The sequence below is a fragment of the Rhinoderma darwinii genome, chromosome 1, assembly GCF_050947455.1.
Source record: "Rhinoderma darwinii isolate aRhiDar2 chromosome 1, aRhiDar2.hap1, whole genome shotgun sequence".
Taxonomy (NCBI): domain Eukaryota; kingdom Metazoa; phylum Chordata; class Amphibia; order Anura; family Rhinodermatidae; genus Rhinoderma; species Rhinoderma darwinii.
This window is the reverse complement of record NC_134687.1, coordinates 187,819,498-187,963,676: the sequence shown is the minus strand read 5'-3', so window position 1 is coordinate 187,963,676 and position 144,179 is coordinate 187,819,498. Positions and strand designations below refer to the sequence as shown.

The following is a 144,179-nucleotide window of genomic DNA, read 5'->3' as shown; positions in this document are numbered from 1 at the left end:
GTGTGTGAATACGCTTTTAGAAGGGGCTCATCCCCATTGCATCCAACTTGCAATACAGGCAGCCTTTGTAGTAGTGGTAGTAGTAGTACTACAAGGCCCAGCATTCCCTGAGTGCACTGCAGCGAGGCTGATTGAAATTCTCATTCATTGCCATTTGCCAAGCCAGTGTCCGTGTGTGAATACGCTTTTAGAAGGGGCTCATCCCCATTGCATCCAACTTGCAATACAGGCAGCCTTTGTAGTAGTGGTAGTAGTAGTACTACAAGGCCCAGCATTCCCTGAGTGCACTGCAGCGAGGCTGATTGAAATTCTCATTCATTGCCATTTGCCAAGCCAGTGTCCGTGTGTGAATACGCTTTTAAAAGGGGCTCATCCCTGGCCGTTATTAACAGGATAACAATCCAACTTGCCATACAGGCAGCCTAGAAGTACTACAACGCCCAGCATTCCCTGAGTGCACTGCAGCGAGGCTGATTGAAATTCTCATTCATTGCCATTTGCCAAGCCAGTGTCCGTGTGTGAATACGCTTTTAAAAGGGGCTCATCCCTGGAATAACAATCCAACTTGCCATACAGGCAGCCTAGTAGTACTACAAGGCCCAGCATTCCCTGAGTGCACTGCAGCGAGGCTGATTGAAATTCTCATTCATTGCCATTTGCCAAGCCAGTGTCCGTGTGTGAATACGCTTTTAAAAGGGGCTCATCCCTGGAATAACAATCCAACTTGCCATACAGGCAGCCTAGTAGTACTACAAGGCCCAGCATTCCCTGAGTGCACTGCAGCGAGGCTGATTGAAATTCTCATTCATTGCCATTTGCCAAGCCAGTGTCCGTGTGTGAATACGCTTTTAGAAGGGGCTCATCCCCATTGCATCCAACTTGCAATACAGGCAGCCTTTGTAGTAGTGGTAGTAGTAGTACTACAAGGCCCAGCATTCCCTGAGTGCACTGCAGCGAGGCTGATTGAAATTCTCATTCATTGCCATTTGCCAAGCCAGTGTCCGTGTGTGAATACGCTTTTAGAAGGGGCTCATCCCCATTGCATCCAACTTGCAATACAGGCAGCCTTTGTAGTAGTGGTAGTAGTAGTACTACAAGGCCCAGCATTCCCTGAGTGCACTGCAGCGAGGCTGATTGAAATTCTCATTCATTGCCATTTGCCAAGCCAGTGTCCGTGTGTGAATACGCTTTTAGAAGGGGCTCATCCCCATTGCATCCAACTTGCAATACAGGCAGCCTTTGTAGTAGTGGTAGTAGTAGTACTACAAGGCCCAGCATTCCCTGAGTGCACTGCAGCGAGGCTGATTGAAATTCTCATTCATTGCCATTTGCCAAGCCAGTGTCCGTGTGTGAATACGCTTTTAAAAGGGGCTCATCCCTGGCCGTTATTAACAGGATAACAATCCAACTTGCCATACAGGCAGCCTAGAAGTACTACAACGCCCAGCATTCCCTGAGTGCACTGCAGCGAGGCTGATTGAAATTCTCATTCATTGCCATTTGCCAAGCCAGTGTCCGTGTGTGAATACGCTTTTAAAAGGGGCTCATCCCTGGAATAACAATCCAACTTGCCATACAGGCAGCCTAGTAGTACTACAAGGCCCAGCATTCCCTGAGTGCACTGCAGCGAGGCTGATTGAAATTCTCATTCATTGCCATTTGCCAAGCCAGTGTCCGTGTGTGAATACGCTTTTAAAAGGGGCTCTGAAATGTCTGGGAAAAAAAAGGTTGTGAAAGGACGGGGTAGAGGAAGAAACACCCATGCCGTCTCCTCTTCCAGTCCAAATGTTGGATCTGTTGGTGCCAGACCCAGTAGCAGCATTTGTGGCACAAGACATGTGCCCAGTTCCACTAGTAGCAGCTGCCATGTGCCTGCTAGTAGTAGTATCAGCAAGCCAGACTTGTCCATCTCCTCCGGTGGGCGGGTTACTTTAGACAATACGGCCATTGTGGACTGGTTGGCTGGCTCGCGGTCATCTCAGCAGGAAGACTCTGACGATCTGGCTTCAAGCCAGGTTTCGTTGGATTCCAGATCCTCTACAGTTCCTTGGCACGGTGACAGTAGTAATATAGGTATTTCTAGCGTTTCCATTCCATCATCTATGTCTTCGCTCCCCCTTCCTAGCGGGAAGCCATCTTTCCTGAGAGTCCTAAGAGACATCTCCTCGGGTGCGAAGGAAGATACTGAACAACATAGTGATGATGATGATTTGTTTTCCGCGAGTCAGCCAACGGAGTGTGTTGCGGCGGTGGTGGAGGTGGAAGCGGTGACCGAGACGCATAGCTGCGGTAGTGGGGGTGTTGGTGGTGGTAGCCGTGGTGGCAGACGCAGTAATGAGGGGGGGCATGGAGCCCGCCATGATGTCACATCACATTCACAACACAGTGACAGAAGTGGCGGGGATGATGAGGAAGGCTATGATGATGATGTTGTTTTAGACAGGACGTGGGAACCAGGTGACGAGGTGATGACGGCGTCAGAGGAGGAGGGTAGTAGTGGCGGCACTGGATGTGATAAACAGCCAAGCCGAGGTAGGGGCAGAAGTCAATCTGCAAAACGTTGCAGCGGTAGGGTCAGCTCAGGAGCCGGTGACGGCGACACAGATGCTGGTGTAGGTTCCCGAAAAAAGCCTGCCAGACAAGGGGCAAGCTCGGGTGGTTGTGGTGGTGGTGGTGGTGGTGGACGTGGTACTACCTCTTTACGGTACTCTGCCGTGTGGCAATTTTTCTGTACCTTCCCAGAGGAGGAAAACATGGCACAGTGCCGTATCTGCAAGCAGAAAGTAAGGCGTGGGCAGGGCAGCAATGTAGGAACTACTGCTCTACGTAAACACATGGAACGGCATCACAAGGCCATGTGGGACAATCAACATGCCCCACCATCATGTACATCTAATGAAGACCCCTCTTCCGCTGCTGCTGCTGCTCCGAGTCCCTGTCATCTAAGTAGTAGCCAGGCCTTATCCACCATGTCGTTGTCATCATCATCATCACTGTCATCTAGTGCTCCTCCTATGTCCCGTCAGTTATCCATTACGGAATCGTTGTCCAATAAGCAACAATATATACCCAGTCATCCACTTGTCGTGCGGCTTAATTCACACCTGGCAAAGTTGTTGGTGGTGCAGTCGCTGCCATACCACCTGGTCGACTCCGCCGGCTTCAAGCAATTGATGGCGTGCGCTCAGCCTAGGTGGCGAATACCTAGCCGACATTACTTCTCCAAAACAGCTGTCCCTGCCTTGCACAAGCATGTGGAGGAAAAGGTGTCCAAGTCCTTGCAATTATCCGTGTGCAGCAGGGTACATGCCACCGTCGACACGTGGAGCAGCAACTATGGGCAGGGACAGTACATGTCTTTCACGGCCCACTGGGTCAATATTTTGCAGTCCGATGCACCACCGCAGCAATGCCAGGCATTACCACCTCCACGCTTGTATGTTTCTAGTTCAACTCCGGACACCAGGCGCCTACCATCCTTCTCCTCCTACTCCTCCTCCTCCTCCTTGCCTTCCTCCTTGGAGGTCTTCCCGTCCCCGACAGGACACAGCGTATCTTCCACTCCTCCTCCCTCCTCTTTTCATAGGTGCAAGGTGAAGCGCCACAACGCTGTCTTACACCTGCTGAGCCTGGGCGAGAAAAGCCACACAGGGCAGGAGCTGCTGCTGTGCATCAAGGAGGAAATCGCACGCTGGCTGTCTCCTCTGAAACTCACACTGGGCAATGTTGTCTCTGATAACGGCAAGAACGTTGTGGCTGCACTGCGTCTAGGTCACCTGACACACGCTCCTTGCATGGCACATGTGATCAATCTGGTCATAACACGCTTCTTAAAGTCATATGTTGGTTTGAAGGGTGTGCTGGCCATGTCCAGGAGGGTTTGCGTTCGCTTTAGACGTTCGTATGCATTTAAGCACGCCCTCCTGGACTTGCAGCGTCAAAACAATCTCCCAGAACACAGCCTGATTTGCGACGTTCCAACACGATGGAATTCCACCCTGCACATGTTGGACCGTCTGTACGAACAGCGGAAAGCCGTGAATGATTTCCTGATGCAGCAGACGGGCAGCGTTTGGAGCCAGTGTAATTTCGAGCTCAGGCACTGGCAGCTGGTTAGAGACGCATGTCGCGTTTTGAGGCCCTTTGAAGAGGCCACACGATTTGTGAGCCGTGACGCTAGCGGAATGAACGATGTTATGCCGCTGATATTCATTATGGAGCAAACGCTCACAGCGATGATTCAGCAAAGGATGGAGGAAGGATCACATCTGGCTATGGATGTTGAGGAGGAGGAGGAGGATGAGGAAACAGGACCTGAAGAGGAGCTGGATTTGGAGATGGAATCACAGGAAGGGATAGGGGACGAGGCAGCCGCACAACATGACAGTGATGGTGGTGATGACGAGTCTGACGACGACCTTGATGATGGACAACCATGGCAGTATGGGGCGGAGATGGAACCAACCGGGCCCTCTGAAACGCTGGCCAGGATGGCGAGCTGTATGCTTCGTTACTTGCGCGCTGACTGTCGTATTGTTAGCATGAAGCAAAGAGATGACTACTGGATAGCCACACTTTTAGACCCTCGGTATAAAGCCAGAATGGGGGAGTTTTTTGCGCCTTCCGAGAGGGAGGCAAAATTGGCTTATTATAGAGAGAAGCTATGCAGCCAGCTTGTCATGGCTTTCAAACGGCAGACACCCGCTGCAAGCATGTCTGACCGGGGGGCCACTCTCCGCTCCCCACTGTCTCATCGTTCCACCGCCTCTGGCAGAGCTACCTCTGCAATAGGCGGCAGCCGTGGCAGCAGCGGCAGCAGCAGCAGCAGCAGCAGCCAATTCAGTTTGGAAAATATGATGACAACATTTTTACATCCAATACCCCGACCTGACACACATCGTAGCACTAGTCACCAAAGGGATGTTCACCATCTCCAGGTGCAGCACCTAAACAACCAGGTTCACTCGTACTTGGACTGTGCCCTTTCTCCGTCAGAAATGCTGATCCCAGACCCCATGGACTTCTGGGTCAGCAGATTGGATCATTGGCAAGAACTGGCCCAGTTTGCCATGGGTGTACTGTCTTGTCCACCCTCCAGTGTAGCGTCAGAGAGGGTATTCAGCGCAGCAGGGGGCTTCGTCACCCCTAAGCGAACAAGATTGTCCGCCAACAGCTTGGAAAATCTCACGTTTCTGAAAATGAATCAAGCGTGGATCGGTGAGGATTTTAAAACCCCTGTGCCTGATGCCACTGATTAGATCTTACATTGCTGCTGCTGCTGCCGCCTGCTACTGCCGCCTGCTACTATGGGATTCTGTCCTGTCCACTCTTTTTTTAATGTGCCGCTGTTGGTGCTGCAGCTGCTACTACTTCTACCACCAATCCACCCCAGTGCCGTCTGCTACAAGCAGGCCTGCCCCACCAGAGGGCTTTGTCCTGTGACTCTCCAGTCTCTTTTTTTAATGTGCTGCTACTACTGCTACTACTGCTTGCACCCTTGCTGTCTGTGTTGGCTAGTACCTCTACTACCACCAATACACCTACACTGCCATCTGCTACAAGCAGGCCTGAGGCCTGCCCCACTACAGGGCTTTGTCCTCCTGTGACTGTCCAGTCTCTTTTTTTAATGTGCTGCTACTACTGCTACTACTGCTTGCACCCTTGCTGTCTGTGTTGGCTACCTCGACTACTACCACCAATACACCTCCACTGCCGCCCGTCTGCTACAAGCAGGCCTGAGGCCTGCCCCACCACAGGGCTTTGTCCTCCTGTGACTGTCCAGTCTCTCTTTTTTTTAATGTGCTGCTACTACTGCTACTACTGCTTGCACCCTTGCTGTCTGTGTTGGCTACCTCTAATACCACCAATACACCTACACTGCCGCCCGTCTGCTACAAGCAGGCCTACCCCACCACAGGGCTATGTCCTGTGACTGTCGTCCAGTCTCTTTTTTTAATGTGCTGCTGCTACTACCAGTCCTACCACCCTTGCTGTCTGTGTTGGCTAGTCTACCTCTACTACCACCAATACACCTCCACTGCCGTCTGCTACAAGCAGGCCTGAGGCCTGCCCCACCACAGGGCTTTGCCCTCCTCTGACTGTCCAGTCTCTTTTTTTAATGTGCTGCTACTACTGCTACTACTGCTTGCACCCTTGCTGTCTGTGTTGGCTACCTCGACTACTACCACCAATAAACCTCCACTGCCGCCCGTCTGCTACAAGCAGGCCTGCCCCACCACAGGGCTTTGTCCTGTGACTGTCGTCCAGTGTCTTTTAATGTGCTGCTACTACTCACCCTTGCCAATAAAAAGGGTCAATTTTTGGAGGGCTTGTGAAAAGCCATTGCTTGTTGCTTTTACATCCATGTATGGAAGAACCCCGGCAGGCATCTGCCAATAAAAAGGGTCAATTTTTGGAGGGCTTGTGAAAAGCCATTGCTTGTTGCTTTAATGCTTTTACATCCATGTATGGAAGAACCCCGGCAGGCATCTGCCAATAAAAAGGGTCAATTTTTGGAGGGCTTGTGAAAAGCCATTGCTTGTTGCTTTAATGCTTTTACATCAATGTATGGAAGAACCCCGGCAGGCATCTGCCAATAAAAAGGGTCAATTTTTGGAGGGCTTGTGAAAAGCCATTGCTTGTTGCTTTAATGCTTTTACATCCATGTATGGAAGAACCCCGGCAGGCATCTGCCAATAAAAAGGGTCAATTTTTGGAGGGCTTGTGAAAAGCCATTGCTTGTTGCTTTAATGCTTTTACATCCATGTATGGAAGAACCCCGGCAGGCATCTGCCAATAAAAAGGGTCAATTTTTGGAGGGCTTGTGAAAAGCCATTGCTTGTTGCTTTAATGCTATTACATCCATGTATGGAAGAACCCCGGCAGGCATCTGCCAATAAAAAGGGTCAATTTTTGGAGGGCTTGTGAAAAGCCATTGCTTGTTGCTTTAATGCTTTTACATCCATGTATGGAAGAACCCCGGCAGGCATCTGCCAATAAAAAGGGTCAATTTTTGGAGGGCTTGTGAAAAGCCATTGCTTGTTGCTTTAATGCTATTACATCCATGTATGGAAGAACCCCGGCAGGCATCTGCCAATAAAAAGGGTCAATTTTTGGAGGGCTTGTGAAAAGCCATTGCTTGTTGCTTTAATGCTTTTACATCCATGTATGGAAGAACCCCGGCAGGCATCTGCCAATAAAAAGGGTCAATTTTTGGAGGGCTTGTCAAAAGCCATTGCTTGTTGCTTTTACATCAATGTATGGAAGAACCCCGGCAGGCATCTGCCAATAAAAAGGGTCAATTTTTGGAGGGCTTGTGAAAAGCCATTGCTTGTTGCTTTTACATCCATGTATGGAAGAACCTCGGCAGGCATCTGCCAATAAAAAGGGTCAATTTTTGGAGGGCTTGTGAAAAGCCATTGCTTGTTGCTTTTACATCCATGTATGGATGAACCCCGGCAGGCATCTGCCAATAAAAAGGGTCAATTTTTGGAGGGCTTGTCAAAAGCCATTGCTTCTTCTTTTACCACCTTATATGTATGAACCCTGGCAGGCATCAGCCGCCTAAAATGGTAAATTTTTGTACCTTTTTTAACAATGCATTAAGCATACAACATGCACAAGTGCAGTGGTTTCTGTTAGTTATCTCCGTGTCCCATCCGTTTTCCTAGAGCCATACATGTTGGCGTAACTTTGACACCAACTTTGCATTAAAGACAGCTCAAAAGTACTTGGATACACTCATGGGTGACCTAAGAGTGTTATACAGGGCTTCTAGGGCTTTAAAACAGTGTTATACACGATTTTTAGGGGCTTTCTTGTATTACAGGTTCGGTCAGAACTAGTTCGGTCCGAATCGAACTTTTGCACGAAATTCGGCGAACTTGCCGAACCGAACTTTTCATAAGTTCGCTCATCTCTACCCCTGGGCATTTATTTTCCGAATTAATTTGATATCTCAATAATACCACCCCCCCCCCCCCCCCAATACAAATTCCCATTATACCTCTAGATTAATACTGTGCTTTGAAGGGTGCAATTTTATTAAATGAGGCATTTCTTGAACTTACTTTATGTTCTGGAGCCTCTGCAAACATAAGGTGTTGCTTAAAAATCATCCACGTAAAAAGTAGGCCCTAGAAACCTCCTGGAAATGTGTAAAAATCATATATGGAGTATTATTCTCCACAAGATCCAAACTTTTTTTTATTTTTTTTATTACCCTTGTATAAAAGAAAAATATGAGGCTAAAGCAACGCTTTATTGGAGAAAATTTAATTCTGCATTTTCACGGCCCACTGTTTATAACTTCTAAGAAGCACCTTTCGACTGAAAATGCTCATTACACCCCTAAATAAATTCCTTAAGGAGTGTAGTTTACAAAATGGGGTCACTTCCTGGGGGTTTCCACTGTACTTGTACCTCAGTAGCTCTGCAAATGCGACATGGCACCCGAAAACCATTCCAGACAAATCTGAGCTCCAAATAGCGCTACTTCTCTTCTGAACCCTGTCGTGGGTCCAAACTGTAATTTAATACCACGTATGGGGTATTGCTGTAATCGGGAGAAATTGCTTTACAAATGTTGGGGTGCTTTTTCTCCTTTAGTTTTTGTAAAAATTAAAAATGTCTATGTTTTTTTCAGAAAAAAAGTTGATTTTCATCTTCACAGACTAACTCCAACAAATTCTGCAAAAAACCTGTGGGGTCAAAATGCTAACTATACCCCTAGGAAAATTCCTTGAGGGGTGTCTTTTCCAAAATGGGGTCACTTTTGGGGGGTTTCCACTGTTTTGGTCCCAAAACCAATCCAGCAAAATTTGGACTCCAAAATCCAAATGGCGCTGTTTCCCTTCTGAGCCCTGCCGTGGGTCCAAACAGCAGTTTATTACCACATATGAGGTATTCCTGTAATCGGGAGAAGTTGCTTTAACAATTTTGGGGTTCTTTTTCTCCTTTATTCCTAGTAAAAATGAAAAATGTCTACGTTTTTCCAGAAAAAAAGTAGATTTTCATATTCACGGCCGAATTCCACTAAATTCTGCAAAAAACCTGTGGGGTCAAAATGCTAACTATACCACTTGATAAATTCCCTGGGGGGGGGTGTATTTTCCAAAATGGGGTCACTTTTGTGTGCTCTCCACTGTTTTGGCACCACAAGACCTCTTCAAACCTGACATGGTGCCTAAAATATATTTAAAAAAAAAGAGGCCCCAAAATCCTCTAGGTGCTCCTTTGCTTCTGAGTTCCGTGTTTCAGTCCAAGAGGACACTAGGGCCACATGTTAGATATTTCTAAAAACTGTAGAATCAGGGTAATAAATATTGAGTTGCAATTCTTGGCTAAAACCTTCTGTGGTACAATTTTTTTTTATTACAAATGAATTTTGGCAAAAAAAAATGAAATTAGTACATTTCACATCTATTTTGCTTTAATTCCTGTGAAACGCCTAAAGGGATAAGAAACTTTTTGAATGCTGTTTTGAATACTTTGAGGGGTGCATTTTTTAAAATGGGGTTATTTATGGGGGGTTTCTAAATTATAAGGCCTTCAAAGCCACTTCAGAACTGAACTGGTCCCTGTAAAAATAGCCTTTTGAAATTTTCTTGAAAATGTGAGAAATTGCTGCTAAAGTTCTAAGCCTTGTAACGTCCTAGAAAAATAAAAGGACGTTCAAAAAACTATGCAAACATAAAGTAGACATATGGGGGATGTTAACTAGTAACTATTTTGTGCGGTATTAGGGTATGTTCACACGGCCTATTTTCGGCCGAAAAACGGCCGAAAAATCGGAAGCAGAAGGCCTCCAAACATCTTCCTATTGATTTCAATGGGAAAAAAGGCGTTCTGTTCTGACGGGCCATTTTTTGCCGCGCCCGTTTTAAAAAATGGGCGCGTAAAAAAAACGGCCGCGAAAAAAAAGTGCATGTCACTTCTTGGGACGTTTTTGGAACTGTTTTTCATCAACTCTATAGAAAACGGCCGTAAAAAAGCCACGAAAATCGCGAGTGGCTCAAAAAACGTCTGAAAATCAGGAGCTGTTTTCCCTTGAAAACAGCTCTGTATTTTCAGACATTTTTTAGTAAGCATGTGAACATACCCTTACTATCTGTCTTACAAGCAGATACATTTAAATTTAGAAAAATGCTAATTTTCACAAATTTTCTCTAAATTTTGGCATTTTTTCACTAACATAAAGTACAATATGTAACGAGAAAACAATCTCAGAATCGCTTGGCTAGGTGAAAGCATTCCTTGGGGCGTGGCCTAATGCCGAGGAGAGCGGTCGCATAATCCCGAGCTCCGCTCCTAGCCTTAGCTAAAGCAGCTCACACAGAGCCTCATCTGTTGAAATTCAGCACACACTTACCTGGAATCCACATCCGAGGTAATAGAGCAGTACCAATGGGTAAGGGAGGACCCAAAGCGGCCAGACCGGTCAAACTTACCTCATACTACCCTCCGGCGGGAAGTTCACAAAATGGCGGCGGCCATCCTCAGCAGGCAGAGACAACGGAGCAGGCGGCTCCTAATCTTCCCCCTTCATCCCATCGCTCGGCTGGTGGTTCTGACTCAGACGGCTCCTCAGGCACCCCTGATATGCTGTGTGCAATGGAATACAGGTCAATCTCGTCTCCACCCACACTGTCTAAGATGGGAGGCTCCAGGGAGTGCAGCTCTCTAGATGGGTCAGCCATTACTATGTCTAACATGAGGAGCTTGTTGTCTGAATTAAGATCCTCTATGCAACAGGATTTTTAAATAGCTTTTACCTCCTTGTCTAAGGACATTAAAGATATTGGTGAGCGTACGGCGCATCTTGAGGCTAAAATGGATGAGTTTACCTCTGCTTTCAACACTCTAGTGGATGCACAAAATGAAACAGATGAAGATATGGTGGCGGTAAAATTAAAGCTGGCTTATTTGGAAGATCGCTCCCGCAGGAACTATATACGTTTTCGTGGCATTCCTGAATCCATCTTGCCTGCTCAACTCAGAGACTTCCTGATTGATTATTTTTCTGTACTGCTTCCAGACGCAGATCAAAGAGATTTGATTATTGATAGGGTGCATAGACTGCCTAAACCCAAGCACACCGAGAGATGTGCTGGCAAGAATTCACTTTTACCAAACAAAGGAGGCCATCTTAAGATCAGTGACCAAATCTATTGGTATTCCTGAGCGGTTCGCAGGTATCTCATTGTATACTGATTTATCGTCAACTACTCTCAACCGCAGAAGAGAATTTGCGCCTTTTACAAAGAAACTTCGTGACCAAGAAATACCCTATAAATGGGGTTATCCAGTCAAGCTTATATTTTCAAGGAATGGCACTACTCATATTCTGATGTTGTCAGAGTTCTCCAAAGTCTCCAGGTCATTTATGCATGGTGTTGTGGGGAGGGGGACTGCTTTGGTCATCCTAAAGACTTCCACTATAAAACCCTGTTTGTTGCTTTCTCATGGTCTTTAAAATCTCATCCTTGAATGTAAAGGGCCTCAACAGCCCTTTTAAACGTTCTCTTATGTGGAAAGAATGTAAAATGCTTAAATGTGATATTTTATGTGCACAGGAGACACACCTTTTGGAAAAAGGCACCCACAGGCTTAAAAATTCACAATTTCCACATATTTTCTGCACTCCAAACACACATAAAAAGAAAGGTACATTAATCGCTATCAAACGACCTCTGGCCTTCCAACTTATTTAAGTTACTTATGATAAATGGAATAGATTTATAATTTTCCAATGCATTATTTTTTTTAAACTCAGTTTATTGTAAATAAAATATTACACACATGATAGTTATAACAGTCTTGGTGTCATACAAAAAAAAAACATTTTTTTTTTTTTTTTTACAAGTTACATAAACAAAAGAACAACATTGATCTCTTTGCACATATGATTAAAGGATATGCAACATAGATACATGTGTTATCCGCATTTAGTATATCAACAACGAATAGGAGGAATGGGAAAAAGCATGTAACTATAATATAAGGTCTATTAAGGCACAATACATTTCAGGCCTGATCTTCTTTTACCATCAACCATCAGACATCCCATGCGAAAGTAAGGAATCCCTAAGGTCACCCACCTCAAAAGATGTAAGCAGTGATAGGCACCACCTACCCCAAACGCTCATAAACTTATGTGGGCACCCTCGATGTTTGTACACCAAATTAACATATGACAATACAGAGTTAACCAGCTTCTTCCATTTCGTGCACGTAGGGGTAAGATCCCCCATCCAACGAATGGCAATAGCTTTCCTGGCGATGAACAGGGCCTCACGCAGGAATATACCCTCGTAATGGGAACAAGAGTCCAATGTAAGCAGACCCAATAAGCATAACCCAAGCTCACAAGGAACTCGTTTATCCAATATTGAAGAGAGGAGATCTGTAACCTCTCCCCAAAACCCAGCAATTACTGGGCAGAGCCAAATCATATGATCGAAGTCAGCTCGGTTATGTTGGCATCTGTGACAAGACGCCAAAGAAACCCTGCCCATATGCAATAATCTAGTAGGAGTGATGTAGCATCTATGTGTGATATACAATTGAGTCATTCTATTATTCGCTGCCGGCGATACCAAAAGGTGCGATGACATTGCATCTAGCCAATCCCCTTCAGACATATCGGGAATCAGCTCTTTCCATCTGAGCTTTACCGTGCATTCAGCGTGGGCTAACCTCTGGGACATAAGGAATTTATACACAACAGATATCAGCCCCCGTGGGCCTTGTGTTCGGAGAATTCCTATAAGTGGAAAGGAGGATATGGGGACCCCAGAGTGCCTAAATTGAGACAGCAATACATAGCGCAGTTGTACACATCGGAAAGTATCTCTTTCATGTACCTGAAATGTGTCCTGTAACTCCCTGGCTGACAAAGTACGGCCTTCCCCATCAATCAAATGTTGCAAGTGCGTGACTCCCAAAACCTCCCAGAAGGCATGATAATGGAATCCCAGGAAATGAGACAACCCCTGGTTAGACCAGACAGGCATTTCTGCCACAGTATCAGAGTATTCCAACAGTTTCTTTGCATGAGACCACACCTGTTGTGCCAATTTAATTAGTGGAAGAGATTGTCTAGGACTAAAATCATGAGGTTCTAAAATGGGCCACAGGTTAGGGATTCGGAGAAGAGCTAGATGATGTTCACCGTTAGAGAAGGACTCCTCTAATAACCATAGCCGGATATATCGTAACTGACCTGCCAAATAGTATAAAAACACATCAGGAAGGGCAGGTCCCGCTAACTGTTTAGGTCTCTGCAGAGTGTTTAGCTGGAGTTTATGCCTACCCTGTCCCCAAATAAAGGGGGAAAATAAAGAGTTGACTAAATTAAAGAATCGTTTAGGGACCAGTGTGTCAGCATGTTCCAAGATATATAACATTTTAGGTAGCACAATCATTTTAAGGAGGTTGATTCTGCCTGCTACCGAGAGTAGAAGTGTTTCCCAAATGGCAAATTTATCCTTTAAATAGGAGAGTAAGGGATATACATTAGCATTATATGAATGTGAACTATCGCGAGAAATCCATATACCCAAATACTTAAACCTATGCACCACCTGCAACCCCTGAAAATGCGAATCCCATCCACAATTATTGGAATGAAGGGGCATGAGATAAGACTTACTCCAATTAATATGTAGGCCAGAGAACCTACCAAACACCTCCATTAACCCCACAGCCCTAGGTAGTGAGGCATTCGGGTTGGCCAAAAATAGTAACATATTGTCGGCATACAAGCCTATGCGGTCTTCTCGTGGCCCAATCCGAATACCCTGGAAAGTCGCGTCACAGCGGATGCGGATAGTCAAGGGCTCTATGGCCAGTGCAAATAGCCAAGGCGACAATGGACACCCCTGCCTCGTGCCTCTATGGAAGCAGAAGGAAGGAGACAAGATCCCATTGACCACCACAGAAGCTCTGGGATCTTTGTAAATTACCTTGATCCATCTAATGAAGTTGGCACCAAATCCGAAACTCCTAAGAATCGCACCCAGATAGTTCCACTCAACGGAATCAAACGCCTTGGCCGCATCTAAGGAGGCCAGCGCCCAATCCTGCTGCTCCCACCACCCTATCTGTGCGACCACCTGAGCTCTGCGTATGCTATCAGATGTAGATTTGCCAGGTATTAATCCAGATTGGTCCGGATGTATAACTTCTTTGATGACACATGCCAATCTATTAGCCAGAAGCTTAGTGAGAATCTTATAGTCCACATTAAGCAGAGCTATAGTCCGATAAGATCCACACTCCTCCGGATTCTTTCCCGGCTTTAGAATAACCACAATAGTAGCATCCTTCATGGAGTCCGGCAGGTCCCCCACCCTAAAGCTAGCCTCGAACAAGGAGAGGAGCTGGTTTGACAATATATCTGAGTATTGTATATATGCTTCTAACGGAAGCCCATCAGGACTCGAAGCTTTACCTTTAGTCATGTCCAAAATACAGTCAGAGATCTCCACTGTGAAGGGAGCATCAAGCAGTGCACTACCCTCAGAGGATAACTGCGTAAACTGAAGTCCATCTAAATAACTCTCTAAGTCTGACAAAGAGTATCTAGCCCCTGAAGCATACAGGTCTCTATAAAAATCTGCAAATTGGTCTAGGATGTCTTGAGAGGAATTAACAAGATCATTTTGGACATTCCGAATATGCATAACTGGTGGAGACAGCTAATAATTTGCTGGATTGGTTCCCCAATTCAAAGAAAGATTGGTTAGTAAAGAAAATCCTCCAATCTGCTTTCTCCCGCAGGAGAAGCAGATATTCCCTCCCTACCGAAAGCCAAGCTTCTCTATTTTGACAAGAAGGATCACCTACAAACGCTGATTCTAACTCCCTACACCATCCGGCTAGTTCCGTTTCCCGCTGAGCTGAGGAACGCTTCACATAAGATATCGATGATTTCAGACAGCCCCTCAAATACGCCTTTAAAGTATCCCGCAATAGCAGACCATTCTGCTCTTGTCTATGTGCTTCTAGAAATACATCCAGTTGATCTGGAATCCTATCATTAACTTTAACTAGATGAAGCCAAAACGGATGTATCTTAAGTGTTCCCCTCAGCCCTACGACAGGTTGCGTTAATTGAAGAACTATCGGGCTATGATCAGATATACCCCTCGGGAGATGTTCAATACTTAACATAGAGTTGAATACAGAGGGTGTGCCTAAAATATAGTCTATACAGACAGTGCATTAAACTGTGGTGTGTGTGGCATGTGAATTCTCATATTCCCGGATGACTAACTCTCCTTAAATCTATCCACCCTACCTCTTCCATGAGAGAGGCCAGTGGAGAGGAACCCGACATCGCTTCAGCCTCACCCCGTAGCATGAACCTATCCATATGCGGATCCACTGTAAGGTTGAGATCTCCCATAAGGATCACCCTAGCCTGTTGGTAGGCAGAGATAAAAGACACTGCTTCTCTAAGAATTGCCAGAGAGCCATGCGGTGGGTTATATACACCTAGTACAACATAAGGGATAGAGTTGATATTGGCGTGAACAAAAACGTATCTCCCTTCTTCGTCAATCTTAGTATGCAACATTTCCCACCTGTGAGTTCTATGTACCAGCAAGGATACCCCTCTTGAGGCGGAAGATCTAGTAGAATGTCTACCCCACTGGATCCAAGGTTTACGTACAAGGCTAACTGTGTCAGCCGTCAAATGAGTCTCTTGAAGGCATATTATATGGGAATTCAATTTCTTAAGAACAGAAAAAATCAGGTTGCGCTTCCTAGGCATCCCCATGCCCCTCACATTCCAGGACAAAAACTTAAGTGATGCCATTTTAACTGACCCCTTTAGTATATTTCAGTGCTAGCCCGTCCCACCCAGCCCAGTACCTCACCCTACTCGTGGCATGCAACACATATCCAAGCCTCAATCTGGATCGCTTCTTGCGTCTGACAAGGGCTAGTGCAGAGATCAATAGCTTTAAACAGAAATAAACACAGGAAGTCAGCAGGAGCTCAACAGGAGCTTGTGACTTATATACCATGGAAAGGGGGTTGTTTCCACTGTTAAGGAGTGTACACAGTGGAATCACAATATCAGCTTACGCGCCCCAGTAGTTCTCCCCTATAAATAAACGTCCCCTCAGCCAGGATCACCTACATAAATCAAGATAAACATATACCTGCACATGAATGCCCTTAATCTTACAGGACCTATATCTAAAAGTGTTACCACCAAAATGTTACATGACTACCCAACAAGCATAAGCATGAGGTATACAGTAGTAAAATGAAGCAGTATGCATTAAACGGGAGGTCATGCGCTCCCCATGTGAGGAGGTTACAAGAAAATATCAGCAAATGTCTGTTCAGGAGCCGTAGTCACCAGTTCTTTGCGTAAGTCCCCAAAGCTCAGCGTCTAGACGACCTCCGATTTCTCACCAGCCACTCATCCACCTCTTCAGGATTGGTGAAGAAAACCGCTCGATCCCCATCCACAACCCTCAGGCGAACCGGATATGCCATTGAATAAGGAATCTGTCTGTCTCTCAATCTCCTTTTAAACAGCGCAAAGGAGGCTCGTTGGCGCTGTAACCCTGGGGAGAAATCAGGAAAAATAGACACCGTGGTGTTATCCACTTTAATCGCTCCCTTGCGTCTGGCAGCTTGCAGGACCAAATCCCGATCTTTACAATTCAATAATCGTGCCAGAAATGGTCTCGGGTTCGCGCCTGGAGGTGGTGGTTTAGCAGGAACTCTGTGCGCCCTTTCCACCGCGAAAGAGTGCGAGAACGTTGTGTCTGGAAACAATTCTTTCAGCCATCTTTCCACAAATTCATCTGGGCGGAGGCCCTCTGCCCTTTCAGGGAGGCCTATGATCCGCAAGTTATTTCTTCTAGATCATCAGCTTTTTGGCGCCATGACTCCACATTACCAGAAAGGTCACGGAGTGTATGTGGTATAGTTTCAGTATGATCCTCCAGATCAGATATCCTGGTTTCAGCATGGGAGACCCGGTCCCTTAAATTATGCAGGTCCAGTCTCAAGAGCCCAACATCCACCTTTAACTCCTCAACTTTAGTTGTTACTGAGGTCTTGGTCTCAAGAATCGCAACCAGCAGCTTCTCAGAGACTTGCTGCAGAGTCGGTTCAGGTTGGGCTGCCCCCTCAGCAGGAGAAAGTGTAACAGGCTGCACGGCTGCACGCCATGCGGTCTCGCTGCCTCCTCTATCCCAGACTGTGAAGGTGCGCCGCGGGTGCCATCTTGGGACGAGTCCTGGGCGAATTATTTCAGCTTTTCAGGTGCCCCAGCCGCCTTAGATGGTCCCATTCTGTGCCTCGAGGGTCCCTTGCCCTTTCTCCTCAGCAGGTAGGGAATTTTGGCCACAATAAGTCCTCTGCAGGATTATAGAAGGGGATCGCCACTCAGAGCCAAAGTGCCATGCGACCGCTCACATCAGTGCCAGGCCACTCCCCCTTTACAATGCATTATTAATAATGAAAAATACACCCTGGTCTCATTGTATGCCCCAAATAAACATCAGGGAAGGTTTCTCAAATGCTTACTTAAACGAATTGAGTACAACAAGTTTGGCTCTCTTGTTCTCTGTGGAGATTTCAATAAAGTATTGAATCCTCAGCTGGATAAGAGTCACTTCAAAAAGAATGAAAAGAACACGGATATTTATAATATTATGCATCGATTTTATTATTGTTGACCAATGGTTGCTTCAACGTGCCATTAACCCTTCCATTGGGAACATAACCTGGTCGGATCACGCCCCGTTTTCGGTGTCTATCAATGAGCAATTCAATATTGTTCCTACTTCTCCCTGGTGGATAAACAATTCGTTATTGAACAATGAGGAATATAATGTCCAGATAAGCAAGGCATTGACCGATTTTTTTTATATCAGCATTCCTGAAGATACTTCAATTTTTAATAACTGGTGTGCTCACAAAGCTGTTATTAGAGGTCACCTTCTTAAAAGTTCGGCAACAGCAAAGAAATTGAGATTAGCCCAAACACAAGACTTGTCAAAAATTAAGAAACTAGAGGACCTTAATAAGGCCAAAATATCCAGAGGCCTAATACTAGAATTGAAAACGCTGAGAACTCAGCTTCGTCAATTGTTATATCATAAATGTGAATATGCATTGAGGAGAAACAAAATGCGTTACTACTGGCAAGGTAACAAAGCTGGGAAAATGCTGGCTAACAAATGTAAAAACAAAACCCTCAAAGCTAAAATCCCCTATATTATTAATTCTTCTGGAGCTAACTCCTTTGCTGACTATTATGGCAAGCTGTATAACCTAAATAATATCGGTGTTTAACCAAGCAGCTGCAACTGGCTGCTTTCCCAAAGAAATGTTAAAGGCATTAAAAATAACTCTCCTGAAACCTGTGAAATTCCCAGATAGGCACGAAAACTTTAACCCAATCTCATTGTTGAACAGTGATTTCAAAATTTACGCTAAAGTCTTAGCCAATAGGCTTGTTGATATTCTACCTTCTTTGATTAAAAATTACCAAGTTGGTTTTATTAAAAATAGGCAAACCTTTGATGGTACTAAGAGACTAATCAATCTTCTCCACTTTGCTGAAGCACATAACATTCCTTCTCTGCTCTTATCACTTGATGCGGAGAAGGCCTTCGATAGGATCCACTGGGGTTATCTAAAATAGGTTTTGCATAAGATAGGTATGGTGGGCCCAATTGGTAGAGCTATCTTAGCTCTCTATTCTAGTCCCTCTGCCTCAGTGTACACAGCAGGCTTCTTATCTTCACGCTTTGACATCACAAATGGCACCAGGCAAGGATGCCACCTTTCCCCTTTAATTTTCGCCCTTCTAATGGAACCCTTAGCTGAGAAAATTAGAACTTCTCGCTTGATTTCTGGTATTACCGTAGGGAACTATCAACACCGTATAGGTCTATTTGCAGACAATGTAATAAGAATTTTCTCTTCCACGTTAATATCTCTGCCTGAAATAAAAACAAAATTAATACTACAAAATCGCAAATTCTCAATATGGGCCTTCCACTGAAGACTATCCAATGTCTTAAAGCGAGGTTCCCGTTCAAATGGGTGAAGGTTGCCCTTCCATACCTAGGTATTAATCTATCGTTCCCAGTATCAAATTTGTATGCCCAAAACTATCTACCTTTATATAAAAGAACATGGTGTTTCATGGATGGGCAGAATTGCAGCAATTAAAATGTTAACCCTCCCCAAAATACTCTACATTTTTAGGAATGTTCCTATATTTGTACCCAATGCATTTATTATAAAACTACAAAATCTATGGTGATGAAATTCATATGGGAGAAAACCAAACCAAGAGTCAAAGCAGACATTCTTTATAGGCTAAATATTGGGAGTAATCCTCCAGCTCACTATTAGCAGGTTTCAACCACGGGCTGCGCCAGGATCACCGCGATGGCACACGGCAATGAAGCAGGAAAGAAGAAAAAACAGTGATCCAGCGTGGTGAAGTTAAAATGAAAACTCGGTTTCAATTTTTTTCCGAAATCTTTAAAAAATATGGACAGATTCCAGTGGGCGATCGAAAGAGATTTACAGCTTCTGGCCAACACTTCTGGATCTCCAAGAAGTGAACACAATTTGTCCATACAATTCAAGACTGCCATAAAGTCCTTAAAAATTACAAGGACATTATCATAAAAATGTCAGATAAAGGGGGTAGTATCACTGTTATGAACAAAGCGGTTTATAGAACACAAATCTTAAATCTATTGGCAGACACATACAAACGTCTAGAACGAAATCCAGAATTTTTTTCCCAAAAAAATCTAAAAAAACTCATAGATGATGGCATAATGGAAGGGTTACTAACTAAAAAACAATCAGATTACATCCTTGTCGAATTTCCCATCACACCAATAATGCATGCTCTACCCAAAACCCACAAAGGAATTAATCCCCCACCCATGAGACCCATAGTGTCAGGAATGGGATCCCTCACAGAGAGGTTATCAGAATGGTTGGACTCCCTCCTACAGCCTCTTATATTAAGAACTCTCAGCTATTTGAGCGATACCAGAGATGTTTTACGCTCCTTTCATGACAAAATATGGCATACGGGCAAATATTCTTGGTTAAGTTGTGATGTCATTTCTCTTTACACAAGTATCCCCCACGATGTAGCATTTCAAGCTTTACGTTACCATCTAATGACATATAGTACATATTGTCAAGAACTGCAATCACATATATTAGAAGTCCTAACATTCCTCATGTCCCATAATTACTTCCAATTTGATGGCCAAATCTATTTGCAAGTCAAGGGTATTTCAATGGGAGCTACATTTTCACCCTCATTAGCCAACTTATTAATGTCATGGTGGGAAGAATTTACCATCTTTTCTATGAATAACATGTTTGGAACTTCCATCAAGTGGTATGGTAGATACATCGACGATCTCCTATTCATTTGGGAGGGTGATGTGTCTGCCATTTCACAGTTTATTAAGTAAGTCAATGACAATACATTGAATCTCAGATTTACTCATTCTCATGATAAAGACACCATTCGGTTCCTGGATCTGGAACTTACGGGTACAGAGGGCATACCAATTTGCTCCAAAACGTACCGTAAACCTATTTCAGGTAATACTATTTTACACGCTACAAGTAGCCATTCCAGACAAACAATCTCATCTATCCCAGTCGGGGAAATGCACAGGGCCAAAAGAAATTGTAGAACTGATAATAGTTACGGAGCAGAACAAAAGCTTATCTGTAACAGACTTCGCAAATGGGGATATCCCGATTGGTCCCTAAAAAGAGCGACTTCAATAGTCTCAAATAAAGCCTGTGATCTTCTCCTTTTTAAAACCAAACCTCCAATTAGTCAAGATCAACAGAAACCAACTTTGACCTTACAATATAGTAATCAGTTTTACGAGATCAAGAAGATCATCTTGAAATATTTACCTATTCTAATGGAGGATGATTTACTGGAAACCATTCTTAGGAATGGCTGTCTTATAGTACCACACAAAGCATCATCATTGGGTGATTCATTGTCCCCTTCTTTGTTTTCTTCTAATGTAACCAAACTAACATGGCTCCATCACAAGGGCTTTTACAGATGTGGTTCCAACCCATGCAAGATTTGCCTGTATGCCAAACCCACTAAAGTTTTTCGAGACTCAGATGAAATGAAAACATTTTCAATACAAACATATATCAACTGTAATAGTGTGGCAGTGATTTATATAATCGAATGCACTATGTGCAATCTACTTTATGTAGGATGCAGCAGCAGGAAATTCAAAACGAGAATTTTAGAACACCTTGGTTACATTAGAAATCAGCATCTCACAAATATCTCTAATGCGGCCAAACACTTCATAATACAACACAACAGATCAGTCTCTACATTCAAATGTTATGCGATAGAGGGAGTCACCACTCCAATGCGGGGAGGTGACATTAAACATAAAATCCTAGCAAGAGAATCATACTGGATCTTTACACTAAAAAACAGATTCCCCAGGGGCCTTAATATTAGAAAGGAACTTATGTTCCATTATTAACCATAGGATCAAAGTCATTTAGACCATAAGAAATTATTCATGAGAATATTTAATCAATTAACGTCTTATACTTGTTTATATATTACATGAAACCAAACCAACCATTGAATAAAAGTTAGGGTCTTTCAAGGTCAAACGAAAAAGGCGACCATCATCCTTTCATTATTTTTTCAGTTTCACTATTCCTGATAACAATGTTCACTTATACATTATGTCTATGCATACATCTACTCTGTACCCCTGTCTTGCCATCACTATTCCAAAACGTATTAATGCGGGCATTGCAGGCATATCACTACTTTCTCAATTTATAAGTCCAGCCATTGAATTGTTTTTAAATTTTAAATTTCACGTCTTGTTGTAATTTACAGAAGTTACAGTGCACAGCTTCATGTTTGTTTATATTACTAACATATCAGTATGTATCCACTACAAGATTTGTATCCAATCATCCAGTAATAATAAATTTTTAAACTTATTTCATCGCTATCGCAGCTAGCATAGTTCATCAGCTATCATGCTTCAATGATAATGAAATTTACTTACTTTGTAAGTTTTACAGTACTTATCTTCACAGTTCTGGTGAAGGCCTGTCATTCATTGTATTCATTTTCTGCGTTCCGGCAGGATCCTGCTGGACCTCAATCCACCTCACCTGTGATCACCGGATATAAGCCTCTAGGTAACACTATTCCTCTACTAACAAGCCATGACGAAGGATGTGGTACACGTCTGAAACGCGTAGGCAACAGTCAGAGTTTACATCCTTGTATCTGGAAGCTACATAAATTTATTTCCTGATTCTTTATAGGCCCCTGTAAGAGGGTGGTTTGGGATGCCCCTCACTCCTACAATACTATTGAGCATCCATCCTGGACCAACTTAAATCTTTATGGTCACTTGATGACTCTAAATTATGGGTATCTATTGAATCTTACTTTTTGGGAAAGACATCACTATTGATCTCTCTTACTGCTTCCTCTTTGTTTGGTAGTCCTGTGAGGTCCACTCATCCCCCCATACGAGTGGTCATGGACTTATGGCACAATTTAGTCTCTAAGAATAGTTTATTTTCTACCGACTATAGAAAATCCAGTATTGCATTATTTATGGCTCTCATTCCGGACCTTGATATTTCCTCCTGGATTTCCAATGGTCTCCATACTGTGTCTAATTTATGGAATGACGAATTGCTTTTATCTTTTGAAAAGTTAGCTGAATTGTACACATTACACAAGCATGACTTTTTACAAATACTTGCAAATTCGGCACGCAATTTCATCCTTATCCCTACCCCTTTCCTCCTCAGAATCACTCCCTAGTAAGGCTATGTTCACACGGAGGTTTTTGACGAGTTATTTGACGCGGTTTCCGCGGCAAAAAACTCGTCAAAAACGGCCCTAAACCGACTCCCATTGATTTCAATGGGATGTGGAGGCGTTCTTTCCCCGCTGGCGTTAAAAACGCCTTGAGGAAAAAAAAAAGCGACATGACCTATCTTCAGGCGTTTTCCGCCTCCAAAACCCTATTGGGATCAATGGGAGGCTGAAAAACAGCGTCTCAAGTTTTTCGAGGCTTGTTTTGACACTGTATTTCACAAAAAACGCTTGTGTGTAAAACACAATCCCAGCCCAAAAAGGGGCTGGCATAAACGGGAGGCAGCCATTTCCTGGAAATCCACATCGTGGAAGAACTCCCCTGAGGACAGCAGCATCATCCACTTGAAAAGCACCATCCGAGTGAAAAAGTAAGTGCAATTACTGGTTCCTGTTCACATCTGACATACATGCCATACATGTGTGCAGATGTGTTTTTATTTTTATTTTTTTTAATTTTTAAAAACATTTTTTTGTAATTTTATTTATTTATTTATTTTTTTTTAATATTTAATGAGCTTCATTTTACTAAATATTGTTTTTTACATTTCAGGTACCAAAATGTCTCAAGTGGCGTACCATCGTATGGACATGAACGTCGGGAAACTGATACATGAAGTGAGTATTCAATGTTTTTTCATGTGTGCCTGTGCACATTAGCGCTGTGTTTCACATCAGCGTTGGCTTTCCGTTCAGGGGTCCCATCTGTCGGAGGTTTCCGTTGTGGAACCCCGCAACAGAAAGTCAAACAGAAAGCACAGATTCGCTTTGCATCACCATTGATTTCAATGATGATGCATGTGCGCTAATGTTTTTACTTTGCCTCAGTTGTGCAAGTGTTGCGCTGTTTCACATCAGCGTTGGCTTTCCGTTCAGGGGTTCCATCCGTCGGAGGTTTCCGTTGTGGAACCCCGCAACGGAAAGTCAAACAGAAAGCACAGATTCCCTTTGCATCACCATTGATTTCAATGATGATGCATGTGCGCTAATGTTTTTACTTTGCCTCAGTTGTGCAAGTGTTGCGCTGTTTCACATCAGCGTTGGCTTTCCGTTCAGGGGTCCCATCCGTCGGAGGTTTCCGTTGTGGAACCCCGCAACGGAAAGTCAAACAGAAAGCACAGATTCCCTTTGCATCACCATTGATTTCAATGATGATGCATGTGCGCTAATGTTTTTACTTTGTGTTTGCATGTAGTAAATAAACTGACGTTTCAATTACCGTATATATCGGCGTACAAGACGACTTTCTACACCCTTAAAAAAATGTCAAAAGTGTGGGGTCGTCTTATATGCCGGATATTGTCTACATTAGGGATGCACGTTGCAGCCGCACAGCTCAGTATAGTACACATGACTATGAGAGCGGGGCTGCGGCTGTGTAATTCAGCCACAGCCCCGCTCCTGAGTCCTGACATATGCGCGCGGGGTCAGCATCATGTGATGCGGCCGGCGCTGCACTAATGATCTGCGGCACTGAAGACAGAACATGGCGGGCGCGCTACAAAGCACCCCCATGTTGTCTTCAGTGCCTGAACTGCCGCTCATTAGTGCAGCGCCGGCAGCATCTCCTCATGCTGACCGCGCGCGCACTTCCTGTCAGGAGCGGGGCAATGGCTGTATTACACAGCCGCAGCCCCGCTCTATAACGCCGGAGATCAGAGAACCTCTCATCTCCGCCGCTATTCCCGTGAATGCTGCGATCACAGCTGACTGCAGCATTCAGGGGAAAGTGAGAAGGGGGGATGCCCCTGGATCGCGTCACAGGGAATTCCTGTGACGCGATCGAGGGCCATACCATATATGGGCAGACAGCCCAGGGTCTATTGACGGACCCCAGGGCTGTCTGACCATATCTCTTGTTGTTAGGATATACCCAAGTATGTCCTAACAACTGCCTGTGTGCTATCTGTCCACAGGCTAATGTACTGGCACATATCTGATATATGTCAGTACATTAAAGTTTAAAAATAAAGTAAAAACAAAGTATGGTTACATTTTAAAAAAAATACACCTTCACCTTTTTTACAATAAACATTAAAATAAGTCTCAATACATAAAATACACACATTCAGTAATGGCGCGGACAACAATGTTTTTGCATCATTTATGATGTGTACGCTGTAAAAAAATGAAATAAACACGCCTTTCATTCACTTATTAATGTGAGGCGCGAGGTGCGATGAATTTACCCTCCATGTTCCTCACATTAATAGTAATTAACCCCATCATGTACCTCGCCTATCTGCGCATGCGCGAGTTCAAAGAGACAGAGTCCTGGGTCCTGCCGCCGATGGCCATAGTGAAGCGCTCCTGCACGAAATGGTGAGTATATCTTAAATTCTATATTTTAAGGGTAAAAGTTGGGGGTCGTCTTATACGCCCAGTCGTCTTATACGCCGACATATACGGTATATGTTATTACAGGTCCAGTCACATCCCTGCCTATGGGACAAGGGCGCCGACGGGTATAGTGACCGTAATGTCCGTGAGGATGCATGGACAGCAATCTGCAAGGCACTGTACCCGGACTGGAGCAGTCTTTCACCTGCCCAAAAAGTTCGTAACGGTGAGTTTTTGTTTTTTTTTTGGAACTGCATTTTTTTTCCCACATGCTATGTGTTTTTGACAACTATTTTGAAATGTTTTTTTGTCGTTGCAGAGGACGATGTAAAGAAACGATGGAAGAGTGTGCGGGAACGCTTTATGAAGGAGGTGCGGAAGACAGAGAGGAGTGGGACCTCTCCATTGAAAAAACCTAAGGTCCCTCATTACGAAGAGCTGCTGTTCATCTTGCCTAGCAGGGGACAACGGCCGTAAGTATTAATGTCTATGTTTTAATTTCCCAAACCAATTCTCCTAGGTACTTAATGTTTTTTTTTTTCAACAGAACTGCTGGCAATTTTCACGAGCCAGAGGCCCCTGCCACCCAAGATGAGCAGCAGCAGATAGAGAGGGAACCCACTCCTTCAACATCGACCCAGCATGAAGCGGAGGGGGAAGATCATCTTGCGGGATACTTGGTGGCCACAGACATGCCGCTGGGGGATGAGACACCTATCTCCTCACCCTTGACAGTGTCTCAGCGTGAGGCCCCCCCTGTGGCCACCCAGGTCAGTGATCCCGCCCCCCCTACCAGCACCTCTTCCACGCGGGTGCGCAGAAGGACCCCCCGGGTAAGGGACAGGCAATTGGATGTGGAGTCCGAGGTCATCTCCCTTATCCAGAGGGTGGACGGCGATGACAAATTTGATTTTTTTGGGTACGCGTTGGCATCTTCCTGCCGCAAGATGCCAACAGATAGGCAAGATCATTTTATTGCCTTTTGTCACGCCGTGGTGGCAGACTTCTGTAACGCCCCCTCCCTGCCGGAACTCTGTGTTTTTCTTAGCCATTTCCGGCAGGACATACAGCTCCATATGACTCAACTTTCGGGCGCGCCCACCACCGCCACCCACAGCCAACCCCAGTATACCACTTACCCCGCTCCTCCCCAGCCCAATGCTGACCGACAATGTTACCAAACATTTGACTCTTACCACCCTCGCAGCACTGGACAACATCCTTCGTGCTCAAACCCCACCACACCACCCCGGTATTACAATTTGTAGTTCACCTCTGGGTGACGTTGCCTATGTTTTGTTTTTGTTGCCAAGTTTAAAATTGCGGTAAATTATGGTAAGGGATCCGTTGCTTTTTGATATTACTTGTTTTGCAATAAAGTTTTATTTAATTATTTGCTTTTTGATATTACTTGTTTTGTAATAAAGTTTTATTTAATTATTTCGTTACATTGTGTGTGTGTCTATTTATTTTAACGTTAAATTGTGTTTTTAATGTTTTCACACGAGACACATTTACGATACATCTACGGAATATGTCATAAATGTAAGGTGTGCGTACAAGACCTGGAAACGGCATCTGTCTTGACATTAATGACATATCTAGCGGATAGCTCATAAATGTCCCTCATGTGAAAACATGACATTATGCTTAATCCACTCTATTTAGGTTTTCTTCCTTCAGATCTGTATTGGGGTACCGTTCTTAATTTCCATGGTAGTTTTCCCTCTGAACGGGACTATAAATAGATACAAAGTGACACCGTCATAAAACAGAGGTTTCCGTCTGCATCAACTTTGATTGATATGGTGACGGAGCCGGTGCCTGTGGTTTACATTTAGCTCTTTTGTGCATTGAATGACTGATGTTGTGCACAAATGAGCCAAACGTAAACCACATGCATCGGCTCCGTCACCTTTTCAATTAATAGTGATGGAGATGGAAACCTCTGTTTTCACTTTGTGTCTGCTCAGATGTGAACGAAGCATAAGGTACATTTCAGCAACAACACAACTGTACAGTGTCCTGGTCACACAGAAAAGACTTTGTCCACACGTATCCGAATTGCTGCGTATTTGCCACACAGAAATGTGGATGGGAAATACGCATCTGAATACAGTAGCAGCAAAGTGTATGAGATTGAACAAATCGCATACACACACTGCCCAAAAAATGAAAGCCGAACTTGACGTGCATGATCTATTTTTTTGGCCACGGCATGGCAATTTCTAATGTGGTAAGTCCACAGAATTTCTGCAGCGGAAAGTCTGCTGCTATTGCTGAACAAATTTTGTTACGTGTGGACAAGGCCTTCATAGAAACGTAGCAGAAAAAAAAAACACAACACATGTATTACAAACAAAAATTAACTTTTAATAAAGTATACAAGGCCTTCACATCAAAGTCTAAGTAATCGACAGGACACAAAGCCGGAAGAAGAAACTTGATAGCAGGCTGGATGCTGAGAGATTGGATGGGACCCACGAGGAGAAACATCAATCCTGGACAGGCTGCTCTTCGCTGAGACATGCAAATTGCCAGGGCACGGCACCTTCCGGACTCATAAAGTAGTCCGCAAAGCCATCTCTCACCTGTACAGCACGGTTGGATGAACGGCCAAAAAAACAATTGCCAGGTATGTCACGAAAAGCTGCCTGTTGCTCCTCGCCAATGTCCAAACTGTCATAGTCCCGAGCATAGTTGTGGAGCACACAGGCAGCTTTAATAACCATGTCAACTGTTCCGGGATCCAACTGCATTGCACAGGTGAAGACCCTCCACTTACTACTCATGATCCCGAAGGTACACTCCACGAAGCGTCGTGCCCGGCTCAGCCTCATGTTGAAGACTCTCTTCCGGGCATCCAGTCCCCTTCGTGGGTATGGGCGCAGCAGGTTGGTCATCAGCGGAAAAGCCTCATCCCCTACCATGACGAAAGGGAATGGATGCGTGGTACCCGGAAGAGGTCTTGGAGGGGGCAGAGTCACCTGATCTACCAGCACTCGCTGGCCGAATGTCGATGTCAGTAGCGCCCGGGAGTCCCCAGTACTGCCATAGGCGCCGACTTCAATAGCAACAAACTTATACGAGGAGTCAGCCACCGCCATCAGGACCACAGAAAAGTACTTCTTGTAATTGAAGTAATGTGATCCTGAGTGCGGTGGCTGCTTCACACGTATGTGCTTACCGTCGACGGCGCCTATGCAGTTTGGGAAATTGGCCACAGACTGAAAGCCTGCTGCTGCCCGCAACCAAGTCTCCTGGGTCGGACTGGGCATCGAAATCGGCTGTAAGTGCTGCCAGATCACGTGGCATGTACTACTCACAATTCCGCAGATGGTAGATTTACCAACCCGGAATTGCAGGTGCAGAGATGCGTAACTCTCCCCAGTTGCCAAAAATCTGAAAAAGAGAGAGAGAAAGAATAAAATTAGACCAAGGATCAATCGCGTATATACAAGCCTATCTTGACCATACCCAGTAATATACACATTGAATCGATGGTCAAGAAGGCAAAACACACAAGTTTTTTTTGTTTTCTTTTGAAACTCACCGCAATGTGATTAGCAGCCTATGAGTAGGAGAGATGGCCTTCCTCATGGTGGTGTCCTGGCGCATCAAATGGCACTGCAGGATTTCATCCAGTCGATCGAATGCAGTTATTGTCAATCTGATGAAATCAAAAAACTTCTCAGGATAGCTGTAAATAAAATAAAAAAAGTATGGATTAAGCATTTGTAAGTTATATTTAATGTAGTTTTCACATTCAGCCCTGCCAAACATAAATAACAGCCCCCCCTGGAGTAGACAGTGTCACAACCCACTTGTGGATAGCAACACGCAACTACCCCTTGTAGATAGTGCCATACAGATACCATTGTAGATAGCGACATACAGCCACGCCACCCAAAAAAAACTAAAAATATTTAATACTCATCTAGGCAATCAACTAAGCTGATCCACAACATCAAGACCAACGGGATCCTTGCATAGACCAGCGTGATGCAGTGATGGCATCACACCGCTAAAATGCTGGGATCCATTCTCTGCACATGATAAAGATGCAGTACAAAGATGTCCTCCCTGCTATACCATACTGTTCAATAGTATATGCGTCCAAGGAAGCACATACTATTCAATGTAGTGTGGCCATATCAGATGCTAGCGGCATCTACGGGCATGGGGGGGCCGGTGTTGGAGGACGGCACGGGCACCCTCATGCAGTGTACCCCATGGTAGTTACAACACCGCTAATGGCCTGGATGCCGTGGAATCACATCATCTATTACTACAATGGACATGATCATAATTCGCTCTTCACATATTTTTAGAATTGCAACTGCAAAATCAAACAAATCTCACCATCGCAGTTCTGCGTAGAGATGTCCAATATGTCCCCTCTGTGGCCGAAGTTCATTTATGGGGTGTACCCAGTACCGGCGGTGCCGTTCTCTGCGTCGCTCTTCCTCCTGAAAAAAATGAAGCGTTGAACAGAAATGAATGCTTTGTCTAACATTTGATAATGCAGCGTAGAAAAAGTGTTTGTAAAAACTTACCTGACGCAAGCGACGTCGACGCATGACGTTGATCAACACCTTCATGAGGAGGCACATCTCACGCCTCCTCACCTTTACTCGTGGCTGTGGTAATGCCACACTGCTGTGCTGCTCTTCATTTTGGTCCATAGCTGTTCTGTTTCTCCAACAACACTGTGTGTAATGGCGATTGTGAAGACTGGGAGGAGTTTTTTCCCTCTTGGGAAGTACAGCCTTTTCCTGTGGGATGTCTTTAAAAAACCGCTTAAAAAACCGTGTCAAAAACCGCGTCAAAAACAGCGTCCACTTGTAAAAAACCGCTCAGGTAAAACCTGAACTGATTTTGCTGGAGGAAATTCCTCCTGCAAAATACTCCGTGTGAACATAGCCTTAGTCTACTTCCCCGTCCAAAGGCAATATATCCTATTGCTATAGGCTAATATTAGACTCTTATCCAAACGACCTGAATATCTATAAGCAGAAATTGGAGCGAGACCTTGCTATCACCTTTTCCGATAATTAATGGAATTCGGCTTTTTTAGCTATTTCCTCAATTTCTAGATGCACTAACCATATTGAAACCGCCAGAAAAACTTTTATACAGATGGTACATTACACCTTCCAAACTTTATAGGTATTACCAAGCTTCTAGGAAATGTTGGAGATGTAACGACACGGGATCTATGATACACATTTGGTGGGAATGCCCTTCCATTCTGGCGTTGTGGAGGAAAGTTGGCAGATTTTTGGCCTCTATATGCGGTTATCAGATGATATTAAATGCCCCATTGAGTCCATTAGCTATTGATTACACGCTATTATAGTAGCTATATCTAAAATTGTGAAATATTGAAAATCTGATAAACTCCCTTCCCTATCAGAAATTATACAAGGAATGAATAATAACTGTTGCTTTGAGTCCATGATCGCTTCTTCTTTGAATAAGAAAAGAGTGTTCGATAATGCATGAGATGTGTGGACTTTGAGTCAACACTGTACTGCAATTCATTGAGACATCTTTCCATAACCTATACCCTGTTCCAAATGGTAGAATGTGAACTACCAAGTCTTGCGCTTTGGTTCCTTCCTCTTTTACAACATCTTACTTTGTAATACCTATGATAACTCTGAACTGCGTATACTTAGTTTTGTTATATACGTAAGCTTTGTTTCATGCTTACATGTTTGTATTACTTGAAAAATTTAATAAAAAAGAATGTGACAAAAAAAAAAAGGAAAGCATTCCCAAGTTATTACCACATACAGTAACACATGTCAGACTTGAAAAAAATCGGCTGTGTCCTGAAGGCCAAAACAGGCTGTGTCCTTAAGGGGTTAAAGGAGAAGACCCCCAACATTCGGAAAGCAACTTCTCAAGTACAAAATTCCCCAAATGTGGTCATAAACTGCTGTCTGGGCATGTGGCAGGGCTCAGAAGAGAAGAAGCGCCATTTTGCTTTTGGAGCGCAGGTTTTGCTGGATTGGTTCCTCGGCACTATGTCACTTTTGCAAAGCCCCTAGGGTACCAGCACAGTGGAAACTTCCCAAAAGTGACTCTATTTGGGAAACTACACCCCTTGAGGAGTTAATCTAGGGGTGTAGTGAGCATTTTGACCCAACAGGTGTTTCATTGATTTTTTTAGAATTGGGCAGTGAAAATAAAAATTCTATATATATATATTTTTTTCAATAAGACGTAGCTTTAGCTAAAATGTTAATTTTCTCAACAAATAAAAGGAGAAAAAGAACCCCAACATTTGTACAGCAATACCCCCATATGTGTGTCAAACTTCTGTTTGGGCACACAGCAGGGCTCAGAAGGGAAGGAGCGCCATTTGGTTTTTGGAATGCAGATTTTTTCTGTATTGGTTTCTGGGTGCCATGTCGCATTTGAAAAGCCCCTGTCAGACCAAAACAGTGGAAACCCCCTAGAAGTGACCTTATTTTGGAAACTAAAAAACTAGGGATGACCCTAGCTGGTGGGCAACAAACATCCAATGAAGAAAACGAATGTGCCTGAACGCACACAATACCCAGCTATCACAGCGTATAGGTAAATAATTAATAATTAACTTTTATTAGGTATAACTAAAAAGGTAGCAAAGTGGGACATACAACATATAAATTAAAAATAGCCAAAGTTGACCAGCAAGTAGGTATATAAAGAAGCGTGATCGTATTTGAGTAAGTGGAGTGCACCTAAGCACAAGTGTAGCGGACCAGCGGCAGTCGTATGTTATGCCACTGACTCTAACAATAGCATTGCTGGCCTCAGGAGTATAATGGGGCTAATTATGGCGTGCACGAGATTTCCTTCTCTTTAAACCCTCGGAGATTATGTAAGTGAGGGTGTGGTGGGGCCCAGACCAATGGAAATGCCTAGAAAGCGTTGCACCTTCAACCTCTGTGATGGACGTAAATGCCGTCCAACCCGAGGACGGGACTCGCGGCCAATCACAATAGCCGAATGGCACAACACAAAAAGCGGCTGTCAGAAAGAATAAGTATCGGAGTGTCTGCGCATGAAACTATACTTAGGAAATAAACAGCAGAGGAGAATGAATAGACTACCAATAATGGTAAATATACTGCTCATCAAAATAGCTGTCTAGATGTCAAAAGGTGTCAACAGCGCATCCCTGATTGTGATGAGACACTCTCATACGATAGAACTATAAGGACAATCAAATTAGTGATAACAATATTGTTTCACTTTAATAGTAGTCCCAGATATAGTGCTGATTGTAGTTCACTAGAGACTATATGGTGGAATTAAAAGGAATTGCTGATTGTATATCTGAAATGGTAGGGCCAATAGTGTAACTATTACCAGATCTTAATTAAAGAGGTAATAGGAAGGAAAAAAATTATGTATATCCCAAAATAGGATTCCTCCTAATAATGCACATAATAAATAAACCATTGAATCTCTTAGATTAGAAAATTATATATAGGTGTGAATAAATGAGACCATAATAATAGAGGGTATGAGGTATGGCTATTTCTGGAATGTATATTAATGCCAGATATTGCTGATGAATAGAGGCAAAAGAATAGAATAAAATAAAATAACCAAGAGGACCTAAAACAGAAAGGGTTAGGAAGATATAGTATAGTCCATTTAGAGGGAAGCAACGAAGGTAAAGCCCTCGTTAAGTCCTGTAGGAGTCAAAGATTTTAATCTGTGTATCCATCTTGCTTCTTCCTGTTGAAGTTTTTTGTCCAAATTGCCAGTTCTAGGGCCTAATTTAAGTGGAGTAATGCCCCAAAACTGTAAGGAAGTGGTAATACCATTGTGGAAGGATCGAATGTGCTTAGAGGGAGGGGTATCCTCTTTTGTATTGATGGTACTTATATGTTTCGAAATTCTTCTTCTTAATTGTTGGACAGTTTTCCCAACATATAGTTTAGGGCATGGAAATTTGGCAGCATATATTACCACTGCTCTGGCAATTGATAAACTCTTTTATCTGAAAGTATTTGCCATTAAGCGGATTGCAGAAACTCTTCATGGTAGACATGTAGGGACAGAAGGAGCATCTCCCACACCGGTGAGAACCTATAACCGGGGAAGAGAGCTAGGTCTTTCGTGAGATGGAAGGTGTAGAATAATGGCTGTGAACCAAAAATTCTCGGAGGTTCTTACCTCTACGATATGTTATACTAGAAGAAATAGAGATGGCCTCTCTAAGATCTGAATCAGCTTGTAGAATGGGCCAATGTTTGCGCAAAATACTGTGGATTTGAGAGGAACAAACATCAAAATTACCAACACATCTAACAATAGGCGAAGATGTAATTGATTTCCTGCTGGCACCATACAGAAGATCTTCTCTCATAGTGGCCTTAGCTCTTGCATATGCCCTGTGTAGAACCTTTTTAGGGTACCCTCTTGCTAGGAACTTAAGATACAAAGTATCGCATTCCCGTTGAAAGGTATTCTCGTCTGAGCAGTTCCTTCTCGCCCTCAGGTATTGACCATTCGGAATACCCTTTTTGAGAGCAGGTGGATGGAAGCTCTCCCAGTGTAGAAAACTGTTAGTAGCAGTAGATTTCCGAAATATATTTGTATGTACACTGCCACCAGGATCCAGGGAGATTGTGAGGTCAAGGAAATGTATTTCCTTTTCCTTTTATATTGCTTATTTATGTTTTACAACTTTTTGCACAAATTACTTTTGTACAAAATGTATATTTTCCGTCGCCTTGTTCTGAGAACCATAACTTTTTAATTTTTTTTTTGTCTACAGCTGTATGAGGGCTTGTTTTTTGCAAGACTAGCTATAGTTTTTATTGGTACCATTGTTGGATATAGGCAACTTTGTGATCACTTTTTATAAAAATTTTTGGAAGGCAAGGTGTCCAAAAAACAGCAGTTTTGACATAATTTTTTTTAGGTTTTCTGTTGTTTTTTTTCTTACGTCATTTACCGCACGGGATAATTACATAATAATTGTATACTTCCGGACGTGGTGATACCAATTATGTATTGTTCATTTCTTTCAATAATAAAGGACTTCATATAGGAAAAAGGCATTTTGTTTTTATTTATTTTTGCACTTTTTTTTTTTAGTCCCTCTAGGGGACTTGAAGGTCTAACTGTCTGATTGCTGTTCTAATACATTGCACTACCTATGTAGTACAATGCATTATAACGGTCAGTCGTTCACTGAAAGCAATCTGATTAGGCTCTATCTCCGGGCAGTACCTAATCTGCTTCCGTAATTAGCAGATCAGGAGGCCATTGTTAGGCCTCCTGTTGCCATAGCACTCCTGAGATTGCACAGCGGGGGTGCCGATTGGCTACAAACCACTTAGATGCAGCGATTGCCTTTGATCGCTGCATCTAAGGGGTTAATAGCAGGAAGCGGAGCGATCTCCACTCCTTGCATTTACAGCAGGATATTGGCTGTAACATATAGCTGACACCTGCCGCTGATAAGCTTCTGAGCCCGCGCCATCTTCTTGTGGCCACAGGAAGCCTTTTAGGCCCCGCTTCTGGGTGGGCCCTAGGAGGCTTCCGTGCTCGGCAGAGGGTGAGGCCAGTGTTAGGCCTGCGGTTGCCATTGCAGCCATCAGCACCCCTGCGACCGCGTTGTGGTGGTACCAATTGGCTTAAAAAAAACAAAAAAATGTATGCAGCATTTAAGGGGTTAACGGCAGGGATTGGAGCTAATTTCGGTCCCTGCTGTCATTACAGCAGAGTGTCAGCTGTTTCATACAGCTGACACCTGCAGCTGATGGCATGGGCCCAGCCTCTGAGCCTGTGCCATCCATTTGATGTAAGTGTAAGACAAATTGCGGTAAGCACTAGCTTTCCCTTATATATACTTATGACAAATGTCAGGAAGGGGTTACTAGTAAAACGAAACATAGTATAGGGACTATGAAACACTAGCAGTTATTTAAGTTGGAGTGAGGGTGGACGCCCAGTATGTCCCGAAAAAACGAAGCTGTCTGGCGAGATTACTTGGCGTGCCGCATGTTCATGTTTTTAATGTTTGATATGCTTTTACTTCTTTTATGCCTTAGGAGTATGGAATAAAATTTTGTGTGGTGAAGCCTATCTTGCGGTACTGCACTATTCTTCATCTATTTTTAAGGTAATTTCCGAAGAACAGTGCACTGTGGAACTTCGAGGCCCAGGAAAATTAAGTGTGACACTGGAATTAATTGTCTATCGCCTATGTGCTGGGAGAAGTGATCCGCTGAAGAGCTTAGGGCTATGGCAAAGTACTGTTTGAGCGGTGATATTTCTTTTTTTTTGTATTGGGTGCTGTGGATCTCTCCCTGTCACCTGCTCCAGTCTTGAGAAGTGTGTAGTGTGTAAAGGTTAAGACATATAGTTGTGCAAGATCCAAAACGGGCTGGTCACTAAAGGTTTAAAATCTGTGGATGAATTTAAAAAAGACAATTCCTAAAGACAATTAGTAATTATTAACAGGGTTTTAAAATTGCCCATGCTATTTTTGAAAAAAATAAATAAATATATCCCCACAATATTTCTACTCATCCACGGCCTGCTATTTATGCCTGTCAACCATCATTCATTATATGTCTATTAGCAATATAATGGTGCACCAACTCTCAGAAGCAATTATTCTTAAGGTATACAGTCCACATTTTCTAAGGTACTTAGGACTAAAACACTTTATTTTTTTTCTTTAGTGCTGCAACCCTGTGAAAGTGATTAGAATATGTTTAAAAGATAACATTTTGCATGGACTCCATCTTGTATGGTAGGCGTCAATTTTGGATCGTTGGAATCCATCTTTTGGTCTGAAGGAGCCATCTTGAGATTAATAAGTAAAAAGTAATATGTCAGCAGATGTCCTGAAGCAATTCTATGTTATGTGTTCTTGAATTGAATGTTTTATTACTCTTGTGAGGAGCAGATCAAATAGCCTTGGCCGAATGAACAATGGCATTGTTTACCATGAGGGAAGGGGATTCAGCCCTCTGTTTAAATGATTTAATCTTATCTGCAGTCTCCATTCTCTAGTGAGATAAGAAGTAGACAAATTAACTTGTGTCTCTGAAATGTGTGTCCTTCCCATGGGACAAGGTTCAGGCAACCTGGGGCTTGGAGGGTGAAGAATTATTATAATGCATTGAAATATTCTCATTGGCTGAATCAGAGTCATTATCATATTGTAGATGATTGGCTGAAACCAAAGCCTACACCTTTCCTGTCATTATACTTATATACTTGTTTGGATCAATAAATCGCAGAGAAGGATTTTGAGCATACAAGCATGGTCTCTTGTGTCATCTTTTCTCTCAGATATATATATCTATTACCTATGATTTGGAAACTGGATAAATCACTGGAGGGCGGGTATCGGTTGACATACCCATTACAAATTTCAGTCTAATATATTTTGGCCCATGATTGCGTTAACAAACCCATACTATAAAATGACGCTGCCAGACAAAGGTCTACTTGCCTATTAATAATGAAAAGGCTCTAATCTCATAGACTTTATTTAGCAGTATCCTGTCACATTTTACTTGCAGGTCCTAGTACAGAAATGTCATATACTTTAGGTAAAATATTTGCAACATGAAGAGCATCTACTTAAAACTAAAGGGATAACGTGTGACCTTTATTAACACCAGCATAATCTTAATTGATTTCACTGAATGTAATGCTGCATTAATATGGTGTCTGGGGTCTTCTCTTTATCCATGCTGCAATCTTTGGTAGCTCCTTCACCCTTTTCTTGAGAGAGAGAAGCTTTGGGTAATCTTTGGCAAAGCCAGGTTGGTAATGTTCTAAACTTTCACTGCAGGTGTCCCAATAGAGATCAGCCCAGGTTACCTGTTGAGAGATTCATTCTGAGAATTAACATTATACAATTTATAAAAATGACTCCGACTCGTTAAACAGCCATCTAAAATGGGTCAGCTATTATTGTGCAATAACAAATACATATATGCTATTTGGAAACATCTGATTTATGTTTACTTTTTTTTATATATCACAGTTGGAAGTTATTTTTCCACAGATACTGCAATACTAAGTTAGGCAATGTTCCCACATCCTGTATTTGTTGCAGAATTTTGATTGTTGCAGAACATCGGTGCAGATTCCACCAAGTACAGTACAAGGTATGTGAATGGGGTTTTCATAAACTCCATTCACTTACAGCGTAAAATATCTGTAGTGAGTACTAGACATGCTGTGGATTTTCTTTTAAACTTGCAGTTTTATTTCACTTTCTTTTTTTACAGTGAAAATAGGAGTACATCAGAAAATAGGTATATTGTAAATAAGTGCAAGAAGGCCAAAACATGGGCCTAAAAATTGTAAACATGTGAACCGTAGAAACAGTGCAAAAAGGTGGCTTGGAGAGCAACAAAGTAGGATCCTAAGCATTTTACTAGTGTAGGTGGGTAAGCCAGGGCAGTATAGCACAAAGATCACTCAACTAAAAGGAAGGGGAGGGTGGAGAAAAGTGGGCGTTGTTGAGTTTGCTCACAGGAACATGGTACAACTCCGTGTAAGGCCTTATTCAAACGATTGTATTTCACGTCCGTGTTAGGCGCGTTAAAACAACGGACGTCACACGGACCTATGCAATTCAATGGGGCCATTCAGACATTGCTTTTCACGCTACGTGTGTCCGCTGTGTGAAACTCACTGCATGTCCTATACTTGTGCGTTTTTTGTGCATCACGCACCCATTGAAGTCAATGGGTGTGTGAAAATCACAGAGAGCACACGGACGCACATCCATGTGCTGTCTGTGATTCACGCAACAGTTGCTAAAGAAATGATGAGAAAAAGCAAAAACACCCCATTCATTTGTTTTGCTGACGTAAAAATTAATTACATATGCGTGTAAAAAACGCGGATGTGTGCCGTACACGGATGTCACGGAACTGCAACGCCGGAAAACGCTGCGTTCTTTACGCGCGCAAAACTGACACGTTCGTGTGAATAAGGCCTAAAGTTGGCAATTGGGTGGTTTTTTAAGGAAAACTGCCCAATTACATACCAGCTGCTATTTAAGAGACCATTTAAGGTAGTGGTTAAGTACACAGGAATAGGTGAAAAGAGAGAGGAAAGAAAAGGATTGTTTCCGTTTTCATGGGGGGGGGGGGGGGAGACCGGGAGGCCGCCAGCACAGAACCTGTTCCAGTGACCAGACAGGGAAACAACTCCGCTCCGGAGGCAAAATGGGTATTCCGGACATAGTCAGTCTAGTGGCACCATATTAACTGAAACTTATTCACTCTCTGAAAAGTCAAGAGACAGCTTTTTTTTTACTGATACTGCAATTGTTTGTTTCACAGCTAGAAAGATGAAAGAAACTAAAGCATGGGACTAATGGGGGCATGTTGGGAATTTTGTTATTGAGAAGGGTCTTTCAGGTTTTGTTTTTTTTCTTTTTAAGTAAGTAGTGATTGGTTAGTATTAGAAAATACGCATGCACCCAAAACCTCTGTGCTCTAGAGCAATGCCTCCATATATCAAGCATGTTCTCCTTTACCTGGCATCCTCGAAAGCAGTGTGGAGAATGCCCCGGGACCAACTAAGCTATATGGGCAGGGGTCAAGTGCCACCTCGTAAGATCATTGATGCTTGAAACCTATATCAAAGTATTCAATAGCACTCTAGTACTGGAAGACCAAATTTGTGACCATTCTGCTTGAGGCAACTCCTTGCCCACGTGCAAACCTGCAGCAAGAGTGGGCTTGGGATAGACATGAGTATACAAATGAGATGGTGCCAGGGCTATGAAAGCTCTGACGACAATGCTGTTCAAATTGCATTAGTGCAAATAGTAGGACCCTCTGAGCAGAGAGGAGAGAAAATGTTCCCTGCTGGGCAAGGAGAACTTATTCTGCAGACCAGGGAAGGGTTTAATTCCAGATACATTTAGGCAATGGTTTACTTTCGTGAGTCACCCTACCAGGCCTGAGGTTGACCCAAAGCTGGAAAAGGTTCATAAGAGGCTGGGTTGAGTGATGAGCAGAGATTTAATAGCTAGCAAAATATCATCGGCAAACACACAAATTGTGGGGTAACCAAAGCTATCTCTATTTCTTGAATATTAGGGTCTTGGCGAAGATTAATCACCCGTGACTCGAGGTATAAAATAATGAGGGGGGAGAATTTTAGCTAGTAACTAAGAATCTATGTTTATTAAGGATATTAGACGGTAGTTGGACCAACTCAAGTGATCGGAATTAGGTTTTGGGATCATAGAGATAGACACACTTAATGTTGTGGTGTTGGGGACATCCCTGTGCCTAGGAGAATTTAAAAATTTAGAAAGGGGTATGGAAAAAACAGAGGCATATTTTTCATAATACAGGGTGGTGAAGCTGTCCGAACCTAACCTTTTATTGAGTTATAACATTTTAATGGCAGTCTCTACCTCTTCATGTGAAATATCTTGCCCTAAAAGATTAGTCGACCCGGAAGGCAGGGGTGGTAATGGGGTGGCAGAAAGAACATATTCATTTGCAGAGAGGTCGGGGGTAGCCTGCTAAATGCAAAGTGGAGACAGGGGACGTTGAAATTCGTGCACTATTGACTGTAGGTTGGAGGTTGTGTTTCCTGCCTGTGTGCGTAGTTTAATGGGGGGGAGATCGTCAATAGTGGACACCTGAGTCGGTGAGCCAAGCGAGAATTATTAAGAGTATAATAACGCTGTTGAGAATAGCGGATAATCCACTTGGCTTTCTCAGTTAGGCAGAGGTCTATTTCAAGCCAGGCCCGTGCCAACTCTTGCAACATGATGTGGATTTTCAAATCGGCATGTCCTATCTGTCGCAGAAATGCTGTGATTTTCAATGCGGTTTTCATTTATTGCTAAGCAAATCGTGAAATCTGCCGCTATATGTGCAACAAAATCTGCAGAAAACATTTAACTCTTTCTCGCCCCATGAAACTACGTCATGGAGCGGGGGTTTGAAGTTTGGAGTGGGTTTTGTTGCACATATAGCTCCATACGCTGTAGGTTTCAACTGTGCATCACAGCTGACACGTTGCTCTAACGGCCAGGAACAGAGATCGTTCTGTTCCTAGCCGTTTAACTAGTTAAATGCCGCGGTCAATAGCGACTGCGGCATTTAAACCGTTAGAAGCCCATCGGCCGCGATGCGATCGCGGGGCACTGATGGCTGTCATGGCAGTCCGGGGGCCTAATGAAGACCCCAGGACTGCCTTCTGTCTGCCTCTGCTAAGCCGTGCCTCCAACAGGGCTTAGCAGAAGCCCGTAAAAATGACAATATACTGCAATACATTAGTATTGCAGTGTATTGTACCAGCGATCTAACGATCGCTGGTTCAAGTCCTCTAGGGGAGCTATCAAAAATTTTAAAAAAAAAAAGTTAAATACATTTTTCATGAGTGTAAAAAATATATAAAAGAATATAAGTTCAAAAAAACCATTTTCCCACAATGTAAAAAATTAACTAAATTGGTATCGCCGCGTCCGTAAAAGTCCGAACTATTACAATATACCATTATTTAACTCGCACGGTGTACCCCGTAATTTATTTTTTTTAAAACACCAGTGATCAAAAAATTGTATGTATCGAAAAATGGTACAAATAAAAACGACAGCTCGTTTAAAAAATAAGCCCTCATACTGCTCAATCGACGAAAAAATAATAAAAAGTTACGCCTTTTTTCTAACAAATAGTTTTCCGTAATATTTTTAAAAAAACGTTATAAATGTGGTATCCCCGTAATCGTATTGAGCTGCAGAATAAAGTTGTCGTTTTTACCGCACGAGGAAAGCCATAAAAACAAAATTCAAAAAACAATGGAGGAATTGCAGTTTTTTTCCAATTCCATCCCACAAAAAAAAAAAAAACAGTTTCCCAGTACATCATGTGGTACTTTAAATGGTGCCAATAGAAACGACCAACTACCACCCCCCCCCCCAAAAAAATAAGGCTTCACCCCACTCTATTGACGTATAAAATAGTTATGGCTCTTGGAAGGCATGGAATAAAAAACGGAAATGTCTGGGTCTTTAAAGGGTTAATTGCGGAGAGGTCGGAGGTAACCTCACATTCCTAGGGTCATAACTTGTTTATGTCGAATTAGCAGTACGAGGACTAGTTTTTTGTGGGACAAATTTTTCTTTTCAATGGCACCATTTTGGGGTACATATTGAATTATCTTTCATACATTTTTTTGGAAAGGAATGGCAGAAAAAACAGCAATTCTGCCATTGTTTTTTGAAGGTTTTTTACGCCGTTTACTGTGCGGTAAAAATAACATGTTAGCTTTATTCTACAGGTTGGTACGAATGCGGCGATACATATAGTTTTTTTTTTTTTACCTTTTAGCACTTTTGCACAACAAAACATGTTTTATGGAACAAAAGTAATTTTTATGTCGCAACATTACGATCCATACATTTTTTATTTTTACATAGCTGTAAGTGTATGAGGACTTGTTTTTTGAGGGATACGTTTTTAAGTAGTTTTTATTGGTACCATTTTTGGGTGCATATAATTTATTGATTAGCTTTTATAATGTTTTTTTTTAAGGGGGGTAAAAAATAGTGTAGTACTGTGTAAGACTGCGTCCACATCTGCGTCAGGGCTCTGTTCCGACGTTCCGTCGTAGCTTTCCGTCGGAACGGAGCCCTGACAGACACAAACGGAAACCACAGGTTTCCGTGTCCATCACCATTGCTTTCAATGGTGACGGATCTGGTGCAAATAGTTTCCGTTTGTCTCCGTTGTGCAGGGGTTCCGTCGTTTTGACGGAATGAATACATTAGTCTACTACGCTATTGATTCCGTCAAAACAACGGAACCCTTACACAACTGAGACAAAAACGGAAACGGTTTGCACCGGATCCATCACCATTGAAATCAAACCTATGGCTTCCGTTTGTGTCTGTCAGGGCTCCGTTCCGACGGAAAGCTACATCTGAACGGAGCCCTGACGCAGATGTGAACGCAGCCTTAGCCAGTAACAATATGCAATGTTAAATACTTTTGTGTCAAAAAAAGTCTAAAGTATTGTAGGTATTATTGCCCCGGCTTATCTTAATGAGGTATCACCTCATGCACTAATTTTCTTTGTGTTACATCTTAAATGTTGTGCTTTTTTCTAAATCATTCATTTGTAAACTAGCCTGAAGAAGGAGCCTGTGTGCTCTGAAAGCTTGCATTTATAATTGTTATGGTTAGCCAATAAAGGTATCATACCTACTATACTTTTGTCTTTTTTGACACAAAAGTATTTAACATTGCATATTTTTAAGGGGGGGGGGACGACATAAAAAAAACAATAATTCCGCCATTGTTTTTTTTTTGTACGTTTTTCTTACACGATCAGTGTGGATAAACTTTACATTCATTAATTCAACATTAAAATTCCATGGCAGTAAATCATGACAGGTCAGGAGATTAGTTTACGCGTTTCAGACTTGCGTCCTTAAAGGGGTTTTCCAGCCGCTAAAAATTGATGGACTATCCTCATGATAGGCCATCAATAGCTGATGGGTCAGGGTCCGACTCCCAGGACCCCCGCCGATCAGCTGTTTTGAAGGGGCCACAGCTCTTGTACAAGCGCTGCTTCCCCTTCATTTTTTCTTGCTCACTGCAAGTGAATGTTCGACACATTTAGTGGTGATTCACAGGTATTGCAGCCTTTTCTCGCATTGAAGTGAATGGGAGAACATTCACAGTGAGCAAGTAGAAATGAAGGGGAAGCAGTGCTCTTAAGAGCGCTGCGGCCCCTTTAAAAACAGCTGATCGGCGGGGTCCCGGGAATTGGGCCCCGACCCAACAGCTATTGATGGCCTATCTTAAGGAAAACCTTAAAAATCCTAGTTCAAGAGTCTTGTGGCTAAAATGTCATGTGATGTGACCAGCTGATCCACTGTCATGTGATGTGATCAGCTGAACAGCTGTCAATAATTAGCTTACATTTGTTTCACATATATGTTGTAAGACGTACACTTGTTTATCTTGCAATACATGTAAAGGAACAAAGAATTAGACCTCTATGAGACCTCTATGACTATCTGCGGTAAAAAAAACATGTCGGGGGAGCATTGCATGCTTTTTAATGATTGCCAACTAGCTCTTTCCATTTTCCATAGGATTCGATCTGCGGACGCATCCAAGAATAAATACATATCACATGACAGGCAATAGACACACTGTGTTTTTCCTACTGCCTTGTACAAGGATCGATTGAGCTATTACAGAGCTATTGGCAACTCATACGTGTTTGTGTTTAAATATAAACAATAAAAGTCATGTTTTATAAATAGGATACAAATAATTACTTTAAGTACAGTAGGAAAATAGTATTTTGTTGCCATTCTGAAATCTGTTAGTACTGTTGAAGATTGACATCTATCCCCTAGCCACAGAATAGGTGATAAATGTTTCATCAATGGGAAACCCAATGCTGGGACCCCCACGATCACTTGAAGGGGGTGCCCAGTTGCCTGTACCTCATCACTGCACGCCCCGTGCGGAGGAGCTCAAATGGAGGGTAGTCGAGCATGCGCTCGCTGTTCCATTCAATGTTTATGGGACTGAAGCAAATGTCTGAACATTGCAGTCGACTCTCTCTGTCAGTCCTATAGACTTATAATGGAGCCGCAGCGCACATGCCCATCCGCCACTTTATTTAAAGTTCTCCTCATTGCGGTCAGGCAGTACAGAGGAATGAAGGGCTCATGGCACCTTGTTCTAGTGATCTGTGCTGGTTCCAGTTGTGGGGCCTCCAGCAATAAGACATGTATCACCTGTCCTGTGGATAGGTTATAAATGTCATTCTTAGTATAACCCAAGTCTGGTCTGAGGTCTGATTTAGTACAAGGGCTCTAGTCTAGGGTCTGAATTGATTAAGGCTGGTCTGGGGTCGGATTTTATTTAAGGGTCTGGTCTGGGATTCAATGCCTTTCACGTTCCCATCCTGCATTTTCTAGTCATGCAGCTGATCATGTATGTGGTACGAGTACATTCTAGTTGCGCTTCTGTGTGCAGGGGTGGGATTCAGCTAATTCTCTGCATTTCTGCCAAATGGGTTGTTAAAATAGCAGCCGTATCGCAGAACCCAAGAGAAGTATGACCAAACCCACATAAGATGATTTATATCTGTCCTCAGGATGTGGATACAATTAATTAAAAGAAGTAGCAGCAAGTACAAGGGAGTCCTAGGTTCCCTAACCAACCAGCCTGTGGCTGGCAGCCCTATTTTAGTTGTAAGCCCGTGTGATGAGATCATGCCTCATTGAGGATCAGGGGCACTTAATATAGGTGGAGTTGTTTTAGTGGACTCCAGTATGTATGTACAGTATGGCACTATTTTTGGGCTACCTGTATGTATGGCACTATTTTAATGGGTACTATGTGCAGCACTATTATAGAGGGCATTTTGTGTGACACTATCTTAGGGGGCACTATGGGAATACTATTTTAAAAAAAATTGTATTGTAGCAGTAGCAGCAATACACAGTATTAGGGTTAGTAGCAGGCACCATACTGGGACAGCAGCAGCAATGGTATTGGGGGCAGCAGGCAAGCACTTTGTGAGGCAGTGACAGTGGTAAAGGGAGCAGCAGGATGATGAGTTTGCGTTGTTAGTGCAGAGATGATGAGAAGCCAAAGACATCTGCAAAGAAGAGATGTCGTCACGGAAGTCTGGGCCAGATGGAAAAGATCCCTTACTTAGTTGCAGCTGCACAGTTCTCTCTATCTCATTCCTACATAAATTTTTATGATGAGTGCAGGGAGGGAATAAGAAGCTGAACCATCAGTGTTCAGCTGAGAGGGGAGTAACCACTGAACCCCAGATATGAAAGATTAACCCCTTTACTACCTCTGTATTAGGGGGCAGCAGGCTAGCTCTACTTCAGGCGGTGACACTGATAAATTGGGCAGCAGGATGAGAAGTTTGTGATGTTAGAAAGTGCAAAGTTAATGAGGAGCCAATAAAATCAGGGCGGCAAACTATGCAGCGACAACTGGTGGCTGGGAGAAGTCGTCACGGCTGTCTGGGCAGGATAGAGAAGAAAAGGAAAGCATCCAGAGAAGACATCACCTGTCAGTCACTAAATATCATTGTTTAGTCTGCCTTTGACTGCAACGATGATGGGTCATACCCTTCTTTCAGCATACTCTTACTCTTGATCAGGCCATACCGGAGCTGTAGTTTCACAGGACTCAAAGTATAAGTATTACACCGTCTTCATAATTATCTCTACTGATCTCAGTTCTGGTACCTTATTTATTAGCTGCGCTTAGTTCTGGTACCATATTTGTGAGCTGGGTATAAATCTGGTATCGTTTTTAGGAACCAAGCTTGATTCTGACACAGTATTTATGTTCTGAGATTGTTTTTGGTACCATATTGATCTAATGTGCTTAGTTCTAGTACTGTATATACAGTGCATTTGGAAAGTCTTTAGACCCTTTCACTTTTTTCATTGAGGTTTGTGCTTAAGTAAAAATCAAGTTTTCCCCCATCATTCTGCACTCAATACCCCATAATGACAAAGTGAAAACAGAATTTTAGAGATTTTTTGCAAATTTATCAAAAATGAAAAACTTACATTTTGCATGGACATAAGTATGCTATGACACTTAAAATGTATCTCTGGGGGCCTCCTATTTCTCTAAATCATCTTTGAAATGTTTCTACATCTTGATAAGAGTCCACCTGTGGTAAATTGATTTGATTGGACATGATTTGGAAAGACACACCCTTGTCTATATAAGGCCTCACAGGTGACAATGCATATCAGAGCAAAAACCAAGCCATGAGGCGAACTGCCTGTGGAACTTAGAGACAGGATTGTGTGGAGGCACATATCTGGAGAAGGGTACAAAAAAAAAATATCTGCTTCACTGAAAGTTCCCAAGAGCACAGTGGCCTCCATTATTCTTAAATGGAAGAAGTTTGGAACAACCAGCAATCTTCCTAGAGCTGGCTGCCCCACCAAACTAAGTAATCATGGGAGAAGGGTCTTGGTAAGAGAGGTGACCAAGAACCCAATGGCCACTCTGGCTGAGCTCCAAAGATCCTGTGTGCAGATGGGAGAAACTCCCAGATGGTGTAGCACTGCTGACCAGACATGATTACCTTCCCAATACCATCCCCACAGTGAAGCATGGTGGTGGCAGCATCATGTTGTGGGGGTGCTTTTCAGCAGCTGGGACAGGTAGACTGGTCAGGCTCGAGGGAAAGATGAATGGAGCAAAGTACAGAGATATTCTTCATGAAAATCTGATCCAGAGTGCTCTGGACCTCAAACTGGGCCGAAGGTTCACCTTCCAACAGGACAATGACCCGAAGCACACAGCCAAGACAACACAGGAGTAGCTTAGGGACAACTCTTTGAATGTCCTTGAGTGACCCAGCCAGAGCCCTGACTTAAACCCAATCAAACATCTCTGGAGAGACCTGAAAATGGCTGTCCACTCACGGTCCCCATCCAACTTAACAGAGCTTGAGGGGATCTGCAGAGAAGAATGGAAGAAAATCCCCAAATCCAGGTGTGCAAACCTTGTGGCATCATACCCAAGACTGGAGACTGTAATTGCTGCCAAAGGGACTTCAACTAAGTGCTGAGTAAAGGTCTGAATACTTATGTCAATGCAATATTTTAGTTTTTCCTTTTCAATAAATTAGCAAATTACTAACATTCTGTTTTCATTTTGTCATTATGGGGTATGGAGTGCAGAATGATGGGGAAATTTTTATTTTTTATTTTACCACAAGGCCTCAACATAACAATATGTGAAAAAATTGAAAAGGTCTGAAGAATTTTCGAATGCATCGTATGTACTGAGCTCCGTTCTGGTGCTGTATATATGTACTGAGCTTAGTTTTAGTACTGCATTTATTTACTGAGCTTGGTTCTGGTGATGTATATATGTTCTGAGCTTGGTTCTGGCGATGTTTTTATGTATTGAGCTCAGTTCTGGTACTTGATTTATGTACTGAGCTTGGGTCTGGTAGTGTATTTATGTACTGAGCTTAGTTCTGTTGTTGTATTTTTGTACTTTGATTGGTTCTGGTGTTGTATATATGTACGGAGCTTTGTTCTGGTGCCGTATATATGTAGAGATTGTTCTAGTGCTGTATTTATGTATTGAGCTTTGTTCTGGTACTGCATTTATGTACTTTGCTTAGTTCTCGTACTGTATTTATGTACTGACCTTCGTCCTGGTACCGTATTGATGTACGGTGTTTGGTTCTGCTACCGTATGTATTTACTGTGCTTAGTTCTGTACCGTATTTATGAATTGAGCTTGATTCTGGTACCATATTTATGAATTAAGCTTAGTTCTGATACCCTTTTTATAAGCTAAGCTTGGATTAGGTACAATATTTACATAATGAGCTTTGTATTGGTACCATATTTGGCTGTTCAGAATAGGTCCTTAATAATTTTCATCTCCAGGTCCACGTGGCCCTTAATCTAGCACCGAGCTCAGCTTTAATTTATTAAACTGTTCCGGATAAAAGAAAGCTGCACTGGTATTGGTTGCTATGGGCAGCAAGGCCAGTTTTAATGTTAGACAGTTTTGATAAATGATAACTTTTGTTTTCAAGTTGTATTCGCAGTTGATAGATTTTAGGCTCTTTCAACCTTACCACTTGCCCAGTATAAATTTTCTTTTTAAATGTGTACAGAATAGTTCTTTAGAATTAAAAGAGTAATTAAAAGTGGACTTACATATTCACCAGCAAACCACTTATTGTTTCCCAATTCCTTCTCCAAACCAGACAGGACGGCCCCGCCACATTTCTCAACGTACTCCTTCATTGCCTAAAGAAATTCAAACATCTAAGTTTGCCGGTCATGTTAAAAAATATAGACTTAATATATAGCACTAAGCTTTAAAAGGAAAGTGTTAAACAGTATTGCATTTTTAACTTTACATAAGGCAAACTATATCTATGTGTATATTGACTGAAGGCATTGGGGCAAAATCTGGTTAAAATTTGGTTGAATTTGGTTGATTTATTACACGTTCAGCTTTTTCATACTATGGTCTGCTTATCTGTGCATCTCAAAGTTTAGGACAAAGATCTGTTTCTAATTTCCCTGCTCTGAAAGCAGAACAAGTAAAAGCACAAATTGACCTTTTATTCAATGATGGTATACATTCCCAAAATGTCTTTAAGATAAAACTGTTCAGGGGTGCGTCAAAGAATTATAGCAAAACTTGGAAACACTGCTCCCTTTAAGCTGTGCGGCAACACCATAGAGCAGCTCAGAAGCTACCCCCCCCCCACTCAGACAAAGTCTGCTCCTGTGCAGTCTCCCTGAGCTGCCCCCTTAGTTGCAGCTGCAAAGTTCTCTCTATTTAATCCCTACACGTATCTCTATGATCAGTGCAGGGAGGAAACAAGAAGCTGGACCATCAGTGTTAAGCTTTCTGTTACAGCCTGGACGATGCTCGAGCCTGGAGAGGTGAATAACCACTGGACCCCAGGTATGGTCATTGTCAAAGAAACATTTCAAAATGATATACAAAATCAAATTGACATAGGGAGTTCATTAAAGAACAAACAAAAACAAAAAACACAGCTTTCCATTACATACAATCAAACAATAAAAAGACAAGTCAAACAAATGATGCCGTCTAAACAGAGAGATTCCAATGGAGGATTGAGAGGACCAATAGACACAGGTAGGTATTTACCAAGTAAAATGATGACAAAATCATCAGGAACTAATGGCTAGTGTGTCGGTTGGCTATCATGGGCTGCCATATTTTGGTAAATTTGTCCGGGCATCCTCTAGCTTCATATGTAAGCTTAAAAAAGCTTAGATTGGCATTAACCGTGGAGATCCACACCTGTAGCGTAGGAACCTTAGGATGCTTCCAATGTGTGAGAATGGTTTACTTAGCATAAAACAGGAGTAATACTATAGGTGATCTAGAAGCCACAGAGTGTACAAGTTCCCCTACTAACAGACCCTAGGATTTAACACTCTTGGGTGGCCCACTTTAAGTTCAACGTACTCCATGATTTTTGCCCAGAAGCCAAAGATGACCGGACATTCCTAAAACATATGCAAAAAAGAGCCATCAGCTCCAAGACAACGAGGACATGTAGGGAAGGCTGACCTTCACTCTCCATACAATTTAAAGAGAGTATAATGCGCTGTACATTATTATTTATGCAATGATCTTCTATATCACCTGGCTTAGAGGAACAGTGCCCACATGCCGGCTTAGAGGAACAGTGCTCACATACCTAACTGCCCTGCTCACTAGCAACAAAAGCTTATTTTTGTTTATGAGTGGTCTGCATTCAGTTCACAATTTCTCTCTTTTACGCCCCTTCCATTATTCACAGTGATTATTTATGAATTGTGAGTGCAGATGCGGCCCATTGCAATAGCTAGTCTAGGTACTATGGTAGTTATGTCCATGAACCAATTATCCACATGCATTAGAGATATTTGTTTTTGTAAGCTAAACCTGCATTTATCAGTCCAGAAGCAAATAGTATCTCACATTGGCTCCTAGAGAATTGATAACAAATGCATACCCGTTCAGCTTGTATAACTGATATTTTCCTTTTATATAAAACCAAAATTCAACCATACGCTTCTGGTTTGGAGATACACAAGCTCATAATTGAAGTTCTGTATAAGTAATATTCTTTGAATCGCCAACTGATAAAGGGCGACCAAATGAAAACCTATAGAGCACCATTCATAGAAGTCCATGTCAGAGCTTCTCAATCTTTTTCTACTGGGGCCTTGCCAGCCAGAACATTTTGATGCCTGAGGCTCACAATTGATTGCAGTCTTTACAAACATTTTTTTAAATGACCTCAATTTATCTTAACATATGTCTCCTTAACTAGTAGAGCATTCAAATATGAAGAAAAGGAGTCAGTTATTTTGCTAAACCAGAGATTGGTGCAACCATGGAAAGGCATGTGCTGTATATATATATATATATATATATATATATATATTCACTTTTGTCAAAACTGCCTCCCCAGCTGCGCCTCTACAAAAACTGGGGGCACCTTACCAGTAAGACCCCCCTCACAGTTTGAGAAGTACACAATGTAACAAAAGTTGAGACAGCACCAGCCCAAACTATCCATAGAATGCACGTCTGCTAAAGTGGGATGGACCTCAATCCCAACCAAAGAAAATAGTAGAAACGGCATCCTTACACAAAAAAAGGTTCTTTATTGTGCCAAAAAACGCTTCCATACAGACAGCGGCAATGTTTTGACCCAAAATGGTACTAGAGCCTTTGTCAAGCTCAGTAGCTTGACAAAGACCCTGCTACCATTTTGGATTGAAACGTTGCTGCGGTCTGTCTCGATCCATTTTTTGGCACAAACAAGAGTCGTTTTTGAGTAAGGATGCTGTTTCTACTATTTTGTTTCTGCTCTATACTATGTCACAAAATAGTCTATAGCCTTTTGATTAGCTGATGAGGAGCCGCAGAAAATTAGATTTTTATGTGGCCTACTTGCTGTAGCTGAAGATTGTTCTGGCTTTTGGCACAAGTAATGAAACACATAATATCCAATATATGAACTTGCTCATCCCCAAACCAGAGCTACATTTTCAGAACTTTCTTCGTGATATTACCTATGCCAACTTACTTCTTCCTTTCCATGCAAGATGACAAGTGAAATTGAATTAGTTGCCATGTGCAAAAAAATTAATTTTTTCTTGTGTTAGTATTTTATGCTACTTTGAAGACAATTGGCAGGAAAACCACTGTACTCCCACAAAGTCCTTCATTAAATGAAACGAAAATGATATGGGATTATCTTGACTGACAGGTATATAAATTGGTAGGTACATAGTCAAGAGCACAGGCAGGAATATCCTGCGACATGAATGGTAGGGAATTGTACTGGAAACAATTAGCAAAGGCCAATTATTAAGGCTCATGGGGGATACTTGAATGGAACCCAAATTTCGATACATTTTCTTTTTAACATTTTTAGCTAATAAAGTTAGATGTCGGTCTTCCATTAATGAAGCCCTTATTGTCATTAATTTGCTTTGTTTTTCATATCAACCAAGAAACTAAAAAGCATATTAAAAATAATGAACAGTAGTGAATATTTAGTAGCAGTAAGTCCAAATAAACTGGGTCTGTTTAGACGTTTCAACACTTATTTGGGTTCCTTCCTCAGTTGAAGCGAATAATAGTAAAATTCCCTAAACAAGTTGGCATGAAAAAGGTTGTTTAACCTCAGACATCTACTGTAATGAGCTTCAGTACAAATACCATCGTCAAATATATATATATTTTTTTAAATGTCTCTCGATGTTTGCTCTAAGATTGCCAATGGTTTACTCCAGTTGTCAATAATTATATCCACCTTCTGTGCATCTGTAAAGTTGACGTCTATGTCCAGATCATGCAGCCCCATCATTCAGCATCTCTTCTGCCATCCTGCTTCTCATGCACAGTGTTTTTAAATGACGGCTCTATGACTCTATTGTAACCTGATTCATGACCTACTGGATAAGAGCAGGAAGGCTCTCCCTTCTGCACTATCCCAAGCTCAGCTGTCTTGCTCCTATCTAATGATGTACCATATTCTTTTGTCCTCTTATCTCAAAACTGTCTCAGGAAGGAAGGAATAGGGAGATAACGTTCTTCTACAATGTATTGGCATTTTTAACGAATGTCTTAAAATAAGAAAAAATCCTAGTACTCACCTATCCTTTCCCCCTTGTCATCCAGCACTGACGATACGGCGGTCCTCTGCGTTACTGTTTACATGCAGGCACCATGTGACCGCTGTAACCAATCAGATTGATCATCGGTGCCGAAAAATGTTTATACATGACCGCTAAGCTTATGCTGCCTACATGTAAACAATCACCTGGAGAGCTGCTATAGCGTCAGTGCTAGATCGATCGCCTGGAGAAAGGGTTGGCGAGTACTGTTTTTTGGTATTTTTTAGGACATCAGCGTTGGCTTTCCGTTCCAGGGTTTCGACGGAGGTTTACGTCGGGTGATCCCCGCAACGGAAAGTCAAACTGAAACCACAGCTTCCGTTTCAGTCACCATTGATATGAATGGTGACGGAAACATTGCTAAAGGTTTCCGTTCGTCACCATTTCGGCAGGTTTCCGTTTTAACGACGGAATCAATAGCGCAGTTGACTCCGCTATTGATTCCTTCGTTAAAACGGAAACCATTCGATTATTAAAAACACTGGTGAGTGCCAGCTGTCTGTGTTTTTAATAATCACATTGTTTATATTCATTTAACTTTTAACCCCTTAACCCCTTAGTGACCAGCCCATTTTAGGCCCTAATGACCAAGCCATTTTATTCGTTTTTCTATAGTCGCATTCAAAGAGCTATAACTTTTTTATTTTTTCGTCTACATAGCTGTATGAGGACTTGTTTTTTGCGGGATTAGTTGTACTTTTTAATAGCACCATTTTAGGGTACATATAATTTTTTTATTAACTTTTATTAACTTTTTTGGGGGGGATTATAAAAAAAACCTGAAATTCCACCATTGTTCTATGCGTTTTTAAATTGACGCCGTTCACTGTGTGACGTAAATAACATGTTACCTTTATTCTATGGGTCGGTACAATTACGGCGATACCACATATGTAGAGGTTTTTTATGTTTTACGGCTTTTGCACAATAAAAACACTTTTGAACTAAAATTATTTGCTTTTGCATCGTCGCTTTCCAAGAGCCGTAACTTTTTTCTTTTTTCATCAATGTAGTGATTTTTTGGGCTTGTTTTTTGCGGAACGAGACGTAGTTTTGATTGGTACTGTTTTGGGGTGCATGGCACTTATTGATTCATTTTTATTATGACGTTTTTGGGGGGCGATGGAAAAAAATTGCAATTTCGCCATTGTTTTTTGCGTTTTTTTTACGGTGTTCACCTTGCGGTTTAAATTACACATTAACTTTATTAATTGAGTCATTACGGTCGCGGCGATACCATATATGTGTTCTTTTATTTATTATTTACATTTTTACTAAATAAAACCACTTTTTATGGAAAAAAATTATTTTATTTATTTTTTTACTGTAATTTTTATTATTAATCTTTATTTCACATTTATGACTTCTAGGGGACTAGGGGACTTTACTGTGCAATCTTCAGATCGCTGCTATAATGCTTTGGTATACTTCGTATACTTCGTATGCTTTGGTATACTTTGGTATACTTCGTATACCAGAGCATTATTGCCTGTCAGTGTAAATCTGAAAGGCAATCTATTAGGACATGCCTCCGGCGCGTCCTAATAGGCATATGTCCAGGGCAGACCTGGGGGCTTTTATCAAGCCCCCGGCTGCCATGACACCCCATCGGAGACCCATGATTGCATTTGCGGGCCGCCGATGGGTGACAGAGGGAGCTCTCTCCCTCTGTAAACAAGTTAAATGCCGCGGTCGCTATTGACGGCGACATTTAACAGGTTAAACGGTCGCAATCGAAGTAAACTTCGATCGCGGGTGTTGGAGCAGGAGCCCAGCTGTTATCAGACAGCAGAACCCCGGCCCCAGCCTGCACGGGAGACCCGTGCAGGACTTAGACTAGGCTCACGTGAAAAGGCGTCAGCCTAGCCTAAGGCCCGTTAGTGACTCACGTGAAAAGGCGTATCGGTGGTCACTAAGGGGGTAAGGACACAGCCAATTTTGGCCTTGAGGACAGAGCAATTTTTTTACATTTCCCTCTTTGTATCCCGACTCTCATAACGCTTTTATTTTTTGTACGACGTAGTTGTATGAGACTTTGTTTTTTGCGGGACGAGTTGTACTTTATGTTGGTACTATTTTTTGGTACAAATACATTATCGTTTAATTTCTATACATTTTTATTTTGGAGAAAATGCAGAAAAAAAGCAGTTCTGCAGCAGTTTTAATATATATATTTTTTTTTACACCATACACCGATCATCATAAATAATGTTATACATATGTTGTACAGGTTGTTACGGTCGTGGCGATACAAAATATGTCTATATTATTTCATGTTTTGGGACTTATATTTTAAAAAGTTTATTTACTATAAAAAATGTGTGTTTCTGTGTATTTTTTTTTACTTTTTATTTATTTATTTATCATTAAAAAAAATGTACATTCATTTAACTTTTTTTTTAATGCCATAAAGGGATTTATCATTTTGATTTTGATTTTGTAACTGTAATGTACTGGCATAGATCAATATGCTAGTACATTAGCCTGTTACTGATTGTACACAGGCAGTTGTTAGGACATACCTCAGTATACCCTAACAACAGGAAATATGTTCAGACAGCCCTGGGGTCCTTCATTGGACCCTGGGCTGTCTGGCCATATGAGTTGTGGGCTTTGATCGCGTCACAGTTTTCTTCTGTGACGCGATCAAAGTGCAGTCCCCCCTCCTCTGAATGCCGCGATCAGCTTTCATCGTGACGTTCAAAGGGTTAACGGTGGAGAGAAGATGTTTCTCTCCTCTCCACTGTCAGAGCGGGGCCATGGCTGTGTATTACAGCCGTTGCCCCGCTCTCGATCGCGCGCAGAGACGGCTGTCACACAGGACGAGAATGCTCGTCCTAATGCGCGAAGTACTCGCGGCTCAGGACGACCATACTCGTCCTGTGTCGGCAACCAGTTAAACACCTTTTGTGCAACGTGGATGTTATATGTTATGAAAATAAATATGCCATACCATGTCTTATGTCTAATATCACAGATTTTTATGTCACTGATCACTTTATATGATTGGATGTTAACAAAAAAATTTAAATTATTGTATTATCACATACTGATTTATTGCACTGATTGTTTGGGCTGTGCCCTCTATTTATACGTATGGATTCCTAACACACATTGCTTGAAAATGCCTTCATAGAGGAGGTGAAACGTTGCGGTCCTATGTTGGATAAATAAATTCTCCTTTTTTGAGTGCTGCTTCGTCTTCTCTTCTTTGGATATCTAGTACATAAGGAGAGGTCACTCCTTTATTTCTGAAGCTTTGCACCAGCCTAGTTAGGCTTTTGTTCACAGTGCTGCTCCAACCTTCTGTTCTTTTTGTCCACCTCCTGTATATGATGCCACACACCTCCTGTATATGATGCCACACACCTCCTGCATATGACGCCACACACCTCCTGTATATGATGCCACACACCTCCTGCATATGATGCCACACACCTCCTGTATATGATGCCACACCAGGGGCGTAACTAGGAAAGACTGGGCCCCATAGCAAACTTTTGACTGGGGCCCCCCCTCCCCTGGGTGTCACACAACTCCCCCCTTGTAGATAGTGCCTTTTTTACAAACCCCCCCTTTTGATAACGCCATACTGACTCCCTGTAGACAACGCCATACAGCCCCCCGTAGAGAGCGCCATACAGCCCACCTGTAGAAAACGCCATACAGCCCTCTCTGTAGATAACGCCATACAGATCCCCCCTGTAGATAACGCCATACAGCCCTTTGTAGATATCTACAGAGGGGGCTGTATGGCGTTATCTACGGGGGGACTGTATGGCGTTCCCTACAGGGGGGGACTGTATGGCGTTCCCTACAGGGGGGGCTGTATGGCGCTATCTACAGGGGGGACTGTATGGCGTTCCCTACAGGGGGGGACTGTATGGCGTTCCCTACAGGGGGGGCTGTATGCCGCTATCTACAGGTGGGGGCTTTATGGCGCTATCTACAGGGGGGGCTGTATGGCGCTATCTACATTGGGGGGCTGTATGGCGCTATCTACAGGGGGGCTGTATGGCGCTATCTACAGGGGGGCTGTATGGCGCTATCTACAGGGGGACTGAAAGGCGCTATCTACAGGGGGAACTTTATGGCGCTATCTACAGAGGGGGTTGTATGGCGTTATCTACAGGGGGGATCTGTATGGCGTTATCTACAGGGGGGGCTGTATGGCGTTATCTAGAGGGGGGACTGTATGGTGTTATCTACGGGGGGGGCTGTATGTCGTTCCCTACAGAGGGGGCTGTCTGGCGTTATCTACAGGGGGGACTGTATGGCGTTACCTACAGGGAGTCTGTATGGCGTTCCCTACAGGGGGGGTCTGTAGGGAACGCCATACAGCCCCCCTGTAGGGAACGCCATACAGCGTCCCCCCCCTGTAGGGAACGCCATACAGCGTCCCCCCCCGTAGGGAACGCCATACAGCGTCCCCCCCCTGTAGGGAACGCCATACAGCGTCGTCGTCCCCCTGTAGGGAATGCCATACAGCGTCCCCCCCCCTGTAGGGAACGCCATACAGCATCCCCCCCCCTGTAGGGAACGCCATACAGCATCCCCCCTCCCAAAAAAATGTGACCTACAGTGTGTCCTAATAAAAGACATGTATCCCCTATCCACTGGAGAGGGGATACATGTGTGATCGCTGGCAGCGATAGGGAGAACGGGGGACCGAAAGTCCCCCTGAAGTTCTCCATGACTAACCTCTGACTTCCGGCGTCTGCGCAGCTCTGTAGAAATGAATGGAGCGCTGGTCACGCATGCTTAATGGCAGAGCAGGGAGGTACCTCCCTGCTCTGCCGTACTGTTCAGTGGCGTCCCGCTGTAGCAGCCATAGCGGCTGCTAGCGGAGCCTCCGGCCATGGTGGGGGCCCGTGCAGGCGGGCGACACGGGCCCCCTCATGCCGCGGGCCCCGTAGCAGCCGCTACTGCTGCTACGGCGGTAGTTACGCCACTGTGCCACACACCTCCCTGTATATGGTGCCACACACCTCCCTGTATATGATGCCACACACCTCCCTGTATATGATGCCAAACACCTCCTGTATATGATGCCACACACCTCCCTGTATATGATGCCACACACCTCCCTGTATATGATGCCACACACCTCCCTGTATATGATGCCACACACCTCCTGTATATGATGCCACACACCTCCTGTATATGATGCCACACACCTCCCTGTATATGATGCCACACACCTTCCTGTAAATGATGCCACACCTCCCTGTATATGATGCCACACACCTCCTGTATATGATGCCACACACCTCCTGTATATGATGCCACACACCTCCCTGTATATGATGCCACACACCTCCCTGTGTATGCCACACAGCCTACCTGTATATGCCACACAGCCTCCCTGTATATGCCACACAGCCTCCCTGTATATGCCACACACCTCCCTGTATATGCCACACAGCCTCCCTGTATATGCCACACAGCCCCAGTGTAGGTGTAGATGATGCCACACAGCCCGATGTACTGGGAAACTGAAAAAAAATTATTTGCAGGCTGAAGTTGGAAAAAACTGCGATTCCTCAATTGTTTTTGGGGTTTCGTTTCTACGGCTTTCACTGTGTCGTAGAAACGACAACTTATCTTTATTATGTGCCTGAATACGATTACGGTAATACCAAATTTATATATATTTTTTTATATTTTGCTACTTTTATTGATAATAATCTTTTTGTAAAACAAAAAATGTTTTGTGTCGACACATTCTGAGGGGCATAACTTTTTTATTTTTTCAACCAATTGAGCGGTGAGGGGGCTTATTTTTTTCGGGACTAGCTGTAGTTTTAATCGGTACTATTTTTTGGTACGTAGAACTTTTTGATCACTTTTTAGAGCTGAGTTGACCAAAAAACAGTGATTTTGGCGGTTAATTTTGATTTTTTACTGCGTTCACCGTGTGTATTAAATAACGCTATATTTTTCACATTACTTTAGGGGGAAAATTGGAAAAGCAGGGTTTTTTTTAACTTTTAATATTTGTAATTTTTTTTCACTGCTAAAAACGTTTTACCACTTTTTTTTTTACACACTTTATTAGCCCCCCTAGCTGACTTGAACCAGCGATCATTAGATGGTATAATATAGATGGTATAATATACTGCAATACTAGCGTATTGCAGTATATCGACATTTTTACAGGCATCTGTTAACCCTTTCAGGACCAAGGGTCATCGATGCCTCAATGACCAGCCCCATTTTTTCAAATCTGACGTGTCATTTTATGTGGTAATAACTCTGGAATGCTTTTGCCTCTCCAAGCGATTCAGAGACTGTTTTCTCATGACATATTATTGTACTTTATGTTAGTGGAAAAATTTGGTAAATAAATTCATAGCTTATGTGTGAAAAACACCAAAATGTAAAGAAAATTTGCAAAATTTATAATTTTTCTAATTTTAAATGTAATCTACTTGTAAGAAAGATAGTAATACCACACAAAATTGTTGCTAATTAACATCCCCCATATATCTACTTTATATTTGCATTGTTTTTTGAACATTATTTTATTTTTCTAGGACCTTACAAGGCTTAGAACTTTAGCAGCAATTTCTCACATTTTCAAGAAAATTTCAAAAGGCTATTTTGTCAAGGACCAGTTCAGTTCTAGAGTGGCTTTGAGGGCCTTATGTACTAGATAGACCCCATAATTCACCCCATTTTAAAAACTGCACCCCTCAAAGTATTCAAAACAGCATTCAGAAAGTTTCTTAACCTTTTAGGCGTTTCACAGGAATTAAGGCAAAGTAGAGGTGAAATTTACAAATTTCATTTTTTTTGGCGAAATTCATTTTTAATAAAATAAATTCTGTAACACAAAGTTTTACCAGAGAATTGCAACTCAATATTTATTGCCCAGATTCTGCAGTTTTTATAAATATCCCACATGTGGCTCTAGTGTGATAATGGACTGAAGCACCGGCCTCATAAGCATAGGTGCACCTAGAGGATTTTGGGGTCTCCGTTTTTTAGGATATATTTTAGACACCATGTTAGGTTTGAAGAGGTCTTGTGGTGCCAAAACAGTGGAATGTCCCCAAAAGTGATTTTGAAAACTACACACCTCAAGGAATTTATCTAGGGGTATAGTTAGCATCTTGACCCGACAGGTCTTTTGCTATATTTATTGGAATATTTCTGTGAAAATGAAAATCAACTTTTTTTCTGAAAAAAATATAAAGAAATGTAATTTTTACAAGGAATAAAGAATAAAAAGCACCCCAAAACTTGTAAAGCTATTTCTCACGATTACGGCAATACCCCATATGTGGTAATAAACTGCTGTTTGGACCGACGGCAGGAGCGCCATTTGGTTTTTGGAGCGCAGATCTTGCTTGGTAATAGTTCTGTTTGGGGTTTTTCTGGTATTTTACTTTATAATGTGAGGGCATATGTAAGCTGTGCGAAGTACATCAGGGCATAATAAGAGGTATAATAATGGGGTAAATAAATAATTCATAGATGTGTGACCGGTGTCGCACTGATAAATGGTGCCCAATCTTATCTGCTTTTGGACAGTCTGCACAATTTTTGTCGCTATATTCTGAGCTATGCGAGGGCTTATTTTTTACGTTACAATCTGTAGTTTTCATTGGTACCATTTTAGGGTACATGTGATTTTTTGATCACTTTTTAGTAGATTTTTTGGCAAGCAAAGTGACAAAAAAACATACATTTTGATAATGTTTTTTGTCCTTTTTTTTTACAGTAATCACTGTGCGCTATAAGGGTATGTTCACACACTTAACCAGAAACGTCTGAAAATACGGAGCGGTTTTCAAGGGAAAACAGCTCCTGATTTTCAGAAGTTTTTTGAGCAACTCGCGTTTTTCCGCAGCGTTTTTCACTGCGTTTTCGTGGCGTTTTTACGGCCGTTTTTGGAGCTGTTTTCAATAGAGTCAATGAAAAACGGCTCCAAAAACGTCCCAAGAAGTCTTCTTTTGACGAGCCGTCTTTTTACGTGCCATCTTTTGATAACGACGCGTAAAATTACACCTCGTCTGAACAGAACATCGTAAAACCCATTGCAAGCAATGGGTAGATGTTTGTAGGCGTAATGGAGCCGGTTTTTCAGGCGTAATTCGAACTGAATTATGTCTGAAAATAGGTTGTGTGAACATACCCTAAATTACATTTTACTTTATTCTGCAGGTCGGTACGATTACGGCAATACCATATGTATATCGGTTTTTTTTGCGTAATAAAATCACTTTTCTATAAAATGATTTCTTTTTCGTATCACCATATTCTGAGAGCCATCATTTTTTTTTATTTTTCAGTCAAAAAATCTGTGTAAGGGCTTGTTTTTTGCGGGACGGGTTGTAGTTTTTATTGGTATTATTTTGGGGTACATGCGAATTTTTGATCATGACCAAAAAAATAGTGATGCTAGTATTGTTTTTTAATTATGTTTCACGGTGTTCACCGTGCGGGAAAAATAATATTATAGTTTTATAGTTGGGGTCCTTACGAACGCGGTGATACCAAATATGTGTACTTTTTTAATGTTTAATTTTTTTTCTTATAATAAAAGACTTATTATAGGAAAAAAAACATTTTTGTTTTTGTAACTTACTTGTTTTACTTGAAGACCTGTAGCACTGATACCTAGGTAGTGTAACGTGTAATAAACTGTCAGTGTGACGTTGACAGTCACACTGACAGGAAGCCTATGAGGACCAGCTGGTCCTCATAGGCTTCCGTGAATGGCAGACCGGAGGCCGTTGTATGGCCTCCGGTTTTTCCATGCAACCGCCGACAGCACCCGCAATCTGTCCCCGGGAAAGTTTGTTGTAGCAACAAACTTTCCAGTTTCTTGCTACAACAAACTTTCCCTGCGATCACATGATCGGGACCTGAACCAATCAGGTCCCGGTCATGTCTCCGGGACCAGAGGCAGGGGTTAACAGCGCGATCCGGGTGTCAGCACTACTCTGAGACACCCGGATTGCTCTTTTAACACCCACTGTGAATTCACGTCGGCGCTGCAGTGCCCAGCAAGCGTTGACGTGAATTTACTGTGGGTGGTCACGAAGCAGTTAATAACGGTGATCATAATCTCTGTAGCCGAACCAATCGTTTCGGCTGTCTGAGAACAGGTTGCTGGGGAGCCGGGGACACTGACACAGCCGGCATCCGAGCACTTTTCACAGCGCTATGCTGGCTGGAACAGAGATCTGTATATTCACACCCTGGCAGCACGGGGTATGTGCGAAAAGGACGTGAATCTACAGATTGTCGGCATGAAAGGGTTAAGTCCTTAACAAAGGCAGATTGACGGTAGCCCTGGGGGCCTTCATTAGGCCCCTGGGCTACAATAACAACCGTAGTCATCACCCGATCTCACTGTGGGGGGCCATAAGCTGTCGGAGGGGGCCGCCCCCTCTATTCAACGCCTCAGATGCTGCTGTCACGATTGACCGCAGCATTTGAGGGGTTAAACAGCCAGGAATAGCGCTGCTCCTGGCTGTTAGTCCCGGGTATCCGCTGTAAAATACAGCCGAAACACGCAGCATATGGAGTGCGCTCCAAACATCACCCCCAGCACCCGCACATAATGGCATGGTGGTGCCAAAACAGCTCTGTCCTGTCAAGGCATAGTCTCCACAAAACCTCTTTTTTTGTATCTGGCACCAGGACGTTAGCAGCAGGTCATATAAGACCTACAAGTTGTGAGGTGGGTCCTCAATGGACCGGACTTGTTTTTTGAGCATGTCTCACAGATCCTCTATTGGATTGATATCTGGGGAATATGGAGTCAACACCTTAAACTCTGTCACGTTCCTCAAACTATTCCTGAACAATTTTTGCTGTGTGGCTGGGAGCATTATCATGCTGAAAGAGACCACTGCCTTTAAAATATACTGTTGCCATGAAGGTGTGTGCTTGTTCTGCAACAATGTTTAGGTAGGTGGTATGTGTTAAAGTAACATCTACATAAATGCCAGGACCCAAGGTTTCCCAATAGAGCATTACCCAGAACATCACACTATCTCCACCTGCTTGCCTTCTTTCCATAGTGCATCCTGGTGCCATCTCTTCTTCAGTTAAGCGACGCACACTCACATGGCCACCCACGTGATGTAAAATAAATCTTGTTTCATCAGATCAGGCTACCTTCTTCCATTGCTCCATGGTTCTGGTGCTCACCTGCCCATTGTGGGCACTTTTGGCGGTGGACAGGGATCAGCATGGGCACTCTGACTGGTCTGCGACTTCACAGCACCAATTGCAGCAATCTGGAACGCACTGTATGTACTGACATCTTTCTAAAATTGTTAGCATTGACGTTTTGAACAATTTGTGCTACAGTAGCTCTTCTGTGGGATCAGACCAGACAAGCTAGACATCACTCCCCACGCGCATCAATGAGCCTGTCTTTGGTTCACTGGTTCCTCTTCCTTGGACCATGTTTAGTAGGTACTAACCATTATATACCAAGAACACCTCACAAAACCTGACGTTTTGGAGGTTCTCTGACCCAGTCTTCCAGACATCACAATTTGGCCCTTGTCAAAGTTGCTTAGATCCTTATCCTTGCCCTTTTACCTGCTTCCAATAGATCAACTTCAAGAAATTACTGTTCACATGCACCCTAATATATCTCTCACCCCTTGACAGGCACCATTGTAACAAGATAATCAATGTTATTCACTTCACTTGTCAGTGGTTTTAATGTTCTGGCTGCTCTATCTATAATATATATATTTTACAGTAGAAGGTAAATGAATTGGGTTTTAAAAAACCCCATTCACACATGTTTCACATGCTTTTTTCACAGTGCATTTGAGGGCATGCCTTTTATATTGCTCATTTGGAACGGATTTCCTCCACATCTGAATTTACTCTAAGTATATTATTGTGTAATAAGTGATAAAAACTAAACGGAACCTAGCACACCAGTAATATTACATATTAACCCATAACCACTCAAGACCACTAGGTATATGTCAATACTCACCCTTCATCACCATAGACCAACAGAGATATTAGGTAGTTGGCAAGACCACATAATTGGGAGAATTTTGCCGTCTCTATTGAAGGCACCAACTCGCTTGAAAAACCCCTTTAAAAATCCCACCCCTTGACAGGTGCCATCGTGACAAGATAATTCAAGTTTTTCGCTTCACCTATCGGTGGTATTAATGAACAGTAATGTATATATAATATACTAGCAGAATTACCCGGCTTCGCACAGGTTTATTTTGTTTGTTGTTTGTGTGTGGTTTAAAACTTGGTTCGCTACTGGTATGGATTGTGCCGGTGCAACATGTTTTGCAACATGCGTACAATCTGCGGCTTAGTGAGGGGAATATTTCTTTGATGGACATCTACTTTTGTAGTGCTGTCACCAATGAATAAAACTTAAAGAGGCTCTGTCACCACATTATAAGTGCCCTATCTCCTACACAGTGGCGTAGCTATAGGGGTTGCAGCGGTCACAATTGCAACCGGGCCCCGAAACCAGGGAGGCCCGCAGCCCCCCGCACCACGTCAATAAAAATTTACTATAGTAACTCGGGCCGCGGTCCCCTGTTACTATAGTAACTGACAGTACTTACCTTCCTGGTTCCAGAGCGCAGCAGAGGTCCTGACATCACAGCGCTGTGCGCAGCGCATGACGTCACAACGCTATGCGCCGTGCACAACATCGTGATCCTGGATAGAGTCAGGACAGAACTTCCACCGCGGCTGAAGAGGAGGGTAAGATTAATAACCCTGTCTGCTGAAGCTGATTGGCGGGGTTCGACTCCCGGGAGCCGGCCAATCAGCTGTTTTGAAGGGGCCGCAGCACTCGCGCTCGTATCCCGGTCACTTGCTCACACTGTGAATCCGTGTTGGCGATTCACAGTGTGAGCCAGTAAGGGAAATGAAGGGGAAGCAGCTCTCGTACGAGTGCTGCGGCCCCTTCAATACAGCTGATTAGCGTGCTCCCGGGAGTCGGACCTCGACCCATCAGCTATTGATGGCCTATCTTGAGGATAGGCCATCAATGTTTAGGGACTGGACAACCCCTTTAAGCCTACAATGTAGCAGGCTTAGAGGGCCCATGAGACGGGATCACAGATTGTGTGATGCTGTCTGCTGGGCCCTGTATCTAAGCCAATCACATGGTAGGCTTAGATACATGGCCCATGTGTGCAGGGGCGTAACTAGGAAAGACTGGGCCCCATAGCAAACTTTTGACTGGGGCCCCCCCTCCCCTGGGTGTCACACAACCCCCCCTTGTAGACAGTGCCTTTTTTACAGCCCCCCTGTAGATAACGCCATACAGCCCCCCTGTAGATAACTCCATACAGCCCCCCTGTAGATAACGCCATACAGCCCCCCTGTAGAGAACGCCATACAGCCCCCCCTGTAGAGAACGCCATACAGCCCCCCCTGTAGAGAACGCCATACAGCCCCCCCGTAGAAAACGCCATACAGACCCCACGTAGAGAACGCCATACAGCCCCCCCTGTAGAGAACGCCATACAGCCCCCTGTAGATAACGCCATACAGACCCCCATGTAGATAACGCCATACAGACCCCCTGTAGATAACGCCATACAGCCCCCTGTAGCTAACGCCATACAGACCCCCCTGTAGATAACGCCATACAGAACCCCCACTGTAGATAACGCCATACAGACCCCCTGTAGATAACGCCATACAGTCCCCTGTAGGTAACGCCATACAGCCCCCCTGTAGGTAACGCATACAGCCTCCCCTGTAGGTAACGCCATACAGTCCCCCTTGTAGGTAACGCCATACAGCCCCCCCTGTATGTAACGCCATACAGCCCCCCTGTAGGTAATGCCATACAGCCTCCTCTGTACATAACGCCATACAGCCCCCCTGTAGATAATGCCATACAGAGTCCCCCCTGTAGATAACGCCATACAGCCCCCCTGTAGGTAACGCCATACAGCCCCCCCTGTAGGTAACGCTATACAGCGCCCCCTCTAGGTAACGCCATACAGCCCCCCTGTAGGTAACGATATACAGCCCCCCTGTAGGTAACGCTATACAGCCCCCCCTGTAGGTAACGCCATGCAGCCCCAACCCCCCAAAAAAATCCGACCTACAGTGTGTCCTACAAAAGACATGTATCCCCTATCTACAGGATAGGGTATACATTTGTGATCGCTGGCATTGTTAGAGAGAACGGGGGACTGGAAGTCCCCTAAAGTTCTCCATGACTAACCTCTGACTTCCGGCGTCTGCACAGCTCAATAAAAATGAAAGGAGCGCTGGTCACGCATGCGCACAAGCGCGACCGGCGCTCCCTTCATTTCAACGGAGCTGCCGACTCAGACCCCGGAAGTCCGAGGTTTGTCATGGAGAACTTCAGGGGACTTTCAGTCCCCCGTTCTCCCTAACAATGCCAGCGATCACACATGTATCCCCTATCCTGTGGATAGGGGATACATGTCTTTTGTTTAATGGCGGAGCGGGGAGATACCTCCCTGCTCTGCCGTAGTGTTCAGTGGCGTCGAGCTGTAGCAGCCATAGCGGCTGCTAGCGGAGCCTCCGGCCATGGTGGGGGCCCATGCCGGTGGGCGACACGGGCCCCCTCATGCCACGGGCCCCGTAACAACCGCTACGGCTGCTACAGCGGTAGTTACACCACTGCATGTGTGATCCTGTCTGATGGGCCCTATATTTAAGCGTACCACACGGTAGGTTTAGATACAGGGCCCCAGTACACAGTAATCTTATACTGTATAAGATTACTGTCTGCTGGACCCTGTATCTAAGCCTACCACATGGTAGGCTTAGATGCTGTGTCCCACAGACAGTATCACACATGGGCCCTGTATTTAAGCCTAACACATGTGTTACTAATCGTTTTTTGTGTGTTTTCTTACAGGTTCGGTCATTGGACTACGTCGGATTCCAGGACTACTTCGATTACGGCTTTTTTTATTATAAATAAAATGGTTAATGAGGGTTGTGTGTTTTTTTTTTATTTCAATAAAATATTTTTTCTATGTCTTTGTGTTTAAAAAAAAACCTATATTACTACTACCTTAGTAATGGCCACCGTCTGATTGACAGCGTCCATTGCTAAGGCATGGTTTTGTGTTAGCCGGTGCAGAGTCGAACACTAACCCCCATTACCCCTGTACCCACCACCACCAGGGTTGCTGGGAGGAGCCAGGTACGATCCAGTACTTGACCATCTGTAGTGATGGTCGGGCAATGGGGCGGCCGCAGGCTGGTATTATCAGGATGGGGAAGGCCAGAAACAGCGGCCCTTCCCATCCTGGTAATGCTGCCTGCTGCTGCTATGTTCTATCTGGCTGGTTATGAAAAATGGGGGGGACCCCACGTCATTTAAAAAAAATAAATAATAATAATTGGAAAGAACGACGTGGGGTCCCCCCCAATTTTCATAACCAGCCGGATACAACACAGCAGCAGCAGGCAGCATTACCAGGGTGGGAAGTGCGACTGTTTTTGGCCTTCCCCAGGCTAATACTACCAGCCTGCGGACGCCCCGGTGCCTTACCGTCACTACAGATGGTCGGGTACTGGATCGTACCCGGCTCTTCCTGGCACCCCTGGTGGCGGTGGGTACCAGGGTAATAATGGGGGTTAGTGTTAGCCTCTGCGGTAATAATAAAGTTTAAAAAAATACAAGCACATAGCAAAAATACTTTATTGAAATAAAAAAACACAGCCCCATTAACCATTTTATTGAGAATAAGGCTGGGTCCACACGACCTATTTTCAGGCGTAAACGAGGCGTATTATGCCTCGATTTATGCCTGAAAATACGGCTACAATACGTCGGCAAACATCTGCCAATTCATTTGAATGGGTTTGCCGACGTACTGTGCCGACGACCTGTAATTTACGCGTCGTCGTTTGACAGTTGTCAAACGACGACGCGTAAAATGACTGCCTCGTCAAAGTAGTGCAGGACACTTCTTTGAACGTAATTTGAGCCGTTCTTCATTGAATTCAATGAAGAACAGCTCAAATATACGGCCGTCAAAGACGCCTCGCAAAATGCGAGGAGGAGCATTTACATCTGAAACGACGGAGCTGTTTTCTCCTGAAAACAGTCTGTCATTTCATACGTAAAAGCCAGTTATCGTGTGCACATACCCTAAAAAATCGCTGTTATTGAAGTAGTCCTCGAAGTACAACCGAACTTGGATAGTACAACCAAACTTGTAAAAAAAACACAAACACGCAAAAAAAATTAGTAACACATAAAGAAGCAAAACAATTATTATTCTTACCTTTCCTGGGTCCAGCGCTGGAGCCGCAATGTCAGTGAGTTGGGCCCTATAACTAATCCAATGATGTGTGATACTGTCTGCTGAGCCACTGTATCTAATCCTATCATGTGTGATACTGTCTGCTGAGCTACTGTATCTAATCCTATCAAGTGTGATACTGTCTGCAGGGGCTTATATCTAATCCTATCATGTGTGATACTGTCTGCTGAGCCACTGTATCTAATCCTATCATGTGTGATACTGTCTGCTGGGCCACTGTATCTAATCCTATCATGTGTGATACTGTCTGCTGGGCCTTATATCTAATCCTATCATGTGTGATACTGTCTGATGAGCCGCTGTATCTGAGTCAATCATGTTTGATACTGTTTGCTGAGCCACTGTATCTAATCCTATCATGTGTGATACTGTCTGCTGGGCCACTGTATCTAATCCTATCATGTGTAATACTGTCTGCTGGGCCTTATATCTAATCATATTATGTGAGATACTGTCTGCTGAGCCACTGTATCTAATTTATCATGATGATGCTGTCTGCTGAGCCACTGTATCTAATTCTATCCATAGTTTATAGGGTCATAGTGCTATAGATATGCTGTCTCCTATACACACATACACATATTTTTTTAGGAGGACACATATGTATTGGGGCTATTTTCCCTGACATTTTAAGTCCTTAGTGACGCCCCTGGCTGCTAGTGCGGCATTGTTGGGTCACTTAGGAGACCCAGCGATGCAGCTGAAAGCTGCGGACCGTCGTCCATGAGAAGTTTGCGGGGCGGGGGCCCAATAAGAACTTTTGCATTGGGGCCCATGAGCCTTTAGCTACGCCCCTGCTCCTACATAAGGAGATGGGCGCTGTAATGTAGGTGACAGCAGTGCTTTCTATTTAGAAAAACGATCTATTTTTACCACGTTAGAAGCGATTTTAGCTTTATGCTAATTAGTTTCTTAATGCCCAAGTGGGCGTGTTTTACTATTGACCAAGTGGGCGTTGTACAGAGGAGTGTATGACGCTGACCAATCAGCGTCATGCACTTCTCTCCATTCATTTAGTCAGCGCATAGTGACACTGCGTTATTCACTATGTGCTGTCTTATACTGACATATTAACGTTACTGAAGTGTTTAGACAGTGAATAGACATTCCTTCCAGACAGGACGGGATGTCTGTTCACAATCCCGATACTTCGGTAACGTTTATATGGTACTTACAGCAGAGCAAGCGTAATCTCGCGAGATCACACTGTAAATGACAGGTTACAGCGAGATTACGCTTTGCTCTGCTGTAAGTACCACAGAAACGTTAACGAAGTGCCGGGATTGTGAATAGACAACCCGACATTCGCTATAATGACTGATAACAGAGAACAACGGCAAGGTTGGGAACTTTACGAAAACCTTCCTGGACACCCAATGTACCTATGTGTCAAATTTGGGGTCGAATGGTTCAGGTGTTTGGATAGTGGACGACAAACAGACATTGACTTTTATAACATAGAGTAGCAGAGTTACCCGGCTTCACACTGGTCCATTTGTTTGTTGTTTGTGGTTAAAAACTTCATTTCCTACTGATATGAAGCCGACATATCCGAAAAAGCCCAAGTGCAGGGTTCCTTTTTGGAGGCATGACTGGTCTGAAAGGGGTTAAATTCATGAGAATGCTGAAACCCACGGGCTTGGTACTGTTGACAGATTTCAGCAGCTTGGGCAGCAGCCATGCTCTTTGCCACAGAAATCTTTAGTCTAAGTGCAGGGTTGCTCTTTGGAGGCATGACTGGTATAAAAGGGTTCAATTCATGAGAATGTTAAAATCCAGTATAGGTACCGTTCGTTTACGGCAAATAACACGTTGAGTAAAGAAAAATGGCTTGGTTGTTATGGAAACCTGGTCTAAAACTGTGTGTATGTGAGTGAGGCTAAGAATGAAGGACCTGTGAGCTTCAATTGGCTAATACAGGTCATGTGGTATGGAGGAAGGTCCTTGATGTGGAAGTCAGTGGTGTCATATTTGTTTTTGTAAATATGTCGAGAACTGTAGGTCCTAGAGAGCCTGGTCTAAATTTCCAGAAGTGTGTTATTTACTCATGTGCCGAATTTGGTGCAGATTGGTCCAGTCGTTTGGCCGTGCATAAAGAACATGCAACAGACAACAGACATTAATTTATATATATATATATATATATATATATATATATATATATATGCACACATATATATACATACACAAAGAAACACACACACACACACACACACACACACACACAGCTGTATACACAGTCCATTATAAACAACTGTCTGGTCCGTCACAATAAAGGGGTTTGTAGGAGGCAAATAGTTCTTTGGGACCTGGAATGGTTAATAAGAATGAGCTGTGCCAGGAGGAAGAAAAGCCAAAACAGGCTCTCTGTGAGTGAAAAAAGAAAAACATACGCAACTGTCCTATTTCAGAGTATATTATCGATATTTGTGGGGAGAAAATTACACGAAACTAATAGAAATCCTAGTGAAATTTTCCTACTAGAAGCCAATGGAATGAGTGTAAGGCTGGGTTCACACACACTATTTACGGACGTAATTCGGGCGTTTTACATCCGAAAATGCGGCTCAAAAGCGTCAGCAAACATCTGCCCATTCATTAGAATGGGTCTTACGATGTTCTGTGCCGACGGTCTTTTTTTTTACGCGCCGCTGTCAAAAGGCGGCGTGTAAACAGACGCCCGCGTCAAAGATGTGCATGTCACTTCTTCAGACGTAAAGGGAGCCGTTTTCCATGGACTCCATGGAAAAACAGCTCCAATTACGTCCATAATGGACGCAGAGAAAGACGCCTGCACATGCCATTACGGCTGAAATTACGGTGCTGTTTTCTCCTGAAAACAGCACCGTAATTTCAGCCGTAACGGACGCTGCCGTGTGAACATACCCTTATATGTCAGTATTAAATAACTTGTATACCTTTTCATCACCAGTCCAAGGATACAGTGATACAAAGTCATCAATGGTGTCTAATATGGCATCAATGCGAAGGTTATCTAGATCCGTCTTTCCTGTCAGACCTATGGAACAAACAAACATACATTTTTTGTAATGCTACCACTGTATCACATTATAAGTTATCTGGGTCATTTGTACTCATCCTCTATTGTGGAAACATCTGTTTATATGGTGCTCAGATTAAGCTTAAGGGCTTGTCCACACGTAACAGAATTGCTGCATATTTTCCGTCCGCAATTGAGGATGTAAAATACGCAGCAGAATACAGTAGCAGTAAAGTGGGTGAGATTTAACAAATCTCATTCACGCGCTTCTTAAAATTTCCCAGCAGAAATTGACCTGCGATGCGTATTTTTTGTACTGCAGCATGTCAATTTCTGCGGCGGAAAGTGGACTGAATCGCTGTATTTTTCAGAGGAGATATCACCATCTTCCAACATTGAGAAAAACGCAGCAAAATCCGCACCATGTTCTACAGTAAAAAACGCAGGAAATGGTGCGGTTTTTCCACAGCAGAATTTATTCTAGTTTCTACGGAATTGCTGCAGAAATTTACTGCAGCAATTCCGTTACATCTGGACAAGCCCTTACTATTCTGATTGTCTAGAATTTCATACAATAAAGTTCTATGGGTTGCATAATATTGACAAGGTTATCAGTATTGAACTTTGTTCACAGTCTATGATGTGATTCAAAAGTCACATATTGTTGAATCAATGGAGAAAAAAAATGTTACATGTTTTTTCTATCATTATACAAGGGCAATAATCGATTTGCCAGCTTTTATATTCTTAGTAAATCAGATTTTTTTTTTGGCCTGTCAATCATTGTGTAGGACCACCCATGGGACTTCTAAGCCCAGAATGAGCAGAGGTTTAAATGAATAAATTAAAGGGGTTTTCCAGCCAATAAAAATGAATGGCCTATCGGTTCGGCTGACTCCTGGAGCCCCGCCGATCAGCTGTTTTGAAGGGGCCGCAGTGCTCGTACGATTCTTCTTGCTCACTTTGAACCTTTAACACGCATTTACCAGCGATTCACAGGTATGGCAGCCTTTTCTCCCATTGAAGTGAATGGGAGAGAAGGCTGCAATACCTGTGAATCGCCACTAAATGCGTGTCGACGATTGGGAGTGAGCAAGTAGAAATGAAGAGGAAGCAGCGCTCGTATGGGCGCTGTGGCCCCTTCAAAACAGCTGATCGCCGGGGGTCCCAGGAGACAACCCATCAGCCATTGATAGCCTATCCTGAGGATAGGCCATCTATTTTTACTGGCTAGAAAACCCCTATAAAGTTCTACTGTTTCTTTTTCTACAAAATTATACATTAGCCTTCTCACCTACTCCTGGTCTTTTTAATGCTGCCCGCAGATTGGACTGCATTTTGGACTTCTTTTAAGGCTAATAGTCACCTATGCACTAATCATGTACTTTTCCCAATCATTAACATTCAGTCTTGTGTGCTAGCAATCCTCCACAGTAAAGTGAGCAGCAAGTTTTTTACCTCTAATATAGCTAAATCTTTAATCACTTCCTTTACTCATAAAACGTGAAGTCTACCAGGCCTTTGCCTTCTCCATTAGAAAGCGTTTTTCCCATCAGTGTATTTTAATGCATAAGTAAAGATGTTAAAGTGCTGAAATCTCTGTGGTACTCGTCACTTTCCCGTTTCCTTACACTGTGCTACTTCTGACTGCACTGCTGTATTTGTACTTGTGTCTTTTCAAGGTTATACTTCATTTTCTCAACTTTACGCACAGTTGTATCTTTATGGCAGCATGAAAAATGAAAAAAACAAAATGCACAATATGACACCAGAGGTGTAACTTGAAATTCCTTGGCCCCAATGCAACATTTCTAACAGGGTCTACAATGTACCATTAAGAATACTGGTGTTTTCTTACAGTATGTGACAGAGGCACCAGGACCAGGATACGACTGCCACCTCTGCACCCCTTAGAAATATGCCCCTGTAATACACTTAACCACTATTTGTATGCATTGTAAAATATATTACCTGCTTTTTTGGCTAGGTACCTCCCAATGGCAAGGGTTTGATAGTAAACGGTTCCATCAATTTCTAAAACTGGGAGTTTTCCATATGGGTATGCTGTGGGTACAAACAATTCTAGTCAATTTTACTGGAATTTCTGTGTAACTGTTAGGAGTTCTTCTTACAAGCGTTATCCATGTACACAGAGAGAAAAAGTTTGCAAATGCCCTCTGAAATAGAAAATCTAACCACAAAAAGGTGTACATTAGGGTGGTCACAAGGTATGGGGGAAATTGTATTTTCGGTCTATCTTCCAGGGGACCCCCCTAAAAGTTGGCTAGAAAATTTGATTGGCAAAGTTTCAGCTCAGCTTGATAACGTTAACCTGTGCCTCATTGAGGTTAAAGTTTAGAAAAACTGTGATTTTTAGCAAAGAAAAAAATCACAGTGTTTCCTCCTTAAAATGGAAACCATTCGTCCTAGAAACCTGATTCTTGTCTCATTTCATAGGAAATTTTGTTGTCTTGAATTTGTTGCTAAAATGTATAGATTTATTGGTATTTAGCATTTTTCAGGGCAGGTCGTAGTGCATATCATCAAAATCGCAACAGAACTAATTTAAATACTTGATGATCATCTGTTTCCTTTTGTATTATTTTGCATTAAAAGACTAAATCATTAAAATGTATATTATAATTTGCATTTTCATTTGCGTTGCAAGCTTTCAAGCAGTGAAGTTAGTTTAGTGCATTTTTTACCATCAGATTTAAAGGACAATGGCTCTACCTTCGACTTCTACAGCATCAACGATTTAGAGGGAGTCTTTGTGCACTGGGATGGGAAACAGCTTCCAGATATGTTGAGTAAAGAAAATGTAGAGAGGGTAGCGATTTTGATTAGTTGTGGGAATGAAGAACAGTTGATAGTTGTTCCTCAGCTTAAAAATAGTATGGGGATTACTCAGGCAAAAGCTGTATTATCAGCAGTTGAACATTGGGGTGCAGTTGGGAAAATCCAGGCAATGTGTTTTGATACCACGACAGTAAATACTGGTCGCCTGCGTTTTGCTAGAGCAATTATTAGAGAAAAACCTTCTGTATTTAGCATGTCACCACCATATATTTAATGTTATTCTAAAAGCAGTTTTTCATTGCAAAATGGGCACAACCACTGGTCCTCAGCCAGATATTTTTGGAAAATTCAAGTCTGGGCGGTCTAAGCTAGACAAGACTAAATACAAAACAGGAATAGAAGATGAAAATATAAAATAATTAATCAGGACCAAATTTCAAGTTTTCTTTTTGAACAATTAAAAAACCAACAGCCCAGGGAGGATTATAAAGAATTCATCCAACTTTGCTTAATTGTCAAAACAAGCGTGGTTGGAAATTTAAGGTCCGAAGTAGAAAACGATGAAGATGATTGTGATGACAGGGATGTAAAAGCAACACTCAGTCTCAAACAAGTTGATCATTTATTGGACAAAGAAGTTGATTTTTTTGTTTCTCCTTTAACTCTACATTTTTTTTAAGAGATTTGAAATCGATACAGAATTTTTAAATACTGATCCAGATGTATGGTGTGAAAATCTACATTATTTAAAAGCTAACAAAATAGTGAATGGTTTCAGGGTTGTTAATGACACAGCTGAAAGGGGTATAAAATTAATCCAAGACTTCAATTCCCCTGACGAAAGACAAAGAACAACGACGGTCTCTGTTACAAGTTGTATCTGAATGTAGACAAATTTTTCCTGACTCTTCAAAACCCACCATATCTCAGCCATTACCACTTTAATCTGAAAAGGTTAAATAATAATAATGTAATAATATGTATAATATAATAATATAATTAATAAAATGCATTTGAACACTATTTGTTATCATTTTTACACCTTCCTTGCTCTTCTTTTCCCCTAATTCCTTCATTTTCAATTTCATTTTGTTGCATTTATTTTTGAAAACACCTCCAACTAAAACATGTTTAATGTACAAAATGAAAAATACAAAAAGCAAAATCTGGAAAGCAGCTCCATGACTTAGCCCACCAGCCCAGCCTTCTCCCGCTGCCTCCACATCTATCACGAGTGGAGTGAGCGTGGATCAGGAGAGCAGTGCTAACCGCTCTATTACACAGTTCAGAGCGGACCACACTGCCGGGATCGGCTCTGCGGCCAGCACTGGACATCCAGTCACATCATTTGCTAACATAGAGGGCGCTTCCCAACATCTAGAGCAACAGCAAAAGGTGCTAGAACTATACCATATATATTGTTTGGCTCTTTCAGTATAGCCTACACAGTTTATGATAAAAGTATAGTCCTCATAGAACTGAGTCATCATACAGTGATGCCTATTTCATAGGATAAAGGCAATATTATTTGGAGCTAATGGTATTAACCTTCTATGTCTTTATATACTAAGGCCCCTGCATAGGGGCAATAATTAGATCCCAGTTTACTCTATATTCACTTTAATCATATAGCCATGTCTCAAATCTATCATTACTATTAACTATACCCCCAGAACAAATTCTAAATGTTAGTATTGATACAAGTGAGTGATCTTGATATAACCTGCAACAATAATGCTAAATATCTAAAAACATTACATTTATTATTATGTGACAATACAGTCAGGCCTATTTTTGCCCCAGCATAGTGCAGAATTGGGGGTTCTCTGCACTTGCAATATTCATACTGACATTAGACATTTTAATTATATTTTGTTTATGTAATGAGACAATTCAATAACGTTTATTATTTTCTTACGTAATATTTTTGTCAATAAAACAACACATGGCTAGTATTACTTATTCATTTACACTCCTGGTGGCAATTCCTATACTGAATACATGAAAAGGAACCTTATCTTCATTTCACATATCCAGTGTTATTCATCAATTGCAGGAACATTATATGGACATAAAATTGCTATGTAAATGAAGTCTGTATAGCCATCAATAGAAAATTAGCAGCAATTTCACTGAATGAAACTTATTCTGAAGCAAAACTATCAAATGCAGACACTGAACAGTAAGGAATGGTGGCAGAAACAAACACAAGCCATGATTTAGCGAAACAAAACCTGTTGCCAAGTAATTCAAGCTTAGCCACAAAGTCTTATCCTGTCATTAACTAAGCTAATAAAAGTCAAAGGTAACATAATCTAATTGTATAGGAAAGATGGAAAGAGAGAGAGAGAGAGAGATGAGAGAGAGAGAGAGAGAGAAAGAGAGAGTTTTTTCAGATTGCATAACTCTTATCAAGTGAATAGTAAAGAGTAGATTTGGGCTTCGTATCCATGATATATGGTATATTGTACCCCTGATATAAATTATAAGAACATTAGAAGTAACCAAGGAGCTCCGTGACCATATAAAAGCACAAGACAGCAGGTTTGAATGCATTTTACAGGTTTTTTTGTTTGGGTCAAAGACATATCCCATTTCATCAGATGATTCCAGTGACATCAATAATTTTTCTCTGAGGATAAAAGGATATCAGGAACAAAATCTGGTACCAACTGACCTCCCAGTGATAAGAGTCCTAATATCGAAATCTTTAGGAAACTGATAGAACAAGATCTAATGAAATTAGAAATCAGCAGGACAACAGAATTTAACAAACGAAGAAGGGAGACAGGACCATCACAAAACCCTCGGACAATGGAGGGAATGTGGTGGTCCTGGTTTCTGACAGAAATAGGCAAATATGACTTGACATTCTGTTGGACACTTATCGTAAAATGAGAAAGAATCCCACTGAACAGTTCTCTTCTGAATTAAAGTAGACAGGGGTAGGAGACTAAAAACTATGAACGAGACATTGTGTTAGGTCGAGGTATAAGTTCAAGATTCGCTCCGCTTAATGCACCACTCTCAGAGGAGAGTTTTACTGGACATACAGTAACAGAAATAATAACCCAGTAATGAAGTCATTGAGATCACCAGTCAGCACAGAAAAATATTTTATTTACCATTTTATACAAGTGAATTCACATTGTACAATTCAATCAGATGAATATAAAAACTTAAATAAGTAAAACTTCTCTTTAAAAGTCATTCATGGTTGGCCACATTTAATGAAAGGACAGGAATGTAAAATATATACTTATGTGAAGTCCTCTTAGCGAAGAACCATTCCCTTAAGGTTGCTTTTTGGTTTCAACTTCTCTTATGCTCCAATTATGTGATATTACTTTATTTTTCTTGCATACAAGTTTTAACATTTTGGAGTCTAGCATGCTAGGGATGTTTTTTCTTTTACAAAATACATTCTGACAAGTCAGTGAGCAAGACTAACTCCCATTGAGCATTTTGCCAGATATTCTTAAGGAAACAAGGCTGGAAGAAAAAGACTGCAAAATTCATATTACAATTTCAACTTAATTTGAAGTAATACATATTATTGCCAGGAAAGGGAATTAAATGAATAGGCACATATATACTGTTTGACCAGTGTTACATACTGACATTCTAGAAGTGTATGTGAAAATGCAATGCAGAATAGTAGTCAAAGGAGCCTTCATAGTGCAGAATGAGGGAGCACAGGCAGCTCTCTGTTTTCTACATGGCTTCAGATTTCTGTCTTTGTCAAGCTTGGAGTACAGGAATCGTGACCTGCATACTACAGCCGGTGAAGCAGAAACCAGCTTTGTCTTTAGTTTTATTTTTTAGATTCCATTGCTTATATTGTACTTAAATATATATATATATATATATATATATATATATATATACATATATGTATATATATATATATATATATATATGCACACACACACACACACACACATACACATACATACATACATACATACATATATATATATATACATACTAGTCCTTCTCAATTAATTAAAATACCATCAAAAACTTAATTTATTTCAGAAATTCAATTCAAAAAGTGAAACTCATACATTTTTTAGATTCATTACACGCAGAGTGATCTATTTCCAGCATTTTTTTCTTTTAATGTTGATGATTATGGCTAACAGTTAATGAAAACCCCAAATTTAGTGTCTCAGAAAATAAGAATATTATATAAGCCCAATTTAAAAAATATTTTTAATACCGAAATGTTGGCCTACTAAAAAGTATGTACAGTATATGCACGCAGTACTTGGTCGGGTGGGTCCTTTTGCATGAATTACTGCATTAATGCGGCGTGGCATGGAGGCGATCATCCTGTGGCACTGCTGAGGTGTTATGGAAGCCCAGGTTGCTTTGATAGCGGCCTTCAGCTCGTCGGCATTGTTGGGTCTGGTGTCTCATCTTCCTCTTGACAATACCCCATAGATTATCTATGGGGTTTAGGTCAGGCGAGTTTGCTGGCCAATAAAGCACACTGATACTGTGGTTATTAAACCAGGTATTGGTACTTTCGGCAGTGTGGGCAGGTTCCAAGCTCTGCTGGAAAATTAAATCAGCATCTCCATAAAGCTTGTCAGCAAAGGGAAACAGGAAGTGCTCAAAAATTTCCTGGTAGACGGCTGCGTTGACTCTGGACTTGATATAACACAGTGGACCAATACTGTTGCTCAGTGGTCCAAAGTCCTGTTTTCAAATGAAAGAAAAATGTGCATTTCATTTGGAAATCAAGGTCCCAGAGTCTGGAGGAAGAGTGGAGAGGCACTTAATCCAAGTTGCTTCCCTCTGCTGACAAGATGCTGATTTCATTTTCCCGCAGGACTTGGCACCTGTCCACACTGCCAAAAGTACTAATACCTGGTTTAATAACAATAGTATCACTGCGCTTGATTGGCCAGCAAATTCACTTGACCTAAACCCCATAGAGAATCTATGGGGTATTGTCAAGAGGAAGATGAGAGACACCAGACCCAACAATGCAGACGAGCTGAAGGCCGCTATCAAAGCAACCTGGGCTTCTATAACACCTCAGCAGGGCCACAGGCTGATCGCGTCCATGCCACGCCGCATTGATGCAGTAATTCATGCAGAAGGAGCACCGACCAAGTATTGACTGCATATACTGTACATACTTTTTAGTAGGCCAACATTTCAGTATTAAAAATCATCTTTGAAACTGGGCTTATATAATATTCAAATTTTCTGAGACACTAAATTTCATTAACTGTTAGCTATACTCATCAACATTAAATGAAAAAAAATGCTGGAAATAGATGACTCTGTGTGTAATGAATCTATATAATATATGAGTTTCACTTTTTGAATTGAATTACTGAAATATATAAACTTTTTGATGACGTTCTAATTCATTGAGAAGGACTAGTATGTATATATATATATATATATATATATATATATATATATATATATATATAAAAATAAATAAAATAGTGCAGCATTATGATATAGGTCTAAAGGGGGTGGAAAATATCTTCTATCAGTGCAACAAAATGGTCTCTAAAGTGGTTGGCACTTTTAGATTCTCGGGCTGTTACCTGGGGAAGAAGGCATGTTTTGCTGTTGTGGAACTGCAGCACAGGACAATTGTGCACAGTTTGTAGATGGTGGCGATCATGCAGCTCCAAATGCATTTATAACTTTAATTTAAGAGATTATATTGTTTCCATTGTTGTAAGGGATACATTTAAAGATTGAAGTTTAGAGATAAATTTAGAGATTAGTCTGTCCATAATTTGTGGGCAGGAGTGTAATTAGAAACTAACAAAAACACAACATAAAATGGAGCCCATTGCACATGCTAGTTCATAGATAACGCCATACAGCCCCCCTGTAGATAACGCCATACAGACCCCCCCTGTAGATAATGCCATACAGAGTCCCCCCTGTAGATCACGCCATACAGACTCCCCCCTGTAGATAACGCTATACAGATCCCCCTGTAGATAACGCCATACAGACACCCACTGTAGATAACGCCATACAGACCCCCTGTAGATAATGCCATATAGGCCCCCCTGTAGATAACGCCATACAGACTCCCCCCTGTAGATAACGCCATACAGATCCCCCTGTAGATAACGCCATACAGACACCCACTGTAGATAACGCCATACAGACCCCCTGTAGATAACGCCATATAGACCCCCCTGTAGATAACGCCATAGAGACCCCCCCTGTAGATAACGCCATACAGAACCCCCTGCAGATAATGCCATACAGACCCCCCCTGTAGATAACGCTATACAGACCTCCCCTGTAGATAACACCATATAGCCCCCCCCAAAAAAAACTGGCCTATAGTTTGTCCTACAAAAGACGTGCATCCCCTATCCAGAGGATAGGGATACATGTGTGATCGCTGGCAGCGATAAGGAGAACGGGGGACCGAAAGTCCCCCGAAGTTCTCCGTGACAAACCTCGGACTTCCGGCGTCTGCGCAGTTCAATAAAAATGAAAGGAGCACTGGTCACGCATGCGCACAAGCGCGACCGGTGCGCAAGTAATTTCTATGGAGTTGCAGACAGACCCCGGAAGTCTGAGGTTTGTCATGGAGAACTTCGGTGGACTTTCGGTCCCCCGTTCTCCTTATCGCTGGGCGTCCCAGCGAACACACATGTATCCCCTATCTTGTGGATAGGGGATGCATGTCTTTTGTAGGAACAACCCCTTCAGTGGCGTCGCGCTGTAGCAGCCATAGCAGCTGCTAGCGGAGCCTCTGGCCATGCGGGGAGGGCTCGTGCCGGCAGGTGGCACGGGCCCCCTCATGCTGCGGGCCACGTAGTAGCCGCTACGGCTGCTATAGCGGTAGTTACGCCACTGCTCATAGCAAATGAGGATACGCAGGTCTGAACTGTGCTCCTTTTCATGGGGGGCAGGTTCTTATGCTGGCCCTATGTTATGTGTGCCCTTGTCTGAATATACAATTCTATATTACTTACTATAGAATAATACGTTCAAATTGCACAATAAGGGTATGTTCACACGGCCTATTTTCAGACGTAATTCAGGCGTTTTACACCTCGAATTACGCCTGAAAAAACGGCTCCAATACGTCTGCAAACATCTGCCCATTGATTTCAATGGGTTTTACGATGTTCTATGCAGACGAGGTGTATTTTTACGCGTCGCCGTGAAAAGACGGCGCATAAAAAGACGCCCGCCTCAAAGAAGTGCATGTCACTTCTTGGGATGTAATTGGAGCCATTTTTTATTGACTCCATTGAAAAACAGCTCCAATTACAGTTTTTTGTGCCACTCGCGATTTTCGTGTCGTTTTTTACGGCCGTTTTTGGAGCTTTTTTCACTAGAGTCTATGGAAAACGGCTCCAAAAAGGTCACAAGAAGTGTCCTGCACGCTCCGTCTGAACAGAACGCCGTTATCCCATTGAAATCAATGGGCAGATGTTTGGAGGCGTTCTGCTTCCGATTTTTCGGCCATTTTTCGGGCGTTTATGGCCCGAAAAACGGCCGAAAATAGGCCGTGTGAACATACCCTTACTTGAACAAGTGACAAAATACATTGTTTTACCTTTAAAAACTGTTGGAACTTTCTTTTATGAAGAATATATCTTATCAAACTTATGAAACATTTGGTTTCTTTATACCTAATTGTATATACTAGCAAAATTCTCCATACTTTATTTTATTACATCTACCATTAGGGAGCCCCAGAGACAATTGTAATTGTGGCTCTCTATTGTAAGAATGTCCAGCTTTTTTAACATAACATGTATTCAAGCGCTAAACAGAATATACGTCTAAACTATTGCATTACAAGACTGTATGTATATTTTTGCTGGCTAGAAGGTTATTCAGAGATGAAACTTAAAGCACTTCGACATGGAAACAAAATCTGTAAGGCCAAAAAGTTCTGATTTGGGCCATTACATAAACGGCTAGGAGGACCTCTTTATGTTGCAAGTTATGCTACCTCTGTTAATACCTATCTGCCGGTTTACATCTCTGCAACCCCTTTAAATAAATAAAAAAAGATTAATCATATCTGGCCACTAACAGCTTTTAAAGGGGTTAACCACTTTCTACTATAATTTCTAATATGCCCTACACTGCTGTGTTGAGACGCAGGCACCCTTAACTAGCCCCATTGCTTACCCTTGTGCTGCATTTGAAGGTCCCCCTGCTCCAACTACTTCAGAGGTGTAAACAGTAGACAGTGGCAGTGATTCTGTCCATAGCTCTCAAGATGGCGGTGGTCATGTAATATACCCACATGACCTCCTACTCAGCTGCCTGCTCTTTTGCACCGGCAGGGAACGCATTCAGTGCATGCGCATCTACACGCAACATAATCCCCTGTATCTGTGCATGCGATAAAATTTGGCTAAATGCGTCCAGTGCATGCATACGCACATACAGGCAGCAGAATCTCCTGTATCTGCGTATGCACTGACTGCTAGCGCAGAAGAGCAGGCAGCCAAAACTGCCGCTATCTTGACAGCTATGAATAGGATCGCCGCCGTCGTCCACTGTTAGACCTCTGAACCAGGGGGAATAGGGGACCTTCAAATGTAGCACAGGTATGAGCAATACAGGTGGCTAAGGGAGCCTGTCTAGAAATTTTAGTAGAAGTTGGCCAACCTCTTTAAATACAACTCAAAGTGATGTACAATGTTGATGGATTATTCATGAGGTTTAGTTACCCCATTGAGCAATGTAAGTTTATTAAAGGGGTTATGTGGGGACCGAAAAGTATTAGCAGTGTATTCACTGCGGTATGCGAGTACACTCGCTAATATACATTCTGGTCCCCAGTAGCGCTGATTATGAGATTTTAAAAGATTTTTATTGCACTGGCAGGGGACCGGAAGTCTAGTGGCACAGTCTAAGTTAATGATGACATGACTCGTCGTCATGTGACCAGCCCTGCTGTACACTACGTAGCAGTAGTACATCAATTACATAGAGTACAGCGTGGCCACATGAGGACGAGTCGTGTCATGAAGTTAGACTGTGCCACTAGACTTCCGGTCCCCTGTCAGTGCTGTAAAAATCTATTCAAATCTCATAATCAGCGTGACAGGGGACCGGAATGTATATTAGCAGAGTACTCACATACTGCAGTGAATACACTGCTAATAATTTTCAGATCCCCACATAACCCTTTTAATAAACTTACATTGCTTAATGGGGTAACCACATGAATAATCCATTAACATTGTACATCACTTTGACTTGTATTTAAAGAAGTTTGTCAATTTATACTAACATTTCTAGCATGCCCTCAGGATATGTATAAGTAATGAAATGTATTTACAAAATTACTCAACTTTTTATGTCAATTATATATGAATTTAAACTGTAAAATAATGTTCAAACATACCCTTTACAAAACTGATAATAGGATTAAAGGGGTTGTCTCAAACAGACAGACCCTTTCCATATGCCCTATGGACATTATAGAGGTGGGTCCCCTGATTTTGCCCCCCTTTATTAGGCAGAGTGGAGAGCTGCTAAGTAAGGGTGGCCTCACACTGACGCACCATGCCTGTCTATGTAATACGTGGTCGACCGTTCATTTGAATGGATACAACACTACATTTTCCCTGCAGCGACCTGTGGCGGAAAGGTATGGATGACCCACAATTCCTCTAGTGATAACAGCTTATCGCAGTTCCAGGAACTGAAAAGCAAGCCTATGTGTTTAAAGAGGACATGTCAGCTCTCCAAAAGTCTACATAAAAAAATACTTGTATTACCCATTAATTAACAATGTTGGAGGATCTCTTCTTAGAAATCTGCATTGTGCCATTCCTCTATTATTCCTCCTGGAAATGTATGAATAAATTCCCAACTGGGTGTTACCATTCCCCTTATCAATAGGGCGTATCCCTACACAATCTGATACTGTCCAGGGGAATTGTGATGTCCATTTGCCAATTTATTCAACAGCACAACACACAATTCTATGAAAAATTGCTACAGAATTGTTATTTTATGGAAAAATCAAGTATTTATTTAAAAAGACCTGTCAGAAGAGCTGACAAGTCCTCTTTAAATCTGCTTTTATCTGTGTTCTATGTGACTTTCACAGAACTGATTTCCGGCTAGTTTAAGTCATCACATGAGGGTATGTTCACATGGCTTATTTTCGGACGTTTTTCGGGCCGCTTAAAAAAACACCAGCGAAAAAGAAGTGCAGGTCACTTCTTGAGCCGTTTTTGGAGCCGTTTTTCATTGACTCTATAGAAAAACAGCTCCAAAAACGGCCGTAAAAAAACTTGAGTTGCTAAAAAAAACAGCTGAAAATCAGGAGCTGTTTTCCCTTGAAAACAGCTCCGTATTTTCAGACGTTTTTTGCTAAGTGTGTGAACATAGCCTAATAGTCTATTGCCCTGCTCAGCTGCATAAAGTCACAACCCTAGAGTTATATAAATTCCTGTTGTAAAACATTTTTTCGGTATCATGTTCATAAGAAATTATTAAACAACCTTTCTTTTTCCACAGCTGCTAAAACATATTTTCCCAAGGGAATCATCTTCTCTCTTTCTCTCTCTCTCTCATACAATTTGACCTTGAAAGGACTCAATTTTTCTAAAGCATATTGTACAAACTTCTGCAATGTCTATCACCGGGCTCACACCAAATAGTGTTTTTAGCTTGAGAAACCTCAGCATGACAGGCCAGGGACAATATTGATTTTAATAAGTCTAAACTGAGAATATTACATAAATTGAATGTAAAATTTGGAAATAAATGTAATTTACAATACTTTTTTTTCTTATTTCCTGGCATAGTCTTACATTATTAATGCATGATCATGGCTTCTCAAACCCCACTCAGCTAGTATTACACAAAAGACACATGAGCACATAGGGGAAATTGCAAAAATGCTAATTCTAAATGTGAAGTAAAGCCTTTGGACTGTTAAACCTCATGCTAGCAGCTTTACTTCTAGATCGTCTTGACTCCGTATGATTAGTCCACTGCAGAAATGTATAACACTCATGATCTACACCGTTCCCATTCAGTATTTGTAGTTATACGATTAGACATGACAAAACAAAGAGAAGATCCACTTCTATCTGCGCTTGGCCCTGCATTACATTATATATATAGATTTACATTTGTTGCATTGAAACAATCTTGAGCTACATCATGTCGATTATCCTCATCCAGAACTGCATTAAGAATAACAGATTGCATAAACTCAGTTTACATTAAATCTCTGCTGATTGAGTATGTTTTGCTGTAGCGCATTGTTGCAGATGTTGTGTTTATCTTATGCACTATTTGGTTGTCTGAAAAAACCCTAGTATGGAGCTGTACTGTCTCCAGGTGCTGCCATATGTACGGAGATATTGCATTGCTTCTGGAGGGAAAATACGGAATCCAATGGCACATGGCACAATTTTTTTCTGTCAAAACCTCTGTATGCCCCCATATGAAATCGGAGTCATACGGTTCTTGCTCCTCTATGGCAGCCTTATTACGACTCAAAACAGAGCAGTAATACGACCATGTGTATGAGCCTTTAGCGCTCATGCACATGACCGTTGTTTTCTTCTCCATTTTTTTACGGATAGCAAACTGTACCAATCATTTATATCGTGCCATGTACACATAATTTTTTTTTGTGAATCCATATGTCTGTTCCGCAAATTATATAAAATGTTTTATTCCTGTTCGTATTTGCAGTCTGCCTCAGCTATTCTAGTGTATTGGTCTGCCCAAAAAACGGACGGCACACAAAAGCCACTCGGATCCATGTCACATACCCTGGTCTCAGTCTGTGAGGATATGTGGCACTTTAAGTTATTTATAGGGCACACTAATAACAGTTAATTCAGCAATGTGAAAAGTCTTGGTTCCCTTTAAATCACTCTATAAACACGCTTTATCATTCAAGACATGATTTTCTGTTTCCTCTAACTGATAAACTGACCTGTGTAAAAGAGAAAAAGGAAACTTAAATGCAGACTCTGCAAAATGTTAGTAAATCCATTTAGGCTAATTCTGCCTTGTAAAACATTTGAATGAATTCTGTTTATTTGTACTGTGTTTAGTTCCTGTTGTTTGTCCCGGTTTTTCAGGTCAACCTTTCTTTCTGACTACCGGTAAATCAGTTGTTTTTAATATCTAGCACTTTCATCACTCTACATGCATTTGTAACTTATTACAATACTGGATAGGTATTCAAAGGCTTGCACCCGGATTATCTTTATCATCACTGTGCTACTTTCCTGCTGAGTTTAAAAAAATATATATATATTTATATATATTTATTGTGTTGTTTATGTAATTCATATATGTGGGGTTAGTGACTGCCTCCATTTTATGATCTTGCACTCCTCCCATTCTGCCCTGGGTCATTTTAATTAGTTTAATGTTAGTTCCTACCATCCCCAAATACATGTAGACTTAGTCCCAGTTCTGGGTGTATGTGCAGCATAGTTACCCACCTCATAGAGGTCGCCTTGTCGTGGCAGGTGGACTCACACAATTTGATCAAATTGTTCGCTAACAACCTCACTATTGTAAGTAAATTTAGCAGTAATGCATATTCATTTATATTTAGTGGCTTAGGTGGCATTAGTGTTCGCATGTGCTGTCGCCATTTTCTTGTGTGCTCTATATATATATATATATATATATATATATACATATATATATATATATATATATATATATATCATCCAAAAAGATGTCCGCCGTACAGCCCAGTAGTGTGTGGGTGCAGGCCCGCCTGGGTCACGACCATAAGACCTAAAGCAAGTAGATCCAAAAAATCAGTCAGCACTCCAGAGATATAAGCAAAAAAGTGGTGGTGCTTTATTGGTCCATATGTAAATGCAACGTTTCAGCTCAGCACAAGAGCCTTTCTCAAGTTTTTCAGTTTTTAACGGCCGATTTTGACCCGTTTTGCATCCGTTTTTTTTACCTGTCCGTTTTAAAAATGAATGAATTTAATTTGTACATGTTTTGCCATACACGTCCCTCTGTAGATAATGCCACACACTGCCCTCTGTAGATACTGTCACATGCCCCCTGTTGGTAGTGCCAAACAGCCCCCTGTAGGTAATGCCACACAGCCCCTTGTAGGAAATTCCACACAGCCCCCTATAGGTAATGCCACACAGCCCCCCTGTAGGTAATGCCACACAGCCCCCCTGTAGGCAATGCCACACAGCAACACTGTAGCTAATGCCATACAGCCCCCTGTAGGTAATGCCACGCAGCCCCCTGTATGCAATGCCACACAGCCCCCTGTAGGTAGTTCTACACAGCACCCCCCATAGATGGCACTCCCCCTCTACCTTTCTGTAGATAGCGCCACCGTTCCAGGAGAAGTCCCTGACGTCAATGCCCATATATGGACAGTGAAGTCAGGGACTTCTTCTGGAGCGGAAACACCGGCCGCAGCGCTGGGGATTCCGTTTCAGAAGTCCCTGACATCACTGTGTCCATATATGGACACAGTGAAGTCAGGGACTTCTCCTGGAGCGGAAACACCGGCCGCAGCAACGGGGATTCCGCTTCAGAAGTCCCTGACGCCACTGTGTCCATATATGGACACAGTGAAGTAGGGGACTTCTCCTGGAGCGGAAACACCGGCCGCAGCAACGGGGATTCCGCTTCAGAAGTCCCTGACATCACTGTGTCCATATATGGACAGTGAAGTCAGGGACTTCTCCTGGAGCGGAAACACTGGCCGCAGCGCCGGGGATTTCACTTCAGAAGTCCCTGACGTCACTTCGTCCATATATGGACAGTCAAGTCAATAACTTTTCCTGGAGCGGAAAAACCGGCCACAGCGCAGGGGATTCCGCTTCAGAAGTCCCTGACATCACTGTGTCCATATATGGACAGTGAAGTCAGGGACTTCTCCTGGAGCGGAATCCCAAATCTCCGGCCACAGCGTTGCCGAAGCTGTGGCCGGGGATTGGGGATTCCTCTCCTACAGGGAGCAAAAAAATACCCTCCTCCTCACATGCACTTCGCACTGTGGGGAGTCGGAGGAGAGAGCGAGCGATGGAAGACACGGCCGTCACTCGGAACTCATTCGAGTGATGGCCGTGTATTACCCGGCCCCATAGACTTCTATGGGGGCCGGGAGAACGGCCAAAAATAGGGCATGTCCCAAAAATCGGTCGTGTGAGTAGCCTCATTTGGGGTCTATTGTTCCTACTGCGGCCGTGTGATGGCCGTTATTTGAACAGCCGACAGACGGCTGGGAAACCCTCTCGTGTGAATAGGGTCTAACAATCATTTTAATGCCCTAATTTACCAAAACAAAAAAAAGAAATGTATGGTTACATGAAATGTGTGGAGTTGTGAAAACCTGGGCTTGAATAGCTTTAGTCTAAATGCCGTTTTACACAGGCCAATTATCGGGAAAACAAGCATTCAAGTGAACGCTCGTTCCCCATCATTGCCCTGTGTAAACAGGGCAACGATCAGCCGATAAACGATCAAATGCTCGATCATCGGCTGATTGTATTGTTTATGCAGCAGAAAATATTATCGTTGTCGGCTGCACATCTTCCTGTGTAAACATGTAGATGTGCTGTAGACATGATAGAAATGTATGAGGACAAGTGATCGTAGTAACGATCACTCGTCCCCAAACATAGCACCTTTTGAAAGGAGAAAATGAGTGCCGATCAATGAGCTGTCTCATTGATAGGCGCTCGTTTGCACGGCCTATGTCGGGCCGTGTAAGAGGACCCTATGTGTATGTAAACATTCAGCCTCAACTGTAGATGAGTAATCTCCCCACTGATAATACACATGTCTTACAACGATCGAGCCATTTTTGAAAGTAGTGCACTTGACGTGGCTAAATTCTGTATTTTATTATGAATTTCTTTCCTTTTACCTAATTTAGATTTTTGCGAAGTTCAGAAGAACATACAGATATGGTATCACAGGAATGTTTTTTTCGGCCAAAAATTCTTGAGCAGACAAAGCAGCTTATGAAGGGACATGGTGATTTTGAAGAAAGTAGCTAACATTCTTGTCATCTATGACCAGTTCCTGGGAAAATGGCTTGTTTGCGTGGTAGACCACCATCTGTATTGTATACAGTTTCTCTCAGTGAAGCCCACTACCTTTGTACTGGCATCTGTATCAGAAATAGTCTTAGACCTTTTCGACAGACCCTAAATATATCTGTGGATGTTTATGTGTTAGACAGAAAGTTATTTACACCAACCATTAGAATAATTTCCTTGTAAAGTCAGCTACATACAAGCATGGTTATACAAAATATATATAAAAATACGGTGGGCATCATGTACGGAACTTACCGTCTTTGTGTGCAGACCAGTCTTTATATTCAATTCTATGGTCTTCAAACTCAGTGTTTGTATAGGCCAAAAGGTAACGAAGAATCTCTGCTCTACCTTGGAAATTGAAATAGGTCAGCTTGTAGTTCGACATGATTAAATCCTGCAACAGAAGAAATTTCACGTAACGTATATGAGACCGTGGTGGTCATGCACAAATTTTATACAATCATATATGAATTATTTTAAAGTAATTACCTGTTGCACTGAGGGGACACATCTGTCACAATACTGTCTACTGCAACAGACTCAGTATGTAGAGTACAACATTCTACATAACTTTGATAAATATATTAAAGATGTTTTCACACCGTATTTTTTGTAAAATCCCAGATGGATACATACTTCACTTAACGTTGTTAGGATGAAGCAAACATACAAATGTAAGCTATAGAAAATATTGTGATTTGTATTAGACAATATTGGAAAAAGAAACAAACTAAAAAAAAGTATCCAAACACATGTAATACAAACTCAATAGATTGTTTCAATGTGTATAAATAATTTATACAATTTATATAATATGCAGGTATTTCAGCTGTGAACCAGAAGTCTTGCAAACCAGAAGCAACCAGAAAAAGTCCAACCAAAAATTTTAATTTGGCCATTACATAGTGTATCTGTATATAGGGGAGGCCAGACTTTTGTGTTACTTGATTAACTTTTGTAAAATCTGATTTGGGTGATCTACCAATCAATAGATAAAACTTATAGATGGGTCCATGTTCTATCCCATCCAATGTCATCAATACAACATCCACAGATCTCCCCCTAGAACAAAGTAGAAGTTATAGGAAGTATTTTTTGTTCACATCAATCTCGAATTGATAAACATTGGTACAGGTAAAGAATAGCACATGGGCAATTTTTAATTGTGTTAGACTCCAGAGACTGGCAATTGCTATTTGGGAAAATACACAGGCAGTGCTAGGGTCCAGGCAACACTTGCGTAGTGTGGCAAGGGGTGGCTTTGGAGGTGTGGGCATACACAAGGGCAGGTTAAAACCAGGCTTATATTTAAAAAATTGTTGCAGTGTGACCAACAACCTACATTTACCTGATCGCTTGCCCAATTCCAAAGTTGAAAAATGTAGATAATTTTTTTTAAATTAAAAATTCATTAATGTCCCTTATCATACATATGCAGTGAATTGCTGAAATATTCTGATAGGAATTTGGGACTTATAGGAGACCTACAAGAGGAATTGTATAAAATACCCCTTAAAGGGGTTGTCCAGTTTAGAAATACCACGGGTCCTCACTTCAGGAACCTCATCACTTGGTTAAAGAAGAGAGAGCGGCTACAAAGAGCGTCTCTCACTCTGGAGGACCTGTCCTGTCCTGCATTACACAGAGAACATATTGATATGAATGAGAACTGTCTAATGCTTAATTTCCCCTGTGGAGGTGCTGCAGAGAAATGTAACACTTACTGGCAGGTTTCCCCCCAGATAACAGCTCATAGCTGGGGGACACTTTGTGATCTGCTTGTTGTCAAGGAGCTCTTTTAAAAAGTAAGGATTTTCCAAAGCGGAGAACCCTTTTAATGTACATTGTAACCTCTACCTTGTGATATCAAAACTTGAGGCTGTACTACTGAGAGACTACAACACGTCCTGTTATGATTTCTGTCAAGTACAGTGTTGTTATAGAGACCAAGTATGAATATAAGGCCTCATGCACACTTCCATTGTCCATCGTACGGCCGGTAATGACGGATCCATGAAACATGGACCGCACACGGATGGTCCGCAACGGACCAAATGAATGAAAAGGCAGAGACTGTTCTGTCAAAAACGGACAGAAGTAGGACCTGTCCTATTTTTGACGGAACGGCCACACCATTCCGTTGAAACAACGGAAGTGTGCATGGCCCCATTGAAATGAACGTGTCTGGGTGCTATCAGTTAAAAAAATGGATAGCACCCTAAAGAAAATAACTGTAGTGGGCATGAGGCCTAAATCATTATCTACATCAAAATCTGTATCCTAACTGGCTTGGATTCTAGCAATTATGTGTGAACAAGTGATGTATAGGGTGATTTTACTGCACACAAGGTCTTCATGAGATCACTACACTACTGAAAGAAATCAGAACAGAAATCTTCATCAAAAGCCCTCAGTAATGTAGCCTCAGGCTCTTGGGCTGTAACTTCAAATGAGAACATAGCTAACATGTAAAAGTGTCCCCCATTGTTAATAATACAAGATTAAATCAGCAAATGTCAGTGTAGGACTGGCTGAATATACTGTATACTACTAAATGAGAATAGGCACATGAGTGATGTTACCCCCCTTTGTATTCTTCCGAGAAAACCTTAAACTGTTATATTTGTTACTGTTCAGTATTGACACTCCTGTAATCATACTGCCTCATTTTATACACGAGGTCTTCACTACACAATGCATGCTTTTGTTATTTGTACTTGAAATATTTTTTCAGTAAAAACAAAATGATTAATGTATCTCAAGAGATTTAAAAGTAACATAAAGCTGCTTCAAGAAACCAAGGCTGTATATAAAGCATGGCATGTAATATGCTAAAGATGTTTGGTGCTCAACTATCCCCACAGATCTCTTCTAGTAAAAAAGAAAAAAGTAAGTGGAAAACGCTTGTTAGAGACAAGTGCAGTGAGGTGCCTCTTCTCCTTCCGTTTGGGCTCCATTCTACCTCCCAACGTTTTAGGGCCTACCTAACACTGAACATTAAGAAGACTAAAGCGCTGGGATCTAGCGAACACACTTTAAATGTGTGCTCACTTTCCAATTAGGGCTGTCTTAGACCTTTAATGTAATTGCATCCCCTTACTTTTCCTTTTTACAAATCCAAAGCTTTGTGTGGGAGATTATACACCAGTTTACTTACAGAGAGTAAAGGGCCTTTTACTCCGGCCGATATTCGGCCGGTGCAGTGAGCGCCGATCAACGAGTCATCGTTGATCAGCGCTCGTTTGCTTCAGTCACACTATGGAGCTATGGATGGGGACGAGCGGTCGTTACTCCGATCGCTCAACCCCATACATTATTATCATGTCGGCAGCGCGTCACCCTGTTTACACAGGGAGATGTGCTGCCGACAACAATAATATTTAACTTTTTTAAAACGATACAGCCAGCAGACGATCGAGCGTTTGCTGTTTCATCTGCTGACCATTCCCCCACAGGGCAATTATCGTCAATGAGCGTTCTATGGACGCTCGTCTGCACGATAATCTGCCAGTGTAAAACCCCCTTAAGAGGACACCTTGCAACACTGAATAGGGATGAGATATCTGGCTTCTACTCCTTCCTCTCATCAAACCTGAACAATAAGGTTACATGTATAGGGGCCTCTACAGGATCTGGCAGGTGATCTTTGAATTGGTGGTAAAAGTGGAATTCCAAAAGTCTATCTCCAGCTATGAAGCTTCTATTCATCTCATAATCAAATCCCTAAGGACTCTATTTAAGGGCTCATTCAGACGAGCGTGATTCTCAACCGTGTGCTGTGCGTTGAAACAATTCATGCATGAGTTTTCAGGCAGCGAGTGTCCGTTGCATGAAACTCGCTGCATGTCCTATATTGGTGTGTTTTCATTGTCGCCCATTGAAGTGAATGGGTGCGTGAAAACCACAGACAGCACATGGACGCAAATCAGTGTGCTGTCCACGTTTCACGCATCAATTGCATAAAAAAAAAAAGAAGTGCTTGCAAGTGCATGAAAAACACATGCCACATGCAAAGCACACTGATGCAAAAACGCAACGCACACGGACAGATTTGCGCGCGTAAGTCTGTCATGCTCGTGTGAATGTAGGGAATTTTTAAAGTGTACTAACATTATGTATTGTTCACTGAATCCACAGTTACGCTAGTTAGCCTTAATTCATCAGAACATAGAATGGGTTAAGTTTTCCTTATGTACCATTTTATTAATTCTACTTCTTTTTTTTTTTTTTTTTTAATCATAAAAAAACATACCAGAGAAGCAAAAAGGGAAAACCTCCCAAACCTTTCATTTGGGAGGATCTGCCCCTCTCTTGGTTGGAAATGAACAGACGGCATAACCGTCCCACATGATGGTAGAGTAAATGAAGCTTATCTTAAAGGGGTTGTGTCAGCACAGACATCCTGTGGATATGCCATAAATGTCTGTCATGGCACAACCCCTTTAAAAAGCTCCACATACTGTATGCTGAACACAGACATTAAAGAGTGGTATGTGGTTGCCAATGGCATATTGAGTGCCATGATATGTGGTGGTCAAATCAGAAGAAATTAATCCCTAGCGGTCATTAGTGTGAGGCTGCATTCCGTTTTATCAGTGGGTAAGAGCAGTATTGGTATGTTATTATCTCTATTATCTATTAGGTTAGATGAGAGGTTAGGTCCTGCACCATGGTGTCCAGTGGAGCCTGCTGTCCTGAAGGCTAGGTTCTCTTTCCCGTGAGTGGTAAGAGGAGGTAAGTTAATTGTCCTGTCAGTGGGATGCCAATGTTTTTACTACTCAGTGTCTAGTAAATTATTCTGCTTCCATATTTAGGCAGCTGGGATTGATTAAGGCACCATGCCCATGCATTAAGGTGTGACAACCAGGTGGCCACACTGGTGGGTTTGAAGGCCTCTTGGCACTAAATAAGAGTGGAGAAGAAAATCATCCATTATGCTCTAAGTTTCAGATGAGGTCCGCCACTAGGCTTTATAAGACCTGTAACAAACCTGCCACATTAATATACCCCTAATATAATCTATATAATGTTGTTTGTTTTTTTGTTTGTTTTTTCATTTGAGCACTGTGTTGCAATCATTCTTTCCGAAAAGATAACATAATATTTTATTAGTATTATGTTGGCATGGGGCTTTGGTTTCCTTCATCATATCTTTAAAAATATATCTTATCTTTATAGATTAAAAAGGACAAATCCACATGAACTAAAATAAAACAAGTAAGTCTACACAGCTCATGCTACTTGGCTGTATCTGTAACTCCCATAGAACATAATGGAGAGAGCCCCCTCTCCTCTTAGTCCCAACCTGGTATCGACAGCCAACGGATGCCTCTCCAGGCGAAAGGGGGTCGGGTGACAACCTCTCTCGATTTCAGTGTGGGTCCCAGAGTTGGGATCTGCTTCTGTTAGACATTTATGACATAAAAGTCAGAGTTGGAAATAATCCTTTAACTCAGCATTTAGTGGCCAGTTCAAATATATCTGAATGTTGTTGTTTCTGCAGCATGCGCATGGACTTCTGCAAGCCCCATTCAGATGAATAGGACAGTCGTAGAAATTGCTTTAACAAATCTGCCACGTATTAATCTACCATAATGATCCAGACCCAAGGGTAATATCACCCTGCCCCTCCAATATCCCCTTTATTCGTTAGGAAGTATATTTATTAGGAAGTAGATTTTTTAATCAGTCCATTCGTATATTGCACACTACTTGATTACCGGTTTAATTTTATCATGGGATTCCTCTTGTTTAATGCTACATGTTTTAAAGTATAGACATTATTGTGGTGGGTTTGACAGTGTGCATATTTCTTTTCATTAACCTAAATGTTTGGAACTGAGTGCACTCAGTGTTTATCGACCTGCCTAATTTTCGTATATTACATATTTAGTATTAGCCTGTCCAGATTTCCTTTAAAAACGTGAAACTTTGGGTGGAGTATGGATTGTACAGTATGTTACATTCTTTGTATTTCGCTCAAATTTTGATCAGAAAAGCCCAGAAACCAATTGTTCAAGTATTGGTATTCGTCAGGAAAAAAAAAAAGCCATATTTACCCCCACTCAAAAATGACTTCCAATTTTTGAAATAAACTTAAATGTATAACGATGAGATGGCAATGGCTAATGTTGAGCAAGCCGGTTGTATTTTAAACCAAGTTTAACTCTGCAATATTCACATAATAAAGCCGTGAGACCTCCTCATACATTTCCCCCTTTAAAGAGGCTCTGTCACCAGATTTTGCAACCCCTATCTGCTATTGCAGCAGATAGGCGCTGCAATGTAGATTACAGTAACGTTTTTATTTTTTAAAAATGAGCATTTTTAGCCAAGTTATGACCATTTTTGTATTTATGCAAATGAGGCTTGCAAAAGTCCAAGTGGGCGTGTTTAAAAGTAAAAGTCCAAGTGGGCGTGTATTATGTGCGTACATCGGGGCGTTTTTACTACTTTTACTAACTGGACGTTCTGACGAGAAGTATCATCCACTTCTCTTCAGAACGCCCAGCTTCTGGCAGTGCAGACACAGCCGTGTTCTCGAGAGATCACGCTGTGTCGTCACTCACAGGTCCTGCATCGTGTCGGCCACATCGGCACCAGAGGCTACAGTTGATTCTGCAGCAGCATCAGCGTTTGCAGGTAAGTAGCTACATCGACTTACCTGCAAACGCTGATGCTGCTGCAGAATCAAATGTAGCCTCTGGTGCCGATGTGTCCTCGCTCGTCCGACACGATGCAGGACCTGTGAGTGACGTCACAGCGTGATCTCTCGAGAACGCGCTGTGTGTCTGCACTGCCAGAAGCTGGGCATTCTGAAGAGAAGTGGATGATACTTCTCGTCAGAACGCCCAGCTAGTAAAAGTAGTAAAAACGCCCCGATGTACGCACATAATACACGCCCACTTGGACTTTTACTTTTAAACACGCCCACTTGGACTTTTGCAAGCCTCATTTGCATAAATACAAAAATGGTCATAACTTGGCCAAAAATGCTCGTTTTTAAAAAATAAAAACGTTACTGTAATCTACATTGCAGCGCCTATCTGCTGCAATAGCAGATAGGGGTTGCAAAATCTGGTGACAGAGCCTCTTTAAACTACTTGTTGAACTAATCTCAATTGTTTTAAAAACTTAGTTTTTATAGACATAAGTTTACCTGATCATTTAAAAAAAAAAAATCCAAGACCATCATGTTCTGTTTTTCAAGGAGATTATGCCAGCAACAACAGGCGTGGCAGACGTATAATCCAAGACTACTCACAAGGGAAGTATTGTAAAGGCACATGTAGTAAGCACTATTGAACCGGAATTGTATGTATGGAATACTATGATGTGGCGTGTATGACAAATTCTAATTTTCCATTCTATTCTTAGTGCCAAAAAAAAGGGAGAAACACAAACAATACAGAGAGGCACATGGCACAAAAGTCAATGTGACCTCTCGATGTGCAACACAGTAAACATTACGTAAACTAGTTTTCTATTAACTAAAACTGAGCATTTATACTGATTTCTTTGGGTGAAAGATAGTATTAAATTACTTAGGTCTCGTCAAATAGGAAAAAAAAATTGATTTTCCCACATTTCTATGCAGGTACAAAGCATTTAATTTCTTCTATTTTGGCCATTTGTCACACTTAATTGTTTCAAATCTTCAAACTAAATTTAAAATTTAACATTTATTAAAAGAAAAAAAAAGTTCAGAACGAGTTTGTATCAGTAAAAGCATCAAACCGAGTTTGCCTCTGGAAGCACTGAATTCAGTGTTTCTAGAGGAAAATTTAGAAACGGAACATCACTCAAAAATAAGTGGCTGCAATACAGTACGAAATGCAGCTCCATTTTGTGCACTGAATTAGGAGCTAAAATGCTTGTCTGCATGAAGTCTAAGGCCGGGTTCCCACGTAGCGTAAATGCTGAGAAATTTCTGCAACGGAATTCTGTGCGGAATTTCCGCAGCATTTACAGTAGCAACAAAGTGGATGAGATTAAGAAAATCTCATGCCCATGCTGCGGAGAAAAAACCGCAACGTAAACGCTAATAAAGTGACCTGCCATGTCAATTTATCCTGCGTTTTCATTGATTTTATGTTGCAGGTTTTCCCCATTGAATTCAATGGAGATGCAAAACTTGCAACAGAAAGCCAAGTGTTGTGACTTTTGCAGCGGCGATTCCGCTGCAAAAATCGCAGCTCCGGAAAAAAAAATCATACTTATCCAGAACACTTTCCTTCTTCCTGCAGTCCGGCCTCCTGGGATGACGTCACATGGCCTGCAACGTCATCATAGGAGGCCGGACTACATGCAGAGAAGAGGGAGGGGTGAGTATGGATGTTTTTTTTTTCTCCCAGCGCTGCATTTCGGACGGAATGTACTCTGAGTTCCTGATCGGATACGCTGCTCAGTTTTTACGCAGTGTATCCGACCTGTGGGAACCCGGCCTAAAGATGTATTCACATGTGCTGGTTTTGTCATGATTTTCGCAAAAACACAGCAATTTTCAGAAAAACTGTGACAAATTGGCACGTGCGATTACAACCTAAAAGGTCTCAACAGGCAGCACACTATATTGCGATAATAGGCATTTTTGAGAATGGGAAAAAAAGTTATTGAATTATATCATTTCTAGGCTGGGACTTAAAAGAGAAAAATGTTCTCCAAATGGAGAAAACTTCAAGCAGAGATGGTTCTTCTCATAATTGCCCACCTAATAAAAATGTCAGCAAGAGTACATTGAGAACACATCTATAAAGTAAAAAAAAGAAAGATAAATGCATAAGGAACTGCAGGCCTCACTCACCTCAGGTAAGGTCAGCCTTCATGATTCCAACAGAAGATAAAGCCTGGGGAAAAATGGTATCCATCGGAGAGTTGTGATGTAAAAAACACTGCTAACCAAAAGGAACAGTTGGATCTCTGGGAGTTGAAAGTGGAACTTTTTGGAAGACGTGGGTCCCATTACAACTGGCGTAAGCAAACACAACATTCCAAAAAACAACATCATACCAACAATCAACATGGTAGTGATGGTATTTTTTTTAAATTAAAAACAATAACAGCTCAACCCAACCATTAACCCCTATCCACACGAGTAAGTAACTGTACGTCGTCGCAGGAGGTTACTTCCCGCACGACGACGTACAATTACTGAGTTTTTCCCGGTGCACACTGTCGGAGCCGGGAACTCTTTGCCGCTGATTTTGGCGAATTAACCCCTTAGATCTGTTGCAATCGCCAAATTTTAGAGGTTTCTAGCATATCGGCAGACCCCCGTCCGAAATTGCGGTGTTTGCCAATAGTTAGTATGGTAAACAGAAGCCAAACAATGGCTTCCGTGTCTGCCATGGACGGAAGCCCATCAAGACCTCCCACAGCTTTTTTGACGAAAAAATAAAAAAGTTACGGCTCAGAATAGCGTGTCCCAGAAAATAAATTATTTTATAGAAACTTAATTTTATTGTGCAAACGCTGCAAAACGTAAAAAAAACTATACACATATGGTATCGGCGTAATCGTACCGACCGGCAGAGTAAATTAAAACGTAATTTATTGCGCACGGTGAACGCTGTAATAAATAAAGAATTTAAAGCGCCAAAATTGCTGTTTTTTGGTCACCTTAGCTCTAAAAAAGATCCTGAGGGGCCAAAATGCTCACTATACCCCTAGAAAAATTCCTTGAGGGGTGTAGATTCCAAAATAGGGTGACTTTTGGGGGGTTTCCACTGTTTTGGTACCTCCGGGGAGTTGCAAACCCGACATGGCACTGAAAACCAATCCAGCAAAATCTGCGCTCCAAAATCCAAAAGGCGCTCCCTCCCTCCTGAGCCTTGCTGTGGGTCCAAACATCAGTTTAAGACCACATATGGGGTATTGCCGTAATCGGGAGAAATTGCTTTACAAATGTTGGGCGGCTTTTTCTCCTTTATTCCTTGTAAAAATGAAAAAAATTCTATGTTTCCACAGAAAAATAGGTGATTTTCTTCTTCACAGACTAATTCCACTAAATTCTGCAAAAAAACTGTGGGGTCAAAATGCTAACTATACCCCTAGAAAAATGCCTTGAGGGGTGTAGTTTACAAAATGGGGTCACTTTTGGGGGGTTTCGACTGTTTAGGTACTACAAGACCTCCTCAAACCAGACATGGTGCCTAAAATATATTCCTAAAAAAAGGAGGCCCCAAAATCCCCTAGGTGCTCCTTTGCTTCTGAGGCCGTGTTTCAGTCCTTTAGGACACTAGGGCCACATGTTGGATATTTCTAAAATCTGCAGAATCTGGGCAATAAATATTGAGTTGTGTTTCCCTGGTAAAACCTTCTGTGTTACAGATTTTTTTTTATTACAAATGAATTTCGGCAAAAAAAAAATGAAATTTGTAAATTTCACCTCTACTTTGCCTTAATTCCTGTGAAACGCCTAAAGGGTTAAAATGCTTTCTGAATGTGGTTTTGAATACCTTGAGGGGTGAAGTTTTCAAAATGGAGTGATTTATGGGGACTTTCTAATATATAAGGCCCTCAAAGCCACTTCAGAACTGAACTGGTCCCTGAAAAAATAGCCTTTTGAAATTTTATTGAAAATATGAGAAATTGCTGCTAAAGTTCTAAGCCTCGTAACGTCCTAGAAAAATAAAAGTACGTGAAAAAAAATGATGCAAACATAAAGTAGACATATGGGGGATGTTAACTAGTAACTATTTTGTGTGGTATTACTATCTGTTTCACAAGCAAATACATTTAAATTTAGAAAAATTCAAATTTTTGCAAATTTTTGCTAAAATTTGAAGTTTTTCACAAATAAATATTGAATTTATCAACCAAATTTTTTCACTAACATAAAGTACAATATGTCACGAGAAAAAAAATCTCAGAAAAGCGTTCCGGAGTTATTACCACATAAAGTGACACATGTCAGATTTGAAAAAATCGGCTGTGTCCTGAAGGCCAAAACAGGCTGTGTCCTAAAAGGGGTTAAGGTGTATTCATATGTGCAGGTTTTAATGAGGTTTTCATCAGGTTTTTTTTAATTCAGTTTTTGAAGTAAAAACCAAAAGTGAATTCAAATGAGAGAAGTAGTATCTGTTCTTTATATTTCCCTTTCTTTATGATTCACACCTGGTTTTGGCTTTAAAAACTGCATCATAAAACCTGAACAAAACCTGCACGTGTGAATACACCTGTAAACTAGACCAGTTTGAAAGGCTTTAATATTGACATCCATTGATTCGGTGAAATGGGGCCAATCACTTGCTCCCATTTTTCCTTACCCTAATCCCCAATTTTATTCCCTAAAACCTTAAATAGTTCTCTATTAATACATGACACATTCCTCTTTTTTAAGCTCGAAGTGTTAATTTTTTGAATTTTTTTAAACAATCAAAACTGCAATAATTTTTGGGTGCGTTTAGTGTGATGGTGTAGGGATACTTTGCTGCTTTAGAGCCTCGGTCACCCATGCTGTGAGTGTAGAAGAAGGCAAGCTTCATGATAAAGATATTACACCACAGTGGTTTTATAGGGGCATGCCCCCACGTGGCGGATTTCCTCCGCAACTGTCCGCATCAATGCCGCACCTAATCCGGGTTGCGGATTACGGCTGCGGATCTGCCCAAAATGTGCAGTAAATTGATGGGACTAGCTGCTGCGGACTGCGGAAAAAGTGCTTCCCTTCTCTCTATCAGTGCAGGACAGCACTTTCCCTAGTGAAAGTAAACGAATTTCATACTTACCGGCCTTTGTCTTGGTGACGCGTCCCTCTTTCGGCATCCAGCCCGACCTCCCTGGATGACGCGGCAGTCCATGTGACCGCTGCAGCCTGTGATTGGCTGCAGCCGTCACTTAGACTGAAACGTCATCCTGGGAAGCTGGACTGGAGACAGAAGCAGGGAGTTCTCGGTAAGTATGAACTTCTATTTTTTTACAGGTTGCTGTATATTGGGATCGGTAGTCACTGTCCAGGGTGCAGAAACAGTTACTGCCGATCGCTTAACTCTTTCATCACCCTGGACAGTGACTATTTACTGACGTCTCCTAGCAACGCTCCCGTAATTCCGGGAGCCCTATTGACTTCCTCAGTCTGGCTGTAGACCTAGAAATACATAGGTCCAGCCAGAATGAAGAAATGTCATGTTAAAAAAGCAAGATGCATCCGCAGCACACATAACATGTGCATGACAGCTGCGGACTTCATTGCGGAATTTAGAATCTCCATTGAAGTCAATGGAGAAATTCCGCCATGAGTCCGCAACCAGTCCGCCACTGCTCCGCAACAGACAGAGCATGCTGCGGACACCAAATTCCGCTCCGCAGCCTATGCTCCGCAGCGGAATTTTACGCATCGTCTAAACGAACACTTCTAAATTTAAGTGGAAGTCAATGGAGAAACGGCTCCGCTGCGGATTAACGCTGCGGAGTGTCCGCAGCGGAATTCAAGTGAAATTCCGCCACGTGTGAACCCAGCCTAAGAGAGAATAAGTAAGCAGCTTGGAAAGGGCAGATCAAATTCATGAAGTGAATTAGTAATGCCTCAACGAGTCACCATATGTTTTATATGGAAAAATTCCATGATAATTCCTTGTTAACCCCTTCCCTCTTTGGCCGCTTTTGACCTTCCTGACAGAGCCTCATTTTTCAAATCTGACATGTTTCACTTTATATGGTAATAACTCCGGAATGCTTTTACCTATCCAAGTGATTCTGAGACTGTTTTCTCGTGACACATTGGACTTTATGTTACTAGCAAAATTTGCCCGATACATTCAGTATTTAATTGTGAAAAACACCAAAATTTAGCGAAAAATTGCAAAAATTTGCATTTTTCTCAATTTAAATGTATCTGCTTGTAAGACAGGCAGTTATACCACACAAAAATGTTGCTAACTAACATCCCCCACATGTCTACTTTAGATTGGCATCGTTTTTTGAACATCATTTTATTTTTCTAGGACGTTATAAGGCTTAGAACTTTAGCAGCAATTTCTCACATTTTCAAGAAAATTTCAAAATGCTATTTTTACAGGGGCCAGTTCAGTTGTGAAGTGGGTTTGAGGTCCTTAGATATTAGAAACCCCCAATAAGTCACCCCATTTTAAAAAATGCACCCCTCAAAGTATTCAAAACAGCATTTAGAAAGTTTCTTAACCCTTTAGACATTGCGCAGGAATTAAGGCAAAGTAGAGGTGAAATTTACAAAGTTCATTATTTTTTTCCAGAAATTCATTTTGAATCCATTTTTTTTGTACCACAGAATGTTTTACCCAAGAAATGCAACTCAATATTTATTGCCCAGGTTCTGCAGTTTTAGGAAATATCGCACATGTGGCTCTAGTGTGCTACTGGACTGAAGCATCGGCCTCAGAAGCAAAGGAACACCTGGTGGATTTTGGGTCTCCTTTTTATTAGAATATATTTTAGGCACCATGTCAGCTTTGAACAGGTCTTGTGGAACTAAAACAGTGGAAACCCCCCAAAAGTGACCCCATTTGGGAAACTACACCCCTCGAGGAATTTATCTAGGGGTGTAGCAAGCATTTTGACCAGCCAGTTTTTTTGCAAAAATGTTTGGAACTAGGCCATGAAAATGAAAATCTAAAGTTTTTCAAATAAAATGTAGGTTTAGCTAATTTTTTTTCATTTCCAAAAGAACTAAAGTAGAAAAAGCACCACAACATTTGTAGAGCAATTTCTCCCGAGTAAAACAATACCCCACATGTCGTAATAAATGGTTGTTTGGACACACGGCAGGGCTTAGAATGGAAAGAGCGCCATTTGGCTCTTGGAGCTCAAATTTAGCAGGAATGGTTTGCGGAGGCCATGTCGCATTTGCAAAGCCCCCTATGGGACAAAACAGTGGAAACCCCCAACAAGTGACCCCATTTTGGAAACTATACCCCTCGAGGAATTTATCTAGGGGTGTAGCAAGCATTTTGACCGGCCAGTTGTTTTGCAAAAATTTTTGGAACTAGGCCATGAAAATGAAAATCTACATTTTTTCAAATAAAATGTAGGTTTAGCTAATTTTTTTTCATTTCCACAAGGACTAAAGGAGAAAAAGCACCATAAAATTTGTAAAGAAATTTCTCCCGAGTAAAACAATACCCCACATGTGGTAATAAACGGTTGTTTGGACACACGGCAGGGCTTAGAAGGGAAAGAGCGCCATTTGGCTTTTGGAACTCAAATTTAGCAGGAATGGTTTGCGGAGGCCATGTCACATTTACAAAGCCCCCTATGGGACAAAACAGTGGAAACCCCCAACAAGTGACCCCATTTTGGAAACTACACCCCATGAGGAAATTATCTAGGAGTACAGTGAGCAGTTTGACCCCACAGGTGTTTTACAGAACTTATTGGAAGTAGGCCGTAAAAATGAAAATCTACATTTTTTTAAATAAAATGTAGGTTTAGGTTTTTTTTTTCATTTCCACAAGGACTGAAGGAGAAAAAGCACCATAAAATTAGTAAAGCAACTTCTCCCGAGTAAAACAATACCCCACATGTGGTCATAAACGGCTGTTTGGACACACGGTAGGGCTCAGAATGGAACTAGCACCATTTGGATTTTGGATAGTGTCTGGGCGCCATGTTACATTTGCTGAGCCCCTGTAGTACTAGTACAGTGGAAACACCCCAAAATTGACTCCATTTGGGAAACTGCACCCCTGAGGAATCATCTAGGGGTATAGTGAAAATTTTTATCCCAAAGGTTTTTTGCTGAATTAATTAGAATTAAGCCATGAAAATGAAAAATAATTTTTTTTTCCAACAAGATGTCGTTTTAGATCAACATTTTTCATTTTTACAAGGAATAGAGAAGAAAAAGCACCCCAACATTTGTAAAGTAATTTCTCCAGAGTACGGTAACACCCCATATGTGGTTATAATCAGCTGTTTACGTATATGGGAGCATTCAGAATAAAAGGAGTGGTATTTGACTTTTGTAGCGTAGATTTTTCTGGAATGGTTTGCGGACGCCATGTTGCATTTGCAAAACCCCTGATGTACCAAACAAAAGTGACCCCGTTTTAGAAACTACACCCCTAAAGGCATTTATCAAGGGGTGTAGTGAGAATTTAGACTCCACAGGTGTTTTTCAGAAATGAATACGCAGTGGATGGTGCAAAGTGAAAATTGCAATTTCTCCACTGATCTGCCCATTCACCACACAAGATGTTGTGCCCCTGGAGAATCTTACCCCATAAATTGTTAAGCGGGTTCTCCCGGGTATGGTAATGCCTTACATGTGGCCATAAATTGCTGTTTGGGCACGCTGTAGGGCTAAGAAGGGAAAGACCGCCATTTTGAGCATGGATTTTGCTTGGTAGTTTTGTTTGAGTTTTGCTGGTATTTCAGTTTATAATGAGGGGGCATATGTAATCTGTGCGGAGTCCATCAGGGTATATGTAATATGTGCGGAGTATATCAGGGGTATATGTAATCTGTGCGGAGTACATCAGGGCATAATAAGAGGGTATACTAATGGTGTAAATAGTACAATTATCTATAGATGTGTGTTACGATGTGAAGCAATCCGTTATGCGCAGGCCGGTGTCACACTGATAAACGGTTTTCTTTCTTATCCCCCTTCTGTAACGCTCTGCACCTTTTGGGGACTTTTTCTCCTTCGTAGTTTGGGAAATATTACTGGGAAAGTTTTGCGCTGGTATAATACGGGCGCCCTCGCTTCCAGCAGATGTGCTATGTCCATTCCCTTTCCTAGTTCCTAAATACTAGGGCCCTGAAACTGAAGGAATGTTCCCCTCCGGCCTGCACTTTGAGATGTTTTTTCATCACCGCATTACTAGTGCCGTAACTTTTTTATTTTTCAGTTGATTGGGCTGTGTGCAGGCTTGTTTTTTGCGAGACGGGCTGTAGATTTCATTGGTACCATTTTGGAACACATACGACTTTTTGATCACTTTTTATTTCATTTTTTGGTAAAGGAAATTACCAAAAACAAGCAATTCTGGAATAGTTTTTTATTGTTTTTTTTATCGGCATCCACAGTGCGCCCTAAATTACATGTTATCTTTATTCTGCGGGTCGATACGATTACGGCGATACCAAATTTATATAGTTTTTTTTATGTATTGCAGCTTTTGCACAATAAAATCACTTTCTTTATAAAATCATTTGTTTTCTGTCTCGCCATATTCTAAGACCCATAACTTTATTATTTTTGCGTGCACAAAGCAATGTCGGGGATTATTTTTTGCGGGACGGATTGTCGTTTCTATTAGTACTATTTTGGAGTAAATGTGACTTTTTGATCACTTTTTCTAGCATTTTTTGGAAGGAGATGTGACCTAAAAACAAAGATTCTGGCGCTGTTTTTCATGTTTTTTTTTACGGCGTTCACCGTGCGGGATAAATTACATAATAGTTTTGTAGTTTGGGTCGTTACGGACGCGGCGATACCAATTATGTATAGTTTTTTTAATTTTTACGGTTTTTCCCATAATAAAAGACTTACTATGGGAAAAAAGTCAGTTTAGCTTTATTTTTATTTGAAATGTGTGTGTTTTTATTGTTTTACCACATTTTTATTAACTTTTTTTTACTTTTCTGACTTGTCCCACTAGGGGACATGAGAGCCTGATGCCCCGATCGCTACTCTAATACACTGCACTACATACGTAGTGCAGTGTATTAGCGCTGTCAGTTATTCACTGACAGCAAGCCTATGAGGACGCGCCGCAGGCGGGTCCTCATCGGCTCCCGTACAAGGCAGTCTCGGACGCCATTTTCTGGCGTCCGATTGCCACAGCAACCCAGCGATTGCGTCACTGGGTTGCCGGTCGGGTTAAAACCTATCAGAGGGGTTAATCTGCCGGATCGGAGAATAGCTCCGGTTCTGGCAGTTACAGGAGGGTGCCAGCTGTATAATACAGCTGTCACCCCGCGGTGATGGTGCCGGCTCTGCTCCTGAGCCCGCACCATCACTGCGCCGTACATGTACGGCGCTTTGCGGGAAGCACCTCCCGACAGCGCCGTACATGTACGGCGCATGTCGGGAAGGGGTTAAAGAGGCTCTGTCACCAGATTTTGCAACCCCTATCTGCTATTGCAGCAGATAGGCGCTGCAATGTAGATTACAGTAACGTTTTTATTTTTAAAAAACGAGCATTTTTGGCCAAGTTATGACCATTTTTGTATTTATGCAAATGAGGCTTGCAAAAGTCCAAGTGGGCGTGTTTAAATTAAAAGTCCAACTGGGCGTGTATTATGTGCGTACATCGGGGCATTTTTACTACTTTTACTAGCTGGGCGTTCTGACGAGAAGTATCATCCACTTCTGTTCAGAACGCCCAGCTTCTGGCAGTGCAGACAGCGTGTTCTCGAGAGATCACGCTGTGTCGTCACTCACAGGTCCTGCATCGTGTCGGACGAGCGAGGACACATCGGCACCAGAGGCTACAGTTGATTCTGCAGCAGCATCGGCGTTTGCAGGTAAGTCGATGTAGCTACTTACCTGCAAACGCTGATGCTGCTGCAGAATCAACTGTAGCCTCTGGTGCCGATGTGGCCGACACGATGCAGGACCTGGGGCAGGAAGTGAGTGACGTCACAGCGTGATCTCTCGAGAACACGCTGTGTGTCTGCACTGCCAGAAGCTGGGCGTTCTGAAGAGAAGTCGATGATACTTCTCGTCAGAACGCCCAGCTAGTAAAAGTAGTAAAAACGCCCCGATGTACGCACATAATACAGGCCCAGTTGGACTTTTACTTTAAACACGCCCACTTTAAACACAAAAATGGTCATAACTTGGCCAAAAATGCTAGTTTTTTAAAAATAAAAACGTTACTGTAATCTACATTGCAGCGCCTATCTGCTGCAATAGCAGATAGGGGTTGCAAAATATGCTGACAGAGCCTCTTTAAAGTAAATTATCAGTTCTGTATGTTGTTTCCAAATGTCTGATTTATGCTATGAATATTGTTGGACAGAGGTATATTTGTTAGTGTATACTCACAAATGGCAGTTTTGTTGCAGAAATTCATGTGACTGTCCTATTTATCTGAATGGAGCTTGCAGAAATTCAGGGACATACTGCAGAAACAATCTTTTTCACATGTATGGAACACATTTTTTAGATGCAGAAATCTGATGAGTGTGAACATACATCATAAGGTGTATCATAACCATTTGCATCCCATTAAAAATCACATTTTCCTTTTGCATAAGGGAGGTCAATACGGTATATAGGTTTGTGATGACTGTTGTAAAAAGCCAGCATTGGCTTTTTTCCAAGGTTTCTACCTTGTTTGCTGTAAGGAGGGGCGGCACATAAGTGGACTTTGACAGTGATTCCGCACTCCTTACCAAGAAATGCACTTGTACTGTTACCAGTGAAGCAACTGTACTGTTATGTTATAACATGTTCTAAGGCTTCGTTCGCAGTAGACTGTGCTATTGATTCCGCCAAAAAAAACTAAACCTTACGGAACGGAGACAAACGAAAACCATCAGCAACGGAAGCATTACCATTGAAATCAATGGTAATGCAAACGTAAAGCTATAGTTTCCATTCATGGTTCCCCTGACGGAAAGGTCTGACAGAACCCATGAATGGAACCCCCGACGCAGATGTGAACGAAGCCGAACATGATTTCTGTCATAGTTGTTGTGCTTTTAACTGGTTACCGACACAGGACGAGTATGCTCGTTCTGAGCGGCGAGTACTTCGCGCATTAGGACGAGCATTCTCGTCCTCTGTGACAGCCGTCTCTGCGCGTGATCGAGAGCGGGGCAACGGCTGTAATACACAGCCACGGTCCCGCACTGACAGCGGAGAGGAGACAAACATCTTCTCTCCGCCGTTAATCCTTTGAACGCCGCGATGAAAGCTGATCGCGTCGTTCAAGGAGAGGGAACTGCACATTGATCGCGTCACAGAAGATAACTGTGACGCGATCAAAGCCCACAACTCATATGGCCAGACAGCCCAGGATCCATTGAAGGACCCCAGGGCTGTCTGAACATATTTCCTGTTGTTAGGGCAAACTCAGGTATGCCCTAACAACTGCCTGTGTACAATCAGTACACAGGCTAATGTACTGGCATATACAGGGTGGGCCATTTATATGGATACACCTAAATAAAATGGGAATGGTTGGTGATATTAACTTCCTGTTTGTGGCTGGGTGTTGACCATGGCGGCCATTTTGAAGTCGGCCATTTTGTATCCAACTTTAGTTTTTTCAATGGGAAGAGGGTCATGTGACACATCAAACTTATCGAGAATTTCACAAGAAAAACAATGGTGTGCTTGGTTTTAACGTTACTTTATTCTTTCATGAGTTATTTACAAGCTTCTCTTTGTTTACAGCCATTGACATGTCGCAGAGGTTAACACGTGAGGAGCGGATAGAAATTGTGTTGATGTCTGGTGAACGCAGTACCCGGGTCATTGCAGCAGATTTCAATGCAAGACACCCTACAAGACCACCCATCTCCCATGCTACAGTTTGCAAACTGCTTGCCAAGTTTCGTGAAACTGGTTCAGTGTTGGATTTGCCCAAATGTGGACGCATCAAAACTGTCACTAATGAAGAAACATCAGTGGCTGTCCTAGCGTCATTCAGCAAGAGCCCACAGCGTAGCACTCGCCGCATGTCACTGGAGAGTGGCATCAGTCGAACATCCCTTCGGTGGATATTAGCTACTCACAAATGGCACCCTTACAAACTCTAGCTGCTGCAGCATCTCAGCGAGGATGACCCAGATCGGCGCACTGAATTTGCAGAATGGGCAAAACAAAAATTGGAACAGGACCCTCAGTTTACACAGAACATTTTGTTCAGTGATGAGGCAAACTTTTATGTGAATGGTGAAGTTAACAAACAAAACCACCGCTATTGGTCTGACACTAACCCACATTGGATAGATCCCTCCATAAATAAATGAAAAGTAAAAAAAATACACAGAAACACACATTTTTTTGTAATAAATAAACGTTTTAAAATATAAGTCCCAAAACATTAAATAATATAGGCATTTTTGGTATCGCCACGACCGTAAAAACCTGTACAACAAATGTATAACATTATTTATTATGATCGGTGTATGGTGTAAAAAAAATTAATATTAAAACTGCTGCGGAACTGTTTTTTTCTGCATGTTCGCCAAAATAAAAATTTATAGAAATTAAACGATAATGTATTTGTACCAAAAAATGGTACCTACATAAAGTACAACTCGTCCTCCAAAAAACAAAGTCTCATACAACTATGTCGTACAAAAAATAAAAGAGTTATGAGCGTCGGGATGCAAAGAGGGAAATGTAAAAAAATTGCTCTGTCCTCAAGACCAAAATTGGCCGTGTCATTAAGGGGTTAATATGTTGTGATGTTTGTATTGTTTCAGGAGTGCATAGTGCATGATGCTACTCCCTGCTCAGGTGTGCAGATTTAGTAGCGTGGCTCCGTACGAGGGTGGAGCGAGTTTATAGAGGCGTTTTGGTGCCTCTCGTGGAGAGAAATGGCAGTGAGTTATCAGAGGTAGACACAGTAACATTTGCGTGGAGAGCCTGCCAGGTCCGACTGTAGGAAGGGTACAGGACTGACAGTGAGCAGAGAACCAGAAGGAAACTGTGGAAGGATTTGGTCATGCCAGCCCTGTTTGTCCTGCTGAGTGTTTTCGGAGTGTTTCCAACATCTTGAGCCTACTGCTGTGTATCTTGGGTCTGCTGGGGAGAGTGCTCCATGACCGGAAAATACCCTGTGAGAGTGGATCCTGTACGTCATTACGGATAACTTCCAACTTTAGTCACCCCTGCCCTGAAAGTGACCTAAAAGACCAGAGACTGTGATGCCTAGATAAGTTCCTTCCAGAGTTGTAGCCGCCTCTAAGAGACTGTAACAGATAAGCTCTGTGCCCTTTAAAAGACAGCAACCGCCAAATTGTGCGCCAACCCTACAACTGCTATGCTAAGTTCTACTGCCTGTACCCATTATGCTTTGAGCCCCAGCCTAAATAATGCCTTGTTTCTTTGAACTGTACTGTATCTGCCACCATTACTGCCCTATCCTCGCACATTTGAGATTATATATATATATATATCTATATATATATATATATATCTATATATATATATATATATATATATATATATATATATATATATATATATATATATGCACAGGTTACGGTTACTATTGAGAAAGGTATAATTACAGTGGTAACAAACCATGGGGCCTCTTGTAGAAAAACTAATGTGGATAAAATGTGGAGATATTAAAGGGCTTGCCCAGGACATTTAAAATACAGGCTTCAGACAGGGGATGTGATAAAATATAAAAAAATAAGTATTACTCACCTGGTAAATCCCACGCAGCTCCAGCACGGCCACTCGGTGGTCTCCACTGGTCTGTTTACTTTTACAGAAAGTGTTGACATCCATGTGACTGCTGCAGCCAATCACTGGCCTTAGTGATGACACACCACTCTTTCCAGCATCCCAGCTGAGGCCAGTGATTGGCTGCAGTGGTCACATGGATGGAACGGCAACTCGTCACTTCCGGTAAAAGTTAACAGACTGTTGGGTAGCACTGGACCAGTGGCGTTGGAATGGTAAGGGTTATTTACCAGGTGAGTATTACTTTTTTTGTTATTTTAGAACATCTCATATCTGCAGCTTGCTTTTTTAATGTCCTGAACAACCCCTTTAAAGGGGTTGTACTAGTATTGCTACTCAAAGGGTTGCAATACCACATACAACTTGTGGGCAGGTGTGGTGCTGTTTTTTCGAAGACCGAAGACATGGTTTTCTAACTCTGGACAACCCCTTTAACCATGAGAGCCAATGAGATCATTTTAATTTTCTAAATGGTTGTGGTTATCACCTTCAGTTTTTGTTTTCACTAGTGATGTTTGCAGAATACTGATAAATGGGTGCAGCCCCAATGGCCTTAAGGAAGAGAACATGCATGTTATGGTTATGGTGCAGAACTGAGGGACAGATGAAGTTACATTTTATATTTATCATGATGCAGTTATTTTTATCCATTTCTGAACGTTAATGTTGCAAAGGAGCAGCCTGTGCCTATACAGTGTTCTTGTAGTGTTAGTATGTAGACATCCATTGCATATTCAAATTACACCACATTACTTCCCTATTTTATGAGACATGTCAAATTCTATCCATTTCTTATTCCACACAACACAATTGATTCTCTGTTACTGAGTAATACATCTAATAGCAGCTAACAGCGTATCCCAGCTCCACACAGATACGAACCCCCCCCCCCACTGTTACTGTTCCATAAATATAGGTTGACATCTCCACATTTTCCCTGCTATAACATGGTATTGGTTCTCACAAAGAGTGGCTGACACTTCAGTGTGATATTTCACTCTTTCCAGCTTGAAACTGCAATATAATATGAAAACTCACAAGACCGGAAGCAGGCAGAGCCAGTAAGGACATTGTTTTTATTAAATACAAAGTTCGATCCATGTATTTTGTGATAGCATTTGTTTGGAGTATTCTTTCTGAAAGTTCTCTACTTTCACAAATGAGTTTTATGTACTTTTCTCTGGCTGTCAACTAATCCAGACTGTCTGATAAGTGGACCTGGCAGGTGCTGGGTTAATACTCAATTTATTTATTTTTTTACTTTAAATATAAATGTCCTGCCTATTCTAAAATTTGACGAGTAGTCTGGGTCAATAGACAAGTTGGACAGTAGAAAAGGAAAACAAACTACGCAGATATGCTCTTTGATACTGTGAACCTTAGACCCAAATTATTTATTAATCATGGCCTACAGAAGGCTTTTTTCAAGTCTATACTTTATTATGTTTAAGAAATCAAGCGGAGGAGTGGAACCAATTATCTTTAAGAAAGTAGCCACTGTGATTCCAATCTCTTGCTTTGTTTTTCAGTAAGTGCAAGCTACTACAGCGATTCCTGTGTATTGCAGACATAGTAAAATCTGTATGCAATGTTCGGTGGTCCACTACTACCTGTGACGTCTAGTCATATTGCATGTAACCGCCAGGCTGATAATACATTTTATCTGTAAGCACATAACTCACATACTATTCAGTGTATGCTGCAATGAAATGTCATCACCAAGGAAGCCAATATTCAGTATCTCCCCTATATCCAGGCATTCTTCCCCAGCCCCTGTGGTGGTGATACTGTAGTTTTGGACTAAAATTGGGCGAATTTGGTGTAGATTAAACATGTTTATTGTGTGCTGCAGCTACAGAAGGGAATGAGGAGAGATTTTGTTTGACATGCATACTTTTTGTCCATTAGGTTGCCCTTCAAAATGGGATATCCTGGAGTTTAGTATATATGAAAAATGTAATAAAGCATCCTATAATAGTAAAACATAACAAAATAGTGAATTATTCTGTACTATTAAGTTCTGTATTCTCTGTGTGTGTTTTTGTAACGGATGGACCAGAAAGGGAGCAGGACTACTGCAGTATGATTGACAACGCTGGTGTTAGTCCTGAAACTTTTGGAAACCGAAATGAAATTTTTTTTGCTTACACTCCAGCCCCAGAGTCAAGAAACTGGGACTTACACTCCAGCCCCAGAGTCAAGAAACTGGGAAGATTTGCAACTCAACGTACTGTACAGAGCTGACATCATAATGGAGTCTTGCCAGTAACCCAGTAATGGCCCCATGGTTGTCCTTCGATGGCTTTGCATAGTATTAGGCAATGACATAATGTCCTGTTATATAGAGCTATGCTAGAACATTACAATTCAAAAAACAGTTTAAAAAGCAAACAGGGCTGCATGCAGCTAGCTATGTTGATGTAAAAGTAAAAGACAAAATAAAGTCATGAGCACCAGAATGCTAACAGACTAAAAACAAAGAATTACCTACGATCCTTAATGTGGCTTCATTGGAGAGTAAAGCTTTATTTCCTAGAATCAGGATAACTCCTTTAGGTCTCATGGGATTCTGCAGGGACTCCGTGTGTCACCATGCAGTGCACTGTCGGCTGCCAGATGTTGGAGATATTATCACCTAGAAGCAATAATTCTAGGGTAGAGTAGCTCCGTAATACAGCATGTGATGAAACATGACACAATTTTTTCTGTATACCTCCGTATGAAATTGGCTGCGTGAAGGCACAGCAGAGCCCCATGCACCTCGTGTTGTACAAAGCTGTAATAAGGCCGGGGTAGATAAGGCCTTAAACAAAATAGAGCAGTGCTCTATTATCTGATCATATAATATGATTTATAAAATTCTGGACAAGGCAGAATAATCCCTCTGTCGTGGACCATGTCATTGTCTTGAGTTCGCTTAGTCCCTTGTGACAACATGCTTGAATAATTCAGCATAATAAAAATTCAGAACAGCTTCTACATTATAGCAATGAAAATAAATAGTAGGCTGTATCAAGATGATCTAGCATAATCATAGCTGGAAGCTGTCCAATGAACTAGCTGCCAACTAAAACATACTGTCAATAGTATGAGAAAACAACTGCATTGTTTTAAATGGTAATCATTATTTAAATGTTTTTTTTTTAATAATGTATAGAGCAGGCTATTTCAAGAAATATTGCAATATTATTTCTTAGCCAATACAGCCTCCTTTCATTGTAAAACTGTTCCTGAACTGCTGCCCCTATCCTCAGCTATTGGGCATTGCTAGGGAAAAGCCGTACAGCGCCGTACACACTGAATACAACTACTCTGTATAGGAAACACTTCATGCTGCCTGCTCCTGAAACCCAACGCACAAAATGTCTCAGTAAATTCAATATTTTTACAACAGACTGTATCAGTTTGTTCCTAATAAATTTTAATTTATGCCGTTAATTATGCAGTGTAAAAGATATGTTACCTTTATTCTATGGGTAAGTACGATTACGGCAATACCAAATATGTACAGGTTTTTATGTTTTATTACTGTTGAACAATAAATACAATTTTAAACAAAAATAATTTGTTTTTGTAATGTCACTTTCAAGAGCCAAATCTTGAAATGAGTATATAGTAGAGATACAAGGCATGTGATGTCTGACTTCACACAAGCACGAGATATAAACCAGAAGCATGGTCATGTGACTACATGTGAGACTGGTTCACAGAGGCATTTCCGCTACAGACACTCAGTACATTAGTAAGTGACTAATCCTACTGCACACCGAAAACCCCCTTTTAGTGCCTTTATCCTATGGTTATCAGACACTGTATACACAATGCTGTATCAAACTTCACAACCATCCCGCTTTCCGCGGGATAGTACCGCAAACGGATCAAAAATGGGCACGGCTTACGCTAATTTGCATAAAAGTGTGCGTTTCCAGATGTTTTATGGGTGTTGCAGAATGGGGTGGGAAGCAGGGGTTCTGTGAGAGGGAAGAAAATACAGAAGGAAACAGGGGTTCTGTTTAAGGGAGAGTGGACAGTAGCAGGTGGCAGGGGTTCTGTGAGGAAGGGCAAGGACATGGAAGATAAAAGGTGATAAGGGCTCTCCTAGGGGAGGAGGCACACAAGGTGTAAGGGGTACTGCATGGGACTGGGGGGGGCATAAGGTGGCAGGAGTTCTGTGGGAGCAGTGGTTGCAGAAAGAGACAGGGGCACTATTATGGGAGGAGTGAGAAGCAGGTAGCAGGGGCACTCTACGAGGCAAGTCAGAGACATTCAAGAGAAAAGATTAAAAGTTCTCTGATAGGAGAGGGGTATTCAGAAAGGTAGGGGTACTGTGGGGGGATGGAACTTAGGGAGACAATGTGGCAAGGGCAAGGATAACAAAAGGTGGCAGGGACTCTGTTGGGGGAGGGGAACAAAGAAGATGGTAGGGGTACTGTGGATGGCAGGAGACAGTGGGACAGAATTTGGTGATGGCTTTGTGGAAGGCAGAGGGACAAAAAATAGCTGGGGGTCTGTTGGGGCAGGGGACAAGGTGGCAGGGGCTCTTTGAGGGGCTCGGGTCACAGAAAGTTGCATTGGCTTTATGGGGGTAGGGAAGAGGTGCTTAGAAGGTGGAAGGCATTCTGTGGGGGAAAGTTGACAGGGGCTCTGTGTAATGGCAGGGGGGACACTGAGTGACAGGCAGGCACAGTCTTTCGACCTGTCACTGCTGCAAAGACTGTCCTTATGTCTTGGCTGACACTCCTGGTTTCACTGGCATTGCTGTGGAGGGCTGGTGATAAAATTGGCAGACACTAAGGACTACCAGCGCTTCGGCCCACCACAAAGAGAAATCTAGTTCCTCCCAGAGATGCAGACGCATGTCGCATCACTGTTAGGAGGAGAGGGGGCAGGAGGAGCCAATAGGAGATGAGGGCAGGCACTGGCTGTTTCTTGGGGAACGTAAAGTTTTACTCGTGTTAAAGGAACAGGCCCCATCATGTTAAGGGCCTGTTCCTTTGATCTAGCTGTAGCTATATGGGCTTTATTGTTTTTGGTTTGCGGCGGCAGGCAGTGGCGCAAGGCGGAGGGCTCCTTCTAATTACACTTGAAGCAGGGTCCCATAAGGCAGTACCACTAGTACTGCCCTAATGGCAACCCTGGTACTGGGCACGTTTTTATGCCTCTTTTTTCTTTTTCTTCCATTGAAGTCCAGGAAACAAAAATGCTATATTAGCATCAGAAAAAACTACATGCTATAAAAACCATGCAGTTTTTAAATACAAAGAGGTGATTTATGAAAACTAGTGCATGGGAAAAGCTTTATCAAAAGGGATGTGATCTTGAATCTAATTGGTTGCTATGCTATTGGCATCTCACTTTTCTTTTGCACTAGTTGTGATAAATGACCCCTTTAATGTGACTCCATTCACATTGAGAAATTATGGTGTGGCAAAAAACTATAGTATACCGTATTTTTCGGACTATAAGACGCAGTTTTTAGCAAGAATAAATCTTACTAAAAAGTCCCTGCGTCTTATGGTCGGCAGTCAAGAGATCCGGCAGCGTCGGGCCCCTTGACCGCTTCTTACTTAACCCCCTCCCGACCCATGATGTGCCGGCACATGATGGAGCGGGGAGGGGATGATGTATAGAGCGGTGCTGGCTCACGCGCAGAGCCTGCTCCATACACTGCAGGTGTCAGCTGTTACGCTGCTCTAACGGCCAGGAACAGCGATGGCGCTGTTCCTGTCCGTTTAACTACCGCAGCATTTATAGGGGTCTCCCCATGAAGGACATTTATGACATATCCACAGGATATGAATAGTAGTTACGGAAACAGCATAGCATGCTACGCTGCTTCTGTAACTGCCATTCACTACTATGGGAATTACGGAAACAGCTGTTTCCGTAACTCATCCATGTATTGCAGTGTATTGTACCAGCGATCTAATGATCGCTGGTTCAAGTCCCCTAGGAGGAACTAATAAAATTGAAAACCCCAGAATCTTTGTTTTTTGGTCACCATAGCGCTAAAAAGAATGAAATAAAACGTGATAAAAAAGTCGTATGTACCAAAAAATGGTGCTAATAGAAAATACAGCTCATCCCGCAAGAAATAAGCCCTCACACCGCTCAAACGATGAAAAAATATAAAAGTTATGGCTCTCAGAATGTGGTGAAACCGAACAAATACGTTTTTTTTAACCAATTAGTTTTTTCTTTGTAAAAGTAGTAAAATATGACATATTTTCCTATTGTCTGTTGTCTAAAACCTGGGTGTGTCTTATGGTCTGAAAAATACAGTATATATATCTGGTAAAACATTCCTGATTCTAGAAAAAAAATAACATTGGGAAACGAATGTAATAAGGAATATAACGGTCTTTACATGTTGTGATTTTACCCATTCGACATGCCCTAAAAAACACAGTTTTTAATGACACGGTGTAATTGGAAAACTCAGTGAAACCAATGTGTGTTAACATTGCCTTAGCAATACGATTCAAAGGTACGCAACGTTTGGCTGATGTAGTAAAATACAGCAGAGGAGCAAACTCAGGAAAATACTACTTGTAAACATAACTGAATATAACATTTTATAGGTACAGTATTATCGGAAACCAAAAGTGAATAATATGCATTATAAAATATTTTTACTGTAAAAAAAAATAAAAAGGTGTTCTGTGAAAATCTGTTTGTACCCAGCGATCTTTCATATATCTTTTCATTGCAAAATATATATTTTACAAAGTGTATATCACATTAGGATTTTAATTTACACAATCTTTACCTATTGCATATAATAATCAAGGAAGTTAAAGTTCAGTTATGAAAATATGGCCCCAGTTTAAGGATAGAGGAGAATATCACAGGGAATTATAATTTTACCTCACAGTCCAGAGTCTTCTGAAGTAAAGAGAGCTGCACTAAGCCTGGACTCACAGACAGAAGTAACTTTGAACTCTTCCCTGCATTAACTATATCCACCCACAGGAAAGATCTAGCTTTAATATTGCCCCCTAGAGGTTGGTGTGTACATAGAACATTTTATGTTCAACAGCAAAAACACACACAGTAGGGTTTCTAAGCGGAATCATGCAGTAACACAAGGTCATTCTGCAAAAATATAAAACAGTTCTTAATGCTGGCACCAGGATTTGCCAGGTTCTGGATAATTGTTAAAACCTCACTTTACGTTTTAAAAACTTCCACTCCTGCTACTCAGTCTTTCCCTTATGTCCTAACAGCAGCACAATAATTGTGTATTTCTGCCCCTGTGTACTAGTAGGACAGATGGAATTTTTAATTAATCAAATTAAACACTAATTAACTAGAGCCCCTTGACCCTATAAAAGGACGTCTAGCTCCCCTGTCCGGTGTGGACTTGGATAGATGGTTTGCTCTGCTTGTTTGCATTACGGTTTTTGTTTTAATTTACTATGCTGGACTTCCTAGATTGAACTGGGAGGTGTACAAGAGTGTTTCTTAACCCTATGCAATCTGTGAAGCTGCTGCTTGCGTTATATGTTTTAGTGTAGCAGTAATGCACCTTATAGGCTATATACACCGTTCAGGGCATTTTTTCCCAATAAATATATTAGTCAGTGGGTATAGTGTAGCTTTGTAATTAGTCTTTATTAAAAAATTGTTTTATTTTTGGAGATACAGCTGTTCTGTATTCTCTATACAGAACAGCTGTATCGTTCGCTATTCACTGAATCCGACAGTCCCGAGGACCTGACAGGTTCAGTATCGGCGGGTCCACTCAGGATCCACCTGTAATCGTTCGAATCTAAGTTCATAACTTAGATGTGATTGATTACAGGTGGATCCTACGTGTCAGAGACATATAGGACCCGCCGACACTGAACCCGTCAGGTCCGTGGGACTGACGGATTCAGTATAAAATTAGCGATATAACTGCTCTGTATAGACCAGGGGTCTCAAACTCGGCCGGGTAAGTGGGCCGCATATAGAAAAAATGGGAAGTTGACGGGCCACATTACTTTCAAATTTGATACAATACAAAATTATTGTTAATCAATTAGTTATTGGAACTACTATAACACTATATTACTAGAATAATAATACTACATTACTATAATAATAGCGCTAGGTTTAAAATTTGAGATATTTCTCCACGTGCTTATTTCAACAATCCAGCTTTCCAGTTTAAATGTCGCTAAATGCAGTCCGGCGGCTCAGTTAGCACACATGTCAAGATTGGGCAGCCCCTTTTTAGATAGTGCCGCAGTGCCCTCTGTGGATGCTGCCGCAGTGCCCTCTGTGGATGCTGCCGCAGTGCCCTCTGTGGATAATGCAACACACCCCTAGATAAGGCCACAGTGCCCTCTGTAGATAAGGCCACAGTGCCCTCTGTAGATAAGGCCACAGTGCCCTCTGTAGATAAGGCCACAGTGCCCTCTGTAGATAAGGCCACAGTGCCCTCTGTAGATAAGGCCACAGTGCACTCTGTAGATAAGGCCACAGTGCCCTCTGTAGATAAGGCCACAGTGCCCTCTGTAGATAAGGCCACAGTGCCCTCTGTAGATAAGGCCACAGTGCCCTCTGTAGATAAGGCCACAGTGCCCTCTGTAGATAAGGCCACAGTGCCCTCGTAGATAAGGTCACAGTGCCCTCTGTAGATAAGGCCACAGTGCCCTCTGTAGATAAGGCCACAGTGCCCTCTGTAGATAAGGCCACAGTGCCCTCTGTAGATAATGCAACACACCCCTAGATAATGCCAGTGTCCTCTTCAGATACTGCCACACACCCACTTGTAGATAATGCCACAGTGCCCTCTGTAGAGGCTGCCACAGTGCCCTCTGTAGAGGCTGCCCCAGTACCCTCTGTAGAGGCTGCCCCAGTGCCCTCTGTAGAGGCTGCCCCAGTGATGTCAGGGGCTTGCCCAGAGCTGGAGTCCCGGAGCAGAGCTGCTTCTGGCACTCTGCCTGAGATTCCAGCTCTGCTCCTGACATCACTGTCCATATATGGACAGAGATGTCAGGGGCAACCCCACAGCTGGAGTCCCAGGCAGAGCGCTAGTAGGCTCTTCCTGGGACTCCAGCTGTGCTCCTGACATCACTGGGACTCCTGCTCTAGGGAAGCCCCTGACATAATTGTCGATGTATGGACAGCGATGTCAGAGGCTTCCCCAGAGTCCCGGAGCAGAGCCGATAATAGCGCTTTGCCCGGGACTCCGCTCTGGGGAAGACCCTGACACACTGTCCATATATGGGCAGCGATGTCAGGGAATTCCACAGAGTCCCGGAGCAGAGCCGATACTAGCGCTCTGCCCGGGACTCCGCTCTGGGGAAGACCCTGACACACTGTCCATATATGGGCAGATATGTCAGGGAATTCCGCAGCGTCCCGGAGCAGAGCCTATACTAGCGCTCTGCCCGGGACTCCGCTATGGGAAAGACCCTGACACACTGTCCACATATGGGCAGCGATGTCAGGGAATTCCACAGAGTCCCGGAGCAGAGCCTGTACTAGCGCTCTGCCCGGGACTCCGGCTCTGGGGAAGCCCCAGACATCGCTGTTCATATGTGGACAGCGATGTCAGGGACTTCCACAGAGTCCCGGAGCAGAGCCGACACCAGCGCTCTGCTCGGGACTCCGGCTCTGGGGAAGCCCCAGACATCTCTGTTCATATGTGGACAGCGATGTCAGGGAATTCCACAGAGTCCCGGAGCAGAGCCGACACCAGCGCTCTGCTCGGGACTCCGGCTCTGGGGAAGCCCCAGACATCGCTGTTCATATGTGGACAGCGATGTCAGGGAATTCCACAGAATCCAGGAGCAGAGCCGACACCAGCGCTCTGCTCCGCTCTGGGCAATACCCTGACACACTGTCCATATATGGGCAGCGATGTCAGGGAATTCCACAGAGTCCCGGAGCAGAGCCGACACCAGCGCTCTGCTCGGGACTCCGGCTCTGGGGAAGCCTCAGACATCGCTGTTCATATGTGGACAGCGATGTCAGGGAATTCCACAGAGTCTCGGAGCAGAGCCGACACCACTAAACTCACTGACTTATCTATTTCTTAAAAAAACAATGCACTCAAAGGTTTACATAGCCTTTAACCTTTACCTCTCCTCTAGGGAGGCCGAGCTAGCGTCCCTTGGGACATTCCACGTGTTGGGGCGGAGGCACCCTGAGTTTCAGCGTTTCTCAGATAACAATTTTACTTAGAAAACTGATATTTTATTGAAGAGAAATCCTCTTTTTTATGACTCCATCCTGTTCTTTAAAATATTTTTATGTTTAGGAACTAGGTTCCTTTAGTTGCGGGTGCTGTAGGCGAAGATTTGTCCCTTTTTAGCTCCAGTTCCCACTATTTAAACTGGGCAAAGGGCTGCACTACCTCTAGAGAGCAGCCATCACTAGGTTTTATACAATTTTTTGTGAAACCAGACACGTAAATTTCTAATTCTAGTTCTAGCGACAAAGGTTTTAGTTCTAGCGACAAAGGTTTTAGAAAACAAACCTCCAAATTAAAGCACTGCAGCTGCAGGAATTGTGATACCGCCCCTGCCTGTTAGCTATGAAATTTTAGGTGCCAAGATTGTCGCACTTGTGAACTTGCTGGTGACCAATCTCTGCAAGATAAGCTGATTTTAATTAAGGACTATGTCCAAAAATACATGCTGAGATAAAACTCAGTCTCCCTTCTATTAGGAAAGTCTAAGCATAGTCATGGGCAACACCCCTATTCAATATATCATTGAAATGGAGAATTCTCTGAGGAAAAAGTTATAGAATGTTCTTTCCTGTGCCAAGAACACAGAAATTGTTGAAATCAAGGGACCAGGATGTTGTTCAGTTGGAGGCTTAAAGGGGTTTTCCCATGAGAGACATTTATGACACATCCACAGGTGATGTCATAAATGTCACATAGATGCGGGTCCCGCATCTATCTAACATTTATTACATAGATGCCAAAGATTTATATGGCAATTGCCCAAATTGTCCAGGTGTGCTATTGTATCTGCTGAGATCACGTCAAATCTTTGAACAGGGCTAGTGGTGAACCTGGCCAGAATATCTCCTCCTAGCTAAACTGAGTGTGCCTACCCTTGTCAGATCACAGACCTTACACGGGTTTGGACAGGACAGGTGTCACTATGGAGGACTGGTTGGGAACCCCTGGATCCTTTAGGTAAGGGGTAAGGAACGTCCGGACACCTGACCTGAGTCAGTGACGTGAGGTCAGGTGACTGGATTGGTTCACTCGCGGGCCGCGGCGTAACTATAGGGGTCGGAACTGAGATCGGGCCACTAAGTCTGGGGGGCCTGCAGGTTGCGCTGACCCCGCTGGTCCCGCTTCTAACTGAATCTTCATCCGTAGGACGCACATTCAGCTGGGTTCATTGCTGGAGCCTTGCTCCAGAATTCACTGTGCCGCAAGCGGGTCGGCACAGTCAGTTGTGATGTAGTGACGTCATCGTGCTTGTCTGCGCCGAGTCAGTCCCAGCACAGTGCAGAGGGGGAGAAGGATCCTCCACCTGTCGTGAGAATGGGGATAGGTATGTAATTATGTTATTATTTTTCTATTAGGTACATACATATGAGGGCATTATACTGGGTATGGGAGGGGGGCTCATATGGTAGCTGCTGAGGGGGCATTATACTTTATGGGGAGTATTATACTATATGGGACAGCTAAGGGGGGCATTATACTGTTTGGGGCAGCTATGTGGGGCATTATACTGTATGGGGGCATTATACTGTATAGGGCAGCTATGGGAGGCAATATACTGTAATTGGCAGCTATGGAAGGCATTATACTGTATGGGGGCATTATACTGTATGGGGCTTTATACTGTATGGGGCAGCTATGGGGGGTTATTGTATTGTAATTACTGTATTGGGACATTGTAGTGTATGGGGCAGCTATGGGGGCATTATACTGTATCGGGGCATTATACTGTATGGTGTCATTATACTGTATGGGGCAGCTATGAGAGCATTATACTGTTTGGGGGGCATTGTACTGTATTGGGCAGCTATGGGGGCATTATACTGTATGAGGGTGCATTATACTGTATGGGCCTGCTATGGGAGGCATTATACTGTATGCGGGCATTATACTGTGTGTGGCAGCTATGGGTGGCAATATACTGTGGGGGCAGCTATAAGGGCATTATACTGTGGGGCAGCTATGGGGGGCATTAGCCTGTGGAGGGGACAGCTATGGGGGCATTATACTGTGGGGACAGCTATGGGGGCATTATACAGTGGTGGTTATCTATGGGGCAGCTATGTAGGGGGCATTATACTGTGGGGGACAGCTATGGGGGCATTATACTGTGTGGTGGCATTATACTGTGAGGGAATTTATGGGTTCTGTCGGGTAAGGCAGCTGGGCATAGGCGTGCCCAGGTTTCTGGTGGTGTTGGGGAGGGGAAGGGGGGCCCAATTCCGAATTCTTGCAGTAGGGCCCATGAGCCTTTAGCTACGCCCCTGCCGGGGCCGGCACAGTTCAGTCACTTGGACTGGTCCACTCCTGTCACAGCATGCCCCGACCTCACTCTAACCGCCGCTGTCGCTGTGTTATTGCCTCCTTGGCTCTGTCTGCGTGCCCTACTTACTCGAAGTGAGGTCAGGTGACTTAAAGGGGCTTTTTTCATCAAGGATATTTATGATATATCAACAGGATATACAGATAGACAACCTATAGTAATGCCCAATCTTCTAGCTAATCTAATAGGTGCTGTCACATAATGCTAGTGAAATTGTGTCCCAAAATGCTTATTAATTTAAAAGTTTTGAGCTTTTTTCTACATATGCAAATGAGGCTATACTAGACAAGTGGGTGTCAACAGCAGCGATTCTGGAGCTACTACACAGCCTCTGACACTGTCCTATCAGAATGAAGCTGCTTCACATAGTGTGAGAGACTGAAGCTGGAGGGAAGGGGGGTCAATTCAAATAGCCGTATGTCACGATCTAGGAGTATGTGGACTCACGAGGCCGATCCGCCGTAGCGGAGGGGCAGCTGGCCAAGTCACAGTCAATGCAAAAGTCTATACAAAGAGTTCGTAGCACAAGGGTACCTGAGATAGCCCAGACAATGGAAGAGGCTTTAGCTCGGATGGGGCTAGATGTGGAAGGTTGCGCCATACATGGCGAATGATACTAGGAGTGGCAGATGACGCCAGACGTGGCGTATAGCAGTAGGCGTAGCAGGATGCGCCAGACGTGGCAGATGACACCAGACTTCGCGGAAAGCAGTAGGCGCAGCAGGTTGCGCCAGACATGGCAGACGACAGCAGGTGGCACAACACGACTCCAACACTAGACAGGCTCAGGAACAAACACAGCACGGGATACAGGATACAGGTAGCAGGGCACGGGAACACTGGGAGCAGGATAACACTAATGGACCATTTGCAATACAGACATGGGAAGACAACAACAACGCTCAGGCAAGTAGTGAAAGGGCAGGACCCTTTTTCTAGTTCAGGGTGATCTGGAGATAACTAATTCATTAAATACATATGCGCGTGCTGGCCCTTTTAGGCTGGGAACTAGCGCGCGCGCCCCCTAGTAGAGACTACAGGGCAGAGCGGCCGCATGTGCTGACGTCTCCGGGGAGGGAGTCATCGGCAGGAAGAGAGAGGTCTGCGGTCATCAGGTAAGTGCAGGCTGCGGTCCGTGACCGCAGCCGTTACACCATATCTCCGGCTGTGGACCACCTAGAACAGTGGTTCTGATGGCATATGAAAGATGGCATATGGCTAAACTGTCACAATACATCTACACTCTGCTGCAGAGATATGTTAATAACCTAGACTCTTCATTAAAAAAATCTGCTAGTTTAATATATTTTATGCAACACATTGAGCGGAAAGCAAGTTACAGATGGGCCACTCTAGACATAGCAATGTCAATATTCGAATATTCCTCATGACTTGGGTGTATTCTCAGTTTCAAAATACCTTGACAATAACCCAGCTATGCCACCGACACAAAGAGAGTGTGTCATCAAGAGCATCCAGTTTATACTGACACATAAAATTTTCACTTTTGAATCTAAATTATATTTACTGTAGCATCCATGGCCGCGGGCCATCGGGTCTACTCACCTCCTGACGCCCACAGCCATGGATCTCTGATCGCTGGTCCCCATCTCCTTCCTAGGAGATGCCAGCGCTCACTTCCGCTCCGGTCCGCTGTGTCCCGTAAGGTTTCATACGAAAGTCTTCATCCCCTGGCCGGGCCTGGGTTCTTCTTCGTTAAAAAGAGAGACGGATCCCTTTGACCCTGCATTGACTACAGTGGTCTCAACCAGATCACGGTCAAGAACAAATACCCGTTGCCACTAATATCTGAACTGTTTGACCGTATACGAGGAGCTAGAATTTTTTTCTAAACTAGACTTGCGTGGGGCTTATAATTTCTAATTCTAGTTCTAGCGACAAAGGTTTTGGAGGAAGAAAAGCAACCTCCAAATGAAAGCACTGTCGCTGCAAGAATTGCGATACCCCCCTGCCTGTTAGCTATGAATTTTTAGGTGCCAAGATTGTCGCACTTGTGACCTTGCTGGTAACCAATCTCTGCAAGATAAGCTGATTTTAAATAAGAAGTAGAACTATGTCCAAAAATCCATGCTGAGATAAAAGTCAGTCTCCCTTCTATCAGGAAAGTCTAAGCGTAGTCATGGGCAACACCCCTATTCAATATATCATTGAAATGGAGAATTCTCTGAGGAAAAAGTTGGAGAATGTTCTTTCCTGTGACAAGAACACAGAAATTGTTGAAGTCAAGGGACCAGGATGTTGTTCAGTTGGAGGCTTAAAGGAGTTTTCCCATAAGAGACATTTATGACACATCCACAGGTTATGTCATAAATGTCAGATAGATGCGGGTCCCGCATCTATCTAACATTTATGACATACAGTAGATGCCAAAGATTTATATGGCATTTGCCCAAATTCTCCAGGTGTGCTATTGTATCTGCTGAGATCACGTCAAATCTTTGAACAGGGCTAGTGGTGAACCTGGCCAGAATATCTTCTCCTAGCTAAGCTGAGTGTGCCTACCCTTGTCGGATCACAGACCATACACAGGTTTGGGCCTGACAGGTGTCACTATTGAGGACTGGCTGGGAACCCCTGGATCCTTTAGGTAAGGGGTGGGGAATGTCCGGACACCTGACCTGAGTCAGTGGCGTGAGGTCAGGTGACTGGATTAGTTCACTCGCGGGCCGCAGCGTAACTATAGGGGTCGCAACGGTCGGAACTGCGTTTGGGCCCCTAAGCCTGGGGGGACCTGCAGGGGTCACAACGGTCACAACTGCGAACAGGCCCCTAAGTCTGGGGGGCCTGCAGGTTGCGCTGACCGCACTGGTCCCGCTTCTAACTGAATCTGCATCCGTAGGACGCACATTCAGTTGGGTTCAATGCTGGAGTCTTGCTCCAGTATTCACTGTGCCGCAAGCGGCTCAGCACAGTCAGATGTGATGTAGTGACGTCATCGCGCTTGTCTGCACCGAGTCAGTCCCAGCACAGTGCAGAAGGGGAGAAAGATCCTCCACCTGTCGTGAGAACAGTAAGTAAGTAATTATGTTATTATTTTTCTATTAGGTACATACATATTAGGGCATTATACTGGGTATGTGAGGGGGGGCTCATATGGTAGCTGCTGAGGGGGCTGTAATGATGGGGGTAGGGAAACAGACAAGTGAGCCCTAATCTACCCGCCACTCAGTCCCTGCCTACTTGCAACGACCCGCCCTAGGCGACGGGGTACAACTGGGTGACGGTCCCTACGCTCAATAAGTGCACGAAGACAAACAGATAAGGGTACACAGAAGCCAAGGGAAATGGGGCAGCTGCCCACGGCAACACCGTGAGCAACAAGAGAGGTGAACGAGCCGAGTCAAACCAGGAGTGTACGAGGTACCAAACGCAGAGCAGGAGAGTAGTGAACAAGCCGAGTCAAACCAGGAGTGTACGAGGTACCAAACGCAGAGCAGGCGAGTAGTCAGTAAGCCAGGGTCAATATGAAGCAGGGTCAAATTGTTCAGAAGCTGCAGCAGGGCCAGGAAACCAAACGAGAAGAATCACAAGCAAGGAGGAACAGGAAAGGCAGGTATAAATAGACAGAGGGCGGGAGCTAGCTCCGTCTGGCCAGGCTGTGATAGGCTCTCCCACTCCTAAGCCTGCCATCCTGAGTTTTGGAAGATGGAGTCAGTCTCACAGACATAGAATCAGGTGCAGACTGATTACCTAGGGGCGTTGACAAGTTCTTTGACGATAGCCACACCAGATCCCCGACCATAAACAAGGGGTTAGCAGAACGTCTTCTATCTGCCTGAGTTTTTTGTATGCTCTGGGACGCCTCTAGGTTCTTCTGAACCTGGGCCCAGACTGTGCACAGTTACCGATGAACGACCGCTACCTCGGGATTGTTGGAACTACCAGGTGAAACGGAGGAAAACCGCAGATTAAACCCTAAATTACAGAAAAAGGGGGAGACCCCTGACGAGTTACTGACCCGGTTATTAAGGGAAAATTCGGCGAGGGGAATGAATGAGACCCACTCATATTGACAGTCAGAGATAAAACACCTTAAATATTGTTCTAGAGACTGATTAGTCCTCTCAGTTTGGCCATTAGTTTCAGGATGGAAGGCAGAGGAGAAGGACAGATCAATCTCCAACTTTTTACAGAAGGCTCTCCAAAACAATGAAACAAATTGTACCCCTCTGTCAGAAACAATATTGACAGGGACCCCATGGAGACGCAGGATGTGTTTGACAAACAAGGTAGCTAACGTCTTAGCATTGGGTAGTTTCTTGAGGGGCACAAAGTGGCACATCTTACTGAAGCGGTCTACTACAACCCACACCACTGACTTGCCTTGAGATGGAGGCAAATAGGTGATAAAATCCATGGAGATATGGGTCCAAGGTCTCTGGGGAATGGGCAAAGAACGTAGTAAGTGCACGAAGACAAACAGACAAGGGTACACAGAAGCCAAGGCAAATGGGGCAGCTGCCCACGGCAACACCATGAGCAACAAGAGAGGTGAACGAGCCGAGCCAAACCAGGAGTGTACGAGGTACCAAACGCAGAGCAGGAGAGTAGTCAGTAAGCCAGGGTCAATATGAAGCAGGGTCAAATAGTTCAGAAGCTGCAGCAGGGCCAGGAAACCAAACGAGAAGAATCACAAGCAAGGAGGAACAGGAAAGGCAGGTATAAATAGACAGAGGGTGGGAGCTAGCTCCGTCTGGCCAGGCTGTGATAGGCTCTCCCACTCCTAAGCCTGCCATCCTAAGTGGTGGAAGATGGAGTCAGTCTCACAGACATAGAAGCAGGTGCAGACTGATTGCCTATGGGCGTTGACACAGAAGCTGTGCCTGGCAGATCCTTTACACGGGCATTATACTTTATGGGGTGTATTATACTATATGAGACAGCTAAGGGGGTATTATACTATTTGGGGCAGCTATGTGGGGCATTATACTGTATAGGGCAGCTATGGGGGCATTATACTGTATGGGGGGTATTATACTGTATGGGGCAACTATGGGAGGCAATATACTGTAATTGGCAGCTATGGAGGGCATTATACTGTATGGGGCTTTATACTGTATGGGGCAGCTATGGGAGGTATTATACTGTATGGGGCATTGTAGTGTATGGGGCAGCTATGGGGGGCTTTATACTGTATCGGGGCATTATACTGTATGGTGTCATTATACAGTATGGGGCAGCTATGAGGGCATTATACTGTTTGGAGGCATTATACTGTATGGGGCAGCTATGGGGGCATTATACTGTATGAGGGGGCATTATACTGTATGGGGCAGCTATGGGGGGCATTATACTGTATGTGGGCATTATATTGTGTGTGGCAGCTATGGGTATATTTACTGTGGGGGCAGCTATAAGGGCATTATACTGTGGGGCAGCTATGGGGGGCATTAGCCCGTGGAGGGGGCAGCTATGGGGGCATTATACTGTGGGGACAACTATTGGGGTATTATACTGTGGTGGTCAGCTATGGGGCAGCTATGTAGGGGGCATTATACTGTGGGGGGCAGCTACTGTGTGGTGGCATTATACTGTGGGGGCATTCATGGGTTCTGTCGGGTAAGGCAGCTGGAAATAGGCATGCCCAGGGTTCTGGTTGTGTTGGGGAGGGGAAGGGGGGCCCAAGCTGAATTCTTGCAGCAGGGCCCATGAGCCTTTAGCTACGCCCCTGCTGCGGCCGGCACAGTCCAGTCACTTGACCTCACGTCAGTGAGGTCAGGTGACTGGACTGGTCCAGTCCTGCCACAGCATGCCCCGACCTCACTCTAACCGCTGCTGTCGCTGTGTTATTCTCTCCTTGGCTCTGTCTGCGCACCCTACTTACTCGAAGTGAGGTCAGGTGACTTAAATGGGCTTTTTTCATCAAGGATATTTATGATATATCCACAGGATATACAGATAGACAACCTATAAGCACAAAAGCTCAGGGAACATAGCACCCAAATAAATATATATAACTCCCAAGTATTGTAAAAAATATGAAGCTTTATTATATGATAAATATCAACAATACATGGCATCACAGGAATGAATATATAGAAACAGCTAGATAAAAAGAGGTCACGTGCGGAAAGCGAAATCAGTTAGGTAAGATGTTAATATACCTAAGGGTAAACAGAACAATCCATCTCAAAGATAGCGTAAGCCCCCAAACACAACCCCACCTCTAATACACAAAAAAGAGCAAGAATGTTACAGAATAAAGTAACAATTGATAGATACTTGAATGAATAAACGTGGGTACAATATGTAGAATACCACTAGTAATAGATATGAATGTAAACAGGTACCAAATAAAGTGGAGTCAAAAACCCAACCAAATTAATGGCTAGGTGAACAACCAGAAGGATATTTCAAGGAGATGTACCCGAAGTCATGGTGGGGAAAGGTCATGTGAGATGTGGCAAAGAGACTGCCTCGACGAGCGTTTCGCCTGGGACTGGCTTTGACTGACAAAGCCGGTCCCAGGTGAAACGCGGGTCGGGGTGGTCTTTTTGCCACATCTCACACGGAGTGAGAACGAAGTCCATCGACCATAAAGAGGATCTGCCACTAGTTTAGTAATGCCCAATCTTCTAGCTAATCTAATAGGTGCTGTCACACTGATAATGCTAGTGAAATTGTGTCAGCAAAATGTTTATTAATTTAAAAGTTATGAGCTTTTTTCTACATATGCAAATGAGGCTATACTAGACAAGTGGGTGTCAACAGCAGCGATTCTGGAGCTACCACACAGCCTCTGACGCTGTCCTATCAGTATGAAACTGCTTCACACAGTGTGAGAGACCGAGGCTGGAGGGAAGGGGGGGTCACTTCAAATAGCCCTTTGTCACGATCTAGGAGTATTTGGACCCACGAGGCCGCTCCGCCGTAGCGGAAGGGCAGCTAGCCAAGTCACAGTCAATGCAAAAGTCTATACAAAGAGTTCGTAGCACAAGGGTACCTGAGATAGCCCAGACAATGGAAGAGGCTTTAGCACGGATGGAGCTAGATGTGGCAGGTTGCGCCATACATGGCGAATGATACTAGGAGTGGCAGATGATGCCAGATGTGGCGTATAGCAGTAGGCGTAGCAGGATGCACCAGACGTGGCAGATGACACCAGAAGTGGCGTAAAGCAGTAGGCGCAGCAGGTTGCGCCAGACGTGGCGGACAACAGGAGGTGGCATAACACGACTCCAACACTAGAAAGGCTCAGGAACAAAACACAGCACGGGATACAGGATACAGGTAGCAGGGCACGGGAACACTGGGAGCAGGATAACACTAATGGACCATTTGCAATACAGACATGGGAAGACAACAACGCTCAGACAAGTAGTGAAAGGGCAGGGCCCTTTTTATAGTTAGGGGTGATCTGGAGATAATTAATTAATTAATTAAATACATATGCGCGTGCTGGCCCTTTTAGGCTGGGAACTAGCGCGCGCGCCCCCTAGTAGACACTACAGGGCAGAGCGGCCGCATGTGCTGACGTCTCCAGGGACGTAGTCGTCCGCAGGAAGAGAGAGGTCTGCGGTCATCAGGGAAGTGCAGGCTGCGGTCCGTGACCGCGACCGTTACACCATATCTTCGGCTGTGGACCACCTAGAACAGTGGTTCTGATGGCATATGGCTAAACTGTCACAATACATTGACACTCTGCTGCAGAGATATGTTAGTAACCTAGACTCTTACTTAAAAAATTCCGCTAGTTTAATATATTTTATGCAACACATTGAGCGGAAAACAAGTTACAGATGGGCCACTCTAGACATAGCAATGTCAATATTCGAATATTCCTCATGACTTGGGTATATTCTCAGTTTCAAAATACCTTGACAATGACCCAGCTATGCCACTGACACAAAGAGAGTGTGCCATCAAGAGCATCCAGTTTATACTGACACATACAATTTTCACTTTCGAATCGAAACTATATTTACTGTAGCATCCATGGCCACGGGCCGTCGGGTCTACTCGACTCCTGACGCCCACAGCCATGGATCTGTGAGCGCTGGTCCCCATCTCCTTCCTAGGAGATGCCAGCACTCACTTTTGCTCCGGTCCGCTGTGTCCCGTAGGGTGCGCGCGCAAGCTCGTGCCCGCTCTTAAAGGGCCAGCGAGCGCACATGAAGACAATCATCCTCATCAACTCACATGATTTCCTGGACTATAAGAAGGCCGCAGCCCTTCTGATCCTTGCCTGAGCATTGTTAGTATATCCCAAGTCTGTCTTGCAAATGGTCCCTTAGTGTTTCCCGTTCCAGTTGTTACCCGTGCCCTGTTGCCTGTTCCTGTATCCCGTGCTGTGTTCTTGTTCCTGTGCCTACTAGTTGGAGTCGTGTCTACTGCACCTGCTGTTGTTTGCCACATCCTGTGTCATCCGCCACGTCCTGTGCCATCAGCCTCGTCCAGTGTGGTTCACCACGTCTGGCGCAACCTGCGGCATCTGCTGTCATCTGCCACATCTGGCGTTACCTGCTGCTCCCACCTCCATCTGTGCCAGAGCTGCGGCCACTGTCTGGACTATCCAGGTACCCTTGTGCGGAACTTTCTATTGCTGGGGTTCCCTGTTGTTTGGCCAGCTGCCTCCCAGCTATGGCGGTGCGGCCTAGTGGGTCCACATACCCACAAACCGTGACATTTACAAACCCAGGGGGCCAAGATGGGGACATGCTTTGGACAAACTTGCATGTAGGGGATTTTGAAGAAACATATATCCAGAATCCACACCCATGGCCTGACAAAATAATTGTATACAAAAGATACATTGACGATTTGTTTTTCATATGAGACTGTTTGGAAATGGATTTCAATGTTTGTACTGATTTAAATAATAATGTATGGGGACTATCTTTCTCAGGGCAAAACTCCACTGAAGAAATTAAATATTTAGACATAGAATTGCAAACTATGAACAATAGAATTTTTACCAAAACATATTTCAAGACGGTTGACAGTAACAGCTTGCTTGACTTTAAGAGCTCCCATTATAAGAAATAGCTGCTAAATGTACCATATGGTAAATTTAGGAGTATAACCTCTTAACCCCTTCCCGACCACCCCATGTAGATTAACGGGCTGCAGCGCTGGTCTTTGTGCCTGCAGCCCGTTAATCTACGTGTGCTCCTAACAGGGCACAAAGTCATTCCCCGCAGCCCGGCATCTCCCAGTACAGGCTGCTACTAGCAGCCTTAGTACTGGGGGGAAACCACAGGAGATGCGGGCGGATATGCTAGACCTCCGGTCTCACCCGTGACTTCCAGGGGTTCCTACGGACATTTCACACGGTGTTTGAGGAGCCTGGACGAGTCTCGTCTGCGAGTACGCCATCTACTTCTGCACCCTGGCGGGAGAACTGTTGTGGAACAATGAGGCCCTGGTGACTACATTCTGGCAGGGACTGTCTCCTAGGATTAAGGACGAGCTTGCCACCCAAGATCTACCGTCTACCCTCGATGACCTCATCCTTCTGGCCGCCCGGATTCATATAAGGATCCGAGATCAGTTCCAAGAAGCTCGTCCTACTTTGCAGCAACCCCTGCTGTCCTTAGATGCTGATGCTTCTAAGGAGTCTGTGAGGATGGACCAGTTTAAGCTGTCTACCCCGGAGAGACAACGCAGACGCACCTTGGGACTCTGTCTATATTACGGCCTCGGAGGCCATCTTGTGCGTCTGTGTCCCCAAAAGCCCCAGAGCCTAGGGTTGGTGGAAGAGACAACCCTGGGTAAATTGTCTATTCCCATGACCATAGTGTCTGGCGAGAAAACGCATCGGGTCTCTGCGTATCTGGACTCTGGATCTGCTGCTAATTTCATTCATAGATACCTGGTGGATCTTCTCCAATTGCCCACAACCCCTCTTTAGAGGCCGTTGATGGTTTCATCTGTGAATGGACTACCTCTACCAGACCCAATTGTAGCTGTGACCAAGCCGCTGAGGCTCCAAGTAGGAGCCCTCCATTCCGAGCTCCTCTCGTTCTTTGTAATGGCTAAAGCTGTCAGTCCTGTGCTGCTGGGTCTGCCCTTGCTTCGACTACATAACCCAGTCCTTGACTGGAATTCTGGAGAGGTTCTCCAGTGGGGTCCCGAGTATCTCAACCGTTGCCTGGTACAGATTAGTTCGGCTCACCCTTCTCTGCCTCAGTCCATGGAAGGATTACCTGGTCATTATTCTGCATTCTCGGATGTCTTCAGCAAGAAAGAGGCAGAGTGGCTGCCCCCACACCGGGCGTATGACTGTCCTATCGACCTAATACCAGGTGCATCCCTTCCCCGTGGTAGGGTATATCCTCTCTCCTTGCCAGAGACTCTATCCATGTCTGCCTTTGTTAAGGAGGACTTGGAGAGGGGCTTTATATGGAAGGCCTCCCCTCCGGCAGGAGCCAGGTTCTTCTTCATCAAGAAAAAGGATGGTTCTCTGCGCCCTTGCATCGACTATTGGGGTCTCAACCAGATCACGGTAAAAAATAGGTATTCATTGCCTTTGATTTCTGAACTGTTTAATCGCATACGTGGAGCCAAGATTTTTTCGAAGCTAGACATGCGTGTTGCTTACAACCTAATCCGGATTCGCCGGGGTGATGAATGGAAGATGTCATTTAACACCCGTGACAGACACTATGAATATCTAGTAATGCCCTTCGGCCTGTGTAATGCTCCCGCGGTCTTCCAAGAGTTAGTTAATGACATCTTCCGTGAGCTCGTCTATGTATGTGTTGTGGTCTATCTTGATGACATCTTGATTTTTTCTCCAGATCCAATGACTCATCGGAGACATGTCCGTCAAGTTTTGCTATGGTTGGAGAATCGTCTGTACGCCAAGTTGGAGAAGTGCTTGTTTGAGAAAGATGCTCTACCCTTCCTGGGCTACATCATCTCGAATCAAGGTCTCAAGATGGATCCTGAAAAGGTAAAGGCCGTTCTGGAAAGGCCACGCCCGCAAGGCTTGAGGTCCATACAGCGCTTCCTGGGATTCGCCAATTTCTACAGACAGTTCATTCCAAACTTTTCCTCACTGACATTTCCTATCTCTAACCTCACCAAGAAAGGCATGAACACCAAGGTGTGGACTCCAGAAGCGGAAGTCGTATTTAATAGTTTGAAAAGTGCCTTCATGTCAGCCTTTATCCTCCATCATCCAGATGTTTAGACAGTTCTCGTTGGAGGTGGACGCCTGCTGTTGCACTCCTGTTCCAGAGAGGTTCCAAGGGAAAGTCAATGGTATGTGGCTATTACTCAAAGCTTCTCTTGCGCAGAACGCAACTTCTCGATTGGGGATCGGGAGTTGCTGGCCATCAAATTGGCACTGGAGGAGTGGAGACATCTATTAGAGGTCACAGTTCATCCCATCTTGATATTTACGGACCACAAGAACCTCACTTATCTCCAGACGACCCAATGACTGTATCCCCGCCAAGCCAGGTGGTCTCTGTTCATTGCCATTTCCAGTTTGAGCTCCACTACCATCCGGCCGACAAGAATGTAAGGCCGATGCCTTGTCCAGGTCGTGCGAGACAAAGGACGCTATGTAGTCTCCACAGAATATCATTAATCCGTCCTGCATCATCCCTGTCAACCCTCTGCAAGTTAGAGACATTCCCCCGGGGAGGACTTTTGTGCGTCTGGCAGACAGAAGAAGAATCCTCAGCTGGGGACACAGTTCAAAACTGGCAGGGCACGCGGGTGTCCGTAAGACCCGAGACTTGATCGCTAATCAGTTCTAGTTGCCCACGCTGCCCAAAGACATCATGGACTTTGTCTCCTCCAGCAAATAAAGTTGCCCACTCCAAACCGGCGGGCCTGCTCCAGCCGCTGCCCCCTGGCAACATATTGCTATTGACTTTGTCACGGAGATGCCTCCCTCTGCTGTTTGCAGTATGGTCTGGGTGGTGGTGGACCAATTCTCCAAGATGGCTCATTTAGTTGGTTGCACTGACCGGCCTACCGTCCGCTTCCAGACTGGCCAATCTCTTCGTCCAACACATCTTCCATCTGCACAGCTTGCCTCTGCATATTATGTCGGATCGGGGGATTCAGTTCACCTCAAAGTCCTGGAGAGCCTTCTGTGTATTCCTCGTGTGAAGTTGGACTTTTCCTCTGCCTAACATCCCCAATCCAATGGTCAAGTCGAGAGAATAAATCAGATTATGGAGAACTATCTATGACACTTTATCTCCTGGCAGCATGATGACTGGGTTCAGCTGCTTCCTTGGGCTGAGTTCTCCAACTACAACCACACTAGTGAGTCCACCGCTAAGAGTCCATTCTTCATTGTCTATGGCCAACACCCTCAAATACCTCTCCCTGTTTCCATTACATCCCTGGTGCCTGCAGCTGACTTTGCATTCAGGGACTTTCTACAAATCTGGCAGCAGATCCTACCTTCTATTCTGCGGGCGGTCAACAGCATGAAAAGAAAGGCAGACACAAGAAGACGAGAGCCTCCCCAGTTTCTTCCAGGTACTAAGGTCTGGCTGTCCTCTAGGAATATCCGGCTGAGGGTGCCATCGTACAAGTTTGCTCCCAGGTTCCTTGGACCCTTCGAGATTTTGCAACAAATCAACCCTGTCTCCTACAAGCTTCGGCTGCCTCCTACCCACAAGATCCCCAACTCCTTTAATGTCTCCCTGTTGAAGCCTGTGATCTTGAACCGCTACTCCAAGACTTCCACTCCTGCAGCGGCTCCCAAGGGTTCAGCAGATACTTTTGAGGTTAAGGAGATCTTGGACACTAAAAAAGTAAGAGGAGAACCTGTTATTTAGGGGGTTGGAGGGGGTTTGGTCCAGAGGAGAGGTCCTGGGAGCCAGAAGATAATCTCAATGCTCGTACCCTCATTAAGAAGTTTGTCTATCGTTCTGGTCAAAAGAGGAGGGGCGTAAGAGGGGGGGTTACTGTAATGTCCGTGGTGGCTGACCACAAACTCCTTCCATCCAGTCGATGCCCTTCTCTCTCGAGATGTCTGCACATGCGGCTGTCCTGTTCCACAGTGACCACGAGGGTGCGGAAAAGGAGTTAGGTCGCACACAGGTGGGAGATTGAGCTGATTGCTCCCAGAGCACCCTGGACTATTAGAAGGGCTGTGCCCCTCCCTGCAATACCTGAGCCTTGTTGGCGTTATCCTAGTCTGTCTATGCAAATGGTCTCCTAAGTGTTTTACAGTTCCCCGTGTTTCCCATTCCTGCTACCTGTAACCTGTATCCCGTGCTATCCTGGTCAAGTGCCGTGTTAAGCTGAAGTCGTGCTGTGTTCCACGCCTGGTGCCTGCCTGCTGCCTAGTCCCAGCCGAGCCTGTCTTGCTACTGTCTGAACTACCACAGGTACACTATACAAACTATAGACTGTGTCCTGTTGGCCAGCTGCCATACTGTCAAGATGGTACGGCCCAGTGTGTCCACATACCCAACGTGACAGTTGGCCCTTCTGTTGGGTGATGGCCTGCCCTCCTTGGGATCTTGAGAGACCCCGCTGATATTGTATTGTTCTTGGGTGGTGCTCTCTCAACATCCCTTATGGCCCTGTTTGCGCGTTGCTTTACATCTTGCTATATGTACCAAAATAACATAGGTACCAAAATAACATATGTTTATTGTACTTTCTCTTTTACTTTTGCTTCTCTCCCCTTCTTTCTTGTCCCCTTCTTATCGAGTGTCTTCGATATTGTGCTTTCTGCAAACATTTAGGTCATGGCTGACACCCCATCCTCCTTTAACATTGTCACTCACAATGTTCAAGGCCTCAACTTCACCGACTAAACGGCGCAAAGCTTTCCAGATGTATAAATCCTTGCATTGTGATGTTGTGTTTTTACATGAACTGCATTTCTCGCCTAACTCTTGTCCTAAATTTATGCATAATCATTATCCTCTGTATTACCTAGCGGTTGCGGCGGAAAAGAAGAGAGGAGTGGGCATCTTTTTCAAAAGAAATCTTCCCTTCACACATCAAACCACAGTGGCAGATCCTGAGGGCAGGTATTTGCTCGTGAATGGGACACTACAGGTCACTCAGGTCACGTTTATTTCTTCTTACGCACCAAACGAGGGCCAAATAAGCTTTTTCAATGCCATCTTAAGACACTTACTTCCTCATCTTCTTGGTAAAGTGTATTTGGGCGGAGATTCTAATGTAGCATTGGATCACCTCCTTCACAAAACGATCGCGGGTCCCTCCTCCTTTCGCCCCCCCCTAAACAGGGGTTGCAATTAGCCAAACTCTTACGCATTTTGTAGATGCCTGGAGATCTGCCAATTTCTCCACCAGGGATTATACCTTTTATTCGCATGCCCATTCATATTAATCTCATATAGACCATCTATTCCTTCCATCTCAGCTCTTAAATAGTCTACTTTGTGCCAAAATACATCCCATTTCATGGTCAGTTCATGACTTGGTGCTTTTTACATTGGATTGCTTCTGGCCTAAACCTAGATCTAGCTTATGGCGTTTGAATGAGTCCCTTCTGACAAACCCCCAAAAATTTAAAGAAATCACAATGGAACTTGAACAGTATTTCCAACTTAAAGAGGCTCTGTCACCACATTATAAGTGGCCTATCTTGTACATAACGTGATCGGCGCTGTAATGTAGATTACAGCAGTGTTTTTTATTTAGAAAAACGATCATTTTTGACTGAGTTATGACCTATATTAGCTTTATGCTAATGAGTTTCTTAATGGACAACTGGGCGTGTTTTACTTTTGGCCAAGTGGGCGTTGTACAGAGGAGTGTATGACGCTGACCAATCAGTGACCAATCAGCGTCATATACTTCTCCCCATTAATTTACACAGCAGATAGCGATATAGCTATATCGCTATGTGAAGCAACATACACAAACACTAATGTTACTGCAGTGTCCTGACAATGAATATACATTACCTCCAGCCAGGATGTGATGTTTATTCAGAATCCTGACACTTCTGTAGCGTCTCTGTGATATTTACAGCAAGGCAAGCGTAATCTCATTTGAAATGAGAGGTTACATCGTAATCTCGCGAGATTACGCTTGCCTTGCTGTAAATATCAAAGAGACGCTATTCTGAATACACATCACGTCCTGGCTGGAGGTAATGTATATTCATTGTCAGGACACTGCAGTAACGTTATAGTGTGTTTATGTGGCTGCACATAGTGATATAGCTAAATCGCTATGTGCCGTGTAAATGAATGGGAGAAGTGTATGACGCTGATTGGTCAGTGTCATACACTCCTCTGTACTACGCCCACTTGGCCAAAAAGTAAAACACGCCCAGTTGTTCATTAAGAAACTCCTTAGCATAAAGCTAAAATAGGTCATAGCTCCATCAAAAATCATCGTTTTTCTAAATAAAAACCACTGCTGTAATCTACGTTACAGCGCCGATCACATCATGTATAATATAGGGCACTTATAATGTGGTGACAGAACCTCTTTAACTGTGCGACTGACAATTCTCCGGCAATTAACTGGGAGGCCCACAAAGCTACCTTGGAGGGAAACTTATTCAGATTGCCTCACTTCTAAAAAGAACTAGAGACCAAGCTCTTAAAGATAAGGAAGCGACTTATTTAGCTTTAGTAAGATAATAGAAGGAAGATACTAGAAGATACTAAAATGGAGGATGCCCGTAATGAACTTAACTTATGCTTTACGAATATCGCAGAACGTCACATTCGGCGGACGCAATGCCGTGTTTTTGCCCAAAGTGACAAACCTCTTAGCTCGGAAACTTGCTCCATAGTCTTGTTGTCACGGTTTGTGGGTATGTGGACCCACTAGGCTACACCACCGTAGTGGGGAGGCAGCTGGCCAAACAACAGGGAACCCCAGCAATACAAAGTCCCGCACAAGGGTACCTGGATAGTCCAGACAGTGGCCGCAGCTCTGGCACAGATGGAGGTGGGAGCAGCAGGTAACGCCAGATGTGGCGGATGACAGCAGGTGCCGCAGGTTGCGCGAGACGTGGCGAATCACACTGGATGAGGCAGATGGCACAGGACGTGGCGGATGACACAGAACGTGGCAAACAACAGCAGGTGCAGTAGACACGACTCCAACTAGTAGGCACAGGAACAAGAACACAGCACGGGATACAGGAATAGGTAACAGGGCACGGGTAACAACTGGAACGGGAAACACTAAGGGACCATTTGCAAGACAGACTTGGGATATACTAACAAAGCTCAGGCAAGGATCAGAAGGCGGATGACAGCAGGTGCCGCAGGTTGTGCGAGACGTGGCGAATCACACTGGACGTGGCAGATGGCACAGGACGTGGTGGATGACACAGGACGTGGCAAACAATAGCAGGTGCAGTAGACACGACTCCAGCTAGTAGGCACAGGAACAACAACACAGCACGGGATAGAGGAACAGGTAACAGGGCACGGGTAACAACTGGAATGGGAAACACTAAGGGACCATTTGCAAGACAGACTTGGGATATACTAACAATGCTCAGGCAAGGATCAGAAGGGGTGGGGCCTTCTTATAGTCCAGGAAATCATGTGAGTTGATGATGATTGTGCTCATGTGCGCGCACTGGCCCTTTAAAAGCGGGCACGAGAGTGCGCGCACCCTCCGGGACAAAGCGGACCTGAGCGTAAGTGAATGCTGGCGTCTCCTAGGAAGGAGGTTGAGACCAGCGCTCACAGATCCATGGCTGCGGGCGTCAGGAGGTGAGTAGACCCAACGGACAGCGGCCATATACGCTACAGTATCCCTCCTCTTATGCCCCCTCTTCTTGGGACCAGAGCGAGAGAGGAACTTCTTAACGAGAGCAGGGGCATTGAGGCTCTCCTCCGGCTCCCAGGACCTCTCCTCAGGACCAAACCCTCTCCAGTCCACCAAATAGAAAGTCCTTCCTCCTACCCTTTTGTACTCCCTCACCTCGAACACATCAGAAGAACCACTGGGGTCAATTGTGGAACTGCAAGTCTTGCTGTAGCGGTTCAGGACCACTGGTTTCAGGAGGGACACATAAAAGGAGTTGGGGATTCTCAGGGTAGGAGGCAGCCGCAGTATATAGGAGACAGGGTTAATCTGTTGCAGAATCTCAAAAGGACCGAGGAACCTGGGAGCAAACTTGTAAGAAGGCACCTTCAAATGAATGTTCAATGAGGACAGCCAGACTTTGGTACCTGGAAGATATTGAGGCGGCTCTCTTCTCTTTGTATCCGCTTTTCGCTTCATGCGATCGACTGCCAGCAAAATAGAGGACCGGGTCTTTAGCCAGATTTGCAGAAAGTCCCCAAATGCAGAGTCAGCAGTGGGTACCTGAGAAGTAGTAGACAATGGAAGAGGGACTCTAGGATGTTGACTGTACACAATGTAAAATGGAGTGGAAGTGGTGGACTCGCTTGTGTGGCTGTTGTAGGAGAACTCGGCCCATGGAAGAAGCTGTACCCAGTTATCATACTGTTAGGAGATGAAGTGATGAAGATAATTCTCCATGATCTGGTTGATCCTCTCGACCATTGGACTGGGGGGGATAGCCTGAGGAAAAGTCCAATCTCACATCCAGGAGTTTACAGAGGGCTGTCCCGAATTTCGAGGTAAACTGAACCCCCCGATCAGCCACAATGTGAAGGGGCAAGCCATGCAAGCGGAAGATGTGCTGAGTGAAGAGACTTGCCAGTCGGGGAGCGGAAGGTAGGCCGGTCAGCAGGATAAAATGTGCAATCTTCGAGAACCGGTCCACCACAGCCCAGACAGTGTTGCATCCTGCTGAGGGAGGAAGGTCAGTGACAAAGTCCATCGCAATGTGCTGCCAGGGGGCATTGGGTACAGGCAGAGGTTGAAGCAGGCCGGCAGGCTTGGAGTGAGTTACCTTGTTAGAAGCACACACCGTGCAAGAAGAGACAAAGTCCACAACATCCTTGGGCCACCAGAAGTGACAAACAATCAGGTCTTGGGTTTTACGAACACCAGGGTGCCCAGCCAGTTTAGAACTGTGACCCCATCTGAGAATTCTTCTCCTGTCTACCAACCGATCAAAAGTCTCTAACCTGCAAAGGATTGACAGTGACAATGCAGGATCGGTCTATGATACTTTGAAGGGACTCCACTGTGTCATCCGTCTCAAATGACCTTGACAGGGCATCGGCCCTCACATTTTTGTCAGCGGGATGGTAGTGGAGCACAAATTGGAAACGGCTGAAGAACAGCGACCACCTGGCTTGACAGGGATTTAGACTTTGACTGGACTGAAGGTAGGTGAGGTTCTTGTGGTCAGTGTAGATCAGGATGGGGTGAGCTGCGCCCTCTAGCAGATGTCTCCACTCCTCCAAAGCCAATTTGATGGCCTGTAGCTCCCAATCCCCAATAGAGTAATTGCGCTTTGCAGAAGAAAAAAGTCTCGAGTAGTAGCCACATACTACTGCCTTTCCTCTGGAACAGACGTGCACCTGCACCAACAGAAGAGGCATCCACCTCCAAAGAAAACTGTCGAGATACGTCAGGATGATGGATGATCGAGGCTGATGTGAAGGCCTTTTTGAGACTAATAGATGCGGACTATGCCTCTGGAGTCCACACCTTGGTGTTCACACCCTTCTTGGTAAGGGTGGAAATGGAAGATGTCAGTGATGAGAAGTTTGGGATAAACTGCCGGTAGAAATTGGCGAATCCCAGGAAACGCTGTATGGACCTCAGGCCTTGAAAACGTGGCCACTCCAGTACAGCTCTCACTTTCTCAGGATCCACCTTGAGACCTTGATCTGAGATGATGTAGCCCAGGAAGGGCAGAGAACTCTTCTCCAAGACGCACTTCTCCAGTTTGGCGTATAAACGATTCTCCCTTAATCGTAGTAGAACTTGACGGACATGCCTCTGATGAGTCGTCGGATCTGGGGAGAAAATCTAAATATCATCGAGATAAACTACAACACAGATATAGAGGATATCTCGCAAGATATCATTAACTAATTTTTGGAAGACCGTTACACAGTCCAAATGGCATCACCAAGTATTCATAGTGCCCGTCTCGAGTGTTGAACGCCGTCTTCCTTGACGGATTCGGATCAAATTATAAGCCCCACGCAAGTCTAGTTTAGAAAAAATTCTAGCTCCTCGTATACGGTCAAACAGTTCAGATATAAGTGGCAACGGGTATTTGTTCTTGACCGTGATCTGGTTGAGTCTGCGGTAGTCAATGCAGGGTCAAAGAAATCCGTCTCTATTTTTAACGAAGAAGAACCGAGCCCCGGCCGGGGAGGAAGACTTTCGTAGGAAACCCCTCTCCAAATTCTCCTTGATATAGGCACCGCCGTAGCGGGGAGGCAGCTGGCCAAACAACAGGGAACCCCAGCAATACAAAGTCCCACACAAGGGTACCTGGATAGTCCAGACAGTGGCCGCAGGAGGTGGGAGCAGGTGGCGGATGACAGCAGGTGCCGCAAGTTGCGCCAGACGTGGCGAATCACACTGGACGTGGCAGATGGCACAGGACATGGCGGATGACACAGGACGTGGCAAACAACAGCAGGTGCAGTAGACACGACTCCAACTAGTAGGCACAGGAACAAGAACACAGCACGGGATACAGGAACAGGTAACAGGGCACGGGTAACAACTGGAACGGGAAACACTAAGGGACCATTTGCAAGACAGACTTTGGATATACTAACAATGCTCAAGCAAGGATCAGAATGGCTGGGGCCTTCTTATAGTCCAGGAAATCATGTGAGTTGATGATGATGATTGTCCTCATGTGCGCTCACTGGCCCTTTAAGAGCGGGCACGAGCGTGCGGTCTCACCCTACGGGACACAGTGGACCTGAGCGGAAGTCAGCGCTGGCGTCTCCTAGGAAGGTTTTGATATCTATGTCCCATTTTTTCTGTTTGTGTTTTTAAATTAGGAACGTAAAGTTCTGGTTAGGGACTCGCAAGGCACTGGGGACCCTTGACGTTGGGTTGCGAGCTTTGCGTATTTTGGCCAAAATAACAACTAATACCCCATGTTTCATGGATATTTCTTACTACGTATACTACACATTTTTTCAGGACGCAGCCGGGTCTTATATGCTGGGAGGGCATGATGTGCTGGCGTTTGGTTTGGAATGCAGAGCAGCCCGCTTTGGCTAACACTAGCGGCGTTACAAATAGGCTGTTATTCGGCAAGTTACGCCATGCCTGACAACCAGCACATTATCCCTCCACGTATTACACATAGTACTGACACCCCATGTACTATTCACAGCACTGACCCCTATTCATCACATTTATTTATTTATTTATTTATTTTTATTACATTATTACACAGTTCTGACACTTTCATACATACATATTTATTTTTTACCATCCATTCACACCCTAGCACTACACTGACACTCATTTATTGCACACCTTTGAGCACTTAGTTTGCCACTCCCCTCAAGACTAGTGGGAGGGGCTATCACTATTTAATGCACACTCCTTCTGCAGCATTCTTTGACCCGTCTGCGTCCTGATGGGAACGGGTTTTCACCCACCCACCTACCTAGTAAGTATGGCCTTTTTGGTGGTTTTGATATCTATGTCCCATTTTTTCTGTTTGTGTTTTTAAATTAGGAACGTAAAGTTCTGGTTAGGGACTCGCAAGGCACTGGGGACCCTTGACGTTGGGTTGCGAGCTTTGCGTATTTTGGCCAAAATAACAACTAATACCCCATGTTTCATGGATATTTCTTACTACGTATACTACACATTTTTTCAGGACGCAGCCGGGTCTTATATGCTGGGAGGGCATGATGTGCTGGCGTTTGGTTTGGAATGCAGAGCAGCCCGCTTTGGCTAACACTAGCGGCGTTACAAATAGGCTGTTATTCGGCAAGTTACGCCATGCCTGACAACCAGCACATTATCCCTCCACGTATTACACATAGTACTGACACCCCATGTACTATTCACAGCACTGACCCCTATTCATCACATTTATTTATTTATTTATTTATTTATTTATTTATTTTTATTACATTATTACACAGTTCTGACACTTTCATACAGACATATTTATTTTTTACCATCCATTCACACCCTAGCACTACACTGACACTCATTTATTGCACACCTTTGAGCACTTAGTTTGCCACTCCCCTCAAGACTAGTGGGAGGGGCTATTACTATTTAATGCACACTCCTTCTGCAGCATTCTTTGACCCGTCTGCGTCCTGATGGGAACGGGTTTTCACCCACCCACCTACCTGCCCGAGGCAGGATCTAATACGCTAACTGCCAGATGAAGAATGACAGTTACAATAAACTGCACTACATAGGTATTGTACCGGGGATCAGAAGACCAGATCTTCAAGTCCCCAGGTAAGTGTAATAAAAAAAGTGAAAAAAGTAAAAAAAAATGTGAAAGAAAAATAAATAAATAAAAGTTTTAACTAATAAAAACAACAATCGCCCTGTTTCCCTGATCAACTCCTTTATAATTAGAAAAAAAATGAAAACATGAAAAAAACTTTATATAATAGGTATAGCCACATTCGGAACGGTCTGATCTATAAAAATATCACATTATTTGTACCGCACGGTGAACACCGTAAAAAAATGTAATAAAAAACAATGACAGCATTTTATTCTTTGGTCATCTTGTCTCCAAATTTTTTTTATAAATAGTGATCAAAATGTTGCAAGTAACGCAAAATGGTACCAATAGAAACTACAGTTAATCACGCATAAAATAAGCCCTCCAGCACCGATATCAAGTAAAAAATAAAAAAGTTATGGCTGTCAGAAAATAGCGACACTAAAACATAATTTTTTTTAGAAAAGAGTATTTTTATTGTGGGAACGTAGTGAAACTTAAAAAAACGATATCAATTTGGTGCCGCTGTAATCGTATCGACCCGCAGAATAAAGTTAACATGTTGTTTATACTGCATGGTGAAGACTGTAAAAAAAAAAAAAACGTACTAGCATTGCTGTTATTTGGTTTCCTCATCTCCCAAAAATTTAATAAATAGTGATAAAAAAAAATTGCATGTACCACACAATGGAACCAATAAAAATTACAGCTCATTCCGCAAAAAACAAGCCCTCACACAGCTCCGTCAATGGAAAACTAAGACGTCATGACTCTCAAAACGCAATGATGCAAAATGATGCTAAATGACGGCCCAGACTAATTTTTTAGGTCCAGTAGAATTGCACTAAATACCCCACATCATCATTTGCTGGACCCCACAGGTGGACCCTGTAGATGGAGATG

The 144,179-nt window shown here is 43.2% G+C and overlaps 1 protein-coding gene across 1 annotated transcript; it reads right to left on the bottom strand.

Annotated features, from left to right (window-relative positions):
- Positions 1–36,776: 36,776 nt before the first annotated feature.
- Positions 36,777–116,468, bottom strand: HPGDS (hematopoietic prostaglandin D synthase). The gene is made up of 6 exons (XM_075860658.1): positions 116,364–116,468; positions 88,394–88,535; positions 72,261–72,353; positions 70,207–70,307; positions 47,991–48,083; positions 36,777–37,129 (listed from the first exon to the last, which is right to left on the bottom strand). The coding sequence occupies exons 2-6, from the start codon at positions 88,524–88,526 to the stop codon at positions 36,965–36,967; spliced, it is 585 nt and encodes a 194-aa protein (XP_075716773.1). The 5' UTR covers positions 88,527–88,535; positions 116,364–116,468; the 3' UTR covers positions 36,777–36,964.
- Positions 116,469–144,179: the final 27,711 nt, after the last annotated feature.

Excerpts from the sequence above, each read along its gene's own strand:
- HPGDS (XM_075860658.1), bottom strand. The coding sequence starts at position 88,526 with ATGTCGAACTACAAGCTGACCTATTTCAATTTCCAAGGTAGAGCAGAG. Across the intron at positions 72,354-88,393 it reads CTGGTCTGCACACAAAGACG|CATACCCATATGGAAAACTC; the intron begins GTAAGTTCCGTA and ends TTGTACCCACAG. Across the intron at positions 48,084-70,206 it reads CTTGGACTGGTGATGAAAAG|GCAATGAAGGAGTACGTTGA; the intron begins GTATACAAGTTA and ends GAATTTCTTTAG.